Raw genomic sequence first — 144,179 nt, 5'->3', positions numbered from 1 at the left:
GACTTTCACATGGCTAACCCAGGTTTGATCCCCAGCCCCACAAATGATTCCCTAAGCCCTGCCAGGATTGATCTCTGAGTGCAGAGTCAAGAGTCAGGCCTAAGCACCATCAGGTGTGATCCAAAACAAAGAAATAAAAATAAGAGAAAAAAATGAACTAGAACCACTTCACACTTACTAGGGTATTATAATTTTAAAATGTACTGTAACAAGTGTTGTTAGAATGTAGAGAATTTGGGATCCATATGTATTGGGATTCTTAAAAAGGTGAAGCCCCTTTGGAAATGATTTTGAAAAGTCCTTAAAATATTGAAAATAGAGTTATCTTATGAATTTCCGTGCCTAGAAATACACCCAAGAGACTTAAAAACATGCCCACAAAAACACTAAAACAGAGAAGTTTTGGCAGAATTGTTTTCAATAGCATAAAATGAAAATAAATGCCTATCTACTTATAAACAAATAAATGAACTGTTACAACCATATAATAAAATATTATTTAGTTAAAAAATGAACTCACAGTACATAGTATAAGATACACAAACCTTGAGAACATCATACTAGTTAGTGGGAATGTTGTCTGGTTCTTTCTCTAAGAAAATAGTATAGAGACACTTCAAAAAATTAAGAAAAGAATTTCCATATGACCTAGCGATTCCATTTTTTGGCACCAACCCCCAAGAGCAAAAAATATTAGCTCAAAGAAAAGGTGTTTGTGCTCCTATGTTAATTGCAGCACTATTCACAATCCTCAGGACCTGGAAACAACCCAAGTGTCCAAGAACAGATTAGTGTATAAAGAAACTCTAGGGGGGTATGGTGCTGCCAGCAGATCAATCTGTACCTGTGAGGCGAGTGCATCAGCAGCCTGATGGCGCCTTTTGACTTCCAAATACCCCAAAATTGCTGCTGTGCCTTTGGCCAGACCCCAGAAATTTGGGGCAAAGTTTACCAAGAAAGTAAACGGCCAAAAGTTAGGTATGTGGGAGACACACCCACAAACCACCTTCGGCTCAGCTATATAATTGGAGGCATGGCCTCTCTGGTTCCTGATCGAACAGCTTAATGACCATGATCCCAGAAACTCAGAAACAAATGTCGGAACCCAAAGGCTTTTGGCAGAAATGCTTCCTGTTCCTGCAGTGGGTTACTGGCATTGGGCCACTCCAGGTGGAAATAGGTTTTGTGCCTTGGCCTGCTCCCCTTGGCGGCCCGGTGACTGCCATTTTCCAGAAGCCACAGGACAGTCAGGTTTGGGCCTGCAGTGATGAGACACTTCCTCCCCATCCCAGCAAGACCCCAAGTTGCCGCCTACAAACAGCCTCTCTGGCTCCTGATCAAGCTGATTAATGGCCATGATCCCAGAGACTCAGAAAAAAATCTCAAAACCCAGCGGCTTTTGGCAGAAATGCATCTGGACCGCATACAAGGTGACTGCTGCCTCAGACTTCTTGGAAAGCCAGGTATGAGCCAGTGGTGACGGGGCAACTGCAGTCTCATGGGAAGGGGGATAGTACAAGCTCGTCCTTCACGCCCTACCGAGGTCACAAGTTGCACCCCAACAAGCGGCTCTCCGGCACAGCCATGGCTCCAGAGGCGAAAGGACTTAATCCAGAGCCCGGCAGCTTGTGGCAGAAAAGTGAATGGACCGTGCACTAAACTACGGCACCATGCCTCCCCGGGAGGGAAAGAGTGTTGCTCCCTTCTGCCACCCCCCCCCCCCCCCGGCAGCAAGGTGGCCGCTGCCTCAGAGCTTATAGGAAAACCAGGTATGAGCCAGCGGTGATGGGGCAACTGCAGTCTCATGGGAAAGGGGGGCGGTACCGGCTCATCCTTCACGCCCTACCGAGATCACGAGTTGCCCCTCACAAGTGGCTCTCTGGCACGCCATAACACCAGATGCACAGAAACCAATCTTCTAATTATCTGGCTCTTTGCAGAAATCCAAAATTGCGGGGTCATTATGGCAGCTGCACGACATTATATGATTCTCATAACCAGCTATAGAAAACAAAGTATTTCACAATGCCTTTTCAGCAATTCTGATTGGGGGGAAATTCTAAACAATAATGGTGCATCTTTTGTCGAAATAATGAATGTAATCAATGTAGAGAAGAGTTAAGTAGAAATCATCTGCCTCACAGGCATTGGGAGGGTTGGGAGGGGTATATTGGGGTTCTTATTGGTGAAGGGAAAAGTGTTTGATCATTGTATGACCGAGACTTAAACCTGAAAGCTTAGTAACTTTTCCCACAGTGATTCAATCAATAAATATAAGAAGAAAATAAATAAATAAATAAAATTATAAAAAAAGAAACTGGAATGTATACACAATAAAACAGGACTCAACTATAAGAAAAGATAAAATCTTGCATTTTGTTCCAATATGGATGAAACTGAAAAGTATCATGCTGACCAAAATGAGTTAAAGGAAGAACAGATACTGAATGATCTCACATATTATGGAGTATAAAGAAACATAATAAGGAAATAAACAAAGGCCAGTGATAGAGGGACGCTGGTACTCTGGTGGTGGGCGTGGCGGAGCAACTTTGTGTTCCTGAAGCATTCATATAAGCAGTATTTAAATCTGGTGTCTATATTTTGAATTATGCTAAGTTAAAGAAAAAGACAGATTGTGTATTATATATTTATATTCCTATAATATTTATAGAATACGCAAATATGTAGAGATAGCCAATAGAATAGTGTTCCAGGGACTGGGGGACAGAGTAATGGAGAGTGATCATTAATGAGGAAGATACTTGATTTGGGAGTGACAAAATTTTCTGGGTTTAGACTGTGGTGATCATTCACAGGTCTGTGACTAGTGAAGACCACTGAGTTGTGGGGTCCTGAGAGATAGTACAGAGGATAGGGCACTTGCTTTGCACACAGTCTACACAAATTAGATACCTGGCTTCCCAAATAGTCCCCTGATAACTTCTAAGAGTAATCCCTGAGTGCAGAACCAGGAGTGTACCCCAAAACAACAACAACAACAACAATAAAAAGACCCCACACTGAATTGTGATATGTAAATGGATTTTTTAAAAAAATTGTAAATGCAGTACTTTTTCATCTTGAAAGGAAACATAAAATACAGTTTATTAGAATTCTGTTTTTACAATACACCTCTAGAATATCTGTGAAGTCTCAGATTTCATGATTGTAGATCACAGCTAGTACATGTCCTGAGAAATCTTGCAATTACAAGCAAAACTATGCAAAACTGCTTCTTATGTAGAAAAAAAAAGATAGAAAAAAGTTCCAATCATAAAAATTTCTATATATGCCAAATAATTTATATATACAGTATATTTAGCTACATATTTCTAAAATCTTGGTGGCTTGAAAGCACAATTTGATTTTAGGACACACCCAGCAACACTCAATGCTCAGGGAGCATTCCTTTTTTTTTAAATTTATTTATTTTTTTAATTTTCTTTTCTTTTTTTATTAGTGAAACACCACGAGGTACAATTATACACTTACACATTTTTGTGCTTGGGTTTCAGTTATACAGTGATCAAGTACCCATCCCTCCCACAGCGCCCATCCTCCACCACCACGGGTCCCAGCATCCCTCCCACCCTCCATCCCCCCATCCCACCCTGCCTTAAGTGGCAGGTCATTCCCTTTTGTTTTCTCCTTTTGGGCTCTGTGGTTTGCAAGAGAGGCATTGAGTGGCAATCATGTTTGGTCTATAGTCTACTTTCAGCATGCTTCTCCCATCCTGGGAGGATCCTCCCAACACCCTTTATTTGTTGCTCCCTTCTCTATCTGAGCTTCCTTGTCCTCTAGCACGTGTGGCTGTCCTCCAAGTCATGGAGCAAAATTCCTGGTGCTAATCTCAGTCACTCCTGGGTGTTAGTCTCCCTTTATGTTACTTTATGTTCCCCAGATGAATGCAATCTTTCTGTGTCTATCCCGCTCTTTCTGACTCATTTCGCTTAATATGATACTTTCCATGTAGTACCACTTGTGTATGTAAATTTCATGACTTCATCTTTTCTAACAGCTACATAGTACTCCATTGTGTAGGTGTACCAAAGTTTCTTTAACCAGTCTTCTGTTCTCGGGCACTCAGGTTTTTTTCCAGATTCTGGCTATTGTAAAGAGTGCTGCAATGAACAAACAAGTGCAGATGTCACTTCGACTATACTTTTTTGCCTCTCTGGGATATATTCCCAGGAGTGGTATTGCTGGGTCAAATGGGAGATCAAATTCTAATTTTTTGAGAATCGTCCATACTGTTTTCCAAAAGGGTTGGACCAGTCAGCATTTCAGGGAGCATTCCTGGTGGGCTCAGGGAACTTTATGGGGTTCAGGGAACCATATGGGGATCAAACTTAGGTTTACCACATGCAAGGCAAGTGCCCTTCCCACGTACTATTGCTTTGGCCCCATAAATAGCATTTTATTATCACACAGTTTTGAGGGTGCTCAGGGCCCAGTCAGATTATTTTCATTCAAGAACTCTCATGCAATTGCAGTCATCATGGGCACAAGCTGGAGTCACTTTTTAGACTTTTTAGTATCCTTTTAGATATACTGGGTGTTAGCTGGCACCTAGGTAGGATTGTCATCCAGAATATTGTCATATATTCTGTATGTAAGTCTTTATATTAATTGGGCCTTTTCACAGCATGGCTGCAGGTTTCAAGAGAAACAGATTTTAAAAGATAAGACATAAGGCCCGAGTGATAATACAGTGGGTAAGGCACTTGCCTTGCACACAGCCCACCTGGGTTCAATACTCTACATCCCATATAGTCCCCCGAGCACTGCCAGGAGTGATCCCTGAGTGCAGAGTCATGTGTGACCCAAAAACTAAAAAAGTAATTAAAAGGTAAGACAGAGTGATTGGCACTTTAATTACATAACTGCTGAAGTCATAGCATTATTTCCAACTATATTCTTCTTGTGGAAATAGTCTCAAAAGTTTTTGCTAAGTTCAAGAGAGAAAATAAAGATCTTGTATCTTGGTGGAGGAGTATAACTATTTCATAGTAAGAAGGACATGTGTAGGATTGCACAGAACAACTGCCTTGCAGGTATGAGATCATGAATTCAATCCCTGGCACCAACCCATATGCCAAATGGGACCCAGTGGCACTGATGTTTTTGATGCCCAACTTGGAAAAACAGTGTTCAAGTGAGAGTGTACTGCAACTAACTACATGTAACCCGCCCACCCCCGTCATTGCAACAGCAACAAAGAGAATGGGGAAATTAAAAAACTGATAAAATTCCTCTCAACAAAAGGCTATGCGATGGGATATATTGCAGAAGTCATATTGAAAAGTGCAATCTTATAATCTATTCTTTAGCCACAACAACTCATGTCTCTGACAATACTATATTGTATGATTGAAATTTGCAGAGTAGAAGATAGAGGGATAGTATGGGGGTTAAAATAGTTGTTTTGCTTGTGGTTGACCTGCTCAATCCCCATTTTTTTTAATATGGTTCCCCAAGAGAAACCAGGAGTGAACCCTGAGCACAGAGTCAGGAGTATCTCATGAACACAACTCAGTGTGCCACTCGCCAAAAAGACAGAAATTTGCTAAGAGTAGATCTCATGAGTTTTACATTAATGGATTGATGATCTACACGCAGATAGAACTTTGAGATGCGGTAATCATTTCACAGTATATACATGTATTAAACCATCATATATTGCAAAAGAAAGATATTTGTGTTTTTAAAAGTCTCATGTTCCTTTGATGTACAGAATATACCACTGTCCTACCAGACATGAAGGCTTAATCTGAAGCTAAAATAATTGAGAGAAATACAGACTGGGGATTTAGTTTAAAGGATAAGACTTATACATGGCTGACCTGGGTTTGATCCCTGGCACCCCATATGATCCCTAGAGCCCCACTAAGATGATCCCTGAGCCCAAAGCCAAGAATAACTCTTCAGCACCACCTAATTTTTGAGATTAGAAAAGAATGACTGCAGAGAAAAATTCCAGAGACAGGACCCAGTTTATGCACCCAGGATTTACAGAAAATAATCCTTACAAACAACCTGTTTTTAACCAACCCTTTGTGGCCAGAATGAACTCAATTGCCAAATGCTCATTCAACCCCCAGTTAAGAGAATATAAAAAGAAAATTTTTCACCTTTCCCAGGATTCCTACTTAAGGGTACCCCATAACCCAACTGGCCTTACTCTGCCTTGCCCTTCAAATAAAATTTCTACTGAATCCAGCCCTCTCCTCTCTGGTTGCTGTTTTCAATCCTGACTGCCTGAACGGTGCCACAACACTGATATTCTCTTTTGTTTTCTAATTCTGGAAACTCCTAAGGCCACCCTGGGGGGCCTAGATAGTTGAAGTTCTTCTAGCTGGCATCTGGCTGTGCTGGTCACACCGGGTGTTGGGCTCCCCCCATACAGCCATTTCCAGTTTGTGGGAGGTTAAGCGGGTAGGGAGTCTTATTATGCTGAGTTCCGCTCTCCAGACTGGGTCTCACAGAACTCTGCTTTGCTGCATGTCGGCCGTTGCTGCTTCTGCTACTGAGTGCTTCTTACAGAGCTGTTTCCCCCATTGATAATCTTGTTCCTCATGAACAGAACTCCTAGACTTGGGGGACCTGTGAGGGTGGTCAGTCAGTGGTAAGGCTTCCAAAATTCTACTCTCGTTCTCAGACGAGAATCAGGACACACCATTTGGATTCCTTCCTTGAAAAAAAAAATGATCCTGTTATTCCCTTTTGATTCTGTTATTCCCTCAGGTGACAGGAAATAAAGAGTTTTTTATTCTTCAGGTGTCAAGAATAACACCATGCCTTCTGCTATGTCTTTTCTTCTTCTCCTTTTCCTTCTTCCCCATTTTCACTTTTTATCAGCTAGTCAGCTTTAGCACATACAACTGTCAGGAAATCGTTCTGATAGAAGTTTGATGTGACATAAGATAATAACTTGCATAGGAACTAAATGTTTGTTCCTTTTTTGAGGGTTTACCTAAGCAGTGCTCAGGCATGCTGAGGGGTCACTCACAGCTGAAAATGGGGCCTGTGCATGCAAGACATATACCCTGTATACCCCGACTCTGCTCTCAACCTGTCTCCTCTCCCTTCTAGTTGTTTCTAGCAGACTATAACTGACACAGGGCTACCTCTTCTAAAGAAAATGTACTTACATTCATCCTAACATTGGCTAATGAAAAGCATCAACTAATAGAAAATTGTACATTTTGATAAATTTATATTAATAATAATAATAATAATATTTGTCCACTTTTTATTAGGTCACATCTTTTAAGATGCTTAGAAATTATTTATATAAATGCATTCCTCCCTACTAAACAGAATTTTATTATTGTTACCATAAAAGATTTACTTATGAATATGACTTTTGACATATAGATTAAAAAAAAAAACAGAAAAAAAAACTGCCTATATCGCCAGTGTCTGGTCACATGGCTTATAACCATTGAAAGGTAAGAGGCGAGTAATTTAAGCTCACAACTAATCTTAACTTGCAAGCCATTTTCCTTCATAGAATCAACAGGAGCAAACATTTACTGAATTCTTACTATGTAACAATCACTGTCCTTATATGCTTCTTCATATCACCTCCTTGCATTTTTATAGGGCCCTCTGGGCCAGGCATTATCATTTGGACTTCACAAAAATTTAAGAACTTTGATTTTCAATGGCACTGTTAAGCGAGGAAAAAAATTACATTACATACTGGAAGAAAGTATTGGCAAATCACTTATCTGTTAAAAGGTTCATTTCCAGGATTTATAAAGAATTTTTAAAATTCAACAAGGGAAAACAGTGGGGGAAAGCACTGCACAAAATAACTGAGCAGAGGGTCAGAGAGATAGTACAATGGAAGGCACATGCCTTGTGTGTAGCCCACCCAGATTCTATCCTTGGCACTGCATTTGTTTCCCTGAGCACTGTCAGTAGGGATCCTGAGCACAGAGCCGAGTAGACGCTCTTCACCAAATAATACATATGCATGACTAGGAAATAAACACTTGAAAATATCTCCAATTCCACCAACAATCAGGAAAAAATTAATTTTAAAAATACTCTGGGCAGAGCTGAGAGTAACCCCTGAGCACTGCCGGGTGTGACCCCATCCCTCCCCCGATTCCTCAAATGTTAGCTTTTGGGTCACTCCCAGCAGTGCTCAGGACTTACTCTTGGCCCTGTGCTCAGTGCCATCTCTGGTGCTGTGGATCCAAAGAGGTTAACTGTGTGCAAGGCCTTACCCACTGTACTATCTCTCTACCCTGTGGAAAACATCACTTAAACAATACCATGGGACTGTAGGAGTGGGTCAGAGCAACAGTACACAGTGGGTATGCTGTTTGCCTTGCACCATCAGGAGTAAGCCCTGAGTACAGTCTGGTGTGGCCTCAAAATCAAGACCCCGCCCCCCCAAGCAGGTTAATAATTTAGCCACAAGAGGGAGTAAGATGTATAAAGCAGTGACAGAAGATTTTTTTTTAAATTTTTATTAGTGAGACATCATGAGGTACCGTTGTAGACTTACAAATTTTTGTGCTTGGGTTTCAATTATACAATGATCAAATACCCTTCCCTCCACCCAGTGCCCCTTTCGCACCACCATGGATCCCAGTGTCCCTCCCACTCCCCATCCCCCCCATCCCACCCTGCCTCTGTGGCAGGGCATCCCTTTTGTTCTCTCTCTCCTTTTGGGTGTTGTGATTTGCAAAAGAGGCAATGGGTGACAATCATGTTTGGTCTATAGTCTACTTTCAGCATGCTTCTCCCATCCTGGGAGGATCTTCCAACACCCTTTATTTGGTGCTCCCTTCTCTATCTGAGCTCCCTTTCCCCCTAGCATGTGTGGCTGGCCTCCAAGCCATGGAGTAAAATTCCTGGTACTAATCTTGGCCATTCTTGGGTGTTAGTCTCCTATTTTGTTACTTTATGTTCCCCAGATGAATGCAATCTTTCTATGTCTATCCCTTTCTTTCTGAGTCATTTCGCTTAACATGAAACTTTCCATGTAGTACCACTTGTATGTAAATTTCATGACTTCGTCTTTTCTAACAGCTACATAGTACTCCATTGTGTAAATGTACCAACTTTTCTTTAACCAGTCATCTGTTCTCAGTGACAGAAGATTTTTGATAAAAGATCTGAGGTCTAAGAATTCCCAGCAGTCTGTGGGACAGTGTTGCTCTCCTAGAGTCAGTTAGGTCCAGATGAGAGGACTCCTATTTCAAAGGCTAAGACAGCAACACAAGATCTGAAGGAACAGGAAAAATCAGCAAAACATGGCACCACCGGGGGCTGGAGCAATAGCACAGCGGGTAGGGTGTTTGCCTTGTACGAGGCACACCCGGGTTCTATTCCCAGTATCCCATGTGGTCTCCTGAGCACCACCAGGAAAAACTCCTGAGTGCAGAGCCAGGAGTAACCCCTGTTCATCGTCAGGTGTGACCCAAAAAGCCAAACACACAAACAAACAAACAAAAAACATGGCACCACCAAAGGATTACAATAAATTTCAGTAACCATCCCAAAGGTATGGAGAGCTCCAATAACACATACAAACTAACAATTTTAAGGAAGGCTAAAGAACCACCAGAAAAGACAGAAAGACAATTCAATGAAATTAGGAGAACAATACATGAATAAAGTTAGAAGTTTAACAGAGAAATAGAAATCATTAAGAAAGAGAACTGAACAAGTTCTGGAGCTAAAAAATAAACAAAAACAAACACTGTCTTCCCGTTGTTCATGGATTGGTTTGAGTGGGCCCAGTAACGTCTCCATTGTGAGACTTCTTGTTACTGTGTTTGGCATATTGAATACTCTCAGTAGCTTGCCAGGCTCTCTGAGAAGGGTGGAGGAATCGAACCCGACTCAGCCGGGCTGGCTGCGCACAAGGCAAACACCCTACCGCTGTGCTATCACTCCAACTTGGAGCTAAAAAATATAAAATGAAATAGAAAATACAGCAGAGAGCATCAGTAAAATAATGCAACAAACAGAAAAAAAAAGTTAGAGAATAGTGCTTTTTTTTTTTTTATATCAATAGATGCAGAGAAAGCATTTGACGAGATCCAGTATGCATTCATGATTAAGACTCAAAAAACTGGGAGTTGAAGGAACTTTCTTTAAAATAGTCAAAGTTATCTACCATAAGCCCACAGCAAGCATTACTTTCAATGGGAAAAAACTAAAGGTCTTTCCTCTAAGATCAGGCATAAGACAAGGTGGTCCAGTCTCACCATTTCTACTCAATATGGTACTGGAAGTACTTGCCATAGCAGTTAGGGAAGAAAAAAATATCAAGAGCATCCAGAAAGGAAAGGAAAAAGTCAAGCTCTCACTATTTGCAGATGATATGATACTATGTTTAGAAAATCCTAAAGACTCCACAAAAAAGCTTCTAGAAATAATATAGTTGTAAAGTGACCTATTACAAAATCAATACCCTAAAGTCTATGGCTTTCCTATATGAAAATAATTAAAGAGAAGAGATATTAAAAATATAATCCCATTCACAATTGTGTTTCAGCTTGGAATCAGCTTAACTAAAGAGATAGAGGACCTATACAAAGAAAACTACAAAATTATACTTCAAGAAATGGAGATATATCCCCTGCTCATGGATTGGGAGGATTAATATTAACAAAACAGAAATATACCCCAAAGCATTATACAGATTCAATACAGTCCCTATAAGGATGCCCATGACATTTTTCAGTAAAGTAGATCAAACACTACTGAAATTCACTGGAACAATAAACCCCCACAAGTAGCTAAAGCAATTCTTAGGGAAAAGAATGGGTGTCATCACCTTCCCCACCTTCTAACTGTATTACAAAGCAGTAGTGATTAAAACAACATGGTATTGGAATAAACACAGATCTGCAGGCCAGTGAAATAGAGTTGAACATCTTGACACAGACCCTCAAATATTCAATCACTTAGTCTTTGGTAAAGGAGCAAAAAATATGAAGTGGAGTAAGGAAGGTCTTTTCAACAAGTGCTGCTGGGAAAACTGGGCAGCTACATGCAAAAAAAAAAAAAATGAACTCAAGCCTTTTTCTAACACCAGGCACAAAAGTCAGATAAAAATGGATTAAAGACCTGACTATCAGACCTGAATCCATAAGGTATATGGAGGAAAATATAGCCAGAACCCTCCAAGACATTGAAGCTAAAGATATTTTCAAAGATAAAACACCACTGACCAAGCAAGTGAAAACTAAGAAGCTTCTGCACCTTAAAAGAAATGACAACTAAATTACATAGACAGTTCATGGAATGGAAAAATTATTTACCCAATACCCATATGATAAGGGGTTAATATCAAAGACATACATAAGGCATTGGTAGAACTTTACAAGAAAAAGTTGTCCAACCACACCATAAAATGGGGAGAGGAAATGAACAGAAACTCCCTCAAAGAAGAAATTCAGATGGCCAAGAAGCACGTGAAAAAAATGTTCTACATCACTGGTCATCAGAGAGATGCAAATCAAAACAATAATGAGATATCATCTCAAACCACAGAAATCGTTATCTTTATAAGATGTTTTTATAGTCTCAGAGTAACCACAGAACAAAAATCTACACAAAAGACAAAGAGAAGAAAATCAAAACAAACCACTATAGATTATTAATTCACAAAAGGAAGAAGACAGCATGAGAGAACGAGAGCTACAAAATAATCAGAAAATAATGCATTAGATAGCATTAGTGATTTTTATCTTTCAATAATTACCGTAAATGTTAGTGGATTCAGTTCTCCAATCAAAAGATATGGAGTGGGTCAGACACTTGCTTTGCATGTAGGTTCAATTCCTGGCACCTCATGTGATTCACCAAGCCCACCGGTGAGCAGTGGTGGGTATGGGTCCCAAAACCATAAACTGAACAAACAAACAAAAAAGAAACAAACAAAAGAAAAAAAAACAGGAAGCAAGAAGGAAATGGAAACACAAAGATCCAATTCTAGGGCTGAGGAGCTAACACACCCTTTTGTCTACCTTTTTGAGTTACGTTTACTTTTAGAATGTTAATGAACTCATCCTATTTTAACTTTGTTTCCCCTTGCCTTTCCTAGTTGTAGTGATAATTGATGTTGCATAGCAGGCAAGACAGAGATCAAATTCTTAGCTGTGGACAGAGATCCTAAACAGTAGGGGAGCCAGGAGGCTCAGGTCCAGTGGGCGGAGGCTGGGGATGCAAGTTACGGTGAGTGCTTGTGAAATAGGCGCTGCCATGGAACTAGAACCTCAGTACTGAGATTTTCATTTTTTTTAAAAAAAGTGTTTTAATTATTGTATTTTTATTATTTTTTTAAAAATTTTTTATTAGTGAAACACCATGAGGTACAGTTGTAGACTTACAAGTTTTTGTGCTTGGGTTTCAGTTATACAATGATCGAGTACCCATCCCTCCACCCGTACCCATTCTCCACCACCAATGATCCCAGTATCTCTCCCACCCACCCCCATACCCTCCATCCCACCCTGTCTCTGTGGCAGAGCATTCCCTTTTGTTCTCTCTCTCTCTCCTTCTGGGTGCTGTGGTTTGCAAAAGAGGCACTGAGTGGCAATCATGTTTGGGCTGTAGTCTACTTTCAGCATGCATCTCCCATCCTGGGAGGATCCTCCCAACACCCTTTACTTGGTTCTCCCTTCTCTATCTGAGCTGCCTTTTCCCCTAGCATGTAGTGCTGAGATTTTCATTCTGCATGGGAGGTAATCAAGAAATGAGCAAGAGGCCTGAGTGATAGTACAATGGGTACACTTGCTTTGCATGTGACCAATCCTGATTGAATTTCTGTCACCTCATATAGTCCTGTGAGATCGCTAAGAGTGATTCCTGAGTACAGAGCCAAGAGTAAGTCCTGAGCATCACTGGGTGTGGCCCAAATACTAAAAATAAAGAGCAAAGATGTATCTAGTCCTTCCTTTCCTTTCCTATTTTTGGGGAGCCTCCTCAGTAGTACTAAAGACTAGGAGTATATTGGGTCCAGTAGTGTGGGCCCTGATGGCTTCTGTGCTTGGTGTGTGTGTGTGTGTGTGTGTGTGTGTGTGTGTGTGTGTGTGTGACTCACCTTTTCGGAAAGAGCTTTACATCTGAGTTATGAAAGTAGAACCCTAAGTTTTGGAAATCTTTATCAATATGACAGGCAACACATGATTTTACAGGGTCAAAATTTCTTAACAAGATTAGGTAATCCTCTTTTTATTTCCTTTTGTAAATTGCCTATTTATAACCATTGTTCATTTTTCAAATTGATTTGCAAGCATTCTTTGCTGAGGAGGGTGTTAGGCATAATGAGCCTGAGAATATAAAAATGTCCAGTAAATTGTTGGTGAGGCAGGATGAAGACTCTAAGAAAAGAAAACAAATAAGCATATGCAGATACTCACCCGTACTGCAGCGGGGAAAGGGTCCAGCCGAGGCAAAGAAGTGTTCAGAGTGACCTGGAAAAACATGTCCTCATGTGACCCTTACCCATCACACTTCCTCTCACTTGACAATTGTGCCTGAGTTACATGACTGCAGGAAGTCAGATTTTCTTTCAGTTTTCCTCCCCAAGCACAGCCAATAAACCCCAGGGGTGCTGATCCATGTCCAAATTTTGTCCTTCTAATTGTTCACTTTTTTCTTTAGCGAGCTCAAAACTCAGTGTGCCCCCTTGAGGCCAGCAACTTCCACAGAGCGGTCCAGATCCCCACTCTAGAATGTGCTGCTGAGGCGGTGCTGGGCTGGCTATGGTCTTGATGAGTCCTGCTCTCTGTAACCTGATCCAGTCCTAGGATGTGTGCTGACCAGTCAGCTCCCATTGCTCAGTGACCATCCATACTGTTGCTACCGTGGCTGACCCTGATCCAGGCCAAGTCAAACAACTGTGGCTCAAATTATGCCACCAATATTGCAGATCCTGGCCCAGACAATGTTTGATCCTCATGGTGTGGAGAAGAAAGAGCACCACTCATTGTCAAATAGGACCCAACCACAGGATCTTCCAAGTCTCTTATTTGAAATTTAACCCTAATCCTAATGCTAATCCTAACCCTAACCTTAACCACCCTTACCTAGGCTTAGAACTAAATCTACCAATAAGCCTGAATTGATTACCCTATTCCTGACTTTTGTTTTGAATGTTGGACATAACTAAACCTAATCCCTAACCTTAACACAAACTCTAACCTTAATCCTAATCCTAACTCTAACCCAAGCCCTGTACCAGATTTAGGCTTAAATTTACAAATTAGCCTAAACTGAACAGTTGCCCTATCCCTAACTTTCTCTTTCAGTTTTAACATAGTCAAGTCTATATCCTAATTCTAACACAAACCCTAACTTTAAACATAAATCTAACCCTATATTATATACCTTACTATATAATAACCTTATACTATATAATAACCTTATAATAACCAAGACCTAAACCTACCAGTTAGCCTAAATTGAACATTTGCTCTCTATCTTTCACTTTCAACTTACACATTGCCAAACTTTAAAAAAAATTGTATTTTAAGTTTAGTCACTGAGAATTAGAGTTTTTCATGATTGGATTTCAAGAGCCATAAAATGTTCCAACACCAATCCCTTCACCAATGTCTCCCACCCACCAGTCTGCCTATATGACACATTTTTTTTTCAAATTTCAGGCACTCTCTTTTGTAATACCATTACTGAGAGGGTTTCATGCATATCACTTTACCACCTTTCAGCACCCTGTCCTCCTCCTGAGTAACCACTTCTCTCTACCATTGTTGCAGTGTTGCCTCTTCCCACTGCTCACTCTCCTACTGAAGACCAGTTCTCCTGCTCTTCATTTCTACTTCTTCTAACATTTGTTATTCCCCTACTATGTTTCCTTATAGCCCGCATGTGAGCGAGATCATTCTGTGACTGTCCCTCTCCTTCTGACATACTCAGCATGAGACTCTCCAGATCCACCCGCGGAGCAGCAAATTGCATGATTTCATCTTCTCTTACTGCGGCACAACATTCCACTGTGGATATGTACCATCGCTCATTATGCAGTCATCTATTCTTAGGTACTTGGGTTGCTTCCAGACTTTGGACATAGCCAAACTTGAACCCTAACTCTAACACAAACCCTCATCCTAACCCAAATTTTAAATATATATATATATACTTTTTCCTGGAATAAAAGAAACTTTTATTGAAGTGGCAGGATACACTCACAGTCAATTTTTGATAGAGTTTCAGGGAGCAGCGGTTGCAGGCAAGTGGTGGTGGAGCAGGCGAGCTGCGGCCAAGCTGGTACCCTGGCCCTGAGGCTGCGTGGTTAGGAACGGCCCCTGGGAGTGCTCCACCCGCCTTGCATGTTCAAGCGCTCCCAGTTCTGTAGGGTTGTAAAGCGCAGGCTTAAGGCCCGTCCTGCCAGCCGTGAGGTACCAGAATCAACTCTGCAGTCACGTGGCTCCCAGGCTCCCTCTTGTAGCTTTGGCCTCCAGCGGAGGCGGCTCCAAGTAGTATGTGTCACCCAGCACCCAGAAACAGAGGGAGACTGACTATTTCAATTTGCACCCCTCGAATAAGTACCTCCACCAGCCGAGGGCATCAGAAGTGCACTCGCATGCAAGCACAGGTAGGCATCTAGCAGGTGCCTGGCTGGGTAGAGCGTTTCCCCCACCAGGCCCAGGTACTCCTGCATCCAATCGAACGAGTCTGTCTACCACCTGTGCACTCAGGGCCTTAAACGTGGCATGTGTTCTTCTGGAAAAGTTGTCTCCCTGGCCCCTGAATTGCAGTTTTAGTCAAGAATTAATGCACTGTTTAAGTTTTCAAGGCTTAAATTCCAGCTTTACCACTTACTACCTGCATGACCTTATTGGTTCTAGTGTCCTCATTGAAAACAGGGCTAATAAGTATCCACCTCACAATGTTAGAGGAAGGAAGAAATGAGTCAATGGAGTCCAAAATACAGTGGCAGAAACCTCCCAGTCATGGAGAAGATACGGAAGTAATAAGAACTTCATATCAGATGGGCTTGGGTTTCAATCTGGACTCAGCTTCTGATATAACTGCTGTGTAAATGGACCCAAATGCTTTCCTATGCCTAACTTACAGCTTGTGTTAGTAAGCTTTTAAAGTATGAGTTGTTTTAGTATTAAGTCTGTTTTTTTTTCTTTTTGGGTCACACCCGGCGATGCACAGGGGTTACTCCTGGCTCTGCACTCAGGAGTTACTCCTGGTGGTGCTCAGGGGACCATATAGGATGCTGAGAATTGAACTCGGGTCGTGTGCAAGGCAAAGGCCTTACCCGCTGTGCTATCTCTGCTGTGCTATCTCTCCAGTCGCTTAGTATTAAGTCTGAAACAATGTACCTTCTGTGATGAGCCCTTCCTCATTTGATAGTACTGATTGATCCTAAGTGACCTATTATTTCAATAAAAATAAGACACAATGCTTGGAGTATAGTGATTTAGACTCCCCCACCTTGAGGATAGTTTCTTTGCAGTCTCTTAAATTAATGGCTCACCAAAGGAGCATCACAATACTCACAAAGGGACACTTAATTCTAAGAAGAAGTTGGAAAGGTCACAAATAACAGGTATCCACCCTGACTTTATCTTCCAAATTTCCCATCAAAGAAATATGAATGTCTGTTTAGGAGGTAAATACAAAGACCATTTGCTGGCACTGTTTTTAATAAATAAAGTTCAGTAGGGGGTTGCTTCTGGGTTTACCCAAAGACACCCCAAGTGCAATCCAAGTAATCCCCCAAGTATCCTGATCTCCATTCCAAGGTTATTCCTATTAATTCCAGAATTAATTCCAAAATAATTCTAAAATAATTCCAAAATCACTTTTTGTCTCTCACAGTTATATTTGAGTATATGATCTCTTGATGGCTTCATTATTGATCAGAGTCTACAGAAGAGGGAAATCTGATAAGTGAATGATCCCAGAGATTTTAGTGACTTCTAGAACTACATTTTACAGTGGGTGCTGGGAAGAAATAAAGTGAATAAATCCCATCCTAATAAGAATTTAGGGTGACAATTTTGCTCCATGGCTTGGAGGCTAGCCACACATGCTAGGGGAAAAGGCAGCTCAGATAGAGAAGGAAACACCAAATAAAGGGTGTTGGGAGGATCCTCCCAGGATGGGAGAAGCATGCTGAGAGTAGGCTATAGACCAAACATGATTGCCACTCAATGCCTCTTTTGCAAATCACAACACCCAAAAGGAGAGAGAGAACAGAGGGGAATGCCCTGTCACAGAGGCAGGGTGGGATGCGGGGGATGGGGGTGGGAGAGATACTGGGATCCGTAGTGGTGGGAAATGGGCACTGGTGGAGGGATGGGTATTTGATCATAGTATATTGAAACCCAAGCACAAAAATTGTAAATCTACAACTATACCTCATGGTGTCTCACTAATAAAAAAATAAAATAAATAAATAAAGAATTTAGGGTGACAAAAATTTTAGAGTTGGAAATGTGTTTAAGGCCCTTGACATCTCAAAAGTTCTGTTCTCTGTGTCCAAAAGATTCTGACATCCCAGTGACCAGAGTCTTAATGTCTACGTTAAGCTATCTTCTGAGCAATCTGAGTGAAAAACAGGGTACCTGTGTGGGTGCAAAGATTTTCTTCTTTTGGTTTTATGCCTTTATTTGGTGTAGAAACTTTTCCTTAGAACAAATGAAACATCAGATGAAAATGATACCTTTTAACTTGAGGTGAATAGGCAGAGATATGCTCTTCCCTTATAATTCTTTCTATTAGCGAAGTTTAGTCCTGCCTGATGTGAAGGCAGAAAGTTGTTCTTTTGTGTGTATGTTTTATTATTATAGCAGGCCCAAATAGCAAACAGTTTAGTCCAAAAGATGTATCGCTACCCTGAAATTGCTCAAGTCATAGTTCAAACACCAGCTTCCTTTTGAGCTTTATGGAGAAGGCCATAAAAGGTTTCCTTTTTGCTAAGTATCTGGGTTTCAGATGAGTACTTGTGGGACTCCTGATTTACTGGACTTCCTGTCAGCTTTCTGTGATAAAATGGAAATCAATTTTCAAGTGTAAGACTTTTTGCAACAGAACTCACAGATCAGAATCAATTTTTGCTTTTCTCACAAGGATTCAGAGTAGGACTCCCTCTCACACTATTAAACAGTCCCTGGCAGAGGCTTCTGCTTGGTGCGTCTGAGAGCTCTTGGAAGAGGCTTTAATAGAATCATGCTTCTTTCCTCTAACACACCAGTAATTCATAGTCGATTTATAGCAGTTTCTGAGATAGGCAATTTTCAGTCCCAGGGGACATCAAAATGAAAAACACATGAAGTGAAGTGTTTAATTGCATCAGCCCAAGGATTAAGCAAAAAAATTTGTTTTTTACTTTGAGACTATGATAGCAAAACAGCTTTCTGTTTGAGAACTTAATTATATAATTACTTACAAAATAAATGTCTAGCATAGATTTGTGTCATTTAGAATTGTAGTAGGGAAAATATTGGCAAACAAGCCTGTTCAATTCATTTCTTATTTTTTCTTTTGGTTTTATAGGCTACACTGGTGATTCTCAGGGGTTACTCCTGGCTCTGCACTCAAGAATCACTCCTGATGGACTCAGGTGACCATATGGGATTCTGGGGATCAAACCTGGGTCAGCTGTGTGCAAGGCAAGTACCCTACCCACTGTACTATCACTCTGACCCTGTTCATTTCTTATAGTCACATATCTTCTAAAAAGCTGTAACAAATAGATCCCATAATCTGTCTCAAAATGATAGGTTACTTGGGGGTATGGTGCCGCCAGCAGGTCAATTTGTACCTGCGAAGCGAGTGCATCAGCAGTTTGATGGCACCGTCAGGCATTCAGATACCCTAAAATTGCTGCTGTGCCTTTGGCCAGACCCCAAAAACTTGGAGCAAAGTTTACCAAGAAAGTAAACAACCAAAAGGTAGGTATGTGGGAGACACACCCACAAACCACCTCTGGCTCAGCTATATAATTGGAGGCATGGCCTCTCTGGTTCCTGATCAAAATGCTTAATGGCTCATGATCCCAGAGACTCAGAAAGGAATCTCAGAACCCAAAGGCTTTTGGAAGAAATGCGTCCTGTTCCTGCAGTAGGTTACTGGCACTAGGCCATTCCAGGTGGGAATAGGTTTCGTGCCTTGGTCTGTTCCCCTTGGCAGCCCAGTGACCATCATCCCCCAGAGGCCACTGGACAGTCAGGCTTGGGTCTGCAGTGACAAGACACGCGGGGCCTCACCAGATGGGGGTGGAACCAGTCCTTTCCTCCCCATCCCAGCGAGACCCCAAGTCGCCACCTACAAACAGCCTCTCTGCCTCCTATCAAACTGATTAACAGCCATGATCCCAGAGACTCAGAAACAAATCTCGAAACCCAGAGGCTTTTGGCAGAAATGCATCTGGACTGCATACAAGGTGGCTGCTGCCTTAGAGCTTCTTGGGAAGCCAGGTATGAGCCGGTGGTTACGGGGCAACTGCAGTCTCATGGGAAGGGGGGCAGTACCGGCTCATCCTTCATGTGCTACTGAGGTCACGAGTTGCCCCCATGAGCGGCTCTCCGGCACGGCCATGGCTCCAGAGGCAAAAGGACTTAATCCAGAGCCCGGCAGCTGTGGCAGAAAAATGAATGGACCATGCATTAAACTATGCCACCATGCCTCCCCAGGAGGGAAAGGGTGTTGCTCCCTTCTGCCTTCCCCCGCCTCCCTGAAGCAATGTGGCCACCGCCTCAGAGCTTCTTGGAAAGTCAGGTGTGAGCCAGTGGTGACAGGGTAACTGCAGTCTCGTGGGAGGGGGGGCGGTACCGGCTCGTCCTTTGCACCCTCGTCATGAGTTGCCCCCCACGAGCTGGTCTCTGGCACAGCCATAACACCAGATGCACAGAAACCAATCTCGTAATTATCTGGCTCTTTGCAGAAATCCAAAATCACGAGGCCGCTATTGCGGCCACGTGAGATTATATGATTCTCATAACCAGCTATAGAAAACAAAGTATTTCACAATGCCTTTTCAGCAATTCTGATTGTTGGGGGGAGGGGAAACTCTAAACAATAATGGTGCATCTTTTGTCGAAATAATGAATGTAATCAATGTAGAGAATAGTGAAGTGGAAATCATCTGCCTCACAGGCATTGGGAGGGGTGGAAGGGGGGGTATATTGGGGTTCTTGGTGGTGAAAAATGAGTACTGGTGAAGGGAGAGGTGTTTGGTCATTGTGTGACCGAGACTTAAACCTGAAAGCTTAGTAACTTTTCCCACAGTGATTCAATAAATAAATATAAGAAGAGAAAATGATAAATAAAATTATGAAAAAAAAAGTAAGATGGAGTTCATGCCCAATTCAATCAGTTAATCAGTGGCTGAATAAATAGCAGTACTCCTACATAAAAAATAATAGGTTACTTAAACATTTATAATATTTTATATCCATTTACTTTTATTTAGACTATCTAATGGTGCTCACAAGGCCCAGGGGACCCAAAAGATGATTCTCTGCCAACCAGGTGACTGATTCAATACATTAGCACTGCTCAGCCCTGTGATGGTGGTGATACTGGGGCCAACAGCAGATGCCAGGAGTCTCCAGGCCTGTATTCACTGATGCTCAGAGACCATGTGGTACAAAGAATCAAACCCACCTAGCCTACACTCTAACCACTGTACTGTCTCCTGGTCCTCAACTGGGGTCCTTCCTTCCTTCCTTCCTTCCTTCCTTCCTTCCTTCCTTCCTTCCTTCCTTCCTTCCTCCCTTCTTCCCGCCCTCCCTCCCTCCCCCTTCCTCTCTCTCTCTCTCTCTCTCTCTGGAATGAAACTTATTTAGAAAGACGTGAGAGGAGAGAAAGAGAGAAGTATGTTTTCAAGAGAGAACACAGATTTCTCCAGAACGGAAATTAGTAAGCAAAGAAACATAGAGGCAAGCAAGGTACATGTTCCAGGGAGAACATGGGCTTGAAGAGCAGCAACCTGGCCCAAGTTTACTTAAAAAAAAGACTATTTTAATTTATTATTGTTTTTATTTTTAGAATGGTTTTAACAGAGAAATTGAGCAGGAGTACACATAGTTCCTATATATCCATTCCTTCCCTCCTCATTGCTTCCCCTTCACAATTTCTCCTGTTATTAGGAAGCATAATATTTAGTTTATTGAATATTACCAATAGTCATAGATAAATAATTATTGGCATCTTATATTAGTGTGGTACATTTGTTAAAATCAGGAATCAGTATTGATCAATTATTATTAACCAAAGTCCAGAGTTTACATTTGAGTTCACTCTTTGTGGTGTGTAATCTATAGGTTTGAACAAAATTTCTGTGACTTGTATTCATCAATAGAGTCATCCAGAGTAGCTGTCTTGAAGCTTCCTGTGTACTGTACATTCATCCCTATTGCTCTAACCTATGGCAACTACTAAACTTGTCTCCATAGTTTGACTTTTCCAGAATGTTCTGTAGTTGGAACTATTCAGCATAATATCTTCCAGATGTTTTCCCCCTCTCTTTGAAATACTCATTTAAGGTTAATTTGTGCATTTTTGTGTTGGTCTTATTGATTCTTATTGTTGAATCATATTTCATTGAATGGACATACAGAAGCTTGTTTATTCACTTGTTTGTTTTCAAGTTCTGGTATTTAGGAATAAACCTTGCTATAAACATTTGTGTGCAGGTTTTGTGTGGGCATAAGCTTTTAACAACTTTGGATAAATAGCAAAAAGCATTATTACTTGGTCTTGTGGAAAGAAAAAGAGATGAAGAACCTCCATTTTAAAAGACATTATGTTTTGGGGCTGGAGCTATAGCACAGCGGGTAGGGTGTTTGGCTTGCATGCGGCCGACACAGATTCGATTCCCAGCATCCCATATGGTCCCCTGAGCACTGCCAGGAGTAATTCCTGAGTACAGAGCGAGGAGTAACCCCTGTGCATTGCCCGGTGTGACCCAAAAAGAAAAAATAAAATAAAGTTTTTTAAAAAGTCAATATGTTTTAAAAATTTTAGATCACCCACAGTATTGCTTAGATATCATGTCTTTTTTTTTTTCTTTTTTAAAAACATGCAACGCTTCACTAACTGGTGTGTCATACTTGCACAGGGGCCAAGTTAATCTCCTGATCATTCCAGTTTTAGCCTATGTGCTTCCAAAGGAAGCGCTCATGAGTTTTTAAAGATAGGAATATAGGCAATAACAATAATGATTGTCCAACACATTTTGGGAGCATCTTTAAAGTGCAAGCAGGGTAATAAGTGACGGAGGCACAATGTCAAAAATGATCCCCATTAAGAAAGTCAAGCCTAAGGGCCTAGTTTGTGGCTGATTGGTAGAGTGCCTGACCAGCAGGTGTTAGGCCTTGAGTGTGATATCTGCACTTCCGTGTGCCTCCCTGATGCCACAACAAAGCATGTTATGTCCAGAGCACTGCAACCAAGAATGTGGGTACATTGCAGCTGACCCATGTGACCTCCATTGAATACCACAACCAAGGGTAGGAGCCCCACAACTAAGAATACAACAGTCAGTGATTTAAACAACAGCAACAAAGGAAAGGGCAGGAGGAAATAAAGAGACACAAGCACATGTAGCTCACTGTCAGTCAGTAATCACAGAGAAAACCCCACAGTGCTGTCATTTTTGATTACCTCTGGGTGCTCAGTCCTTGCTGGGCCAGTAGATGTCATTGTGGTGTAGGCCAGATAAACTGATCAGCTCACTAGAAGGCATGGAATTCAGAAAATGCTTTCTCTTAGTGCAGTATATTCAATCCATCTTTGAAAGGCATCGTGTAGATCATTCCCTTTTACTGCCACACACAGCTGCCATCAGAATAAACTTGTGCTTATTTTAAAAATTAAAGGCTTTAAGGTATAATTAAAATATAATTCTGTCAAAGGAATGTGTACAGCCAACAGCATGGTAATTTCTAAAATGTAAAGTTGGGGGTGTGGAGGGTGGGGGGTGATGAGAGGGAACCTGGGGACACTGGTGCTAGGAAATGTGCACTGATGGAGGGATGGGTGTTGGAACACTGTACTACTGAGACCTACTTGTGAACAGTTTTGTAAGGATCTATTTCACAGTGATTCAATAAAAAAAATGTAAAATAAAATAAGATGTAAAGCTGCTAGCAGCTTGGAGAGTTTTAAATTTTCATCATGATTTTGAGATTTATGAAAATCTCCATGTTGGAAGGGCAACAATTGACCACTACTCATATTTAATAACATCTTGTTTTCTTTGGTAAAACTTAAGGACAAATGACTACTTGGAGCAGTTAAATGCCAGAGATATAGCTTTTAGCTCCTATATTTTGTTTCAAAGAGAATTCTGTTCTGAAAGGAGAATTTTGTACAAAGAGAAGCTGGAATAAAAGTTTTAAAAGCCTTGTTTTAATTTTTAAAATGCTATTCCTTCAATAAATAAATTATGCAAATGCCCAGGACTTTACAAGCATTTTTACTAGCATTGTGAAAATGAAGATGAATATGAATAAATTATATGCTCTGTCTATAAGTAGATTATATTCTAATGGAAGAAAATTTTGTTTCTAGTTTTTGCTTTTCTGGAAACAAAAATTATAGTAGCTATCACAAAGACCAGGACTCAATTGGATTTAACTTGTTTTTTCACTAGCTGAGTCAAATAAGAGGCCATTGAGACACACTAATATATGATTGCCCTGAGAACAAAATTGCACTTAGGATTGTTCTATAATATAAATGATATATATGATGCAGTGTAATGCAATATAATATAGGAATTAGGGTTTTGGATCCATTTACTAAGTCAATGAGTATGATTATTGTTGGATAACATTGACTTGTCCTTTCTGCCTTGCCACAGGGAGCTTAGGTTTATTGGGTTACTCCCATCACATTGCTCCCATTCCTCTGTTTATTTGTAACCTATTTCTTTGTGCTCTGTTGACTTATAAATATTGTTTTTCTCTTCTCCTTAAGTCCTTTGCATAGTTAATTTAGAGCAGTGTCCTTTTTGCATGGGCACAAGAAGACAATGCTATACTTTTATAACTTGGGAATTAATTGACTCCAGATAATATTACCTCTGGGGCATCTATTCTCTCAACCTAAGCCTCAGTTGCCCTTACTTCCTAGCACCCCCAAAGCAGGGTCCTGATGAGAGACTGGATGGACCCAGGGCAAATTTTGAGCTATATGCTACCTTGGCATCAAAATGGGCCTGGCCAAAGTGCCATAATGCTTAACTATAAGTTAAGAGCATGGTCATGGACAAATGCTGTCATGATTCAAAAAGCAATAACTAGATTCAGACCCTGCTAGGATTAGGAATGTTTAATCTGGCCTGAGCACTGTAGTCTGAGTCTGTGGTGAGATGTCCCAGGAGAGCCATACAACAAGCTCAATGTATTTCCTACTGTGTCCACACAAAATAACTACTAATAAGAAGCAGAGTTGAGATGTTAATTAAGTTATTGGACTAAGGAAAGAAGGAAAACACCTTGAGTGGTATTTTGCCTGTGAGCAAAGAAAGGGCTTTCTTATGTTGATTCTGCTGCTGGACGGGGTGTATTGGGTGGTGACTACCCCCAATACAGAGGGTTGGAGAGAGATGAGAGAGAGACCAGGGCAGCAAGATGGAGCACGGAGAGACGAGCAAGGGGAGCAGAGGGAGAAGAATGTAGGGGAAGAATTCAGGGGCAGGCACACAGAGAGATCAGAGATGCAGCTGCAAGATGGAGTGCGGAGAGAGTAGTAGGAGAGACAGGAGGAGACAGGAATGAAGGGCAATGTGAGACTAGAATGGGGGGCTTAGTGAGACTGGAACAGGTGTGTGAGGAGAATGGAATAAAAGGCAACAGATCATCAACTGGCTTGGCCTTCACTTTCTCCTTCATCCACCCCATGTCATGAGCCGCCCCAGGTGGGGAAGCAGCCCAAGTCCACTGAATGTGGGTGGTGAGAGGGAGAGCTGCTGGGGCTTTCCCTAGCCACCTGGAGATTATACAGACTATATTATGTCTTGACATTCTTTTTGTTTGTTGTTTCTTTTGAGATTATACTCAGCAATGCGCAGAGGTTACTCCTTGCTCTCACTCAAGAATTACTCTATAAGCTTCTTTTGAGGTGCTTTCATTTATAGAATATAAAATACACACATAAAAACACACAAACACACACACACACACACATATATATATATATATATATATAGAGAGAGAGAGAGAGAGAGAGAGAGTCTGATATCCAAGGCAAGAAAAAAAATAGGGATCAGAAACACTGGTCAATGGTTGGAAGCTTGTCACAAGAGGGTGTAGGGGGCGAAGGGCAGCTAGGATAGAGAAAAGATCAGCATGACAATAATAGTTGGACATAATCACTTTGGACAGGAACTGAATGTGTTTCCACTAAGTAAAGGGATATTCCTGATAGCACTGTAGCACTGTCCTCCCGTTGTTCATCGATTTGCTCAAGCAGGCGCAGTAACGTTTCCATTGTGAGACTTCTTGTTACTGTGTTTGGCATATTGAATATGTCACGGGTAGCTTGCCAGGCTTTGCCGTATGGGCTAGATACTCTCGGTAGCTTGCCGGGCTCTCCGAGAGGGGTGGAGGAATCGAACCTGGCTCAGCTGGGCTGGCTGCATGCAAGGCAAACGCCCTACCGCTGTGCTATCACTCCACCCATCTTCCTGATAATCTTTCATTTATCTCATTAAAAGGAGAGAGAGAGAGAGAGAGAGAGAGAGAGAGAGAGAGAGAGAGAGAGAGAGAGAGGTGAACAGTGCTGGCCATAGTGGAAGGTGTGGGGGTGAAGGGCAGGATGAAGGGCAGGAGGGTAACTGGGACCATTGGTGGTGGGAAAAGCACACTGGTGAAGTGATGGGTGTTGGAAAATTACGACTGAAATTCAATCACAAGCAACTTTGTAAATGTTTTTGTCACTGTGATTCAATTAAAAAAATTTAAAAAGAAAAAAAATAAAAGAATTACTCCAGGTGGAGCCAAATAGTACAGTGGGTATGATGTTTGCCTTGCACGTGGTCAACCCTGGCATCCCATGTCGTCCCCCAGGCACTGCCAGGAGTTATTCCTGAATACAGAGCCAGGAGTAATCCATAAGCATTGCTGGATGTGACCCAAACTGCAAAAAAAAAAAAAAAAAAAAAAAAAGAATTACTCCAGGCAGTGCTTGGGTGACCATATGGGATGTTAGTGGATTGAACCAGGGTTGACTGCATGCAAAGCAAGCACCCTATCCATTGTACTATAGCTCTAGCCCTCAACCAAATCCTTAGCTCAATGTTAACAAATAATACTAAATCCTCAGCTCAGTTTAACAAATAAAATCCAGCAATATTGGATCATTAAGTACGAGAGAAATAATGAGGAATGCATTATAAGGTAATTCTGTCGTTAGGTGGTGAATCTCAGGGATCAGTCATAGCAGGTCTGGACATCACAAGGAGTGCCAGGGATCCAATCTATGTTGACCACATACATGTCAAGTGCCCTACCCACTGTACTACCACTCTAGCTATTTCCCAATGATTCTAAGAAAAATTTGAGCAGACTCTTTTTTTTTAGACATACTGACAGAAGCTAGACACATAGTACAGGAAGACAAGAACAGCACATGCCCTTGGTCTTGCTTGCCCCTGACCCTGGTTTGATCCCAGCACTACATATGGACCTCCAAGCACTACCAGGAGTAATCCCTGACCACAGAGCCAGGAGTAAACCCTAAGCATAACTGGGTATGGCCCAATAGCAAAAACAAAACAACTGGCAAGACTATATTAAATTTATGTCAAAATAATTTTGTAAAAGCAGTGGCTAAAATAAATGAATAGTCAAAATATTCTCAAACAGAAGGAAAAAGTTGAAAGACAAACTATGATCTAATTTCAAAACTCAAAATCCATAATAATCAAAATGGGATGGCATTGGAATAAGGAGAGACACAATACAATGCAATTGACCAGAGTAGGATTTACCAAACTATGGCTTGTAGGTCACTTTATTATTTTTTTAATTTTATTTATTTTATTTTTTTGCTTTTTTGGGTCACACCCAGCGATGCACAGGGGTTACTCCTGGTTTATGCACTCAGGAATTACTCCTGGCCGTGCTTGGGGGACCATATGGGATGCTGGGAATCGAACCCGGGTCGGCCGCGTGCAAGGCAAACGCCCTACCCGCTGTGTTATCACTTCAGCCCCTCACTTTATTTTTTAATAAGTAAAACTTAATGAAAATGCATCCAGATTTAACTGTTTATAGGTCATCTATGACTGTTTCTGTGCTGTAACAACAGTTGAACAGTGCAGTGGAGAATATGTGATCTGCAAAGGCTAAAATCTTTCTTATTTGTACTCTAATAGGAAAAAAATAGGAAAAATTGGCAACTCCTAAAACAGAATCCAATTATAGAACAACTCATATCGGTCATCTAATTTTTTTGGGGGGTCACATCCAGCAATGCTCAGTGGTTACCCCTTGCTCTACACTCAGGAATTTCTCCTGGTGGTGCTTGGGGGATCAATATGGGATGCCAGGGATAGAACCCAGGTTGGTCATATGCAAGGCAACTGCCCTACCTGCTGTACTATCTCTCCAGCCCTCGGTCAACTGATTTTTGATAAACATGTTGGGATAATTTAATGGAGAAAGGAGAGACTTTTAAAAAGGCTTATGGAAACCATTGTATATATGTGTACATTAATATGAGCCTTGGCACATCTCACACTGTATTAGAATTAACTCAAGGAAGCCAGAGAGACAGTACAGGGGATAAGGCACCTGCCTTATTTGCAGCAGGGTCTGGTTTGAGTCCCAGCACCTCACATGGTTACCTGAGCGTCAGCAGGAGTGGCCTCTTGGCACCATCAGGAGTGGACCCTAAGCACAGAGAGAGGAATAGCCCCTGATCACTCCCAGCTTTGCCCTTGCCCTGACTCCCTTCCATCCCATCGCCCTCTCAAAAACACACAATGAGCTCAAGAGCCAGGGAGATAGGCCATAAGCCATGTGGGTTTGACCCATGGCACCATGAGGTTTCCTGAGCATCACTGGGTAGAACACTGGATTTCTCTCCCACGCCGTACTCCCCCACCACACACATGGTTAGGTGTAGCACTCAAGGTCCCTGAGCAACACAGGTGGTGGTTTTGGGCATCCCAGCACAACAGGGTCTGAGCAGTACCACATGCTTGAACCCCTGCATTTGGCCAACCTGCTTGGCCAAAAATAGCCAGGAGTGTCATCGGTCCCTTGAGGGTGGCTTGGGGGTCCCCCTTCCATTCCCCCGACAAAAAATTTAACTTGAAATGACTCAGTGTAAAACCTAAAACTGCAAAATTTCTAGAAGAAACAGGTAAGAATCTTTGTGAATTTTAGACAAAACTATTCTTAAATAGCTTCCCCATAGTGCAAACCAGAAAAGGCTTGTGTTCTTTTTGTGTTCAAACCAGAAAAGGTTTGAACTATGGAGATATAAATAAAACAGACAACTTCACTTTTAAAAATGGACAAAATAGTAGCTCTGGAGAAAATCCGCTTTTGCAGAAACCATAGCTAGGTCTGTCAAATATGGGACAAATGAGAAAGTAAATAGTATCTTCAAGAACATGACAAGAGAAGAGACAAGTATTTAGAAAATGAGAGGTCATTTAGAGTGGCTGGAGAGAAAGGGACAAGGTTTATTGAATGAATAGATGAGGGAGAGAGACGTCGTTAGAACAGTGGTCAAGGATGTTTGTAGGCTATGTAAGGAAATTCAACCAGGGTAATGGTGTTATCTAATTAGCATGCTCACATGACCGTTTGCCTGTTTTGTGGAATGTGACTTGAAGAAGAAAGATAAAAAAGAGAAATTCATTTGATGATTGATGCAGAAATTTAATTGTGGGATGCTGAGAATCTGATCTAAAGCAGTAATAGTGACAATATAGATTAAGAAACATTTTTCAAAATATATTTTAGATGAAGCAAATGTACTTGGAAATCCATTAAGATAGTGGAGACAAATGGTAAAGGAAAAAGAGAATTGAGTTTAATTTCGTTCTGATCTGAGAGTAGCTAGATAGTGAAATCACTTAATGGATTAGGATATTATGGGAAAAAAGAGTGAATTCTAAAGATAATTGTCTAGTAAGAATTCATTTTCTACATAAGAGATTTAAATTTTAAAATTAGAAGTGAAAATTTAAATTAGAGAAAGATGTCAACTTTTTTTTTTTACTTTACCAGCAAAGCACTCTTTCTTATTCAAATATTAAAAGGAAAGAGAATGTGAGATATTGAAAACTTGCTTAATTTAGGTCTAAACTGTTTCACTATTGACACAATGGTTACCTTAGAAATAAAATCTCTAAGTTGCTTCTTTTTGTGTTCATACAACCGTTTTGTTGCCTAGGAAGCAAAATTGTAACCTCAGCCTTTTTTTTTTTTTGAAAGGGTACCACATCTTTCCTCTTTTCTTCCACTTGATTCATTTTATTATTATTTTTTAAATTCTTACTCTTCAATAGTTTGTACAATTTTAATAGTTACTGAACATCTGGTCTTTCCTTCCTTTCTTGCCTGCTTGCCTGCCTTCCTTTCTCTCTCTCCCTCTCTCTCTCCCCATTCCCCTTCTCTTTCAATTGTGGGGTGACTACACTGCTCTGGGTTTACTCCTGGCTCTGAGGACTTTGTTCTGGTCCTGTGCTCAAGATTGACCCCTGGCAGTGTTTTTGTGACCATAGGTAGTACCGAGGATCAAACTGAGTTTGACTGCATGCAAGGTAAGCATCTTAACTCCTTTACTACTGCTCAAGTGAAAATCAAACTCTTGTGGAGGGCCACACCTGGAAATTCTCGGTGCTTACTGCTGACTCTGCACTTAGAGGTCACTTTTGGTGTTGCTCAGGGACCATATAGGGTGCCAGGAATTGAACCTGGTGCAACATATACAAGACAAAACCAAACTTCCTAACTTGAAACATATTCATAAGGAGAGGAGATGATATAGCGAACTCCCACCATTCACCGATTGACTTCTCCAATTATGAACACATTAATCAACCAATCTTGTTTGTTTTAATTACTTACTTTACCCCTTCCCTCCCACCTCTGAATTATTTTGTAGAAAATTTCAGACAACAGAATATTGCATTTATAAATATTTTGCATGTGCCTTTAAAAGATAAAATTTTTTGCTTTTTGTTTTTTGGGCCACACCCAGTGGGACACAGGGGTAACTGCTAGCTCTTCACCATCACGATCAAGACCATCCTGTTAATCATCGATTGCCTCGAGCAGGCCCCAGTAACGTCTCCTTCGTCCTAGCCCCGAGATTTTTATTCCCTTGGAACCTTAAGAATTTAAATTGAAGAAAACCGAATGGCTAAAAGGCACATGAGAAAATGCTCTACATCATTAATCATCAGGGAGATGCAGATCAAAACAACAATGAGATATCATTTCACACCACAGAGACTGGCCTACATCCAAAAGAACAAAAGCAACCAGTGTTGGTGCGGATGTGGCGAGAAAGGGACCCTCCTTCATTGCCGGTGGGAATGCCAACTGGTTCAGCCCTTTTGGAAAACAGTATGGACGATTCTCAAAAAAAATAGAAATTGAGCTCCCATTTGACCCATCAATACCACTCCTGGGAATATATCCCAGAGAGGCAAAAAAAAGTATAGTTGAAGTGACGTCTGCACTTGTTTGTTCATTGCAGCACTGTTTACAATAGCTAGAATCTGGAAAAAACCTGAATGCCCAAGAACGGATGACTGCTTAAAGAAACTGTGGTACATTTACACAATGGAGTACTATGTAGCTATTAGTAAAGATGAAGTCATGAAATTTACATACAAGTGGTACTACATGGAAAGTATCATGTTAAGCGAAATGAGTCAGAAAGAGAGGGACAGACATAGAAAAATTGCATTCATATGGGGAACATAAAGTAACAAAATAGGAGACTAACACCCAAGAATAGCAGAGTACCAGGTTTTAAGTACCAGGAGGTTTACTCCATGGCTTGGAGGCCAGCCGCACACACTGGGGGAAAACGCATCTCAGATAGAGAAGGGAGGACCAAATTAAGGGTGTTGGGAGGATAGTCCCAGGATGGGAGATGCGTGCTGAGAGTAGACTCTAAACTGAACATGATTGCCACTCAATGCCTCTTTTGAAAACCACAGCACCCAAAAGGAGAGAAAGAACAAGGGGGAATGCCCTGCCACAGAGGCAGGGTGGGATGGCGGGGATGGGGGGAGGGGGTGGAAGAGATACTGGAATCAGTGGTGGTGGAGAATGGGCACTGGTGGAGGGATGAGTATTCGATCATTGTATAACTGAAACCCAAGCACAAAAATTTGTAAATCTACAACTGTACCTCATGGTGTTTCACTAATAAAAATCTAAATTAAAAAAAATAATTTAAATTATTAACACAATTTAGTGGCTGGTAATTAAACAAATGTTCATTTAGTAAAATTAGAGTAATTATGTGTTATATAATGAAAATATCTGATATAATTAATATATACGATTTTATAAAGAAACTTACTACAATTAGATTTTCTTGTGGTGACAAGAATTGTGGAGGTGAAATATTAAGAATGAGTCCCAAGAATTTTATATGGATATTTAGTTTTGGGATCACACCCAGTGGTGCTCAGGGGTTCTGCGCTCAAGAATCATTCCTGGAAATGCTCAGGGGAACCATATGGGATGCTGGGGAGATAGTATAGCAGGTAGGGTACTTGCCTTCCAAGTTCAGTCCCCAGCATCTCATATAGTCCCCCCACGTACTGTAAGGAGTAATTCCTGAATGCAGACCCAGGAATAATACCAGAGCATCATTTGGTGTGACCAAAAAGACTAGCTGGATTTTTCAAGAACAGCAATGGTTCAAATATCCCACTCTAAGTGACCAATGGGACAATTCCCAAAAACTTTCTTGAAATCCTCTTATGAAGATACTATGTCTTAGAAAGACAATGAGAATATGGCAAGGCTCAAAGCACTCAGATCCAACTTAGTTTGGTCATGAATAAAGCTTATTAATTTTTTTTCTTGAGAAATTCTATTACACTTTCTGAAACCTCACTTTTATTCCTGCAAAGATGTTAAACAGACTCTTTAAATTCTTGACGATGAAAGCAACTGCAGCCACCCTTAACATAGTACGCACAGCCAAGGATTTTATAGAGGTGCTATCATTTAGTACTTGGACTAACCCTTAGGAAGAATGTCATTTGCCCACACTAAGAGGGCTTCTGAGTAAAGTATCTGGGATTCAGAGCTACCTGGCCCCTCAGTCTATTTGCTCATTCTCCCTATTGGCCCATTCTCCTCAACCCCCATCAAACAAACTCTTCACAATTCTGTAAGTCATTTGGTTTTGTGTAGTTTGAAAAGAGAGAGCTTGGTGTAATGAAAAGAATATGGACTACCACTAAGGCGTTTGCCTCTTCCTTTCACAGGTCCCTCTGCAATGAAGGGCTAACAACATCCACAGACAGTGCTGGTGAAGTTACTTGGCTCATAGCAAGAAAGGCCATGACTCCCAAGGAAAGAATGAGCAGCTACTTCAAGGAGAGAAGTTTAGCCTCCAGGTTCAGAGGGTGTATGTTGGAAAGGGCTGCATGATTCACTCCCATGGGTTTTAAAGGAGTGTTTAGAATAGATTGTTTTATGTATCATTGTATCATTTTTAATTGGGAAAAGTAACAGAATTAAAAAACAGTTCTTTCAAATACTTGAAAAGTAAAAAGTTTTATGTTTTAATAGTATATAGTTGTATGTGGACTGTTTCATTTTGTCATCTTGAAGAATCACAGGCACTTCTGAAGTAAATTTAAAATAAATCTTTTCAGACATTAGTTAATGTTTATACATTTGTACATTAGTCAAGCCAACTGGACATTTAGGGACTTATATTTTCCACGGCTATGACCAATACCTCTTATAGTCATATTCTAAAGTATTTGACAGCAAATGTTTGATACCAGATAATTGATCTAGAGAACAACTCACTAAAATGTCCTTTGTTGTAACTAGAAGGCAATAGTAGATCATCAAGATAAATGTATATTATTATTTGTCAGGTTGGTACAGGTAAAGGTAAAGGTAAAGGCCCTCCCGTTGATCGTCGATTTGCTCGAGCGGGCCCAGTAACGTCTCCATTGGAGACTTGGTTGTTACTGTGTCTGGCATATCGAATACTCTCGGTAGCTTGCCGGGCTCTCCGAGAGGGGCGGAGGAATCGAACTCGGGTCGGCCATGTTGGCCGCTTGTAAGGCGAACGCCCTACCCGCTGTGCTGGTACAGAAACAATAAAAATTTGTTTTACTGCCTCTCTTTTTCTGACACAATAGCAGAAGAGCCTGCAGCCATTTATCTTCTGTCTTCATGAGTAGAGGAAGACAGACAACTGAGAAAACACCTAAAAATATAATTCGGCAGTGGGGAGGGGATGTCATGGAGCTATAGTACAGTGGGTAGGGTGCATGTCTTGCATGTGTCAGTTGACCCGGGTTCACACACATGCAGAAAGCAATGATCCTGAAACTTCAGAATACATAAAGGACTCAGGAAAACAACTCTGATTGCATTTCTGGTTCAATAAAGATGGGAGAGTCTGAAGAATTTGCATTTCTTGGGGCTGGACTGATAGCACAGCGGGTAGGGTGTTTGCCTTGCATGCGGCCAACCTGATTTGATTCCCAGCATCCCATAGAGTCCCCTGAGCACTGCCAGGGGTAATTCCTGAGTGCAGAGCCAGGAGTAACCCCTGTGCATCTCCAGGTGTGACCCAAAAAGCAAAAGAAAAAAAATTGCATTTCTTGTAGGTTTGTAGGTTTCTAGCACCTTGGACTGTTAATCTAAGGACCACACTCTGAGAATTACTAATTTAAAGCATCTGTTCTGGTCATGGCTATGTGTAGTAGCTTTATACTATTAGATTAAAGGCAAGGATGCATTTTTTTTGGTTGAAGAATTTTATTTCTTCATTTGTAGATGGATAATAAACTATTATTAGTTGTTAGCTGTCATCACCATTAAGAGAACCAGTCTTAGTAAAAATTGAGTACTATAAGGGGTAGCCCAAAGAAAGGGACAGATTTCCAAGACATTAATGACATTAGTGAGTCACTTGAATCACCCAAGTTTAAGGCCTGATCTTCCTCAGGCTTCTTGCCAAGTGAGGTCATGCAAATTTCCTTCCTGTTTAAGCTATTTCTGTTACCCTGGCAGGGCTTAAGCACTTAATGTCAGGTAAGTTCCTAAGACTCAATAAAGTGTATTTGAAATAAGTGCCATTTAAATTTAATACCAGCTTTTCCTCTCCCAAACATCTAACAATTTTATCTTTCACTAATGAGATAATATATATATATATATTTATCTATTTCTGTACTTTAAGTCATAGAAAGTGCTCACTAGAGGCACTTGCCTATTCTTAATGCTTTCTTGGTGTACTGTGGGCAGAAAAAACAATTCTCCTTTGAAAGAGCCAATGTGATTATTTAGTTGTTGGTGAAAGATACAGTCCAGTACATTACTAAACTAGGAAATACTTGAAATTTTTAGACAAGATAAATTCCTTCTAAGGAAACTGATCAGTATGATCTTAAAAAGTTTATCTTGTTATAAGCCTCCATTCTGTTTTATAGGTCCTGCTGGGAGTAAGGAGAGAAATAAACTGCTTTATCTCCTTTATGTTTTGATTTTTTTTAATATTGTTAATGTTAATAAGTGCAATGATGACAAGGATCTTTTTATACAGCAAAAGGAAAGCTGAAGCTATGTATATTGGTTCTTCCTTCTAGCATCACAGAACTAGAACACATAAATATTTACCCACTTCCCCCTTCATTGTAGAAACATGCCATTTTAGGCAAAAACTTTTGTCTGTGATTCTAATACATTCCCATGTAAAACTTCTCAGTGCGAAAGGCCTGTACGTTGTGACGTTTGGTTTTGTCAGGAAATGTGTTATCTGATGATCTAACCGCTCTACCTTTTTAAGTTATTATGAAGCCGTGCAACGACAAGCATTGAGATTTTTCTGCTTCCTGGAAACAAAACTCTCATGATTAATAGTGATAATAGCATTTGTTGCTATTTACTCTGCCAGACATTGTGCTAAGCGCTTTATGAGATTATCTTATTGTAGTCAAGAATTCATTCATTCAACAGACACCTTGAGAATACCTAACATTTGCTTTTTTGGGGGTAACATAGACCATTTTCAGTTACATTGTTCATCAGAGTAGAGAAAAGTAGAGGTCTGAGGCTGAAGAGATCCTACAGGTGTTGAGGCATAACCCTGGTTTAATCTGGCACTGCCAGGAGCAACCTCTGGGCACAGAACTGGGAGTAAGTCCCAGCATAACAGAGGCAGCCCACACAAGTCCCAGCCCCAGCCCTACCTCAGGTCAAAAAAGAAAAAGCAGCAGATTGATTTTGAATCTTAGAACTACCAACGAATTGCCCAGGAAATAGGAGGCAGAGAAGATAAAAATTGTCTTCTTGTATGATAGGTGATTCTCCATAATGCTGTTTTTTTAAAGTGGGAGAAAAAAAGAAATTGTATTCTCTCCTATTTAGTCCCCAAGTTTCTGCTTTCAGTAAGATGCAACATATTCTTCAAAGTTTCTTACTTTATATTTACACTAGGGGTCAGAGCGATAGTACAGTGGATAGGGCATTTGCTTTGCATGCTGCCGACCCACGATTTATTCCCAGCATCCTATATGGTCCCCCAAGCACCACCAGAGTAATTCCTGAGTGCAGAGCCAGAAATAACTCCTGAGCATCACTGGGTGTGACCCAAAATGCCAAAAAAAATTACATTAAAATAAATGGTTTAAAATTTTATTTTTGGCTATAATTAAAGTTATTATTAAAAATAATTGGCATAGAGTGGGTATGGTGCTGCCAGCAGGTCAACCTGTATCTGTGGGGCTAGTGCATCAGCAGCCTGATGGTGCCTTCAGACTTCCAGATACCCTCAAATTACTGCTGTGCCTTTGGCCAGACTCCAACAACTTGGAGCCAAGTTTATCAGGAAATTAAATGGCCAAAAGTTAGGTATGTGGGAGACACACCCACAAACCATCTCCGGCTCAGTTATATAAGCTCATTTATTGTCCTTATTTCAGAGACCTATAAATCTTGAAAGAGATCAAAAGATGCAGTTAGGGCCTGTAGTGCAGAGGTAGACAGGAACCCATGACTGAGAGCACCAAGCCTGCTTGGATTGGGACTGGGCCTCCTCTCCCAGGTCCCTAGTTCTCCAGTAGCTTGGCAGTCACACTCACAAACTGCCCTCGCCCCCCACGGGCTCCATGTAATCTCATCAAGATCCAGGGACTATAAACTAAAACAACCAAAAGAGAGCAGCGCAGAATGTCCTGACCCCGTGCCTGGCTGTCTTCACTGAGGCACCCCGGGGGGGCGGGTGAGTGCCCTCCCTACCCCCAAGAGACCTAGCTCTGGCAGCCAAAAACCTCCACAATCCAACTGCTGCCATGCTCAAGGCCGCTCCCCACATGCTCTGGCCGAGCCTCACACATGAAATGCAGTCCTATGGAACTCAGGTAATGTGGAACTTTGCGACCTTGGACTCTGGGCTCAATGGAACCTTGAAGCAAAGCACCTCTGCCCATTTCCCCCAGTCTCCAGTAACCCAGGGGTCACCTCCATAAGCCATCTCCTGCCGGTGCCAGATAATCTTGTCCTCAGCCACCATCCAGATCACATGGCTGCTTCTCCTGAAAGGGAGCATAACATGAGGCCCCCATAGCCACACCACTGGACTTCATGTCAGCCTGTTTCACAAGGGACAGCCCAGAGGGGGGCGGGTGAGAGCCTTCCCCACCCCAAGGGACCCTGCTTTTGCAGCCAAAAACCTCCACAACCCAAACACTGCCATGCTCAATGCCGCTCCCCATGCACTCGGGCTCACATATGAGTAAACATATTGTTGGACACATCATAAAACATCCCTACCTATTCTCCATAATTGCCACACCACATTTGATGGGGTTCAGATAGTAGGCAATAAATCATAGAGGGAATTATATATATATATGCATATATACATATTTTCAGACACATATATCAAAACTCACAACACCCAAACTTTAACAACATGTTAGTGATATCCTATAGAATGTCTTAATGGCTCCTGCTAAAATAGAATAATCTTCACACTGATTCCTATATGAACTTTTTTGTAAGCATGTTCAGCAGTTCTCCATAACAGTCAATATGAAATAAATTATTTCGGTTGTGTTTTGGAATAGGGACTGGGGTTTGGGATGGAAACATCCCGAATTTGGTGGTGGAAAGGTGTAATGGTGGTGGGATTGGTGTTTGAATATTGAATGTATGCAAACATTGTGAAATAACTTATAAAATTAAAAAATTTTAAAAAAAGTAATATGGAGTTCTTGCCCAATTCGATCAGCTTAATCAACGGCTGAATAAATAGCAGTGCTCCTACATTATAAATAAAAAATAATAATCATTGGCAAAGGAATTCGCTCAATTTTTTTTTCTGAATTTGGTGGTTTGGACCATCTCTGGTGCTGCCCAGGGCTTACTCCTGGCTCTGTGTTCAGGGATCACTCCTGACAGTGTGTAGGGAACCATATGTACTACTGGGAATCAAACCTAAGATGGGAGTGTGCAAGAAAGGCAAGCACCTTAACGATCTCTCTGGCCCATAATATGCAATAATTTAGAATAATATCCAGAACTAACAAATCAGGACATTTAGAATTTTTTCTCTTATTTAAACACCGCGATTTACAAAGCTGTTCATCATACAGTTATTTCAGTCATTCGATGGTCTAGCACCAATCTCCCTAACAGTGTGACTTTCCCTCCACCAATGTCTCCAGTTTCTAACCCCCCAACACTGCCCCTTTAACAGGCAAAATCAAATTTACTTTATAGCTCTTGTTACCAAAAATAATGGCAAATGGAATTATCAGAAAATAAATGAGTTGGAGCTGGAGTGATAGCAGAGTGGATAGGGCGTTTGCCTTGCACATGTACGACCCGGGTTAGATTCCTAGCATCCCATATGGTCCACTGAGCACCACCAGGAGTAATTCCTGAGTGCAGAACCAGGAGTAACCCCAGTGCATCGCCGGGTGTGACCTAAAAAGCAAGCAAGAAAGCAAGCAAGCAAGCAAGCAAGCAAGCAAGAAAGAAAGAAAGAAAGAAAGAAAAAAGAAAAGAAAAGAAAAGAAAAGAAAAGAAAAGAAAAGAAAATAGGTGAGTAAAAGTCTCACAACGGTGTCTGAGGATTTACCGAGCTTGTTGGTGCTGGTTGAACCTTTTGTGTTATTGTTTTTGCTCATTGAGCTTGGTGGGTTTCTATGTAATTTTCCCCATCAAATCTTTTATGTTCTGATTGGGTTGTTAGTACTGTGAAGGGGGAAGTTGTGTGGCCACATATGCAACTGTGCACTCTGAGATCTTGGAGCTGGGCTACTTGTTTATTTATTTTGGGGTCACACCCAGCAAAGCCCAGGGATTACTCCTTGCTCTGTACTCAGGAATAACTCCTGGCAGTGTACCTGGGACCATGTGGGAAGCCAGGGATTGAATCCAGGTTGACTACATGCAGGGCAAGTGTACAACCCGCTGTACTATCTCTCTGGCCCCAAGAGCTGGGCTATTTATATGATGGATAAGGTCACATGTAGTGGTTTCTGGGCCTCTCCTGGATGGGAGGTGAGTCTGTCCACACACAATCTGAGAAAGCCTCATAGTTTTCAGCCCAGAGATTGATTTACCTGGGACAGTTTGGTAGCTTGGCATCTTTCAGATTAGTTACGGAGAGGGCCATTTATATGTCAGTGCTGACAGTTAAAATTTTTACATAATTCTAGAATAGTGATTATTCAAATATTTGTTCATTAATGTTTAAGTTTTTCTTTATGTGGCAATGTTTCCCAAGATTTATTAATATTACAACTAGACTTAATTCATTTAGTATCATTTTTAATCTAGCAAAAATGACTTTTTTAAATTGAATCACCATGAAATACAGTTACAGACCTATAAACTTTCATGATTACATTTCAGTCATAGAATGATCGAGCACCCATCCCTCCACCAGTGCCCATTCTCCACCACTAATATTCCCAGTATCTCTCCTGCCACCTCCATCCCTTCCCATCCCCTGCCTCCGTGGCAGGCACATTCCCTCTTACTCTCTCTCTTCTTTTGGGTGTTATGGTTTGCAATATGGGTACTAAGAGGCCTTCATGTTTGGCCCATAGTCTACTTTCAGCACACACTTACTTCCATCCCGAGTGATTCCTCCAACTAGCATTTACTTAGTGGTCTTTTCTCTATCCCAGCTACCTTTCCCCCCAGCATGTGAGGCTGGCTTCCAAACTGTGGTGCAATCCTCCTGTCCCTTATTTCTACTGTCCTTAGGTGTTAGTCTCCTATTATGTTACTCTATATTCCATATGAGTGCAGTCATTCTATGTCTGTCTCTTTTTGACTCATTTCACTTAGCATGATACTCTCCATGTCCATCCACTTACATGAAAATTTCATAACTTCATCTTTTCACACAGCTGCAAAGTATTCCATGTGTATACATACCAAAGTTTCTTTAACAAGTCATCTGTTCCAGGGTACTCGGGTTTTTTCCAGATTCTGGCTATTGTAAACAGTGCTGTAATAAACACAAGTGGAGATGTCATTTCTACTGTATTTTTTTGGCATCTCCGGGATAAATTCCTAGAAGTGGTATTGCTGGGCCATATAGGGCTGGAGCGATAGCATAGCAGTAGGGCATTTGCCTTGCACGCAGTAGGCCCAGGTTCGATTCCTCCGCCCCTCTTGGAGAGCCCGGCAAGCTACCAAGAGTATCTCGCCTGTATGGCAAAGCCTGGCAAGCTACCCATGACATATTTGATATGCCAAACACAGTAACAAGTCTCACAATGGAGACGTTACTGGTGCCCGCTTGAGCAAATTGATGAACAGCGGGAGGACAGTGTCACAGTGCCAAGGGAGCTCAATTTCTAGTTTTTGGAGGAATTTCCATACTGTTTTCCAAAAAGACTGGACCAGTCAACATTCCCACCAACACTGAATGAGAGTTCCTTTCTCCCCACATCCTCATCAGCACTGGTTGTTCTTGTTCTTTTTGATGTGTGCCAGTTTCTGTGGTGTAAGCTGATATCTCATTGAAGAACAACCGAAGTATTTAGAAGTTTTCATTAAGATTTTCAATAAACTTTATTTTATAGGTGTTATTTATTTATTTATTTTGTTTTGGGGCCGCACCTGGCTGTGCTCAGGGTTTAGTCCTAGCTCTGTGCTCGAGGTTCACTCCTGGTGAGTCTCGGGGGACCATTTAGGTACCAGAGATCAAAATCAGGTCTGCCATGTATAAGACAAGCTCCCTATCCACTGTACTATCTCTTGGCCCCTTTATAGGTATGATTTAAGTTTAGCTCCCATGATTAAAAATTTTAGGGGAAAGCTAGGGATTCAACCATTAAACAGAATTCTGGATTTATAGGAATCCTCTGTGCTTTTATTAGGATTTGGGGCTCTCCAGGAAAAAGCCACCTTTCACCTTATCGTCCACTTGCAATTTGACTAGAATAGTAGTGGACACTACTTCCACTACCCAGCCGTCGCCACACTCCAGGACGCTTTCCGGACCCGCGCGGCAGCTCCGGCCTAGACCCACGCACAACTGAAGACCCACAGAACAAGGTAAGCGGAACTCTCTGAGACCTTGGACTCCAGGCTCGCCGGACCCAGGGACAGAGCTTCTCTGCTTGCTCCCACCACCACAGGTGACAAAGGGATTCTAATCAGGAGCCCCACCCTACCCTGCCCTGTCTGCTTCCATCAACCACCCAGGGATCGAATTGTGCACAGGAGACCCACCCTACCCAGATAAATACCCCACTGGCAGACTTCCACTCTCGACACTACTTCCACTACCCAGCCGTCGCCACACTCCAGGACGCTTTCCGGACCCGCGCGGCCGCAAGTGGCCGCGCGACACATCATAAGACACTAAATACCTGTCTTCTGGAATTGTCGTACCATATTTGATAGGGTTCAAATATGGCAACACCTACAAGGGTGATTAGAGGTCACCCCAAAAGCCTCTATATCTCTCGGAAAGACTGGCAAGCTACCGAGAGTATTCCGCCCGCACGGAAGAGCCTGGCAAGCTATCCGCTGTGTATTCGATATGCCAAAACCAGTAACTACAACTGGTCTCATTCACCTGACCCTGAAGGCTTCACCGACATGGCAGCACTGAGAAGGATGAGAAAGGAGAGGCCGACAAAATCTCAAGGCCGACCTAGGCTGCCACAACGAAGGAAGACAAAAATGATCGTCTGTACTTTCAATGCACGTACGCTAGCATCAGATTCATCCATCGAGGACCTGATGGTACAAGCGCGAATGATCAAGTATGACATCATTGGTCTGACCGAGACAAGAAGGCACGAATCTCACCATGCCGTTTTCGACACTGGAGAAGAATTGTTCCTCGGAACATGCGATAAAAGAGGTGTTGGAGGCGTTGGTGTCCTTGTCAACACAAACTTGGCCAAGAGCATTGATTCATTCGAATGCCTAACAACCCGAATCGGACGTTTACATTTGAATAGATGTGGCTCACTGCCTGCAGTTTCTATCTTCGTTGTCTACGCACCAACATCTCATTATGATGAAAGAGAAATCGAGAAGTTCTACATGGAGCTAGAGAAGTTCTATAAAGAAGACCACACCTTCTACAAGATCATTGTGGGTGATTTTAATGCCAAGATAGGACCGAGAAGATCAGCTGAAGAACTTCACATCGGAACCCATGGCCTAGAATGGAACGAACAGGGTGAGAGACTGTCTGAGTTCATCATGTCGACCAAGACCATTCATGGTAACTCACAGTTCCAGAAGGCAGAATCTAAACGATGGACATGGGAGTCTCCCGGTGGACGATTCCACAACGAAATAGACCACATCATATTCAATCGATGGTTTTGCCTGACTGATGTCGCTGTTGTCCCAAAATTTCGAACGGGATCGGACCACCGTCTCCTTCGTGCAAAATTCTACTTCACAGAGCGGGGAGAAAGGGCTGCAAAGTTCAAAAAGAGAACTCCCAGAACGACCACCAACTGGGAACTCTTTGGTACTATTGCGGCAACATGGGAAGATGCCATTGTTGACAACATTGACGAGGAATACGATCGACTGGTTCAGCACCTCCATGAATGTGCGAGGAACGCCAAGAGAGAGATAGCCACAAAAAGTCGCCTATCTTCGAAAACTCTTGAGCTAATTCGCCAGCGTGGTTTGGCGCATGCCTCAGGCAACCGCAAGCTAACGTCCGAGCTTGCAAAGCAGTGCAGAGATGCGATCAAGGAAGACCTCAAAGAGAGAAGAGCAGAAGTACTGGTAGATGCGGCAGAAGCCGGGAAAAGTATTCGTAACGCCCGCCTGTCCTTCGCCAACTATAAGACCAAGATGACTGACCTCCGACGTCCTGATGGATCCATCACATCCTCCAGAACGGCAATGGAGAAGATTATCCATGATTTCTACTCAAATCTCTTCGATAGCCATGTCCACTTGCCGACATACCAAATTCCACAGGATGGGTATGTCGTTCCCAACGTTCTCCCTTCCGAAATCCGACACGCCATTTCCTCAGTAAAGAAGCAAACAGCACCCGGCCCAGACAAGGTCAGACCTGAACACCTGAAGAACCTGCCGTCAGTACTCATCAATACACTGGCTCGGCTCTTCACTCGCTACCTGTCTGAATGCAAGGTTCCATCTCAATGGAAAACCAGCAGGACCGTACTACTGTTCAAGAAGGGAGACATCCATGACATTGGCAACTATCGCCCGATCTGCCTATTGTCTGTCATCTACAAGTTGTTCACTCGAGTCATCCTGAATAGGATTGGCAGAACACTAGATGAAGGACAACCATGTGAGCAAGCAGGGTTCCGCAAAGGATTCAGCACCATCGACCATATCCACACGATAACCAAGCTCATTGAGGTTTCTCGGGAGTTCAAGATGCCGCTCTGCTTAACGTTCATTGATTTAAAGAAGGCCTTTGATTCTGTTGAGACGGAAGCGGTCATTGAAGCCCTAGCCAATCAGGGCATTCAAGCCCAATACATCAGGATCCTCCGTGAGCTGTATTGCGGATTCACTACCAGGATCTCACCATTCTACAAAGAAGTGATCATTGATGTCAAGAGAGGGGTGCGGCAGGGTGATACCATTTCACCAAAACTCTTCAGTGCCACCCTCGAGAACATCATGCGACGACTGGAATGGGAAGGAATGGGAGTGAAGATAGATGGTCGGCAACTACACCACCTCCGCTTTGCTGATGACATTGTTTTAATAACACCAAACATCAGCCAAGCGGCACAAATGCTGGCCGACTTTGACCGTGAGTGTGGAAAGGTAGGACTACAGCTGAATCTTACGAAGACAATGTTTATGAGAAACAGCCTTGTTCCTGACGCCCCATTCGCTCTCAATGGAACGACCATCTCCGAATGCAACAGCTATGTGTACCTAGGTCGAGAGGTCAACATGACAAATGACCTGGCACCCGAGCTGCGCAGGAGGAAGAGAGCGGCTTGGAACGCCTTCAAGAACGTCGAAGAAATAGCTAAGAGGACGAAGAACCTCCGGCTCCGGGCACATCTCTTTGATTCCACTGTTCTTCCTGCATTAACATATGCCTCAGAGACCTGGGCCCTACGCAAACAAGATGAGAACGCCATTCAGGTCTCCCAAAGAAGAATAGAAAGAGCTATGCTTGGAATATCACGTTTCACTCAAATGAGAGAACGAATCCGGAGTTCTGACATCCGTCGACGATCAAGGATCAGGGACGCTGTCTCATTTGCCAAGGTGTCGAAAATCAGATGGGCTGGTCACGTAATGAGATTTAAAGATGACCGTTGGACTAGAGCTGTTACTGATTGGATTCCATGGGATGTCAAGAGACCACGTGGCCGCCCACCTACCAGATGGTCAGACTTCTTTGTCAAGATCATGAACGATCGGTTTGAGGCCCTCCATGTTCCCGGAGCGAAGAGATGCCATTGGGCTACACTAGCACGCGACAGGGACAAATGGAGACGTTACTGGCGCCCGCTCGAGCAAATCAACGACTAACGGGAAGTTAAGTGATTATTAAGTGATTAAGTGGTTATTCCTCCTTTCCCTACCTCTTTTTACAACAAGACAGTAAGATCCTAAGGCACTCATTTCAGGAAAGCCTCCTCCAACTTAAGTTTGTTTTAAAATTTTTTCATTCCTCTTTCCACACCTAAGCTTTTTAGTGCCCTAAGAACTCTTCATTTATTATCCATAGTTGCAAACTCCCCAAATCCTTGTCTATGTTTTGTGTCTTCAGAATTAAGTTTTTAGACCACACATATAATTCTCATCAAATTTGAGACACCAACAATAGGCATTTAATTTCTCAATTCACCGTGTATCCAGATGATATGGGGGCCTTTATCTGTAATGACTAGGGGAGGAGAAAAGAACAGGACACAGGAAAAAAGATGTAACCAGAAAGAGGAGAATGCCAAGTTCAATAAAGATATAAAACTTGCCACAACCTTTCTGAAAAACAGTCAACCTCCCTAAATAAACTAAATTTAATTGAAACCAAAGTACACCAAAATCAAAGTCATGAATCATTATTATTCTGGAACTAAAATGAAAGTGAAAACCTGGAAACTGCCTGCTTTGCCTAATCAAGTTTCTTTTCTTTCTTTCTTTCTTTTTTTTTAAATTTTATTGAATCACTGTGAGATAGTTACAAGCTTTCATGTTTGGGTTACAATCACACGATGATCAAATACCCATCCCTCCACCAGTGCACATTCCCCACCATCAATCCTAATCAAGTTTCAAAGTCAAGTTGCAAAGTAAGTTTAATCATTCTTGGAGGTGGAGACAGTATGGAGAGAGATGGAGTGGTCTTTGGAACTTAGATTTTGTAGTTTGGCCATTTATTTCAGGCAATAGCTCAATTACTTCCTACTTTGATTTCTTTTTTCCCTACTTTGATTTTTTTGCTTATGCAGTTAATCCAAACACTATATAGTGTTCTGAACTGTTACTCTAAAGTGCGGTTAGAAAACAGCATAAAATTTTTTTAAAGGAAACCTTTTAAACTGTGCATGCCTTTTTAAAGTAAATTTACCTACAGTACCTAATAATTTTCTGGAAGCGAGAAAAAGAGCAACATTTAACTTCTAGTGGAGAGGAGAATTGTGTTGGGGTTTTGTGATTCATATCTTCCTTTTTGAAGAGAAAGGGTTTCTTCTTATTTTTAATAATTATTAGCTAGGATCATTGTAGGAAACATAACTCCTCACTTAGTCTTCAATGAAAGGAGTTTTAGTTTTAGAGGTCAGGGATCCTTCACTACTGTTTCTTTTTGTTTTGGGGCCACACCCAACTGTATTCAGGACTTACTCCTGGTTCTGTTTTCCTAGCAAGGGTTCAGAGACCACACTGAGTGCCAGGGATTAAACCCAGGTGGACCACGTGCAAGGCAAGCACCGTACCTGCTGTTTTATCTCTCCAGTTCCTCTGCTACTGTTTTTATGTTACTTGTAGTCTACCTCAGTAACAACAAAGTCTCCAATGGAGACGTTACTGGGCCCGCTCGAGCAAATCGATGATCAACGGGAGGGTAGTCTACCTCATCATTCGTCCCCAACACTCCCCACCTTGCTTTGCATTCTCAGTTCTGCAATCCGAAGCCAAAGCTTTATTCTCATTGATATCATCTATTCCTTTGTTCTGTCTCTCTCTGTACCACAGGTGAGTGAGATCATCCAGTATTTGCCCTTCTTCCTCTGAAGTATTTTGCTTAACATGATACCTTCCAGTTCCATCCACATTACAGTGGATTTCATCTTTTCTGGTGATTGCATTCCACTGTGCATAGATATCACAGCTTCTATATTCATTTAACTGTTGTTGGGCTTTGAGGTGGCTTCCTTATCCATTGCAGCACATTCCAGTACTATGTGCTGCAATAAGAATTAATACTTATTTTGAGGGGTGTTTGGGAGTAGATGCCGAGAAGTGGAATTGTTATATCATATGAAAGTTCTACTCTATTTTTTATAGAAAGATATCTTCATACTGGTTTCCATAGAGATTGAACCAGACATTCCTTCTAACAGTAAGTGAAGGTTCCTGTTTTGCTCCATCTCTATCAATATTCTCAGTTTCCATTCTTTTTTTTATATATGCCAGAGAGAGTGACTGTTGTAAGATAATATCTGCATTTACCTAATAATAAGTGGCAATGAACATTTTCATGTGTCTACTAGTCAAGTCAGTGGGTCTGCTTGGTGGAAGTGTTTATTTACCTCACTCGTTCTTTTGATGAAGTTATTCATTCTTTTCTTGTTGAGCCTCGTGAGAGCTTTATATCGTGGATATTATCCCTTTATCTGATTATTGTGTGCAAATACTTTCTTTCATTTAGTAAAATGTTTTTTTATTTAAAAATTATTTTGTTTTTAATGGGGGCGCACATCTTGTAGTGCTGGGGCCATTCCTGGTTCTGTGTTCAGGGACTGCTCATGGCTGTGTTTCTGACTGTGTGTGGTGCTAGGGATTGAAGTAGGAATCCTGCATGCAAAGCATGCACTAAATCCTTTGAGCTACTTCTCCAGCTACTTGTCTTTTTATTTTAACCCCATTTCTTTTGCCATATAAAACCTTTTAAATTTGATGTTTTGTTTTTGTTTTCTTTGCTAGTGGAGTTCAGTAATTTCGATGGAAATTACTGAAAACATATCTGAGGTCCATATCCTGGAGATTTCTGCTTTTATGTTTTTCACAATGTATTTATTTTATGGGTTCTGATATAATCTTGAGGTATCCAATCTATTTTAAAATTTTGTGAGTAGTGTGTGACACAGATCCAATTTTTAAAAATCATCCTTCTCTCTTTTTATGTGATTATCCAGTTTTCCCTGCACCATTTGTTGAAGAGATTTACCTTGCTACACTTCATGCACCCAAGTACTTTGTCATAGATTAAATGTCCATAGTTTTGAGGATTTCTCTCAGGACTCTCATTTCTATTCCATTGATCTGAGACTCTGCCTTCATTCCAGACCACACTGTTTTGATAACAATAGCTTTATAGTATAGTTTAAAGTCAGGAAATGTAAAATCTTACAACTTCTCTTTTTCTCAGAATGTCTTTCACTATTCAAGAAGTTTTATAATTCCATGTACACTTTGGTAGGTTCTATATAAACTTTTGCTCTAAGTCTGAGGAATATAATTGTAATTTTGAATGGGAATTACATTGAATCTGTGTAATTCTTTGGATAAGATGATTATTTTGATAGGTAAAGGTAAAGGTAAAGGCCCTCCCGTTGTTCGTCGATTTGCTCGAGCGGGCCCAGTAACGTCTCCATTGGAGACTTTGTTGTTACTGTGTTTGGCATATCCAATACGTCACGGGTGGCTTGCCAGGCTCTGCCGTGCGGACGAGATACTCTCGGTAGCTTGCCGGGCTCTCCGAGAGGGGTGGAGGAATCGAACTCGGGTCGGCCATGTTGGCTGCATGCAAGGCAAACAGCGGTAGGGCGTTTGCCTTGCACGCAGCCAACATGGCCGACCCGAGTTCGATTCCTCCGCCCCTCTCGGAGAGCCCGGCAAGCTACCGAGAGTATCTCGCCCGCACGGCAGAGCCTGCCAAGCTCCCTGTGACGTATTCGATATGCCAGACACAGTAACAACAAAGTCTCATGATGGAGACGTTACTGGGCCCGCTCGAGCAAATTGATTATTTTGATAATTCTTCCAATAAACGAGCAAAAAAATCTCTTTATAAAGAAAAAAAGAGCTTCTTATTAGGCCCTGTTGCCATTTCTGTAAATAAAAAACTCAGCCAGGCAGGGTTTGAAGCTAAGTACACCTTTCTTCTTTCAAAGAACAACATGTTACCAATGGCTCATCTATTTTTTAAAAGAGACTCTATTCAATGAGCCATTTAAAGAATTTTCTGATACATTTTATTTCATAATACCATCCATAACCTGCCAAAGTTCATTTTTTCCTTGCTTCTCAGGGCCAATATTATCTATGAATATTAATTGCAAACCAAGTTTAAGGTTGATGAATTAAACTACTGCATTGTAAAAACTGTGATAAACTATTTTCAAGCTGTACAGTTTGAAAACCCAGCTGAGTTCACTATTTGTATGTAATCCTTTCTCACTCCTTTGCCCTGGCCTGTGTATTCCAGGCCTATTCCAGAAGTATTGTCTCTGCATTAGCAGTGGTAATATGCAGAGCTCAACTAGAAGGACTGACCCAAAACCACCTGTTCCAGAAAAATATATCACCACTACTTGCAGGCCATGTGCAAGGTCTCAATTAACATTTGCGGTCTCAGGCTTATAATAGGGATTTAAGAAATGGGCATTGTTTTTAAATCATAATGTGGCCAAGCGGTGATTTGCGATGAAGCAGACATGCAAAGACACTTTAAGAATAGGAGCATGAAAAGGTTTAGTCATCAGAGAAATGAAAAAATTATAACTACAGAGAAATACCATTACATACCCACCAGAAGAATTAGATTTAGAGGATTGGTAATAGAAATATTGGCAAAGATAGTGGAGCAGCTGAAACTCTCATTCCACTGAAGATTGTGTAAATGATACGGTTAGTTTGGAAAAGGTTTTGTTGATATCACATTAAGAAGAGCATAGGCTGGACCTTCATTCCATTTTTGGATCTATGCAACAGAAGTGAACATACATGAGCACTGAGAATCAGGTACAATAGGATTTCAGAAGCATTATTGCTATTATTAGGTTTGGAAAGCAATTTAATTATTTATATGATTCCCCCTCCCTTATATTGAATCACCACGAGTTACACAATTACAAAGTTGTTCATGATTGAGTTTCAGCTATACAATGTTCCAACACCCATCCGTCTACCAGTGTACATTTCTCACCACCAATGTTCCCAGTTTCCCTCCTGTCAACAACACCACCCCTCCAGTCTGCATCGATAGCAACCACTTTTCTTCTCTCTCTTTCTCTGTGTGTGTGTCTCTCTGTGTGTCTGTCTGTGTCTGTCTCTCTTTCTTTTTCTGTCTCTGTCTCTGTCTCTCTCTGTCTGTCTGTCTTTCTCTCTCTCTCTCTCTCTCTCTCTCTCTTTCTCTCTCTCCTTGTAGGTACTGTGGGTTACAATACAGGTACTGAAAATTTACATGTATATTACTTTTCCTCATTTTTACCACTAGTTCTTATCCAGTGATCATTTCTAGCTATCATTGCCATAGTGGTTCTTTCTCTGTCCTAATTGCACTCCCCCCATTTTTGGCAAGCTTCCAACTACAGATCAGTCCTCCTGGCCCTTGTTCCTACTGTCTTTGTGTATTAATCTCATACTGTATTTTTAAAAATTTAAGTATTAAAAAGGAGAATATAAAATAAGACTAACTCATTTTTATTTGTGCCATAGTCTTATCACACAAATGAGTGCAATTATTATAAGAAGCATAACTTGTAATAGTCTCCTCCTGAAAACAGCTTAAATGTCCATCAGCTTTAGAACTGTCAGTCATCACTTGGCAATTAGTAAAGGAGGTTGCCCCATAGCAATGAAATTGAGTAAAGTATAATAGCAACAAGAAATATGGAAGATCTCCACAATCAAAACATGGGGAAGAAAAAGGCAGACTCAAAGCTATATGCTTTGTAGAAGTCCACTTACATAAATAATTAATAAGCATACTTACATGAAAGCCATGGGAGTTGAGTCAGGGGTAGTTCTTGGCAGTTCTGCTTTCTGAGGACCTTGGTGATACAAGTAAGTTACAACTGCACTGCAGACAGGTATGTGTGGGCCTCCACTGATCACTTGCAGCTTAAAAGATGTGAGAGGATTGTGGCCAAGAGTGCGACCCAAAGTGAGTATGTGTGTGAGCACCTCATCCCCGCTCTGCAGCACTACAACACAGAAAGTGTGTGAACACAACTGAAATGAGATGACTCCAGACCCCAGAGTGCCTGTGTGCAAGGATCACTGCTGAAGCAGTGTGCTCCTAGGCAAGCACTACAACTGATGTGTGAGGGCACCATGGCCGTGTGTGTGTGTGTGTGTGTGTGTATGTATGTATGTTTGTGCAGCCCTGGGTCATCAAGCACACATGGGCACAAGCTGGAAAGGTGGGGAGGAGAGGTAATTCATTGGGAGCAGACCCAACGGAACTTCAATGTGTACTTTTTCCTGAGCTGGGTGACTGATTGCAGCATTCCTATGTGACAGCCCACTGAGATAGTCTAATTTTTATTTCTTCCTTTTAAATTTAAATAAAAGACAAAAAAAAAACATTCAGTTGGTGTACTAGTCCAAGTCAACAAACAACCTCCTTGATCTTTATTTATTGATATGTTTATTTTGTTTGTTTGTTTGTGGGCCACATCTGGTAATGCTCAGGGATTACTTTTAACTCTGCTCAGGGATCATTTCTGGAGGGTGTGGGGGATTGAACCCAAATCTGCTGCATGCAAGGCAAGCACCCTATCCACTGTGCTGTCTGTTCAGTTTGACTTGGTGTTTTAAAGAGCGTCTTTAAGATTTTCCCTGATTCCTCTTGCCCTCTATTGTGCCTTGTTTTCCAGAGTGTGAGATCTCCTTAGATACTCAGAGGCAGACTTAGTTCTCAACATGTTTTCTCTCTGTGCTTCCCATTCTTTTGTAAAGCTTATTCTTTGTTAGGGGCATGATCAATTAATCTTGGCTAATTTTAAAATAACCTTTGTGACCTCCTCTCTTACAGGTGTGATCCAACTTTGAAAAAAAAAAGCATCCTAGAGAGAATTTTAGGAATTAGTACCATCATTCAGCCCAAAGTCATGAATTTGTTTTCCTGTTTTGTTTTTAGGAATGAAAAAATTCTTTAAATGGTTCAATGTAGTTGGGCTTGGGTATATATCTCATGCCTGTTTTGAGAATTTGGCTCAGGTAAACAGAATTCTAGAGAAAGTATAATTTGCTTCTGACAGTATAATAAGTATCAAGGATGTCTGGTGTGATGGAGGATTGATTAACTTCAAACGATGGTTGCCATGTTTGCTGTGAAACGTGTGCCAGCCTGTTCTTACTGAATAATGGTGATGATGTTGAATTCACTCCTGACAACTTTTCTTTTGGGGGTCTAAGTATCAGTGTGTGTGATGATGACTAGAACAAAATTAAAAACTGAAAGTATTGTCACGTATTAGACTCTTTATCCAAATATTACAGATCAGAGTTTGTGGTCAAGGACAACTCATGGACAATCCTTGTTGACTCTGAGTCTTTCTTCTACCAATCCACTGGTCCTTGTACTTACTAATGTGCTCCAGGGTATTTATTGGAAAGGAAGCCAAGGAACTATGTGGCCTCATTAGAGACTCTGCTTTCTGAGTGAAGGCACAACTCATGAGAAATTATGTGGGAAATATCTGAAGCAAGAAACAATCTAGTATTTTACAGAATATAGCCACTTTGAAGAATGCAGTGAGGAGTCAAGAAAAGAAAAAATCATCTTTCTATTTGACCCAAGGACTTGGAGAACGGTGTGCAAAACTGAAAAATGTTCATAATCATCAGAGACAGAAGGAAAGTGGCCATCTTTTTTATAGTCTCCTTTGACTTGTGTTTCTGAAACTCCTCTATGGGCTAAACATTTGACTGTTGCAGGAGACTTAAAGATGGCAAAATGCAGTTGTACTTTCTCTTGGGGGTGTGATGATGGGAGTCACTATTTATCACATAATGATTTGCATAGTCTCCCTCTACTGTTGGCTTTTGAAGCTCCCATTTGGAAGAGAAAACCTACATATAAGTTTGTGCTTCCATTCTAAATATTTACTGGTATCCTTGCTCCCTTGTCAGCACTAACAAGAGCATCTCTGTGAGGTTTATAAAAGCACTTTAAAGCATTTGAACAATGCATTGTTTCAAAGTAAAAGGAAGAATGTTTAACTGAGGTTCACTTGGGGAGAATTAACAATAAGTGATGTACACTCTAATGTTTCTATCTTAAAAGAATACTATGTACTTATTTTAATTATAAAATGTACACCTGTTTATTGGAGGACCTCTTGTAAATGAGTAAAAATCAACTATGAGGAAAACAAAATTTACCTATTATTCATCTGTGTTTAGCTGTTGCTGATACATTCCACTGATACAAACATTTCAAAATTCTGACTATATCATAGATGCAATTTTACATCTATCTTTTCCCCATGTCATAAGATATTTTTCAAAAACAAAAATTTTTTAAAAGCTTCATAAGAAGACTCTCCCAACTATAATTCTTCCAAAAGACACTAGTTAATAAAATGTCTGGAAGATACATGTGAACATTTTTCATTTCCAATTACATGAGGGTAGCTGTTAATCATTAGGTTTTCCATCTCTATCTATAAGGTCTTATAAATGAGAATGAGTTTGACTCAATTATAAAGAGACAAGAGGAAGAACACATTTTCTCAAGATATTTGTCATAGAATACTGACATTCTCATTTTATGATTTTTTTTAATTTGAAGATTTTTTTTCTAATATGTTATTCCTGGCCAGATTAAGGGAGCATGTGAAACTAATGAATCCCAGGGTGTGTTTTGTTTGTACAGTACAGTGGATCCAGCTTCTCTTACTAAGTACATGAATCTGGAAGTCTTATTGGTTTACAGAAATGAAAGGTACAAAGATTCATTTAGAAAACCTCAGATAACGTAGGTGGGAAACTTGTAGGACTTTGGAAGAGCTGCAGTTTGAACTCACAGATGTTGGATACAAATGCTGAGAATCATTATGATTCCACGTAACTGTCAAAAATGGGTTATTTCCTTGTCCCCTGACAGTAGGACTTCACTGCTCCCCTTTTTATTACAGTGACTCATTCTACTTAATCTTTACTTTTACTCCTAGTTTACTGCCCATGACTTCATTCTCTCCTTTGTATGTCTCTTCTCTGCCTGAATGATTTCAATTTCCTCATAATTTGTGTATCTTCTTCCCCCACCCTCCCCCCTGCAAACCATTTTTAGGCTACATCCACCAGTACTCAGGGATGACATCTTGCTCTGTGCTCAGTAATCACTTCTGGTGGGGCTTGGGGGACCATAAGTTGTATAGGGATTCAGCTGCATACAAAGCAAGAGCCTTACTTACTGTACTATCTCTCCAGCCTATTCTAATTTGTACTTCTTTATTTTTTAATTTTTAAAATTTATTTATCGAATCACTGTGGGAAAAGTTACAAAGCTTTCAGGTTTAAGTCGCAATCATGCAATGATCAAACACATTTCCCTTCACCAGTACTTATTTTCACCACCAAGAACCCCAATATACCCCCCCACCCCTCTCAATGACTGTGAAGCAGATGAATTCTAATTAGCACTCTATCTACTTGGATTAGATTCATTGTTTCGATAAAAGACGCACCATTATTGTTTAGAGTTTATACCCCAAAATCAGACCTGCTGAAAAGGCATTGTAAAATAATTTGTTTTCTACAGCCGGTTACAAGAACCAAATGATGTCGCGTGGCCGCTGCTATCGCGGCCTAATTTATACGTCTTAAGACTTCTCAGGGTTTCTTTCTATGATCTGACATTTTATTTTCTGCTCCCCTCAAGTAACTGATTTTTTCAAAGGGCTACACCTGGGGCTGGAGCGATAGCACAGTGGTAGGGCGTTTGCCTTGCACGCAGCCAACATGGCCAACCCAAGTTCGATTCCTCCACCCATCTTGGAGAGCCCGGCAAGCTACCGAGAGTATCTCGCCTGCACGTCAGAGCCTGGCAAGCTACCCATGACGTATTTGATATGCCAAATACAGTAACAACAAAGTCTCCAATGGAGACGTTACTGGGCCCACTCGAGCAAATCGATGAACAATGGGAGGGCAGTGACAGCAGTCGACCCGTGTTCGATTACCAGCATCCCATATGGTCCCCTGAGCACTGCCAGGAGTAATTCCTGAGTGCAGAGCCAGGAGTAACCCCTGTTCATCTGTTCATCGCCGGATGTGACCCAAAAAGCAAAAAACAAACAAACAAAACAAAAACAAACACACACACACACACACACGCACACACACGCACACGCACACAAAAAACAACAAAGGGCTACACCAGCAGTGTTCAGGGATTACTCCTGGCTTTACACTCAGGAATCCCTCCTGATGGGCTCCAGGGACCATATGGGATGCTGGGGATGGAACTAAGGTTGGCTGCGTGCAAGGCAAACGCCCTACTCAGTGTACTATCACTCCAGCCCCTTTAATTGATTTTTATTTTTCTGTTTCGAATTAAAATTCTTGTAAGATATGGGTTTAAGCATTATCACCATAACTATTTCTGTGGAGCATTCACTCTTTAGAATTTGGGTTTACAGGGTTCTCTGAAGGGGGTGATATGGCATATGTTTTAGCTCAGGCTACTTAGCCAGCAGGAACCATGACCTAAGTAGTTCTCTTAAAAGAGGAATCTGGGACAAAATGGTATGACCTCTTTGGCACTCTTTAATTTTTTTCAAAGCTATTTTAACATGCATTGAAGAGACATGTTATTCCTGTATATTTTTCAAAAGTCTCCTCACTGTTTCACTTAAAATAGGAACAGATTAGATTAGTGTTTGTCAAATGCTGGGGAGAGGGAGAAGGGTACAAACTTTAGTACCCTTTATTAGTCCTTTTGATAGGACTAATAAATTCTAGGAGCCCAGAGAGATAGTACAAGTGTTAAGGCACTTGATTTGCATGCAGTTGGCCTAGGTTTGATCTCTGGCACTGCATATCATCTCTTGAGCACCTCCAGGAGTTATTCCTAAGAATAGTAAGGAATTTTACTGTAAGAAGTGACCCAAAAACAACCTCCGTTCCCCCCAAAAAACCACCTAAGTTCTAAGGCTTAAATGTACAGCATAGTGGCTATAGTTATAAATGCAATGCTGTATTATATTTCTTGAAAGTTGATAAGAGAATAGACCTTTTTTGGTTTGGGAACTTTAAATCTATTTGAGCTATTTTTTTTAACTTTCTGAAATTTAACATCACAGTGAAAATGGTGATGCTTTATAATGCTAAACTGGCATTTTAATAAACTTACATACCGGAAACCAAAAGTACTTTAGGAGTTAATTTAGGGAGGGTTTGGAATATATTTATAATTCATAAATTAGGTTAAAGCATTTCTCTTATGAAATAAAATAGATTATTCCTGGAAATTTTCCTGGTGGCTTGTTGCTAAAATATAAAGGATTATATATAAAGATTGGACTGGAGCGATAGCACAGCGGGTAGGGTGTTTGCCTTGCACGCGGCTGACCCAGGTTTGATTCTTCTGTCCCTCTCGGAGCATCCGGCAATCTACTGAGAGTATTCTGCCCACACAGCAGAGACTGGCAAGCTACCCATGATGTATTCAATATGTCAAAAACAGTAACAACAAGTCTTACAATGAAAACATTACTGGTACCTGCTCGAGCAAATTGATGAACAACGGGAGGACAGTGCTACAGTGCAATGCTATATATATAAAGGTTAACTGCAAATCATTGTAATTGGAAATTGTTTTGTTTCCCACCTTGATGGAAAGGAGAGTGGATTACAAGCAAATTTGTATTTTTAGATTAAAATTGCTTTCTATACTATCCTACTACTGTAAAACAGTAAGTGAAGTCAGGTAGTTATCTGCTTCCACTCCACTTGCAAAAAGAAAACAATATTTAAATATCTGTAAGTACCTTCACTCTCGGGCTGGAGAGATAGCACAGTGGGTAGGGTGTTTGCCTTGTATGAGGCCGACCCCGGTTCGATTCGTCCCTCTTGGAGAGCCCCGCTCGAGCCAATAGATGAACATTGGGAGGACAGTGCTACAGTGCTACCTCCATTCTCTATTCAATTCATTTTATTAACAACCTTATTTAGCACTAGTAAACTTACTGTGTGTCATTCCTCATTCTCAACCTGAGAATCATTTGTGAAACTTTTAAAACAAATCTTATATCTGTTAAAGGTAGAGGGAGTGAAGCAAACTCGGCAAAGTTTAAGTCAGAAATTATTTTTTAGCTGATCAGAGACCGTTCACCCTATGCCCAAAATTTGAACAGAAAATTAGCCCCCCAAACTGTCTTTCTGAGCTTTTTATGAATTGGATTCAACTCCTATTACCATGCTAAGCAAACAAGCAAGCTAAATAGAGAAGCAAAGATATGCACTTAGCAAAGCAATCTATCTATTACAAAATAGGACTATTAGTAGGACTATAGGTAAACAATTCATTGATTAATAACTCCCCCCCAAATTAAGAAACCAAAGGTAAGACAGTTAAACAATAGTAGAACATCAAAACAGACTAGTTAGACAATAGTTAAAAACTGATTGATTGATAAAGGAACTAAGCAATAGGTTATTCTCTTTATTCATCTTCCCCCTCACCCCCTGCATTGCACGTTTGTTTTTCTGCCAAGAGAGCATAAGTCCTGCCTATCTGTCAGATGAGCACACATCTTGCATTTCTGCCAAGCTCACTTGCACACATCCTGCTTTTCTACCAGGTGAACATGCCTCCATCTTATCTGTCAAAGGAGCTCACATTCTGGGCTGTGGAGTCAAAGACAGTTTGCCTCTTTCTCAAGGGAACGGGGTCTGTTGGTCTTCTACAGTATTTAGGCCTCACTCTTACTTCCTCCCTGCTGGGGCTGAACCCCAGTCAGCTATGTGCAAGGCAAGCACCCTCCCTGCTTGTCTCTTGTTTTGCTGAAGGATTAATCTGTGCTTAACTTTTCACTTATTAGTTAACCACTTGTCCCTAAACGTTTAGTATTGTAGGAAAGCTATCGCTTCTGACGTTTTTTTCTTGTATTTTTGTATTTTGGTGGGGAGGTCACACTTGGCAGTATTCAGGGGTTACTTCTCGGGGTGCTGGGGGACTACATGCAGTGCCAGGAATTGAATTGTGGTTAACAATTGTGGTTAAGGGGAGCACCTTAACACCTCTGCTGTCTCTCTGGCCTTGGCACTCATTCCTTATCTTTGACATGCTGATAGCAGTGTTAAGAAGTCAATATATATTTACTCCTTCCTTGAATGGCACGTCCAAGAGTATGACTCAGGCCCCATCTCTCCTGAGGTCTTGTTGCTGACAGCCCTTCTAGACACTAGACTCCGATTTTATTTATTTATTTATTTGTAGGAGTACTGCTATGTATTCAGCCACTGGTTAGCTGATTGAATTCGGCATGAACTCCACCTCAATTTTTTATTTATTTATTTTTTCCTTTTTAAATTTATTTATTGAATCACTGTGGGAAAAGTTACTAAGCTTTCATGTTTAAGTCTCGGTCATACAATGATCAAACACCTTTCCCTTCACCAGTACTCATTTTTCACCACCAAGAATCCCATCATACCCCCCCCCCCCACACACACACCCCTCCAAATGCCTGTGAGGCAGATGATTTCTACTTAACTCTTCTCTACATTGATTACATTCATTATTTCGACAAAAGATGCACCATTATTGTTTAGAGTTTCCCCCCCCCCAACAATCAGAATTGCTGAAAAGGCATTGTGAAATACTTTGTTTTCTATAGCTGGTTATGAGAATCATATAATCTCACATGGCTGCAATGGCAGCCTCATGATTTTGGATTTCTGCAAAGAGCCAGATAATTACGAGATTGGTTTTTGTGTGTCTGGTGTTATGGACGTGCCAGGAGAGCCGCTTGTGGGGGGTAACTTATGACCTCGGTAGAGCGTGAAGGATGTGCTGGTACCGCCCCCCTTCCCATGAGACTGCAGTTGCCCCATCACCGCTGGCTCATACCTGGCTTTCCTATAAGCTCTGGCCGCCTTGCTGCCAGGGGGGGGAAAGGGAGGAAGGGAGCAACACCCTTTCTCTCCCAAGGAGGCATGGCACCGTAGTTTAATGCATGGTCCATTCACTTTTCTGCCGTAAGCTGCCGGGTTCTAGATTAAGTCCTTTTGCCTCTGGAGCCATGGCCATGCCAGAGAGCTGCTTGTGGGGGGCAACTCGTGACCTTGGTAGGGCGTGAAGGACGAGCCAGTACCGCCCCCCTTCCCATGAGACTGCAGTTGCTCCATCACCACCAGCTTATACCTGGCTTTCCAATAAGCTCTGAGCTGGCGGCCACCTTGTATGCAGTCCAGATGAATTTCTGCCAAAAGCCGCTGGGTTTCGAGATTTGTTTCTGAGTCTCCAGTATCATGGCTATTAATCAGTTTGATCAGGAGCCAGAGAGGCCATTTGTAGGTGGCAACTCCGGGTCTCGTTGGGATGGGGAGAAAGAATTGGCTCCACCCCCTTGTGGTGAGGCATCTTGTGTCTCATCATTGCAGGCTCAAACCTGGCCAGTGGCCTCTGGAGGATGGCAGTCACCAGGCCGCCAGGGGGAACAGGCCAAGGCACGAAACCTATTCCCACCTGGAATGGCCCAGCACCAGTAACCTACTGCAGGAACAGGACGCATTTCTGCCAAAAGCCGCTGGGTTTCGAGATTCGTTTCTCAGTCTCCAATATCATGGCCATTAAGCAGTTTGATCAGGAACCAGAGAGGCCATGCCTCCAATTATATAGCTGAGCTGGAGGTGGTTTGTGGGTGTGTCTCCCACATACCTAACTTTTGGTTGTTTACTTTCTTGGTAAACTTTGCCCCAAGTTTTTGGGGTCTGGCCAAAGGCACAGCAGCAACTTTGGGGTATCTGAAAGTCTGACGTTGCCATCAGGCTGCTGATGCATTCACCTCACAGGTACAGATTGACCTGCTGGCGGCACCATACCCCCTAGACTCCGGTTTTTTAAGTCACACCAAAATATTGGTGCCTACACTGATTGTGTGTGCGTGTGTGTGTGTGTGTGCGCGCGCGCACGCACATGCGCGCACACGTGGGCCTCTGCTCTTTCCTGCATCTCACCCTGACTTTGCATCCATTCTGGCAGACATTCTGGTTTCCTTTTCCTCCCTCTGCTACCCCTTATTCTCCCAGGGCTTGACAGCAGAATTTAATCTCTTGGATTTTTTACTGTCTTGTGTTCTCAAAGCTGCCAGAGTAAGATATACCTGTCTCTATGCCTCAGGGTAAACACTCACCCTGAGCAGAATCTGTCCCAGTAAACCTAAATTTTTATACTGTCAATCCTCTTCTAGTACTGACATGGTAGGAATCGATGAAGTCAAAAGCAAAGGATTGTGTGGAGAAGCTGATTCAAATGTGCTCAGGTTCCAGTTACTATACACATATTTAGCGTTTTGGGAAGAGGAGAAGAGAGGGAAGATGGAGTATTCAAAAAACAGAACATGGGAATAAAAGCAGGAAATTGTGTTCTACTTTTTCCAGGCTAAGGCAATGAGGAAGGCTCAAAGTCCCCTTGACCTTTCACATTTCATTGCTTCTCTTCTTTCATCATAGTTAACACCACTCTGCAAGGTTTCTTTTGGCAAGGCCATGGACCTTGAAGTCTGAGAGACTCACCCGGTTCTAGTGGACGAACTCCAGCATCAGATCTCAACAGTCAATCATCTCCGCAGGGGAGCCCAGACCCGCCTATTACTCAGGCCACACCCACCCAAGTCACCCTCCCTCCCTCCTCAAGGCTCCGCCCCAGGCCTGGCTGAACAAGATTTCTATTGGCGGAGAAGTTGTTCTGGTCCCGCCCCGGAGAACGGCGATAGGTTGAACCCGAGTGGGGCGGTGGTGGTTGGCTGCTCCGGGACCGGTCCCTAGATGTGCCTGTCAGAGTGGCTGGCGGCAGTGGCGGCCCTCGGGGCTGGGTTGTCAGTCAGGGAACCGAGGGGGAAGATGGCTTGCCGCGACCCGATCTGCTAAGGAAGGAGGGGTGGGCAAGTGGTGCTACTACTCGGGAGAAGGCAGCGCCGCCGCCGTCGCCGTCGTCACGAGCCTGACAAACCGAGGCTCTGGAGGTAGAGTTGGGCGAGCCGCTGGGGTGAGTCTGGCGGGGCGACCCGCGCCGGGCGGGCCCCCGGGGCGGTCGGCCCCTGAGAACTTTTTTTTTTTTTTTAATTTTTTGTCAGGGAGGAGCCGGGGCGAGGCGGCGGCTGCCAGGGGACCGCGCCTGGGTCCGCGGGGCGGCCGCGTCGTGGCGGCTAACGGCTCGGTCGCGCGGCGTTGCGGGTAGGCGCGCGGCGGCGGGCGCCTTCTCCCCGCGAAGTTGGCCGCTGCCCGCCCGCGGTCCGGGCGGCGGCAGCTTTGTGCGCGCCCACTTGGGCTTTTCTTCTTGGGGGCGAGGAGCGGTGCAGCCTCGGGGCGTGACCCGGGCGCAGCCTCCTCAACCCGGCCCGCCGCCCTTTGACGATCTACCGGGGCGGATCTCGAGGTGGGGGCGAGCGGGAGACCCCCGACCCTCCCCCTCGCCACCCCCCCCACCCCCAGTCTTTCACTCCGCGGCGGCGGCTGAGACGCTCTGGGCTCTCCCACTCCTCCCGCTGCAGCGAGGCTGTCTGTCGCTCGCCGTCCGGTCTTAGCAGCCACAATGGTCCCCCTCCACCGCCCCCCGCTTCCTTTCCCCTGAAAGCGGCAGCTTTTCTGTGCCCGGGACTTGGCCGCCTCCCCCGGCAGAGAGACCGGAGGACGCGGCCGCGAGTCCTTTCTTGCTTATTGCCTAGGAGAGCTCTCCTCTTCCGCCCGTATCCCCTTCCATTCTACGAGTTTCTCTCCCGGGGGCTGGATTTTCAGGATACCCTAGAGTCGTCCGGGTTTTGTCTCGAAAAATTAATTACCAAAAAAAAAAGGGGGGGGGGAAGGTTGCATTGTAAGCTCCCCACCCCCCAAGTTTGCACGTTTCAGCCAGACTGGGTATCCGTCCTTCAGCGTGCACGTGTGCTTTGTATCCCCGGAGTTTACACGATTCCCGAAAGGTGAAAAATTTTGCCTCATTGGGTTCGTGCCGCACGGAGCCGGTTCTCTGACAGATGACCTGTCCGTCTGTCAGTCTGTTACACGCCCCGCGGCCGCAGGTTCCTCAGGTAGGGGGAGTTGGCTCCGCTGCCGCAGAGACCGGGCTCCGGGCATGAGCGCCAGGCTGCCCTTAAGCACGTTGTCCACGGGGCTGCTCCAGTGGCTTTCGGAGCTGGCATGTCACCGCCTTAGTTCACCCAGCTCTTCACAGTTTGTGATTTTTCAGCTCTGAGAATCTTATTTGCATACTGTCATGAGGATCTCTGTAACCTTGAGTCAATGTTGATAGTCCGGGGGAAGCGTGTTTTCTGTAAGAACGTTCTGTTAATATCCTCTGGCAGCCTCCTCCACTCACCCACCACTGTCTTTGAGGGGTTTTTTTTCTTTTCTTGTTTGTTTCCCTTTTCTTGAGGTTAATGCATTTTAAGGTTTACAAGATGAGCATTAAAGCATCATATTTTTTGAAATGTAGGGAAAAGCAAAGAGAAAAACATGTCTTGTAAGATGTGCTTGGTCACAGTAGCCTAAAAGTCAGATAATTTATTTGAAACAAGTAGCAAGGGGGAAATCATCACAGCTTTAGGAAGCATTTTGAATTTGGTGTATTTTATTTTTGATTGACTACAATTATCGCCACAAAGATTATAAGCATTCTCACTTTTTCACCATGAACACTACCTGGGGTATGTGTATATTAGCGAGGTTATCATGTTATCCCTGAAATACTTTCTTGGTTGTATTTCTATTTATGAAATCTGCATTTTTTTTTGAGTGGTGGTGTTTTGACAGAGTTTAAATATAGTCAACTTTTATTTAAGATTTTATTGCGTATCCTTAAAATGAATATTAAAAACAAATTTTAATGTAAGTATTTAAGACTTCTTGGGGGTTACATTTTGTAAATAGTTGGAATCATGTCACTGCATTGGATGAATAGGTACTAGGAATACATAAATGAATGTCATTGTGCTTGTCCTCATGGAAATGTGTATTATTTTTAAATATACAGGAGAGATAAGTAAATTCTAATACCATATGACTAGAGATACACCTGGTATAATAAGAGCAGAGTGGAATCGAGATAATAGTTTTAAGTACAGTATAATTTTGCCATGTGATGGAGGTAAGCGAATTATTTTACAAGAGGATATAGTAAATGAGAAAACAAGGAAGCATGAGAAAGCCATGTTGCATAGGAAATTATTGTAAATGACAAGTTCAAAGTCAGTGACACCGACAGTGACATGTTAGGGGTTACTCCTGGCTCTGCACACTGGAATCACTCCTGATGATGCACAGGGAACTCTGTGGGATGCCAGGGATTAATCTCAGTTAGTAGCAGGCCTTAACCCCTGTACTATCTTTCTGCCCTATGGGCATTGCCCATTTAGCTAACAGCATCGGATTGAAGGTGATTACTAAGAAGTCATTTGATGAATTTTTGTTTTAGAGCCTTTTCTAGGGAGTAAGGCAGAATCGGACAGAGTCCTGGTCACTTTTGCGGAGAAAAGGAGGAATCAAGATGTTGGAGATTTGACTTGGTTCAATTAATTGAATGTAAGGAAGCCGAGCAAATAGGAAAGACAACAAAACTTACATTTTGACTTTGTGAATTTGAAGAAACTGTAACATTCCAGTGAAGATGTAGGTAGATGTTGGATCTATAGATGGGAAATTTACAGAGGCAATCAGCATTGAAGGGAAGGTGATTGAGGGGTGAATTGAAGCTGTATTCATTTGGTCATATTGAAATTACTCTGGGAAAGTATTTAGCATGATAAAAGCAGCGTCCAGAGAACAGCCTCTGATAAAAAACAGAAACAGATGGAAGGACAGAATGAAAGAGAAAAAGTTAGAAGGAACACCAGGAGACATATTAAGGGTGGAAAGATCTTCAGATAGAGGGGAAATAAGTTAATGATTTTGAATGCTATAAAAGGTGTCAAGAGAGCTCTGGGGACAAGTAAATTTGTCAGGAGTCCATAGGTGGTGACATTAGCAAGTACACGTTTAGCTGAGTGTGGTTTAGAAATCTGTCTTCAGAAGATGAGAAAGAATGGGTGATGATAAAGTGGACATGCTTCAGTGAAGTATTTCCAAAGACTTGAGGAAGGAAGAGATTAAATAGCTGTAGACCAGTGACTCTCAATCTCAGCTGCACATTTACAGTCAGCTGAGGAATTTTTGAGAATTCTGATTTTCAGGGGAAACACTATCATTTTCAAGGGATACAGATATCAGTATTTATTTCAATAGCTTTATTGAAGCATAATATTTATATAATAAACTACACATTTAAAATACACAATTTAATGTTTGACATGTGTTTAGACTCAAAACTATCACCACGGTCAAAATTACCATATTTATCACTTTGAAAAAATTTTTTTTCATGTCCCTTTATAAACACTTAGTTTCATCCCTAGAAAACCACTCATCTAGTTCCTTGTTTCTACATCTTTGCTGCATAGATATTTTAAAGTTCTCTGGGCAATTCTAAGGTATAGGTACAGTTGAAAGCAACCACAGAGATATAGGTGAAAGATATATCACTTTTCTTTCCCTTTCTTTGTTTGCTTTTATGGGGGGTGTGGGGAGAGGGCACACGCAGCATTGTTCAGGATTTACTCTTGGTTCTGTGCTCAGGAATCACTCCTGTTAATATTCAGGGGGACCATATGGAATGCCATGATTGAACCTAGGTTGGTGAATGCAAGACAAGGACCCAACCCTTTGTACTGTATCTCTGTTTCTTTATATATATATGTATATATGGGCTGGAGCGATAGCACAGCAGGTAGGGCATTTGCTTTGCATGCAGTCAACCTGGGTTCGATTCCTCCGTCCGTCTCAGAGTGCCGGGCAAGCCAGTGAGAGTATCCCACACGCATAGCAGAGCCTGGCAAGCTCCCCGTGGCGTATTTCATATGCCAAAAACACTAACAACAAGTCTCACAATGGAGATGTTACTGGTGCCTGCTCTAGCAAATTGATGAATAATGGGAGAACAGTGCTACAGTGCAGTGTGTGTGTGTGTGTGTGTGTGTGTGTGTGTGTGTGTGTGTGTGTATAGTTCAGGAAGGAACAACTGTATTAGAATTAGGGCCCTATGGCAGTAGAAATTGTAGGAATTTTTTTGAACAATGAGATAGGAGATAGTACTGGATGCAGTATCTCTAACAAAGAAAAGGATGTTAAGAATAAAGTCTTTGTTATTGGCATTAAGTTGTCAACATGTAGCATAATTGGTTCTCTGAAATACACAAAAACATTAGAAAGCATCTTAATATTGTGAAAATGAATTCTTTCCGGAAAGCTCTTTATTTTTTTAAAATTTAAAAAATTTTTTTTATTAGTGAAACACCATGAGGTACAGTTATAGACTTACAAATTTTTGTGCTTGGGTTTCAGTTATACAAGGATCAAGTACCCATCCTTCCACCACCACGGGTCCCAGCATCCCTCCCACCAGAAAGCTCTTTAGATGTAGCCCAAGACCCCTGGGATTACCTTGTAATGTTTTATCAGTTTTTGGAGAGGAACAGTTGGAATTAGCAGTTTGACTACTGTTTATCAAGAGGGAAATATTTCCAGAGTACTTCGGTCTTCTTGGAACTACATTAAATATTTGCAATGAGCAAAGAACAGTTCCTATTGAAAATCTCCTGTTTAAGATATCTTTGATCAGAAAAAATTGTTCTTGCTTGCCTTTGGATATATATACCTTATAAATACATTGGAGTAGAGTGCCGTTCCTGTTGACCAAATGAGACAGAATATTTATGATTATCCTAGAAAGGTAATGCTTGTATTTTTCCCCATCACTTAAAAGATTAATAGCTAAATATTATTTCTCATTGTACTTAATCATAAGTAAAGGTGGAGTGCAAACTTTGGTTTAATTATTGCAGTTCTTTCATTGTGATTATCATATCAAATTACAGGTTCACATAGACATCTCTAGTTTTGGTGGAGCTTCAAAGAGTTGGAATATTGGTGTTAGCATGAATTACAATACTCTGGTTACTCTGCACTGCAGCACTGTCCTCCCATTGTTCATTGATTTGCTCAAGTGGGCACCAGTAACATCTCACAACAAATTGTGAGACTTGTTACTGTTTTTAGCATATTGAATATGTCACGGGTACCTTGCCAGGCTTTGCTCTGCAGGCGAGATACTCTCAGTATCTTGCCGGGCTCTCCGAGAGGGGCGGAGGAATCGAACCTGGGTCATCTGTGTGCAAGGCAAATGCCCTACCCGCTGTGCTATTTCTCCAGCCCAAATGGGTTACTATAAGTTACAAAAATATTGTTAGCATTTTCTGTTTTCTTAATTACTAAGGCAGTGCATAATAATTATAAGAAATTTGGGAAATTCAGGAAAAAATAATGGTAAATAACATTTATTTTAATATCTTTAGCCAGAGATAAATTTCAGTGAATAACCTTACAGGTTCTATTAAATGTGAATTCACTTTTTAAACCAAAAAAATCAATTTTTTGAGTACACATTATTTTACTACTTATTTTACTTGTTTCACTTAAATAAATAGTTATCGGAGTCAAAATATTCTTTTATGGGAAGGAGTAATAGTACAGACTGTAGAACCTTGCCTTGCGTGTGGCTGACCAGGGTTCAATTTGAGCACCCCACATATTCCCCTGAACTCCACCAGGAGTGATCCCTGAGCAGAGACTGCAGTAAGCCATGAATACTGCTGGGTGTGGCACGAAACAAAACACAATAAAAACTCCTTTACAATGCAACGTAAATGTTTTAACGTGAATTTGCTATCATTTATTTAGGGAGAAATTTTTATTGTTGAAAATTTAAGCTCTTCCCAGTAATTTTAAATGACTAATATAGCAGTTTGCTATTTATTTATTTATTTATTTGCTTTTGGGCCACACCTGGAGATGCTCAGGGCTTACCTCTGGTTCTGCTCTCAGGGATACTTCTGGTTGCTCAGAGGACCATATGCAGGGATTGAACCTGGGTCAGTTATCGCTCTAGACCATTGGCTTCTTGATAGTATTTTTTTTGGTTTTGTTTTAAAACCTGGCTATGTTCAGGACTTACCTCTGGCTTTGTGCTAAAAATCACTTCTGGCAAGGCATGTGGGACCATATATGGTGCGAGGTATCAAAACTAAGCCAGCTGTATATAAGGTAAGTTCTTCAAGCTTTGTGCTATCTCTCCAGTTACAATTTAATCATTTCGTATAAATATATCTATCTATATCTATTTATCTATATGTATCTTTGTTGGCTTAGGATAAAATTCAAAATTAAAAGGTATGCATATTTTAGCTATTTTTGACTGGCATTAATCAGTTGCCTTCCCAAAAGTTTGAGTAAGTTTCATTTTTATTAATTATGCCTGAGAATACCAGCAGCTTCTCTTTATTCAACACTAGCAATTTAAAAAGCTGCCAGTTTGGGCCAAGGAGGGGACTCAAGTGGTAGAGCACGTGGCATGAATGTGTGAGAAGCTGGGTTTGATCCCCAGAGCCATGTGACTCCAGAGCACTGCCACTTGTGTCTCTGGTGGCATTCCCGAACACTGCAGGGTGTGCCCCATCCAAAATCATCCTGTCAGTTTTACATGAAAAGTTTTATCTTCTATAATTTAAAAAAAATTCTTTGTGACAATAATATATGTATGTGTGAGGGGGTGTGGGAGTGGATTTTATTTTTTTTTTGGGGGGGGGGAAGGTGGCACACCCAGCAGTGCTCAGGGATTCTGCGCTACTCCTGGCTCTGCACTCAGTAATTACTCGTGTCAGTGCTCAAGGGACCATATGGGATGCTGGGCTTGAACTGGGGTCACGTGCGTAAAATAAGCACCCTGGCCACTCTGCTATCTCTCCGGCCCAAGAATTGTATTTTTTGTTATCTGTTAGTCTTTCTCACAATGGAGAAATTACTGGTGCCCACTTGAGCAAATCGATGAACAACGGGGAGGACAGTGCTAAAGTGCTACAGTTAATCTTTCATTTATCATGACTTTAGAGATTTAAAAAATGAGATTATGAGAGATCTTTACATAATAAAACTATTAGACCTGCGTCAAATTGCATTACAAAACAAAACAACTTTCTGAACAAATAAAAAATGCATTATAAATAATTTCTCCAGTTTATCACTTACATCCTCATTTTGGTTTTAGAGTCATGTTTTCGAATCTTTACCTGTTTTTCTCTACTTGCGTGTGTGTGTGTCTGTGTATATGTTTCTGTTTATTTGGTGCCAGGGACCCATGCTTGAAAGGCATATACTTTTATCACTAAGCCATAATCCCCGTTCCTAATCTATACCCTGATTTTTTAAAAAATATTTGGGCTCTTTCATTATTCTTAGTTACTGAGAACTAAATATAATGATTTTGTGTGTTTGTTAAGTGTTTTTCTCTTTGCCCAGTTAGTTTTAGTTTTTGGTAGTCCTATCATAATTATTACTGTTCTGTGTTGATACTTCTCTTCTGCTCTTATAACAAATATAGCCCAGTTAGGTTATGAGAGAAGATTCTGGAATAGTATGGGGTAGTTGCATAACACGTTTAATATAATTCACCTTTTAATTTATTGAGTGTTCAAGAATAATTTGCATTCTTGAACCACATGACTTGTAAAGAATGTTACATTAAGTGTAACTCATATGAGCACTAAAAGAGTTTTGGAAACAGTACTTTTCCACTCCAGTTTGAATATTTGTCATTGTTAAGGTTTGCATCAGTGTAAACTTTTAGTAGTAATTGTTAAGTGAGATTTATTTGATGTGGGTTTTCTTGAACAAAGAGTTTCAGTAAGCTAATGAACATTAATTGCTTTCTCATAAAATGTCAATCGATTAACTTAGTTCTTTATATTTGACTTACTGGAAACATTGTATTTTATTCTTACACTGTGATGTCAAAGATGAGATGAGATTTTGGCTATTGAAAGATTCATGCTGATTCTTTTATTTGTGTGCGTCTTTTTGGTTTTTTTTTTTAGGGGGGCATACTGATGCTGTGCTTAGTGCTACTTTCTCTGGATGTTCTTGGGAAGGGAAGGTACCAGAGAATCAAACCCAGGGCTCTTGCATGTAAAGCATGTGCTCCAGCAATTGACATCCATCCTATTCCCTGCCTCTTTATTCTTTCATAGTATTATTTTTAGGCTTGCAAAAATAATATAAACCTTCAAAGTGTTTAAACAGGACAAGCAATTATAATTTCTCTATATTTTTTAGTTCTTATGGTGTTTTTTCCCTTTGAAATTGATTAACAATTCAGTTAAGACTAATTGGATCTAATAAATGCATATATATGGTATTCCTTATTCTCATCTCCCAACTGGGACATAAAAATTTGCTAGTCTTACCTCTTTAAAATTGCTAGGCATGTATACACTTGCTTAAATGTCAAGCTTTTTACTGATCTGTTAAATCATAGGTATTAGAGAATGCACAGTTTCCAAAGTACTGCATTCTTTAGTAGTTTGGGATCATGGGGAGGAGAGGAGGGACTATTTTGGGAAATTATGAAACTAGATGGGTTTGGAGAGAAAAAAAATGTCCCATAAGTAAAGAATGTAGCATTTTACAAATCAATGGGACTTCTTAGAACTAAGTGTAGAAAAGCAAAGAATGGTTATGTGGGTGATAGAACCAGAGTACTGAAGTCAGTGAAGTCTTCCTAGCAGAATTCCACAAAGGAACACCCTTGTGGCAAGGTTGAAAAGAAGGAATAAGGACTCGGGGATGACTCTGTGGCAAAAGCGCCTACCTGTGAGGTATCAAGCATGAGACTGAGAATTTGATCCCTTGCATTGCTCACATGCCACATGCTCTGAGCATGACCAGGCAGCTCTGCTTTAGGGAATCCCAGAATTACAGCAGAGTGTGGGGTCTCTGTCATACTGCACACAAACCCTCTGATGGGCAGCAGCAACTGAGAATGTGTACACACTGTGTCCAGGAATGTGAGCTTTGGAGAACACATATGCAAGCACCACAGCTAAAGAAGGGGATCCCAGTGAGAACTTCATGGGATGTGTGAGAACTGTGTCAGATGTGCAGTCCCTAGTTAGCAGTACTGTGAAGTCTGTATGCAACCCCAATCATCACAGCAGCAAAAAGGAAATGAGAGAGTGGGAATGAACTAGTTAAGAAAGAACCAAGAGATTTGTCATTGAGAAGGTGATGAAACATCCATGATGAGTACCAAACACATAGGCTTCAGAAATAAATTGACAGTGAAGCAGTTGGAGGCAGTGGCAGTAGATTAGGTTACTAAATCAGAAAGTTAGTTACTCAATGAAGAATAAATAAGGAACGGAGTAGCGGGAGGGTGTTTGGAATCTAACAAAGCCTTCCAGTTTTTTTTTCCCAGTCCTCCATTTCCACCTCCCTTTCAAGAACAGTAAAATTCTGAAATACATTCTCAGTTTTCCGATTGATAAATATTTTGTTTGTGATAATATGTTATTGAGCCTCTGTGGGTAGCCAATGCTTTTAACATTCTTGTAATGTGTTTGTATCACCTACCTTTCGCAGTAGAGAAAGTGAAATTTAGAAAATTTAAGTAACTTGCTTGAGGATTAAAAAAAAAATTAATACCATGTTGCTTCTTTTATCTATTGAGTTGGGTTCATATATTTGTGGTGGAATATTAATAAAAATACCAGACTCATTCAGAAAGGAGGGGGAGAGAAACTCCACAAATATTTGTTATAACTTTGTTAACTGTCCTATCTATTAAATTTTTTTATAAAAGAAACCCTCCTTTTTTTTAAAAAAAAAAGTTCCTTCACACAGAAATATACATAATTTTTGAACAATTTACTTTTTGAAAAAAAAATTTGGGGGTTCACACCCTGTGGTTCATAGGATTTGGTGGCCAGGGGACCTTGCAGTGCTAGAATTGAACTATGGTCTCTTACATGCAAAGCATGTACTTCAGCTATTTCCCTTTGTGCCATCTCCCTGGCCCAACAATTTACTTTTATTTGGTGATAATTTTTTTTTTTGTTTATGATAATGATAAAGTTGGGCGAAGGGTGAGCTGATCAAAAAGAGGAGACATTGAGTACAATGGCTTTCCTTCTCTGTAGTTTCAAATTCTGCTATATGAAAATATGACTAATAGGTATCTTTGAGAGAAAGATACCATATGTACATACTTTTATAATCACTGTCACTGTCACTGTCCTCCCATTGTTCATCGATTTGCTTGAGCTGGCTCAGTAACATTGTGAGACTTGTTACTGTGTTTGGCATATCGAAAACATCACGGGTAGCTTGCCAGGCTTTGCCTGCGGGCAAGATACTCTCGGTAGCTTGCCGGGCTCTCTGAGAGGGGCGGAGGAATTGAACTCAGGTCGGCCATGTTGGCTGCGTGCAAGGAAACGGCCCTTACCCGCTGTGCTGCCGCTCCAGCCCACTTTTATAATAATATGTTAATTTCTCTACATTAATATTAGTTATCATTAGTCTCTTTTATGCCGAAGTATAAAAGAAAATTTAACATTGAGTATCATTAAGTTTATTACTATATGTAAAGTATAAAAGAAAATTACCATTATAGAAAGAAATGGTATATTTAAGTTCAGTATTATCCATGGTTTTAGGCACATCTTGAGGATCTTAAAATGTGGTAGATAAGGACCACTAAGAAAAAAAAAGTTGTTCTACTTGTTCTAGTCACTCTGAGAATTGCGAATACCTTACAGAAGTGTAGGTAGCACCTCAGAAAGGTAGTCTTTTTTTCTTCACAGAGATTGTATTGATTTGGTCACAAAATGGTAATCAGGATAGAAACCAGATTATAATGCTCCAGAATTTATTATTATATAGTGTGATTTATTGAATTTACCAGGAATTGGTTATTGATATAAGGTACAATCAGATGTTTAGTTTTCTATTATGATTAATTGTACTATTATATATCACTGTGTCACTGTCATCCCGTTGTTCATTGATTCACTTAAGTGGGTGCCAGTAATGTCTCTATTCGTCCCAGCCCTGAGATTTTAGCAGCCTCTCCTTACTCGTCTTTCCCAGCAATTGGAGGCTCTTTCAGGGTAAGGGGGATGAGACCTGTTAAAAGTTACTGGTTTTGGTATATCGAATACGCCACGAGGAGCTCAGCAGGCTTTGCCCGTGTGGGCGGGATACTATTGGTAGCTTGCCGGGCTCTCCAAGAGGTATATATATATATATATATATATATATATATATTTATATGCCACCCTCGAGAACATCATGCTACGACTGGAATGGGAAGGAATGGGAGTGAAGATAGATGGTCGGCAACTACACCACCTCCGCTTTGCTGATGACATCATTCTAATAACACCAAACATCAGCCAAGCGGCACAAATGCTAACCGACTTCAACCATGAGTGTGGAAAGGTTGGATTACAACTGAATCTCACAAAGACAATGTTCATGAAAAACAGTCTTGTTCCTGATGCTCCATTCACTCTCAACGGAACCACCATCTCCAAATGCAAGAGTTATATATACCTAGGTCGAGAAATCAACATGAAGAATGACCTGGCACCTGAGTTGCGCAGGAGAAAGAGAGTGGCTTGGAATGCCTTCAAGAGCGTTGAAGAAATAACTAAGAGGACAAAAAACCTCCAACTCTGAGCACATCTCTTCAACTCCACTGTTCTTCCTGCATTAACATATGCCTCAGAGACCCGGGCCCTACGAAAACAGGATGAGAACGCTATTCGGGTCTCTCAAAGAGGAATTGAAAGAGCTATGCTTGGAGTATCACGCTTCACTCAAATGAGAGATAGAATCCACAGTTCTGATCTCCGTCAATGCTCAAGAATCAGGGACACTGTCTCATTTGCCAAGGCATCAAAAATCAGATGGACTGGACACGTACTGAGGTTTACAGATGACTGCTGGACTAGAGCCATTACTGACAGGATTCCATGGGATGTCAAAAGATCGCGTGGATGCCCACCTACAAGATGGTCGGTCATACTTCTTCGTCAAGACCCTAAATGATTGGTTTGAGGCTCTGCATGTTCCTAGAACGAGCAGATGCCATTGGGCTATGCTACCATGCAACAGGGATGAATGGAGACGTTACTGGCACCCACTAGAGTAAATCGATGAATAACGGGGTATCAAGTGATCAAGTGATATTTATATATTTATATTTATTATATTTAGAAATATGAATTTAATTATATATAAATAATTATTTATATATAATTTATATAAATTATTATTTATATATAAATTATAAAATATAATTATTTATATATAAATTAAAGGCCTTTTACCTTTATATAAATTATAAATTTATAAATATATATTTATATATTTATGTATGAATGAGACCAGTTGTAGTTACTGTATTTATGTATATATTTCTCTCTGTGATTTGTTGCCTACTATTATATATACCATATCATAAATCCTTTCTTAAGACATAAGGCACCAGGTAATTGAAAAATGGTTGGATTGCCTTAGATTTAAACTATTATCTACCTCCTAATTTTGGCCCACACCTGGCAGTGCTCTGGAGTCACTGCTTGCTGTGCTCTGAGGACCATGTGGAACTGGGACTGAATCTAGGTCTCTTGTATACAAAGTATGTGTCCCAGCCTATCGAACTACATCTTTGGCTCCAAACATTCTTTTTCATTTTTTTAACTTTTAAAACTAGCTTACTTTTGTTGAAACAGGAAAAATATTTTTCAGAAAATGAATTTATTTCGATAATTTTTAAAGATTAAATGCCAGTTTATTAAAATAACAGTATTATTTTACATCACCTTCTTGTTGTAGTAATATTGCATTATAGCATTATAACATTTTCAGATGTTTATTATTGAAAAGCATCATGTGAAAATGTATTATGTTAAACTCACCAGTAAAAGCCTTATTTTGTCCTTCACTGTACATTTGTGTCTTTTATCCCAAATTTATCTTTTCCCCTTTTCCCTTTCTTTCTGATAACCCTATTTAGCCATATAGAGCAAAAGTTATTTTGGGTTTTATAGAACTTCATCTGTACATTTCCTCTATATTCCACATATGTGTGAAAAATCTTGTGCTGTTTGTTTTTCACACTTGGCTCTATTTCATTAAACATGATGTCCTCTAGGTCTATCCTTATTAATTGCAGATCTTCATCTTTTTTAAAATAACTGGATAATACTCTATAATGACACTGGACTACTATAAACATAGTATTACACCTTTATCATTCACAGATGACCCTAAATATTCTTTTTTTAAAAAAAATTTTTATTTATTTATTTTTTATTAGTGAGACACCATGAGGTACAGTTGTAGACTTACAAACTTTCGTGTTTGGGTTTCAGTTATACAATGATCAAGTACCCATCCCTCCACCAGTGCCCATTCTCCACCACCAGTGAACCCAGTTGCCCTCCCCCCCGCCCCCCCAGCCTATCCCCCACCTCCATGGCAGGGCATTCCTTTTTGCTCTCTCTTTCCTTTAAGGTGTTGTGGTTTGCAATAGAGGTATTGCGTGGCCATCGTGTTTGGTCTATAGTTTGCTTTCAGCATACGTCTTGCATCCTGAGGAAAGTCCTCCAAACACCCTTTACTTGGTGTTCCCTTCTCTATCTGAGCTGTCTTTTCCCCCAGCATGTGCTGCCGGTTTCCAAGCCATGGAGCAGATCTCCTGTTACTTACTTCAACTATTCTTGAGTGTTCATCTCCCATTCTGTTACTTTATATTCCCCAGACGAGTGCAGTCTTTCTATGTCTGTCCTTCTCTTTCTGACTCATTTCACTTAGCATGATACTTTTATGTAGAACCACTTGTTTGCAAATTTCATAACTTCATTCTTTCTAACTACTGGATAATATTCCATTGTGTAGATGTACCAAAGTTTCCTTAACCAGTCATCCGTTCTTGGGCTCTCGGGTTTTTTCCAGATTTTGACCATTGTGAACAGTGCAGCAATGAACATACAAGTGTACATGTCATTTCGACTATACGTTTTTGCCTCTCTGGGATATATTCCCAGGAGTGGTATTGCTGATGACTCTAAACATTCTTATAGTACTTTGGGAAGAACCAAGATAGAAATTTTCTGTTTGTATAGTTTTGTTTTTGTAGCCATGGCTGAATGTGCTCAGGGCTTATTCCTGGCTCTGGGCTCAGAATATCTGGTGGTGCTTAGGGGACCATATGGGGTGCTGGGGACTGAACCCTGGTTGGCAACATGCAAGGCAAGTGCCTCACCCCAAAATTTCTTGAATTGAATCTCATATTCAGCAGCAAAGTTACATTTTGTTGGTATTAGTTTGATTTGGTATTACTGAAAAGTTTATTTTAGAAATGATCCTATAATTCAGTCTTTGTTAAGAAAAATAGACTGACTCTACTTAAGAGGATCATACTGAACTATTAATTTAATTTAATTTAATTTAATTGTGGGAGCAGCTTCCCAAGAAGTGCTCAGAAAATTCGGCCCCCTGCATCCTCACTGGATATTATCACCAGATATTATCGGTTAATACCCAATGCAAGGGCAATGTCAGTACAAGGGCCCAAGGATACACTGTTGCTTGGGCCCCAGTGCCAAGGATATTGTGGGCTACCCCTGTGGTGCTGGGTGGCCTATAGGGTCACACCCAATATCCCCAGGTGTCTCCAGAGCTACCCTTTGCTATGCACAGGGGACCATGTGGTACTGGGAGTTGAACCTAGGTCACCTGCTTGTGAAGTATGTCCCTCTTGTTCACTATATCCTGTTTTTGTTTATGGGCCACTCCTGGCTGTGCTGCAGAGCTCAAGGCTCTGCACTCAGGGATCACTCCTGGTGGGGCTTGGGTGACCATATGAGGTGCTGGGGATTGAACCTGGATCAGCTGTGTTTAAGGCAAGTGCCCTACCCTCTATACTATCTTTTCAGGTGAAGAATACATTGTATTCTTTCTTAACCAAGAAAAACAACTACATTAGTAAGCTCCACTGAATATCTGTTTTAGAAGAATCAAATAGAATTTTGTAGTATAGTCAGGACCTGTTGCTTTTATTATTTTGGCTCAATTAGTACACATTACAATCATTAACTCTGTTTACTGGCATTTTGTCATTGCTTCCTTCCTTTGCCACCACCATTTTCTAATTGAACATCTGAGCCTCCATTGACAGGCTTCATTAACGGGTAAGAATCTCTTTCTAGTTTAATAAAGGGCAATGACTCATCCTAAGACATCAACCACACCCACTAAACGAGCAGAATTTTGTGTTTAACATTTGTCTCTTCCTTTGTTTTAGTAGGGAAAACTGCCTCTTAAAATTCAAAAAGCATTAAATGAATGTGAAATGTTGAAGGAATTGTGTTTTGGGAAATATTTATGTATGCTATTATTTGGGGGAATGAGAGGAAAAGGAGGGTAACTAGTCATTTTGTTAAATGGCTGCACAGTTATGTTTACATTGGGTTTTCTTTTACATTTTTCCTCATAGCATTTATTTTTATTAATTTATATTATTTGCTTATACTTTTATTTGCCTTGATTTGTATTGAGATAGATTAAGGAATGTTCACTATTTTTTTTCATTTATTTATTGAATCACTGTGAGAATGGTTACAAAGCTTTCAGGTTTAAGTCTCGGTCATACAATGATCAAACGCCCATCTCTTCACCAGTGCACATTTTAACCACCAAGAACCCCAATATATCTCCCATCCCACCCCTTCTCCTGCCTGTGAGGCAGATGATTTCCACTTAACTCTCTCTCTACATTCATTATTTCTACAAAAGATGCACCATTATTTTTATTTGGAATTTTCCTTCAATAATCAGACTTGCTGAAAAGGCATCGTTAAATAATTTGTTTTCTATTGCTGGTTATGAAGAGCATATGATGTTGTGCAGCCACAATAGCAGTTGTGCAAATTTAGATTTCTGATATTTTACTAATTAAGTCTGGAGGGATTTCTGCCAAAAGCCACTGGGTTCTGAATTGGGTCCATGTGCCTCTGGGGCCATGTCCTTGACGGAGAGCTGCTTATGGGGGGGGGGGGGCAACTTGTGGTCTTGGTGGAGCAGGAAGGATGGGCTGGTTCCACCCCCCCATCCCTTGAGGCTGCAGTTGCCCCGTCACTGCCGGCTCATACCTGGCTGTCCAATAGGCTCTGAGGCAGCAGCCACCGTGCCGTGAGTGGGGGGGGGGGGGGGGGGTGGGGGGTGGGGGGGGGAGGGTAGAGGAATGTTCATGTCTACTTTGTTTTTATATATACTACTTTTCACCTCTTGATGGAAAACCTCATCTCAGGCACAAGGTCATACTCAGTTTTGTAAACCTGGTTTTCTAGAACATAGTAGACTGCTAATAGTTTGTGAAGTAAAGATGGATATTTTAGCCCCTTTAGTACAAGAAAAGGACTGTAGCACTGTAGCACTGTCCTCCCGTTGTTCATCGATTTGGGGGCCAGTATGTCTCCATTGTGAGACTTGTTACTGTGTTTGGCATATCGAATACATCACGGGTAGTTTCCTAGGCTTTGCCGTGCAGGCGAGATACTCTCGGTAGCTTGCTGGGCTCTCCAAGAGAGGCGCAGAAATAGAACTCAGGTCTGCCGGTTTGGCCGAGTGCAAGGAAAATGCCCTACCAGCTGTGCTATCTCCAGATAAATTGCTACAGTCTTAGCTTGTTACCTTTTTTGCTGATGTTTGGGCTGCATTGTGAATCCTGTACCTTCACCCCCCAGGCAGAGGTTGAAGTCCCAATCCTAAGTACCTCATAACAGTATTTGGAGATACAATCTTTATAGAGGTAATTAAGGTAAAGTGAGGTAGGTAATTAGAGCATGCTCAAATTAATATGACTCGTGTTCTTGTAAGAAGAGGAAACTGGAACTTGACTTGTAGAGACTGAAGACACAAGAGAAGATGGCTGAAAGCCAAGGAGAAAGGCCTGAAACAGATCTGTTCCCTATGGCTCTCAGAAGGAACCAAGCTTATTGACGTCTTGATCTCAGTCTTTCAGTTTCCAGCACTGTGAGAAAATAAATTTCTGTTGTTTTCAAGTCTCCCAGTTTGTGACACTTTGTAATGGCAACACTAGTAAATTAGTGTAAGTGGTATACATGCTTGGATGTGACACAATCTTAACCTACCTGTAATTTGCCTATTCCCAAGGAAGTTTCTCAAGGTTAGTGCCAAGGTTAAAACCTTTTTGTTTCACATGTCAAGATATGGAAGAGAAAATCTGGATGGAGAAAGTAGTTACTATTCCTGTCCTTCTATGCTGCTGCCCCCTCCCCTGCTGTAGGCAATGGCAAGCAGCTGGCTAATTCTTTAACTGAATTTGTTTGGTTTGGCAAGGACAAAGAGTTTATGGTGTGTTTGTTTTCTAATGTGTTTGAGAGCCTCTGGCAACAGACCTGGTTGCCTTTTCACTCTAAAAAAATGCAAGAGGAAAACTGGATAAAAAAAGACTTTTTATTTAAAAATTAACTTTTGGCTACAAACAGCAGTGCTCAGGGCTGACTCCTGACTTGTATTCAGGTATCACTCCTGGCAGTACCTGGGGGACCATATGTGGTGCTGGGGATGGAACCAGGATCCACTGTGGGCAGGGCAAATGTCTTACCCATTGTCTTCCTTTCTGTCAATACTTTAAAATATGAAGTTAATTTGAGTTAATCACATGTATGTAATCTTAGCAACGTTCTTTTTTTCTGTTTTCTGAGAACACGGCAGTGTGTTTTTTGACTCATACTTACTGCTTTGATAGTTGTCATACTCTGATTATCAACCAGCCAGACTAGCTCCCATAGTTATTTTTAGCATCTTTTCAAATTATTTGATTTAGCCACAAGCTAAATATATATTCTTTTGTATGTTTTAATTGGGTCATATGAAAAATAATGTTGTGTTTAGTTAACCTTCTTTGTAGTATTTTTTTATTGAAAGAAAATCTTGAACATATACCAAAGTAGAACACTTTTCCACCCAGATTTTGGAAAGAGACAACCTAAACTAAATTAACATGAGAACTGAATAGAAGCCTTAGTAGTCCTAGAGTTAAAAATAAAGGAAAAACATGTTTGCCATAAAGCAAAGCAAAACAAAATAAACAGAAACCTTCAGTTTATGGCAAACTGAATATATATCAAAGGTACCAATTCATAGTAGCGGAAAACAATTCAGTAAGTGGCATTTGTATAGTTAGATACTCTTTTGGGGGAGAAAAGGTTCATTTCACACCTCCTCTGTATGTATTTCTGCCTGTATGTTTGTGTGTTTATGTGTGTGTGCAATTAAGCATATGTTTGTGATTAAAGCATATAGATGTATTAAAGATCTGTCACATAAAAAAAAATTGTGTCGTAGGGGAGATAGCTCAGTGAGTCACATGCTCTGTTATGCAGGAATACCAGGCTTGATTCCTGGCATCACTGGGAGTGACTCCTGATTACCAAGTTAGAAATAGTCTCCAGCATTGCTGGGTGAGGCCCCCAAACTAAAGATCAATGAAATGAAATAAAAATAAAAAAGTAAGTTTTTAAAAATCAGTTATAATTCTGGAGGAAAATGTTGGAAAAAAATGTCACAAAACCAAATTCAGTATAGGTAGAGAAACATTATCAGACTTGATTCCATATATTTAGAACTTCTTTAATAAAATGTACTGCCCCCAAAATTCTAAAAATTAGAAAAATATTTACATTTAAAAATGATAGTTTTTAGAGGCTAGAGAGAGAGTACAATGAGTAGGGCCCTTGCTTTGTACATGGCTGATCCCAGTTCATCCCAGCTCCTGTCAGTGGAGAATCAGGTTTTTTAAATTTTTTGTTTCAATCATAGTACAGTATGACTTTTCTATCAGTGGTGTATTCTCTTAAACCAAGGTATTAAAAGAAATTTGCAAAATTGTGAAACTCTGCTCCTCTTCTCAGTAATTCTTTGAATAGGAAAGTGTCACATTTAATAAAAATGTTATTCATGTTGATATAATGGGTTTATAACTATAATGAATATTTATAATTTTACTAAAACCACAAGTAGCACTGTCCTCCCATTGTTCATCAGTTTGCTCGATGAGGCACCAGTAACGTCTCAAAACAAATTGTGAGACTTGTTACTGTTTTTGGCATATTGACTACGTCACAGGTAGCTTGCTAGGGCCTGCAGGCAAGATACTCTTGGTAGCTTGCTGGGCTCTCTGAAGAGGGCCAGAGGAATCAAACCTGGGTCGGCCATGTCAGCCATGTGCAAGGCAAATGCCTTACCCGCGGTGCTATCGCTCCAGCCCCTGTGTGTGTAATAAATACTAAATATAAAATAAAAATATTTTTTAAGAGTAGAGTTTTGAGCTGTGCTTATATAGCATATGCATAGAAAAAAAACGGAAATAACTCAGTAAAATAAGTTGTGTGTTGTACTGTGTTTTGCAGATGCAGTTATAATTCTATCCTGACAATATCAACCCATCTACTTGATCAGTATAGGCTGTTCCCCCGGGCTAGGTTGTAAGAAAACTGAGAAATAAAAGGAAGATTCAGTAGAGATAAAAACATAGCCAAGAAAGGCATGGTATGTTTTGGAGAGTACAGAAAAAACTTGGGGAATTATGGTTTGTCATAGGTGGATTTTGATGTTGAAAGCCTGATAAATAAGATGTAGGAAACTGCCACACACAGCATCTTTGAGAAGAAAAATGGTGTTTGAGAAAGTTTAGTCTCGCACTAGTGCTCTGAAAAAAGACACAGGAACAGAAAGACTGTGAGAAGTGAGTGTGTAGGGACAAATAAAGGCCCCTGCTGAGCATGTTGCGCAGAGGGAAGCAGAGCAGATGGTAAATTTGAGGGGCATTGTGAAGGATGAGATTTGTCCTTTTATTCAACAAACACTTATTAAATACGTGCATATGTGTTTATGTTATATATGGATGGAATTTTTTCTATAATTACTGCTTTGTTTTAAACGTTACAAATTATGTACATGGGTGGTAAAGTTTTGACTATTTCCCTTTTTATAATTAAAAAATGATCCTATAGATCTTTATAAAATGAAACATTGTTTCCTTGCTTTTACAATATAGTTTGTACTATTTGATTTAACAAATTAAAATATAACACTTAATCATGCATATGAGAAATCTTCTAGGAAGCAAATGGAAGTTTCTAAATTTGAAGACTGTTTTGTAAGTAAGCTCTTGCATTTATATTCTTGAATCATTAAGAATGTTCTGGTCACTGTCTCTGTTACTGTCCTCCTGTTGTTCATCAATTTTGCTTGATCGGGCCCAGTAACATTGTGAGACTTGTTACTGTATTTGGCATATCAAATACGTCATGGGTAGCTTGCCAGGCTTTGCCGTGCGGGCGAGATACTCACAGTAGCTTGCCAGGCTCTCCGAGAGGGGCAGAGAAAACTCAGGTTGGCCATGTCGGCCGCATGCAAGGCAGATGCCCTACCCGCTGTGTCCTGGTATATCAAAAGAATGCTTTTTCTCTGTAATCTGGTAAGGTCAACCATCATCTTGTGCTGTACTTTAAATATCTTATAAATATGATTTCTACAATAAACAGTGCTTCAAGTACAGTGCTTAAGGTACAAAATTAAACTAAAAAATAAATTCAGGATCTTCGTCTCTGGTACAAACCAATGAATGAGTTAAAGTATATGTACTTCTATTCAACGAGTAATGTTAGTAATTCTTTTCGGTGAAAGGAGCATCTTTTTTTTAGTAAAAGAGTAATACATAATATATATATTTTTAGTGAAGCAAGACAGTTTTTTTAAAATTAATTTATCTATTTATTGAATCACTGTGGGAAAAGTTACAAAACTTTCAGGTTTAAGTCTCAGTCATGCAATCTTCAAACACATTTCCCTTCACCAGTACTTATTTTTTACCACCAAGAACCCCAATATACCGCCCCCAACCCTCCCAATGCCTGTGAGGCAGATGAATTCTAGTTAATACTCTATCTACTTTGATTAGATTCATTGTTTCGACAAAAGAGAAGCAAGACAGTTTTAATTGAAAGAAATTTAGAGAAATGTGAGGGGAGAGAAAGAGCTGTTTTAAAGAGAGAACACAGGCTCCTAAGGAGGGAAAAAGTCTACATAATAATTTTCATCTTGAAATGTAAATATTTTAGGCAGAGTGGAATAGTGGAGGCAAATGGTAATAAACAATCTATATTTTAAACAACTAAACCTTAGTTTAAATGGGAAAGTTAAGAAAATTTCACCTAATTTGTGCTGAGTTCATTTATAGCAAGCATAAAATCTTCTTATCTTCATTGCTGTATATTATTTCATTATTTTTGTTATTTCCTTCAGTACCTATGAGAGCCCAAACTTTCACTGATTTAATTTCATTGAAATTATTGTATCCCTGGTGTTGTCATCCAAGATAGTCATTAGATTCTTTGCTATAGTTCAAGTATTTTCACTTCTTTCCTCCTTGATATTTTTCTTGTTATCTATTTCAGGTATTTCAGTTTATTTCATTATCCTACCTGGAATTTTGTTCAGCATAAATTTCAATTCCCTCTTCATATTAAATACATGATTTTTACCATGGATATTTAGTTAGTTTAGGGCTTCTTAAACTTACTCTATGACATTACTCCTGTGAATAATGATTCCCCAACATGTCTTGTGGGTATATATTCTCCGCCTCCCCCTTTCATATCTGTGGTGTTCAGTGCTATGTACTCAAGAATCACTTCTGGAGGGGATGGAAGGACCTTTTGAGGTGTCTGGGATCAAACCCAGATCAGGCACATGCCCTACCCATTGTACTATCTCTGCAGCCCTGGGTCACTGTCACTGTTACTGTCCTCCTGTTGTTCATTGATTTGCTCGAGCAGGCCCAGTAACATCTCTATTGTGACACTTGTTGTTACTATGTTTGACATATTGAATACATCACTAGGAGCTTGCCAGGCTTTGCTGTACAGGCGAGATACTCTTGTTAGCTTGCCGGGCTCTCTGAGAGGGGCAGAGGAATCGAATCCGGTTTGGCCGGGTTGGCTGCGTGCAAGGCAAATGCCCTACCCACTGGGTTATCACTTCAGCCCATAGCCCTGGGTATTAAAAACAAAACAAGGAGCTGGAGCAGTAGCACAGTGGGTAGGATGCTAGCCTTGCATGATGCCAACTTGGGTTTGATCCATGGCATCCCATGTAGATCCTCAAGCCTGCCAGCATTGATTCCTGAGTGTAGATCCAGGAATAACTCCTGAGCATTGCCATTGCTGGCTGAGCCCTCCAAAAAAAGCCAAACCCAAACAAAACAGGGGTCCTGGGATGCCATCAGTTGTAGAGCACTTGCCCTGTATGTGTGAATCCCTGGGTTTGATTCCTGGCATTGCCAGAAGAACCTCCCCAACCCCCCAAAAAGGAAAAAATAAAATAACTAAATTTAATCTCTGTTTATTCTGGGAGAAGTCATTTATTGTTACTAATAAGTCCTTATACATGGAGAACCACAATATTTCTCTAGCTGCGATTCTACTTTTTCTTTACTACAAAATTCCTTGTACTCTAGATGACTTTTGTTGCATTTAATGATGTCAGCTACCATGGATGCTTTATTAAAAACTTGGAATAGGGTTGGAGAGATAGTACAACAGGAGGTAGGGCACTTGTCTTGGACATGGCTGAGCCAGATTCAGTCCCTGGCATTGCCAGGAGTGATTCCTAATCTCAGAGCCAGCAGTAAGCCCTGAGCAGAGTCAGGCATCCCCCTCAAACCAAGATAATCAATAAATATTCAGAATGGAATTTAGGTATCAAATTAACAGTGAAAGGTTTATTCATTTATTCACTGGGTACATTTTTATATGTCTGTTATATTTGAGCCTATTAAATAAAGCTAAATTGTAATTTAGACTTTAAAAAAATGTATTGGGAAAATACATGATAAAAGTGACCTAGTTTGAAAGCAGTTTGTATACGAAGAATATGGAATTTATTCTGAACTTCGTGTGAACCTCATATTTACTCTCAGCCTCATATGAACTCTTTCTGTGAGACTTGATTGCTAAGGAAAGTTATAAAATCTTAGGTTTTCTTCATGGAAATGTGTCCTATGATACTACTTATTAAATTTATTTTGGGATATTACAGTTGTAGAAGATATTAGATAATGTTCTCCAATTCTCCCCAGTGCAAAGCCCCTTCTAAATAGACTTGTGTCTATAACCTTGTGTCCGTAACCTTGGCCTCAACTGCTGAGCTAAGATAAGACTTCTGTCCCAGGGATGGCCAGTCATACTGAGTAGTGATTGACAGTCAGGATCAAAATAAGGAACTGATGCTGTCAGAGAATTATTTAAGGAACTTCAGTTTGAGAGATCCAGATGTGATACAGAGGAAAGGGTGTGCCTAGAGCAGAAAGGTCCTGCTGGTTAGGACTGGAATAGCTATTATGTGCCCTAGGCAATGTGAATTAGAAACCCTTCCCTCAAACAGAGGACTTGTTTCAAGTGTGTCTCTGAGCAATGCAAAGAAATCACTATTGGTGGGCTGCCCTTTAGAAGATAGGGACCTAAATTTTAGTTGCTAGTTTTTAGATCTTGTTTCCTTAAGTCTCCTTTGTGCTACAGTTCCTGCTCCATGATTTCTTCAAGATTATTTGCAAATACAACCCCTCCCCCACCCCCACCCCCACTTTCTGTAACTCAGGCGGTACACTCCCAAAAAATGTCTAACACAGTAATAACTTTACTAACCTTGTTTTTGAATAATGTACTTTTGTACAGGGCTGTAGAATGAGTCACGGTCACAGTCACGGTCCTCCTGTTGTTCATCGGTTTGCTTGAGCAGGCCCAGTAACGTCTCCATTGGAGACTTTGTTGTTACTGTGTTTGGCATATCGAATACATCACGGGTAGCTTGCCAGGCTCTGCCATGCGGGCGAGATACTCTCAGTAGCTTGCCGGGCTCTCAGAGAGGGGCGGAGGAATCGAACTCGGGTCAGCCATGTTGGCTGCGTGCAAGCATACTCCCTACCACTGTGCTGAGTGTGTCATTTAAAAGATCTTATGCCTTGTACGCAGCTGACCCAAGTTCAATACACATCACCGCATATGCCCCCCCGCCCCCACTGCCCCCCTCCCTGCCAAGCACTGCTAAGAGTAATCATTGAGCAAAGAGCTAGGAGTAATGTAATTAGTAAAGTAATTAGTAAAGTAATTAGTAAAAATACCTATGCACTGCCAGGTATGGTCTCCAAACAAAAAAAATAAAAGGTTTTATATTACTATAAAGCAGAAAATCAAGGTCAAACTTTAGTTTTTCTTGCTGAAAATTTAAGTGAAACATTTAAACATCTCAGGAAAATGCCAAGTTATTGACATCAGAATATGTATAAAATAAGATTTCTTAAACCTTATGAACAAAACCACCTTTTTGATAATAGAGTGCTAGTGGTGATAGCTATAACATTATGTAGACTCTCTTTATTAACAGTTTTATTAGGATAGTTTTGTCATTGAGTTTTCTTTATTCTATGATAATGGACTTTCCCAAACTTTGAAGTCTAGTCAATGATTTTACAACAATAGGAGAAAGACTGTCCATCAGCAGAATGCAATCACATTGATTAGCCCTTCATAGATTCTGAGGTATTAACAATAGGTAATGCTACAAACTTTCAGAGAAAAATCTATTTGTCAGGGACTATGTCTTGATCAATCTACTATTCTCTGTTAGAATCTAGTAGATACTTTGCACTGAAAAGGCATGCCCAAAATGTTTCACACCATGGTGTTTTAGTTATGTCTTGCTGACAAACTTTCCCCAAACTCGTGGCTTCACACAGTAAATATGTTTTCTCTCATAAATATGAGGTTGTTTATATTTGATTGAACGCATTTTAATGGTATTTCAGCATTCTTTCTATGCATATATTTTCCATTACTGGTAAGTTTTATAATTTCTTATTTTTTATTCTTCTGTTTGGAGTACTTTTAGAGCACATGTTTTTTTTGTTGTTGTTGTTGTTCCTTTTTTTTAACTCTATGTTGTTGAGTGCAACTGTGGTCATCTGGGGCTCTGACTTGCCTTGGGATATTCAAAATGACTTGGTCACATGAACAGTTTTTGGTTCTGACTCTGGTTGGATCATATGGAGCTTTCATTCTTTTCCAGCCTTTCAAGGTGGTTTATTTAATTTTTTTAAAATGTAGGAGTACTGCTATTTGGGCTGGAGCAATAGCACAGCGGTAGGGCGTTTGCCTTGCACGCAGCCAACATGGCCGACCCGCGTTCGATTCCTCCGCCCCTCTCGGAGAGCCCGGCAAGCTACTGAGAGTATCTCGCCCGCACGGCAGAGCCTGGCAAGCTACCCGTGATGTATTCGATATGCCAAACACAGTAACAACAAAGTCTCCAATGGAGATGTTACTGGGCCCGCTCAAGCAAATCGATGAACAATGGAAGGACAGTGACAGTGACTGCTATTTATTCAGCCATTGATTAAGCTGATTGAATTTGGCATGAACTCCACATTACTTATTTTTTTATTCAGAATGTTAATTTTATTTTATTATTATTATTTTTTAATCACCGTGAGATACAGTTTCAAAACTTTCCTGTTTGAGTTTCAGTCATACAATGATTCAGTTACACACCCAACCCTCCACCTGTGCACATCTTCTACCACCAAGAACTCCAATATCCCCCCCCCCCCCCCCACCAATCCCACTTCTTTCCCTGCCTCTATGGCAGACAGGCTCCTCCATACTCTTTTTTTGTATTGCTTGTTATAAATAGCATAAGATGTTTTGTGGCCATGAGAGCAACCGCACCCTGCTGGTACTCCAAAATTCCAGATAATTATGGTCTGGAGAAGTCTCTGCAGTGAGCTGCTCTGTTGGGAGATTTTTTTGTGTGTCTCTGGATGATGACCGTTAAGAACTAAGTAGCAGCCAGAGGCAGTTTGTGGGCATGACCTCCAGGGTCCCATGTGGATGGAGAGGGGGAATGAGAGGAATGGGCCCATCCCCTATCCCTTGAGGCCTGGAGTTTTCTTGCTGTCATTGATCCAGCACTTCTTGTTGGGTTCTGGAAGTTGGCGGCTGCTGGGCTTTTTAGGGGGCAGGTGGAGGCAGGATGCCTACTCTTTCTGAGGCACCCTGGTGAAGTGTGCCTGGCTTAAAGTTAGGAGGCATCTCTGCAGGAGCTGCTTGGTTCGGAGATTCTTTTGTGTGTCTCTGGATCATGGCCCTTGTTTCCATCTTTTCCAGAGAAATAAACTATTGGCATATGCCCTGCAGGGTGCGCCCACTCGCCTGCAGTGCACCCTAACTGTGGTTTTGATCTCTTTTGAGATTTGTGGGTCTCCGAATTAAGGCCAATAAATGAACTTGTATAGCTGAGCCAGAGGTCGTTAGTGGGTGTGGCTCCCACACACCTAAATTTTGGCTGTTTAATTTATTGGTAAACTTGGCTCCAAGTTGTTGGGGTCCTGCCAAAGGTATAGCGGCAATTTTGGGGTATTGGAAGCCTAAAGTCACCATCAGACTGCTGGTGCACTCACCCCGCAGGTATAGGTTGACCTGCTGCTGGCACCATATCCCGCTTTCAAGGTGGTTTGGACTTTGTATAAAATGAGGCTGATTTCCAAATGTCTCAAATTGCACACTACAGATTGCTTTGGACCTAGACTCCAAAATTCACAGCTGTGTGTTTGCTACTCCTCTCTCTTCTGATCAAAGTAAGTCATAAAGCAACTCCAGATATTAAAATGTTGACAAATAGCTTTTTTTTTTTCTAACTTCTGGTATCAGGGTTCGAATCAGATTTTCTTTTCCTAGATAAAATTTTCTTTTCCTAGATATATTCTTCCTAAAACATCTTCCTGATATTTTGGGAAGAATAGGAAGATGGAAATAGCTTTTCCAACAATATACACTCACTTGATTAACACCTTGCCCTCCAAACATGGTTTTACTTGTCCTTAGCAGTAGGCAAAAGGTACTTTAAGCATATACCTGAGTGAAAATCTCTGCTTGGACTGGCATGTGGCTCAGTTACGTGGTGGGTAAATCATGTTGCTTGTATGTACAAGGCCCTAAGTTCTATCCTGGCATCACATACTGCCCCTCTCACCCTCCTACCAGCGTTGCCAAATTTAATCTTGGTGGCCTTCAGATACTGCAGGGAATAATCCCTTCTCACCCACCAATACAAACAAAACCCAACATTCTGCTCCAGTTCTTGTAACTTGATATTTGTTTTATGGCTTATGGGGGAAATAGCCCTAAGTTGGGTTTTTAGAAAGACATCTCATACTTCTCTCTCTGACCCTATAAATTATATTCCTTCTTCCTGAGCTGTAGGAAGTACTTGGTAACACAGGTAAGCAGTGAGGCCTTTTCAAGCAATATGCTGGTGCCCTATTCTTGCATAAAACTCCAGTTAATCATTCAGTTTCAAAGGTATAAAATCTCTGAGATCAAGTTAACTTTTATTCCCTAACATTTCCTTTTGCTGTCTTTTCCTGAAAGTCAGTTAACATCTTGATCATCTTCTGGTGGCAAGATTTTTACTTTACTTCTGCAGTGACCCTCTTTTGTGGGACAGAAGTTTAGGACATCGTGATATGTCACAATCCATTTATGGAAATTTAGTTGCTCTATAAGTTTATAGAAACTTGATTTTTAGAATGACATATAAAGCAAATGGTTATGAAAGATTTGGTAGTAGTTTATAGTTTATAGTAGTTTATAGTTTGTAGTAGTTCATTTTCATTTCATTTCATTTCATCATCCTGTTAATCGTCGATTGCCTCGAGCAGGCCCCAGTAACGTCTCTTTCATCCTAGCCCTGAGATTATATTCACGGCTCTTTAGGAGAATGAGACCCATCATTGTTACTGGTATTTGGCATATTTGGTAGGCCACGGGGAGTTTGCCAGACTCTGCCCTGTGGGCAGGCTACATTCGATAGCCTGCAAGTTTGTCCAAAGTAGGAATGAGATAATAAGATGTCGCGCGGCCGCAAATGCGGCCGTGTGGTTCCGGGATCTGGATTTTATAGTCTCTGAGTCTTGGCCGCTGATGGGATTACACGGCGCCAGGGGGCCAGGTGGTGGGTGTGACCCCCGCCTACTGTAATTTGGAGGATCTGGGTGGAAGATGCTCGACTCCAATTCGAGTAGGCTTGGAGGTCTCGGCCCCGGAACCCGCGTGGCTTTGTCCCTCTGCCAGTACCTTCATGTGTGCGGAGAGTGGTCTCAGCATGGTGGTGGCTGGTCCTGGAGGTCTTCGGCTGCCGGAGCCCGGGTCAGGGCGGGGAGGAAAGCTCGACCCGCTCCCCTCCAAGGGGTCCCGGCGAGGGACAGCCAGGCACGGGGGCAAAAGACTGCGCTGTTCTCGTCCGGGATCTGGGTTTTATCGTCTCTGAGTCTTGGCCGCTGATGGGATTACACGGCGCCAGGGGGCCAGGTGGTGGGTGTGACCCCCGCCTACTGGAATTTGGAGGATCTGGGTGGAAGATACTCGACTCCAATTCGAGTAGGCTTGGAGGTCTCGGCCCCGGAACCCGCGTGGCTTTGTCCCTCTGCCAGTACCTTCATGTGTGCGGAGAGTGGTCTCAGCATGGTGGTGGCTGGTCCTGGAGGTCTTCGGCTGCTGGAGCCCCGGTCGGGGCGGGGAGGAAAGCTCGACCCACTCCCCTCCAAGGGGTCCCGGCGAGGGACACCCAGGCGCGGGGGCAAAAGACTGCGCTGTTCTCGTCCGTAGTAGTTCATAGTGATGATAATATCTTACATCGTGAGAAGAAAATTTTGTAGTTTATGAAATTTTAAACACGTGTTTTCATTATTATTTACTATTAAAGAAATGATAGTATGTCTCAGATGAGGGCATTTTTATGGTATGTTTCTGGAAAGCTCCCTTGAATTTGAGAATTATTTTTATGTTTTAGGTAATATAGTATGGAGATTGAAAATAAGACACTGGGTTTAGAAAATTTTATTAACTACTAGAAATAGTACTGTAGCATTGTCTTCCCATTGTTCATTGATTTGTTCGAGCGGGCACCAGTAATGTCTCTGTTGTGAGACTTGTTACTGTTTTTGGCATATCAACTACGTCACGGGGAGCTTGCCAGGCTTTGCCGTGTAGGCACTATACTCGATAACTTGCCGGGTTCTCTGAGAGGGGCGGAGGAATTGAACCGGGGTCAGGTTGGGTCTGCTGCATGCAAGGCAAGCACCCTACCTACTGTGCTATCGCTCGAGCCCACTAGAAATATAAATAATTAAATTTGTACAGACTTAATTCTGTTTTTAGAATATTGTATAGAATTCTAGTGAGCTTTAAGATTTTTAAATATTCCAAGATGTATTTGAGAAAAAAACAAGGAAGTTAATTGCACGGGAGGAAACATCTATTTTAATTTTGTTCCTTTTGCCTTAGAGAAGAATAAAGATTTTTTTAAATGTGAGAGTATATTCTGAATATTTTTGAGGTATCTAATTAGGTTTATAAAGCTGCAAACTTACATAATCAAGACTTTACCATAATGTTAATAGGTTACATTTTAGATATGGATGTGGGGGTGGCTTGGCAACTGTTAAGAGCTTCTTATTGAGTGCTGGTAGAAATAGTTTTAAAATCACTGTTTCTATTTTGTAGTCATTTTGTTTCTTGCAAAGAGTTTACATAGTCTTAGCTGATACCTTTAGTCAGAAGTGTCATTTATATTAGTCCAGAGCTAATGCAAAGAAAAAAAAATTTATAGTGTTGCCATATGTGGCAGGGACAAAGAAAAGCTTGTTTGAACTGGCAAACACAGTTGACCTTTCATCTTTAGTGTCTTTAAATACTTACTCTTTAAATGCTACATTTTATGAATTCCACTTTAAATTTTTCCATAGAATACATTCATATTCTAGGTCCATTTTGGTGGTTAGGTCCCACTTGGTGGTGCTTAGGGCTTATTTCAGGCTCTGTGCTTAGGGATCACTCCTGGTATTGCTTTGAGGACCATGTGGGGTCAAAGGGATGGAATCCAGGTCAGCTGTATTCAAAGTAAGTGCTTTACCCGCTGTACTATGTAGTATGTCTTTGGCCCCATTTGTATATTTAAATAAATATGGGGTCAGGGATTGAGCCACACTTGGAATTGCTTTGGGTTTATTCCTGGCTTTGTCCTCAGGGATCACTCCTGGTAGTGTTCCCATATGCAGTGCCGGAGTTGGAACCAGGATTAGCTCTAGCTATAGTCAAGACAAGTGACATAATCCCAGTATTCTTCTCCCTTACCCTCTCCTGAAGAACTGTCTTCATGTTCTTTGACCAGTTTAAAACTGGACTATTTGTCTTTTTGTTGAAAAGTTATCTGTTCTTTATATATTCAGGACCCCTTACCAATATGTCATTCTCAAATATTTTCTTGTATTCTTTGGGTTGTCTTTTATTTTCTTTGTAATATCCTTTGATGTGTAGTGGTTTTTAAGTTTAATTACATACAATCTTTTTTCCTTTTGTTGCTGATGCTTTTAATGTAAGATGTAATAAACTACTGTAGTGTGTAACAAATTATTGCCAAATATAAGATCATAAAAATTTACTGGTGGGGCTGGAGAGAGAGTATAGTGGGTAGGGTGCACCTTGCATGTGGCTGGCCTGGGTTTGATCCCTTACATCCCTATAAGGTTCCCTGAGCCCCCAGGAGTGATTCCTGGGTGCAGAGCCAGAAGGAAGCCCTGAGCATCGCCAGGTGTGGCCCAAAGACTTAAAAAAAAAATAACTGATATGTTTTCTCTTGGGAGTTTACAAATTTAATGCTTACATTTATGTTTTAATTCATTGTGTATATTTTATTTTTATTGTGTATAAATTGTATCTTAAAGATAAATTTTAGAATTTTTTGGTTTGAGGCTGTAATGTGGGCCTTTTAAAATCTAACAAATCTAATGTTAGAAATTTTTTTGAAACCAAAGAAGTTGTGAGGGAGGAAGAAGGAATTGGAAACAAGTATACAATTCTTCTAATGGGTTACAATATAAAATTGGAATAAGGAAGTAAAAACAGGTGAAGAGGAAGGAAGTATGTCGAAAGAGGGTTGTTTTTCAAAGTAAAGGATAATAGCAGTGTTGTTTTCTGATGGGATCAAATTAGCAGAGAGGGAGAAATTTAATTAGGGAGAAAAGGAGACTTGGAACAACTTCTTTAGGTAGGCAAGAGAGGATTGTTGTAGTGCATAATTCAAAGGGTTGACCACAGATAGGATCGTGGACAGGTCATTTATAGGTAACATTCTAATAGAAGGGCAGGTGGAGCTAAGTATTCTGATAGTTTTAGGTAAGTAGATATTTTGGGGTTTGTAAAAATTCCCATCTGATTTTTCAGTAAAGTAGGAATGCAGAAAGTCAGAATGGGAAGAGTTTGAGAGTTCTGAGGATCAGAGAGAATGTTTGAGACAATGGAGTGGGAACACAGACCAACCATAGGAGGATACTGTGTGATTATGAGACAGAACTAGGGCTTGATTGAAGTTTAAGTCATAAACTTTAAGGGACACCAGTCACTGTAGATTTTCCTACTTATAGGTGGGGTTAGTTTTTTTTTCTGCTTTTTACTTCCCATCTCTTATTTTCTTTCTTTTTTTACACTCGCCCTCCCCAATTGCTCTCTCCAGCCCCTTCTCTCAGGTAATGTTTTTATTATCAGTGCCCACAGGTTTGCCTTTTTATTTTATTTTGTCTGCTCATCAATATTTTGATGAGGAGGGATGAGGAGATTTGGGCCACACTTGGCTATACTCAGGACTTATTCCTGGCTCTGTGCTCAGGGAATGCTCCTGGCAAGAGGGCCGTTCGGGTTGCTAGGATCAAACCTGGATCAGGTGTGTGCAAGGCAGTACTATTGCTGACCCAGCTTCTATTCCCAGCATCCCATACAGTCCCCTGAGCATCGCCAGGAGTAATTCCTGAGTGCAGAGCCAGGAGTAATCCCTGTGCGTTGCCGGGTATGACCCAAAAAGCAAAAATAAAATAAAATAGTTGAAGAACATTCCATTATATAAATTTACTGCATTTTTTTTATTCCACATCATTTTCTTTTTTATTTTATTATCTGTCAAGTTGGCACTTTGGTAGCTTCCACATTTTATCTATTGCAAATAGCACTGCAGTAAACTTTGGAGTGGATATACCTTTATGTGTTCATGTTTTTGTATTATTCAGACACCCCAAAGTGGGATCGCTGGATCATGTGGTACCTCTATCTTTAGCTTCATTTTTTTATTTTTATTTTTTTCTTTTTGGGTCACACCCGCATCTCCTGATGGTGCTTCCGGGTACCGTATGGGATGCTCGGAATTGAACCCGGGTCGGCCGCGTGCAAGGCAAAGGCCCTAGCTGCTGTGCTATCGCTCCAGCCCCTATCTTTAGCTTCTTAAGAGAGTACCATAGTGTTTTCCAGACTGGTTGCATCAAAAAGAGTTTGATGCAAACTTACAAAAAGAGTTCTTTTTCTCCACACCCTCTCTGTTACTTTTCTTACTGTTGTTTTTGATGTAAGTTATTCTCACAGACATGTGATACCATATTGTGGTCTTAATTTGCATTTTCCTGATCATCAGTCATAGTGAGCATGTTTTCACCAACCTATTGTCCATCTGTATATTCTCGCTGGAGAGGTTTTTAAGACATCCTCATTTACATAGTTGAGTTTCAGACATCCTATGTTCCAACAACCAATCTTACTACCAGGCTCCACTTCTCTCCAACAGTGCCCCCTGGTTCCCTCCCACTACCAAGTCCTGCTTCCTTGACAGGCACATTTTAAAATTTAGTTGTAGTTTGATCCTATACTTGCAGAATTGTTGGCTCTGTAGTTTAGATACATATTACAACTTTATTCTACCCATGTGTTTGAGGTCCCTGTACCCTACTTCTGTTACCTACCTTCCCTCTTTTCTTATCCCCTCTACTCTCCTCCCTCTGCCACCACCACAGTTTGTTTCTTTCCTTGCCCTCCTTTCTTTGCTCAAGGGCTAAGGCTAATCTGGACATTTGCCCTTTGATATCATGCATTCCCATCATACATATTTTGAATCCGTTATTTTGTCCTTGATTTAAGTTGGATGAGTTCTTTATAGGCTGGAATGATAGCACAGCAGTAGGGCGTTTGCCTTGCACGCAGCCAACATGGCCGACCCGCGTTCGATTCCTCCGCCCCTCTCGGAGAGCCCGGCAAGCTACCGAGAGAATCTCGCCCGCACGGCAAAGCCTGGCAAGCTCCCCGTGGCGTCTTCGATATGACAAACACAGTAACAACAAGTCTCACGATGGAGACGTTACTGGGCCCGCTCAAGCAAATCGATGAACAATGGGAGGACCGAATTCTTTATATAGCTTAGCTATTACCCCCTTATCAGATGTATGGTGTGCAAACATCTTCTGCCATTTAGCAGACTGTCTTTTCATCTATATTTTCTATTGCTGTACAAAAGCTTTTCAGTTTAATGTAGTCCTTTACTTTCACTTCCCCTTCTGTTGGAGTATTATCCGCCTCCCTGCCTCCCCTCCACCAAATATCTCTAGTAATAATGTACTGGAATGTTTCACTTATGTTATCTTCCAGGTACTTCATGCTTTCAGGCCTTCCAATGAGGTCTTTAAGCCAGTTTTGTATTTATTTTTTTATGTGGTATTAGAGGGTAAAGGTAAAGGTAAAGGCCCTCCCGTTGATTGTCGATTTGCTCGAGCGGGCCCAGTAACGTCTCCATTGGAGACTTTGTTGTTACTGTGTTTGGCATATCGAATACATCACGGGTAGCTTGCCAGGCTCTCCGAGAGGGGCGGAGGAATCGAACTCGGGTCAGCCATGTTGGCCGCTTGTAAGGCGAATGCCCTACCCGCTGTGCTATCGGTATTAGAGGAGTCCAGTTTTATTCTTTTGCGTATGGCTATATTCAGTTTCCCCATTTGTTGAAGAGATTCTCTTTTTTTCCTTTGTACCAGAGTTACACTTGGTTTTTATTCCTTCCCCCTTCCCCTTTCCCTTCACTGTTGTTGTTGTTGTTGTTTGTTGTTGTTATGACTGGGGGGCTGGGAGTCACACACATGTCCAGCTGGGATGCCTGTCCGGGGCTGCACATCTGACTGTGGTGCTCCCTAAGACTTGGACTCTCTTAGTTATAGCATTTGCACACATGCTCATTGTGGGTGGGGCTCTGTAGCTGAGCTTCACAAGTTATGGTTGTAGTGCTCCACAGGGATCACTGTGGTGCTCACACATGTGTGGCACTTCCTGGCCATGGTACTTACACGTTTTTGGTTATGGTGCTTGTGGAGGATAGAGGGGGGTGGTAGGTCACACCATTTGTTGTGGTTACACATGCCTGGCTGCCAGAAGTTGCTGGTTGGAGTGGGGATCAAAGATGACAGAGCTGCTAGGCTCCAACAGCTGAGCTGTCAGGATGGCATGTGAGGTGCATGTGGTGATACTCAGATTTGAATTGGTGACTGAATGCTTGAGAGGCAGGTGTTCCATGTCACTGAGCTATTCCTACATACCCTACAGGCCTACAGGGTTTGCAGTGCTAGAGAGAGAACTTGTGACTGCAAATACCCGGGCTTGTGCTCTGCCCGGTAAGCTGTCTTCCTGACCCTTTAATTAGTACTTTCACTGGATTGTTTTCATTTAGTCCTCATAAGAATGCTTTGATAGAAGGTAACTTTTTATAGAAGAAAGTAACTTGTTCTCAGGGTTGTACTATAATATGTTATATAATTTGGATTCAGTTTGTAATTTGGATTATTGATGTCTACTACCTGATAAATGTCAGGTAGTAGATACCTGCTAATGCTAATAAAAATTAAGGAGCTTAATGCAGGATTAGTATCTGAACTAGAAGACCAGAGATTTCAGATATAGCTAAGATTATTTTCCTCAGAACTGTTTATAAGTATAGTCTTATATGAATTAATAGGTGAAAGAAAAGAATTGTTACATTTCAGTTAAAATTTTGCTTGAGAAGAAAACTTTGACTTTATAAAATTTATTTATACTTAATTAAATCCTAATCTTATCTTGGACATTGCCACTTTTACTTCTGTTTTGGGAATAGTAAGCTTTTGAAGAACCAAATGATGGAAACTAGAGAGATAATACTGCAGGTAGTGTTTGCCTTGCATGTGACCAACCTGAGTTCGACCCCTGTTCCCCATATGGTCTTCCAAGCCCACCAGGAGTGATCTCTGAGCACAGAACCAGGAGTAATACCTGAGCACAGCCGGGTAGGACCAACCCCATCCCCCCACCAAAAAAAAAAAAGAACCAAGTGACCTAGCTATTGTAAAATATTGAAATATTACCAAATTAATTCACTAATGTTTTCTATAAACCAGTTTCGGTTGCTTGTCTTTTTATATTTCACAATTTCAAAGTACTTTCTGCAGTTTTTTTTTAAGATGCATCATCTGTTTAGAATTATTTAATTGAAACTAGAGGAAATATCTGGTGTGTTTTCCAACTAGCATTCCTGAAAACTGAAATAATGCTGCTGAGTTAATTTCATCATGTTTTATTTATACTTTTGTCAAAATACTTCAATTTTAGCATGTTTGTGCACATTGGTTTTATGGTGAACTAAATAATCCATGTTTGAAATGTTTTTTATTTCCCAAATAATTGGCTAAATTTTATAAATCCCTACTTTCATAGTAATCTGCTATGAATAAAATGTGCACAAAATTTTATTTATTTATTTATTTTCATAATTTTATTTATTTATTTTTCTTCTTATATTTATTTATTGAATCACTGTGAGAAAAGTTACAAAGCTTTCTGGTTTAAGCCTCGATCATACAATGATCAAACACCTTTCCCTTCACCAGTACTCATTTTTCACCACCAAGAACCCCAATATACCCTCCCTCCCACCCCTCCCAATGCCTGTGAGACAGATGATTTCCACGTAACTCTTCTCCACATTGATTACATTCATTATTTAGAAAGAAGATGCATCATTATTGTTTAGAATTCCGCCCCCCCCCCCCCAATAATCAGAATTGCTGAAAAGGCATTGTGAAATACTTTGTTTTCTATAGCTGGTATGAGAGTCATATAATGTCATATAATGATTTTGGATATCTGGAAAGAGCCAGATCATTACGAGATTGGTTTCTGTGCATCTGGTGTTTCTGGTGTTATGGCTGTACCGGAGAGCCACTCGTGGGGGGCAACTCGTTTCCTCAGTGGGGCGTGAAGGACTGGCTGGTAACGCCCCCCTTCCCATGAGACTGTAGTTGCCCCGTCACCACAGGCTCATACCTGGCTTTCCAATAAGCTCTGAGGTGGTGGCCACCTTGCTGCCGGGGGTCGGGGGGTTGGCGGGGGGGGAGGCGGAAGCGAGCAACACCCTTACCCTCCCAGGGAGGCATGGCACTATAGTTGAACACATGGTCCATTCACTTTTCTACCGCAAGCTGTCGGGCTCTGGACTAAGTCCTTTTGCCTCTGGAGCCATGCCCGTGCCGGAGAGCCGCTCGTGGGGGCAACTTGTGACCTTGGTAGGGTGTGAAGGACGAGAAAATGTGTACAAAATTTTAATAGTTTTCTATGTTTATTTTCAGGTGAAAGGTTTAGAACAGATGTGGAAAGATGTTCACTTCAGAGAAAGGGGTTGTGGAGGAATGGTTGTCAGAATTTAAGGTAATAATTATGTTTCATTATAATAATTGCATGTCAAAGAATTTTTTTCTGAGATGTAGATTCTAATGACTTTAAATGTTATGATTACAAATATAATCTTTGGGGCTAGAACAATGGTACAGCAGGTTGGGTGCTTTTCTTGTAAATAGCCGACCCAGATTCACTCCTAGCACCACATATAGTTCTCTGAACCCACCAGGAATGATTCCTGAGTGCAGAGCCAGGAGTAAGCCTTGAACACTGCCAGGTGTGACCCAAAATACAAATAAGCAACAAACTATATATATATATATATATATATATATATATATATATAGCACTGCACTGTTCTCCTGTTGTTCATTCATTTGCTTGAGTGGGCACCAGTAACTTCTCCATTGTGAGACGACTTGTTACTGTTTTTGAATCGAACCCTGGTCGGCCTCGTGCAAGGCAAATAAATGCCTTAACCTCTGAGCTATCACTCCGGTCCATACACACACACACACACACACACACACACACTCATATATACACATACCTATATATATGTGGGTATGTATGTGTATGTATATACATATATGTATAATACATTGCTTATATATCTATGTTTTTATATAAATATAAACATTATATAGTTATAAATATAACTACATATATAACTATATATAAAACCTTTGTTTAGTAATAACTTTTGTTTAGTTGACCATAGAAGTTCTGTTTTCTTGTCTTTTGAACTTTTCTCTTTGAGATCAAAGTTGTAGTCTTTCGACCACTAGTTACCTTGTTCTCTGGGTCTCATTATGTGAGGTTCATGATAAGTTTTTGTAGTGAGCACAGTAGCCTCTCAGTAAAGGAGGTAGTTTTGACCCTTTCTAGCTGCATTGTGTCCTTGGGAGAACCAGTGTTTTCTATTAATTTTGCAGCTGGCCTTTCCTGTTGTTATCTTAGGCTGATAAATGACTGGCCATATTTTTACTTTCTCAGCTTTTACGATTGTAAATTGTATGTTCTTTCTTTTGATCCCATAAGTCATCATAAAGTGATGGGGAATATAAAAATGCACTGCATAAAAGTGCCTTCTATATCTTAATTTGATTAAATCTTGCATGGTTTTTCTACTCTGTTTTGTCCCTATGTTTTTTTTAATAAATAAGTATTCAAGGTGATTTTAAAGCTGTTTTTCTGCTTTAAGAATGTTTAATATGGTTCATTATAGCATGATTGTTTGGGGGTGGCTTGATGGAAATGGTCATGTTTATTCTGAGTACCACTTTTCCTTTGGGCATTCTTCTGCAAAGTCAAATCTGCAAAAGTGATTAGTTAAGCCAGTTAGTCTTTGTGGAATTTTTGAAAAAGGCATGGGTGGGTGGTGGCTAGAGCAATATTATAGCAGGTAGAGCTTTTGCCTGGTCGGCAGCACACCTGGGTTTGATCCATGGTATCTCATATGGTCCCTTGTGCTTCACCAGGAATAATTCCTGAGTGCAGAACCAGGAGTAGCCCCGGAGCACACTAGGTGTGGCCCAAAAAGCAAACAAACAAAAAAGACATTTTGTTTGTTTGCTTTGGTCACACTGAGTAGTGCTCAGGGGCTTGTGGTGCATTGTTCTGGGATTCCTCCTGATAGTCATCAGGTGGTCACATGGTGCTGGGGACAGAGCTGAGCCTGGTACTTGTGCATGCCAAGCATGTGTACTAGCTCTTCGAGCTGGCTCTCTAGCCCCCAAAGAGGGCAGGTTTGCAGTGCAGCACAGGGCAGGGGTCAACTATTTAGCAGAAAGAAAATTGGAAATTGTGGCTGAGTCCCTCCCCTTCCCATCTGTTTTTCTATTTCCTTCCTCTTCTGGCTGAAGCGATAGCACAGCAGGTCGATAGCATAGCAGGTAGGGCATTTGCCTTGCACGCAGCCAACATGGCCCACCCGAGTTCGATTCCTCTGCCCCTCTCGGAGAGCCTGGCAAGCTACCCATGACGTATTCGATATGCCAAACACAGTAACAACAAGTCTCACAACAGAGACGTTACTGGGCCCGCTCGAACAAATCGGGAGGACAGTGACAGTGACTCCTGTATTCCTATTCCTCTTCCGACTTTGAGATACTCAGGAACCATAGCAGTGAGGAATGAAGGCCCTGTGGCAGAAAGGCACAGAGTACCTTAACATCAGAAGTGTGGGTGGGGGGAGGCTTGCTCAGCTGGCAGATGTAAGAGTTCACCAGGGTGTTTTCAATGAGAGGATATTTATGTTGAGCAATTAAGTAAATATGTGGGACTTATACAGGATTCAGGTTTCCCTTTGAGAAGGAAATTACAAACATGGAATGAGGAAAGAAACTTAAGGTTTGAGGACTGGAATTAGAGGAATCAGTTTGAACTCATATGTGTCTAAATGTATGTATTTTTATATAAGTGTGTAGCCATACATCTATCTGTTTCTTAGCTTTAGTCACTGAGAGCACCAAGAAGCTAGGAAACCCCAATAGCAATTACTACACCAAGCAATTTTCTAAATATTTTCTAAATATCATCTTTCACTAAAATAAATTAGGTTGTGATGAAACAGTGTTCTCCACTTAATATTTTATCAGTATGACCCGATATTATTTGGATAATGGTTACTACCCAGTGATTAGTACCCAGATAAAATTAAAAAAAAATTTAATTTCATTTAAAAATTTGTTGACTTTCTCTACCCTTTCAAGATTTAGTTTACCAATTTTGAATCTAGCTGAGGTTAAATACTCTTACTGCACTGTGGGTAGGGAGTTTTCCTTGCACGTGGCCAACTCAGGTTCGATTTCTGTGCCCCTCTCAGAGAGCCCGGCAAGCTACTGAGAGTATCTCGCCCGCACAGCAAAGCCTGGCAAGCTCCCTGTGACGTATTCAATTTGCCAAAGACAGTAACAAGTCTCACAATGTGTTGTGGAACATTACTGGTGCCTGCTCCAGCAAATTGATGAACAACGGGAGGACAGTGCTACAGTGCTACAGTGCTATTCTTGAGTTTTATATTGTAGCTACTTAAAGGAAATAAATTTCCTATTCCTTCACTAATTAAAAAGAAATTTAAAAAATTCATCGGAAATATTATTCTGAGTTGTGTTAATAGGTATTGAATTCAGCTGTTTGAGATTGATAAGGAAACTAAAGTTGTCAGGCAAAATTAGCACATCAGACAGAAGATAGAAAAGGGCTTGAGAACAAATCTATTATATAATTTTAAATGAGTGTACCAAATGATTTTTTAAAAACTTTTTATTGAATCACTGTGATTCAATGTTCAATTACCTTACAAAGCTGTTCATGATTTTTTGAAATTATTTATAATGCTAAATTAATTACAATATTTAGGAAGTGTTTCTGGTGCTTATATTACCTATATTGTTGATTTTTGCAAAATTATTTCATTACGTTGGTTGTTTTATTAATCAGTTTCTTATAAAGCCAATACATCATCTTTCATTAAAAGAAGTTAGGTTGACAAAAAGATGGTAAAATGCTAGAAAATACTTTGGACTGAAAGATCAGAAATTTTTTTTATCTAATCATAAAACTTCTGCACAGTGTTCTTGTGATGTTGGACAAATTGTATAATTCCTTTGGGTCTTAGTAACTTCATCAGAAAAACTGAAATAGGTGGTCTGTAAAGATGATTTTTCTTCTCCTCTGTTCCAGGTTCAGTTTGAACTCCCAACATTATTTCTTTGTTTTACAGTGCTGGGAACCAAACCCAGAGCCTCACACATGCAAGGAATACACTCTCTCACTTAGTCACATTCAGGTCTCCAACGCCATTTTTTTTTCTTTTTGGGTCACACCTGGCGATGCAGAGGGGTTGCTCCTGGCTCATGCGTTCAGAAATTACTCCTGGCAGTATTAGGGGGACCATATGGGATGCTGAGAATCAAACCTGGGTCATCCACGTGCAAAGCAAACACCCTACCTGCTGTGCTATCACTCCAGCCCCCCTGTAATGCCAATTTTTTAACCTTACTCAGTAACCTGTCAAATATACCAATACTATTTGATCTGAGCAAACGGCATTTAATTTTTTTGTCTTTGAAAAAGCTGTTGTTTCTATTTTAGCTCTGGGTCCTCATTAATATTCTCTCTCTATACCAGCAAAAGGATTAGGCTGAGACTTTATTATTTAATATTTTTTGAATAGTTCTATTTCTGTACTTCCAAAGATTTATTTATAAAATATTATCTTTCATTTTATATTATGTTTTTCTTAACGCTATATGTAGATTTATCTAGCAGATTTCCAGACTCCTATTTTTTCCATTTTCTGGTAGACACTGACTTTTAATACGTGACTCAAAATCCATTCCTATGTGCAATAAGAACAGTTGTTTATTTATTGGTTCTCTACCCATCTGCCCATCTTCATTAATCCTCTTCTACCCAATCCATATCATCTCCTTACATTTAAAAAAGCCATCTGCTGAATGATACTTTAGTATGAAGCATCTGTCTTTTTTCATATTTGACAAGACTAATTTCTTCACATAATTTCCCATTATTACTTTTTTTTTTGGCCTCTGGTTCTTCCTTCTGAAAAGTGAGAAAGCTTAGCCAGTATTTAAGAATACTTTGAGCTAGTGCACTTTAAGAATATGTATCTGTTTGCTGTTATGCTCTTATAGATCTTAAAAATTTCAAAGCACTATTTATAAATACAGAAATTGTCAACCTTTCTATATACTTATATAAAAACCATAACTTTCCCCACATTTACAAAATGCAATAATGGCAGAACTGTGCATAATTCCTGTACTATCTCTAGTTTGGGCCAGAGAAATAGTACAGAAATTGAGACACGTGCCTTGCATGGGGCACTCAGTTTTCTGAGCCCCACCAGGAGATGTCTCTGAGCACAGAGCCAGGAGTAAGCCTTGAATACTACTTTATGTGTCCTACCTCAGCCCCCAAATAAATAGACTAGTTCACTGCTCTAATTTGAGGGGTACTCTTCCTCTTGGTAGTACCTTTGGTGTAGGGTATTTTCTAGAGCTGTCTTCAGAAGAGATGTCTTTCATCATTGAAAGAAAATATTTCACCTCATAAAATTTAATTGGTGCATAAACTGAAAATTGTTGCAACTTTAACAGACAAAACTGTAATATGATTATTTCTGTTCACTGATAAATTTTTTAGATTCATAATTTTAATTTTCTTAGTTTAAAATTTTATAGTTATATACACCTAATATGTTTTACACATATAATTCCATTTCATTTCCATTCAGGGGATTAGAAATATGCTCTTGACTGTTACTCTCTTTTATATAATTCCTTTAGTATTAGGTTACTCTTGATCAAATAATGGAAGTGGAATGTTGCCTGGAGATCTTTTGTTACATGCTTTTGAAATATTGAAGAATGCCTTAATCCCCTCTTTATTTAAGCATTTGCAGTGAAACTACTTCCCCCTTGCCTTGGAGTGTGATGAGAGGTTCCCAGATAGTTCACATTTACTTAAATTCTGGTAAACAAAACTCTTGAAACAAAAAACTTTCCACTCATCTGTCCTAAGGTGAAATGTGACCTATTTTTAAAGAATCTATTAAACTGTAAACAGTGATAATGTTTATTTATGATTCTATCCTAGAATAAATTTCAGAAAAATACTTGAGTATGAAACTTATGATAGAAAAATAACAGGATAAATTTTCTTAATTCTCCTAACATGGTATAACATACTAAAAAATTACATTTGTAGGATTTATCTATTTCATGTGAACTTTAAAAATGTTCGCATAAATCAGAACTATTCATAGTAGCATTGTAGCATCATCCTCCCGTTGTTCATCGATTTGCGTGAGCGGGCACCAGTAATGTCTCACAACAAATTGTGAGACTTGTTGTTACTGCTCTTGGCATATCGAATACATCACGGGTAGCTTGCCAGGTGCCGGCGAGATACTCTTGGTAGCTTGGTGGGCTCACTGAGAGGGCCAGAGGAATCGAACCTGGATCAGCCACGTTACTGCTGTGCTATCGCTCCAGCCCAACTATTCATAGTATCCTTTAAATTTATATATTCCTTAAAAGAATATTTTAGTGGGAGAAGGTGAATCACACTTGAGTACTTATAATATTCAAGGTGCTATTTTAGGGTATTTTACATCAATTTATCAACACCTCAGTGGAAGTAAAATTAGTCTTATTTTACCAAAGGGAAATTGAGATAGACTTTGCCTCTGAGTACAGCTAATTAATAGCAGAACTAAGAAGTAAAGACTAGACTTTGCCTCTGAGTACAGCTAATTAATAGCAGAACTAAGAAGTAAACCTGTTTGATTCCCATACTCATTTTATTATACTAAAATCGTAAAAATGCCCTTAACTTTTTGGGTGATATTTCATGATAACATTTTGTTATGAAAGTTAAAACTGCATCTATTGAACATTAATAGTTTGAAACTATACTCAACATATAACAAAACATGTAGGTAAGACATGTTGTTGGGATCGGGAGTTCCCTAGCCCTGGGAGGCGCGGAGAGACCAGATAGACACAATTCCTGCAGGAGTAAAAACGGGGTTTATTTAGACCAGCATGCTGGGGCTCCGCAGCGTACCCCAAAATGGGCAGTGGCTGAGAGCCCCGAACTTCTTCAAAGGGGATCTTATATAGGCCTTCACTGGCTGTTACAGCAAAGCCCGCGCATTTCATAACCAATAGATTTGTAACAACATATACTTTCTTAACCAATCCATTTAAAAGTACCTCACTCCTTAGCCTATAGATTCAAAGATCAGCATTTATGTACATCGATTGTCAGCACAAGCAAGGTTATAGCTGGAATCATTAAGCCTTAGGTAATCTCCCTTGACCATCCACATTTTGAGTTACCCAAGTCTGCAGGGTGCTTTAGTGAGACAATACACTCCAGGAAAGGGCAATTTCCCCCAACCACCCGCATCCTGAGTTATCCTTTGCCCAAATCTGCAGGGTGCTTTACTGAGACAATACATTTCAGGAACAGTAAATACACCTGAATCCTGTCACACTTGGTTTAGAAAGAAGTTATGCCCTGTTCACTTTCCAAGTCCCCTCTCCCCCAGGTGCAAAGCAGCCAAGCAGTTTTACAGAAAGCAATGTTGCAAGTTAGCTGAAGTACACAAAAATTTGATGCCCTAATATGGATTCTTTCACCTCATACATTGCTTCTGATTCCCTACATGTAAGATTTTCAGTAGTTAAACCAAGGGGGGAAAATTAGGATGAAATATCACTGTCACTGCCCTCCTGTTGTTCATCGATTTGCTCGAGCGGGCCCACTAACGTCTCCATCGTGAGACTTGTTGTTACTGTGTTTGGCATATCGAATATGTCACAGGTAGCTTGCCAGACTCTGCCATGCGGGTGAGATACTCTCGGTAGCTTGCTGGGCTCTCCGAGAGGGGTGGAGGAATCGAACTCGGGTCGGCCATGTTGACTGTGTGCAAGGCAAACGCCCTACCGCTGTGCTATCGCTCCAGCCCAGGATGAAATATATCTACTCTTAAATACTACTCTGTCACAGGAGGATAGATTTTGTTATAATGAAGTGCTTTTGTTAGTTTCCAGATTTCTCTACTGCTTTACCCCAAACTGTGACTGCTAGATTTTTGTCTCTTCCCAACACTCTGGCCCAGGTGTGGTTCTGATAGGTGGAACTGGCAAACTAGGATTAGATATCCACAGTTTAGTATTAGGAAAATGATGATCTTGTAGCTCTCCTTTCCTAGTTCTGAGAAGTCTAAAATTTATCCCCAGTTTCCTAACTGAAAATTCAGGATGTAAGTATTCAGTATGTAATTCAGGACTTTTTTTGATCAGATTTCTGTGGAGTTTAGGTTTGAGTACAGATCCTATGTTTGTTAAGCAAGATCAATATTACTAATAAGATTTTTAATTGCCATAATACTATTTTTGTAATATGTATACTTGGCTTTAGACATGGTTTGTATTCTCATTCCTAACCCCACACTGTGATCAAAGATGAATTGATGTTCATTTATGTTCCTTTAGATAATAAGATATTTATGTTTTTTATTTTGCATATTTTGGTTATGATATAATTAACGGATAAAAAAATCACTAAGATGAAAATGCAGTGGTTTTCGTACATTTATGTGAGCTACTTACAACAGCAACTGATCTTAAGACCTTTCTGTTCCCTGAAAAAGAAACTCTACATACTGGCAAATTAGTCCAAGTTCCCCTCATCCCTCTAGAAGAAACTAATCTGTTTTTTGCCTCTCTGGATGTGCCTATTCTGAATATTCCATAAAAATGAAATGTTTCTTTTAATTCGTTTAGACACTACCAGAAACATGTTTACCAAATTACGCCAAGAATTTGAAAGACAAGAGTTCTTTAGTTTCTTCTCTCTATAAAGTTATCCAGGAGCCACAAAGTGAAGTAAGTACTCTGTTTATTCTGTTATCAGTGCAGATTCATTTTTAATTTATTGTGAAATGTAATATGTATGTGAGTAGAAAACATAGGATTAAGGGACTTTAATAAAACGAACCCCAGGATGCTGTCCCCAGGCTAGGAAAGAGAATTATCATCATATTCCAAAAGCCATCCTTGTGTATGTTCCTACTCCTTTTGTTGTCTGATTGATTGTCTACTAATCTATCATTTATTTCTCTTTCTGGAAGCAACTAGAAATTTTTGGGACACATTGATTATTCTGTAAATATTTCTGTGCCCATTATAAGCTAAGCAAATAGAAAATCAAAGATGAGTAATGTCTGGTATCTTGTGAAAGAAGAAAGGGGTAGAAAAATAAGTAAAATTATGCTTGAAAGCAAAGCAAAGCTTATCTGAGTCTAGAAGAATAGGCATACACTTTGCAGGTATGCAATAAAACAAACATTCCAAACCTTGGGTGTAGTATATGGAGGCCTAAGAGAAGTGCATGGCATTTAAGGAATGGCAGGTAGTTTGGACTGGCTGTGCTTTCCTCGGTGGGTTCTTTTTAATTTGTGAACTCCCACTCTCTATCCCATATTCTTTCCTTTATCCAGTAACAAATTTAGTTTAAAGGTGATTAAATAATCTGTATGTAAGATTTGGGTGTTTATAAATCCATTGCTTATCTTAGAAAATGGAATTTTCTTTTAAAAAAGCAAATCAGAAAACACACTACTTAGCAAGAAGTTAAGGATAAGACCGAAGCTGAAGAAATAGTTTGGAGGTTTAAGGCACTGCCCTTGCATATGACTGTGGCCATAAAAATCTTTTGAATCATCAGTACCACACATGGTCCCTGGAGTACTGACAGCATGGCCCCTGAACACAGAGCCAGGAGTGGCCCCTGAGTACTTCCAGCTGTGTAATGCCAAAAACAAAGACCAAAGCTAGAAAGAAAGTCTTTAGTCTAACCAAGTCAAACCTAGAATCCACATGCTGTTTAGATGTTTTTTATTCTGAAGGATGGCTTAATCAGATGATTGTTCTTGGAAGATGGCTATGTGGAGAATAGATTGGAAAATAGAAAAAAACAAGAAGGCTGTGACAATAGTCTAGGAGAGAGGTATTGAGTACATAAACTAGAGGGTATCTCTGGGAATGACAAGGGGTGGGATCTGTGTGATAGATAACTCTTCCTGCTTGAGTTTTGTTTTTTTTTTGGGGGGGCAGCACACCCAGTGATGCTCAGGGGTTACTCCTGGCTCTACACTCAGGAATTACTCCTGGCAGTTCTGGGAGGACCATATGGGATGCCAGGGATCGAACCTGGGTCGGCTGCATGCAAGGCGAACACCCTACCTACTGTACTATCACTCTGGCCCCTGTGCTTGAGTTTTATAGAAGGCATGATAATGGGTAGTGCTCTGCAGTTTCATCCTATAAGGCTCTTTGGAGTGAAACTCTCAAAAGGAGAATTTTCTGTTATTTGAGTGATGTCCCTCTTATGGAATAATCCAACTCCTATTGATTATACTATAAAGTGCTTCATGAATTTTGGGTGCAAGAGATAGGAATTATATTGAGAATCCTAAAACTTGAACTGCAAGAACTGAATGTGGCACTTATATTTTGCTTATTCCCCTTTCCTCCTCAAAGGCTAAGGCTTAATTTTTACAGCATATATAGGCAAGCTGTTTTCTTGAAGGGCCTTAGATTTTAAGTACTACAGTAAAAACTTTTCAAGTTTTCCATATTCGTCGAGAATTAATTCACCAGAGTAAATATAGCTGTTATTTTTTTTAAAAACAAATCTTGTTTATCATTTACTGCTTGATATTTTGAAGGACATAAAAATTGTTCCTCTGGGGGGGTTGGAGCAGTAGTGCAGCAGGTAGGGCATTTGCCTTGCATGCAGACCCGGGTTTGATCCCTGGCATCCTGTATGGTCTCCTCTCCCCTCCTACCCCCAGTTCCCCCCACCCCCAGAGTAACCCCAGAGCATTGCCGGTTGTGAACCAAAAAGAAAAAAAAATTATTTCTCTAGTGGAATGTTTTAACAGGACTACTTTGATTTGATTTTCAAAACCAGACTACTTTGAATAGTTTTTAAGGTAAATTTTCTAATTATAGTAGTTTGGTTTATGTCCTTCTTTTTTGGAAGGGGCAAGAGGGGATCACCCAGCTGGTGGTTGGGGCTGGGCTGACTCCTGACTCTACACTCAGGGATCACTTCTAGAAGCTCAGGACACCATGTGGGCTACTGGGGATGGAACCTGGGTCATACTTGTGCAGGGCAAGCGTCCTACCCACTGTATTATCTCTGTATTACCAATCCCCATGTCATCTCTTCTTTTCATGAAACAGTGAACATAGCACTAATGTTCTAAGAGCTGTATCACTCAAACTATTTGTGGTGCATGAACCTCTTTATTAAAAAATGTGTTCTAATAATATAAGTTACAACTTATATTATGCAGTTTTAAAAATCCTACAATTTATATCACACAGTTTTGATAAACCTACAACTCATATCATATCAAAATGATATATCAGAACAATATCACATAGTTTTGATATCATACATGGCACTCATGAGTTATATCTCATATCACTTACTTAATATCACTCATCAAAATTGCATATCACACAGTTTTGATAACCCTGCAACTCATGCCATGCAATTTTGATAACTACCAACTTCTCAGCGCCTTCTCCAGTAAGTTTGCTCCTCACCATTTGGACACTGTAGCAGCATCAACTGCTGTAGTTTCTAAATGTTTTCTCATAATGCCCACATTTATACTGTTGTGGACTGATAAATATTTGTGACTCTCCACCCGAACATGGGCCACACTTTCTGAAGTAGTGGCTTAAAAGGTTTCACATGTATATTTGTTTTATGTTGGCTTCAGTAATGTGGTGAAAAGAGTGTAAATAATAATAAAATAAAAGGCCCTCCCGTTGATCGTCGATTTGCTCGAGCGGGCCCAGTAACATCTCCATTGGAGACTTTGTTGTTACTGTGTTTGGTATATTATATATAATTGCATATTATATATAATTGTATATATATGATTATACATATACTAGATTCTAAAATCTTAATCTGGTTTAATATGATAACCATCTTTCTGCTCCTTAGGATGTATTAAAATATAATAGAAATTAAAATACAATATAATATAATATAATAGAAATTAAAATATAATTAGAAAATATTCCTCCTAAAGTGCTGATAAAAGTGCTGATATTGATTTAGCAAAGGGTTGTTGTTCTTTGATCCTTTCTAATTGCTCAGGAGGGAGAGATGACAGCAACTTCCTAGGATTCCCTGTTCAGTTTTACCAGAATTGGCATGTTTTATTGGGGAGAAAGAATATGAAGGAAAAAAAGTCTTAAAATGTAATCATGTTAAGAGATTTAAAAGAGGGCTAGAGCAATAGTACAGCTAGTACAGCGGGTAGGGCATTTGCCTTGCTTGCATTTGACCCGAGTTCAATCCCTGAGTTCAATCCCTGGCATCCCATATGGTCCCCCAAGCATTGCCAGGAGTAATTCCTGAATGTAGAGCTAGGAATAACCCCTGAGCATTTCTGAGTGTGACCCAAAAAGCCAAAAAAAAAAAATTTAAAAGATAGACGGTTTCCCCTTTTATTTAGACACTATGATTTGTGTCATTGTTTACAATGGATTTTCAGTCTTACAGAGTTCCCTCTGCTAATCTCACCCTTCCATCTCTTACCCCAGATTCCCTCCCATCCCCGAGTCTAACTCCTTGACAGTTACATTTCTAGATTTAATGGTGCTTTAACCCCTCGCTTACAGTGGTACTGAATCTAGTAGTTTAGATAGATGGAGATACTATACTTCTACTCCATAGAGACCTAAGACCCCACCCTTGGCCCTCTGTTACTTCTAGATTGTCTTTCCTTGTTTCCCCTTCATCTTTCTCTTTGGCATTTTGGATAATATTTTTAATAATAATACTCCCTGCCTTTGACTCGTAGAACATTTTGAAGTTCACAAAATGCTTCCATATATACTTGTTTGTATTGTTTGTCTTTCCTCTAGAGTGCAAGGCTGCCATTTCAAATAACTTACTAGTGATTATTTTGCTCTTTTTAGAGGGAAGCATGTATTTATTTCAAAAATTACCAATCAGAAGAAATGTTCTTATATATTATGTATCAGTGTTATTTAAATAAAAGTCAGATTCTTGAATTAAACTTGTGTCTTTCTTGCAGTTGCTAGAGCCTGTCTGTCACCAGCTTTTTGAGTTCTATCGCAGTGGGGAGGAACAGTTGCTTCGATTTACACTGCAGTTTCTCCCAGAACTGATTTGGTGCTACCTTGCAGTCTCAGCCAGCAAAAATGTTCATAGCAGTGGATGTATTGAAGCTCTTCTTCTAGGGGTTTACAATTTGGTTTGTATTTAATGGAGTTTTAAAAAAATTCTTCTTCGCAAAAGCAAATAAATGCAAACAGCTTTTCTTCATTTTAGTAATATTTGTTTATCATGCTTCAAATGACTCATTGTTCATTCTCCCAAAAATAACTTTACAGAGATTGAGCGTATCTAGGCAAACACGTAATTACGTAAATACACTTTTTTGTATTGACTGAAGACTGAAAATCATGCCATTTCAATTATCTTACAGAGGTATCTGAAAATATCAATGTTGAATATCTATAGACCATCTATTTGTGACCTTCACAAATAGTCTGGGAGAAAATACAAAATCTAAAACATATCAGTAATAATTACATAAAATCTGGAATGTCTCCAGAGTTTACCCTATTGATTTAACATACAGTTTGGCTTATTATTGTTGTTTGTATAAATAATTATGATGTTTGAGATACTTAAGGTTTGTATATTTGAAAATAGAAAATAAATTTAAGGAACTTATTCTGACATGTTTAATATTTCACATCTATGTTGACTGATTTAGGAAATGTTATTTGAGGGGAAAATCAATGGTTATTAAGATTAAGGTACTATAGCTTAATTTCAGCCAGCCTTAAAACCATATCACTGGGGTTGGAGAGATAGTACAGCGGGTAGGGCGCTTGCCTTGCACGCGGCCAACCCGGGTTCGATTCCCAGCATCCCATATGGTCCCCTGAGCACCACCAGGAGTATCTCCTGAGTGCAGAGCCAGGAGTAACTCCTGGGCATCGCCAGGTGTGACCCAAAAATGCAAAAACAAAACAGAACAAACTATATCACTTATTTGAAAATTAGAACACTAACTCCTGGTACATATAAGTAACTATTAATAAATTTTAGCTGACTTAAAATGTTTTTTCAGTCTTTTTTTATACAATAATTTAAATTTAGTTATTAGATTTATGTGTGAAAATTGAATATTTTAAGATTTTCTTTTTTACTTTAATAGGAAATAGTTGACAAAGAGGGACATAGCAAAGTACTGAGTTTCACAATTCCATCTTTATCCAAACCATCAGTGTATCATGAAGTAAGTTGTTACAGTAAGTTTATTGGTTCTGAGTTTTGAAGTTGCTATAAATTAGGGTTTGGTTATTGAGGCCAAAGAATGATCAATTTATTAATACTTAAAAAGGACAAATATCACACAAAGTGTTTATAATTCCCAAAAATGAAAGAAAAATCAAGATCATTAAACTTTAAAATACATCTGAGCACAATCTGTTGAAAGTATTCATTTTGAAATGTTTCTTGCCTTTTGAAGTATGAAACTAGTCTAAACGTGTGGTCTCTGTGTGTGTGTGTGTGTGTGTGTGTGTGTGTGTGAGAGAGAGAGAGAGAGAGAGAGAGAGAGAGGGCAGTTACATATTTCCATCGTGTAATTTTGAAGTTAGAAATATTTTTTAATATCTGTTTGTTATTTTGTTTTTAGTTACTCGTTGCATCTTTGAACAGAAAAGTCAGTAGGCAATCTCGATATTTTAAAGATATATTATATTCATGGGAACCATTTTTAATAGGGCATATATTCTAAATGGAGCATTTTCAATAGAGTGGCACTCTATTCTTCATCAAAATGTCTTTTCTTCAGCCTTCCAGCATCGGGTCCATGGCTCTGACTGAGAGTGCACTATCCCAGCATGGTTTGTCCAAAGTTGTGTACAGTGGACCTCACCCCCAGAGAGAGATGCTGACCGCACAGAATAGGTATAATGTAGAATCATAGCCTGATGATTAAATTCTTCTTCCATATGCTTATGTTTGATAAGTTGTGTATAACATTTTTTCTACTGACTCATTTCATGTGAAATAAATATGTATCTTCCCAAATTGTCACTTATTTTCTATTTCAGATATCATTTGGAGTTTTAGATTTTTAAAGTAATTTTCATTTGTTACTTGAGAAGTTGTTCTTTCAGCTTTGTATTGTTATTGGTATAGTTATATTGTAGAGGCCTGTTGTGTAGCATGTCTTCCCAATGTCTGTTGATGGTTATCTTCTTAGAATTGAAAATAATGATAAGTATTCTTTTCTTTTATCTTTAGGTTTGAAGTGTTGACATTCCTTTTGTTGTGTTACAATGCTGCCTTAACCTATATGCCCAGTGTTTCTCTTCAGTCACTATGCCAAATTTGTTCAAGGTAAATTGAAATTTGAACACTTATAATACTAAAATATATGAAACTGGGACTGCTACTTTGTTGCATGTATTAGTTTTATTGTGTTTAATTATTTATTTAAAGGATGACTTAACTCGGGGGTCAGAAATGTAGTACAGCAGGTAGGGCATTTGCCTTGCATACAGCCGACCCAGGTTCAATCCCTGACAACCCATGTGGTCTGTTGAGTATTGCCAGGAGTAATACCTGAGCACAGGAGTAACCCCTGAGCATCACTGGGTATGGCCCCAAACCAAAATAAACTAATTAAATAAAATAATACATTACTTAATTCAGCCCAGGAAAAAAATAGAAAGCTACCTGTGAATGATAAAATATACTGAGTAAAAACATGATGAAGAATATAATAGTGAGTAGCATTTCAATGGAATATTTAATCACAAAAGGATTAAATAATATAAATATGACCTCCTAATAAACACTATTGTTGATGTTTTCCTGAAACTACGAGAAGTTCAAAAAGAACAAGTGTTAATTTCTCTCTTAACCCTGTAGTTCTCAGAGTCATTCTACCACAGTTACTTTTTAACATTTTAATATGCCAGTTACTAATATACCAATTCTAGCTAATCACAGAACTAGAAAATCATTTAAGAATATAAGTAAATGTTAAATTCAAAATCATAAGCAGATTATTTTAAAACTAGCTGTAGGATTGGGGCCAAGGAAGATTTTAATAGAAAAATACTAGATAAGTTCTGTGCCATAAGAAAAATGAATATTTACAACATTGATAAGGCAGGAAAGGGGTGCAAGTAATTTAAAAAATACTATTTAAATGGAGTAACTTAAATAGTTCTTAAATTACTTTTAGGCCACAGAAAATTATATGAGGAACTCTCATTAAGTCTGTCACAGCAGTCTTAAATTTTAAGTTTCCTTAAATCCTATTCTCTATTTCCACCTAATAATTTCTCCTGGGCTGGAGCGATAGCACAGCGGGTAGGGCGTTTGTCTTGCACGCAGCCAACATGGCCGACCCGACAGTAACAACAAAGTCTCAATGGAGACTGGGCCCACTTGAGAAAATCGATGAACAACGGGAGAACAGTGACAGTGAATTTCTCCTAACTCCAGATTTCATTAATTGTTTAGTAGGTATTCTGAATAAGAAGTCTTTTACAGAGTCAAAGCGATAGTATAACTGTAAGGTACCTTTTGCACGCAACCAACCTGGTTCAATTGCTGGCATCCCATATGGTCCCCTGAGCATCACCAGGAGTGATTCCTGAGTGCAGAGCCAGGTGTAACTTCTGGGCATCATTGGTGTGGCCCCAAAACAAAAGAAGCAGCATTGTATATTTTTAGAAACAAGCAAGTTTTCCTAAAGAATGTGACTATCCATGTTATAAATATCCATTCCTTGTGACAGTTCAATACAATACGGCCATGTGATAGATTGCTGCTCAGTTTAGTTGATGATGATTATGCCAAAATTGTTTACTGATGTATGCAGAAGAAAGAATGCATAAAAGTACATTCAGTGAGAAGTGTGTCCCATTTTATTTTTTAAAACCTTCTGATTGTAATGTGAAAGAAATTAAAAAACACTTGGACACTTCCCACCATCCACCCACCCATACACTCCATTCTACTGAGCAAAAATATATTGTTACTACAAGCTTTGCTTTCTTGGTTCAGATGATTGACCAGTTTGATAGCTGTGTATTCCTCCTACATAGTGTGAGTGGGTTTTAGTCAACAAGTTTTATTTTTCTGCCATGCTAAACATTATAAATGGCCCTCTAAAAGGAATCTACCTATTCACTAATGTTACATATTACAAATATCTTTTACTAGTGTATGGTAGAGTCCTTTAAATTTGGGGAAATAATTTTTTTCACTATTTGGACAGACCTTTTAACAGAATACTATTTTCTAGTTGGTTATCTTTTTTGTTTCTTTGTTTTTGCTTTTGGAGCCACATCTGGCAGTGCTCAGGTCTTACTCCTGGCTCTGCACTCAAATACCACTCCTGGTAGTGGTCAGGGGACATTATGGGGTGCCTGGGATAGAACCCTGGTTAGCTGCATGCAAGACAAGCACCTTATCCACTATATTATCTCTCCGGCTTTATGGTGGGTTATCTTGCCTTTTGATGTGGAATACTTAATATTAAAGACAAAGCTATACTATGCTACCAAGGTAAATTCTCTTTCAGATATTCATTTTGTTCGCTTGATGAGTCACTATGAATGACTAATGAATGCTTAATTTGTTCCTGTAGGTCTTTAATTAACCCTCTTCATACCCCTATACCAAATCTTCGAACCATCTGAATAGATTATTCTTATATGCTGTTCATTAAGTACACTTTTGTGCAAATGAACCTCTATGGATTCTTCCTCCTAACCAAATTTATATGTGTGTATCTGTTTTGTTGTTTGTTAATTGACAGTTCCTTTAAAAATTTTTTATTTAAACCATTGTTATTTTCAATAGTATTATTTAAAAAGTAGAGTTTCTTGCATACAAAATGGCAGCTTTTTCTTTTACCTGTTTGTTATTACTGTGTAGTAGTTTTAGAGTATAACTTATAAGTTATTTTGTATTGAAAGATCCTATGGTTGATTTTTCATTGCTTATTATTTTGTTTGTAAGCTAATTTTATTTATATAAATCTTGTCCATTCTTCACAGCCTAGGAAAAATAATTTTTTCAGGGTCAGAGAGATAGTACTTGACTTTCACTGGATAACCAGGTTCAGTGCTCCACTGCTTGAGCAGTGAAGAGTGCCTTGAGCCCTGCCAAGAGTGATCCCTGAGCATAGAGCCAGAAGCCCTGAGCAAAGCTGGGCATAACCTCAAAACAAACAAAATAGTCTTTCTGTAATTACTTAAACAAGATTTTTGTGTGATGGACTGTATAACCTTTATATGGCTTCTTATTTAAAAGGACAGAAGAATGAGAATGGGTAAAAGTGTTTATTACTATGTAGATAATTTTTACATTTTTTTCTTTTCTCCTCTATTTCTTTCCCTTTTCTGCTCTATTGATGATTTTTTTCTCTCTTTCCCTCACTATTTAAAACAGAGTAGAAAAACAGGGAGGGACTATTTCCCAAATAAAAATGAGGAAAACAGCCGTTGTCCCTTTCTAAGATAGTTTCTACACATTTTTTACTTTCTATTGCTTTTTTAAAGAACGTAAGGTAAGGTAAGGCCCTCCCGTTGATCGTCGATTTGCTCGAGCGGGCCCAGTAACGTCTCCATTGGAGACTTTACTGTTACTGTGTCTGGCATATCAAATACTCTCGGTAGCTTGCCGGGCTCTCCGAGAGGGGCGGAGGAATCGAACTCGGGTCGGCCATGTTGGATCAGACCCAAATATAGTACTTAAGTATTTACTGAATGAATAAATGACTTGATTGAAAAAAAAACAGTCTTAGCTTTTATTCATTGATCTTGATTGGGGGAGGGTGTTATTAAATAATCTGTTTATTGTACTGCATTTATAAAAAAAAATAGACAGTGTACCCAGTAGAAAATAAATGTATTTAGATTTTATTTTTAACTGACAGCAAATAGCAATCCTTAGGTGAGATTGTGGCAATTTGACATTATTATAATTAAGTTCAATAAAGATACATGTGTACTTGGAAGGTCAAATTCCATAGCTGCCACTTTCTAAGGCATCTAATTTATCTGGCTCCTTAAATGATAGGGGTGGGGGAAACCCTTATTTGGTATGTAAACATTTCAAAAATGAAGTTGCAGGTTCTCATTAGAATTCCTTTTCATGTCAGTTGTTATAATGGGTCTGTGTTTGAGTGCATGTGTGTGCATTTTGTTTATTTTCACCTTAATATCATCACAATTCTTTTAAATCCACATTTGTGATTTTACAATATAGAAAAGAATTCAGTTTTTATCTGCTGTTGCTTTAGACATATGTATTATTGAAAACCCACAGTGGGATTAGAATTGTTGAAGGATTTTCCCTACCATTGTTGTTTGATACAATCTATTCTTTATTATAAAAGTGTAAATGTAAGGTGTAAAGGTAAAGGTAAAGGCCCTCCTGTTGTTCATCGATTTGCTCGAGCGGGCCCAGTAACGTCTCCATTGGAGATTTTGTTGTTACTGTGTTTGGCATATTGAATACATCACGGGTGGCTTGCCAGGCTCTGCCGTGCGGGTGAGATACTCTCGGTAGCTTGCCGGGCTCTCCGAGAGGGGCGGAGGAATTGAACTTGGGTCGGCCATGTTGGCTGCATGCAAGGCAAAAGCCCTACCGCTGTGCTATCGCTCCAGCCCTTGAGGGTGGGGGGGGGGGATGTAAGGTGTAAGAAATGTTTTTCTAGGTTGCTTCTTTAGATAACTAGATAATAAGAGTAGTAGATTCAAGTTTGGAAATAAGTCTTCCCATAGCAGACAAAATTTGTGTTGGTTTTATTTCCTGCACAACTAATTTCTTTCAGTTTCTGCCTTGGCCATCTAAGGCTACTATAACCAAATACCATACCATAGATTGAGTGGCAACTGCAATAGGCCTTTATTTCTCACAGTTCTGGAGACTGGGAAATCCAGGGTCAAGGTGCTGGCATATTCGGATCCTCATAAAAATCCTGTTCTAGGCTTGTGGCAGCTGCCTTCCAGTTGTGTCTTCATATGTCAGAGAACACAACTGGGAACCAACTCTGGTTCACTTACTCTTAAGAGATCAAATCTTATAATAACATGAATGGAACTTGAAGTTATTTCTAAGTGAAATAACTCAACCTGAAAGACAGTTACTGAATAGCTTCTTTCATATGTGAACTCGGAGTAATCAAAAGTAAACAGGCTAGCAAATTACAACCAAAACAATTTGGAAACTGTGTGAAAATATAGTCATTATCAGAGTAGAAGGAGAAGAGGGGTGAGTGAAATGGGTAGTGGGTATCAATTTGATAGTGTGAATGACATTAAAACTCTTTTGGTATGTGCTGTGAGGTATAGTTTATCCCATACAATAAATCAATAGCAAGTCAGTAAGATGGTGTTAAGTATAAATAATTTATACCAAAAAAACCATATTTATTACATTGTTGGCTTGTAAATGTTAAAAAATCTAACACTTAAAATTTTACAAATATATTTATTTTGGTCTCTCTAGAATCTGTGTTTGTGGGTATCCTCGACAACATGTAAGAAAATACAAAGGTATAAATAGCAGGATACCAGTTTCTTCCGGATTCATGGTGCAGATGTTAACAGGGATTTATTTTGCCTTGTAAGTTTATTTATTATACAAAAAATAAATAAAAGCCTTGATCTCTTTGGGAAAGTATATTGTTATTGCTGCTGTAAGCTCATTTTTGTGGAAGAACTTGAAGCAAAATTTTAATAATTTTATTATTTACAATATACCTTTTAATATTTTGAATTGTTTGTTACCAATTATAACACTTCATCTTTCTTTAATTCAAAAATACACAAAACATAAAAATAAGCGTTTAATTTAAAGAAAACATATCAGAATTTTCTTTTTTTTTTTTTTATCTTTTGACCACACCTGGCTATGCTCAGGAGTTACTCCTGGCTCTGCACTCAGAATTACTCCTGGGATGCTTGTCAGTCATATGGGGTGACAGGGATCAAATGTGGGTCAGCTGCATGCAAGGCATATGCCCTCCCTGCTGTACTATTGCTCCAGCTCCAGCTTTTCAGTTTCCTTTGGGTCTGCACCTCAGAGCACTTCAGAGCACCTCTCTGTGTTCTTGCCTGATCTCCAGAGTAGAATTCTTAATTTCTTATTTTGACTTGACTAGGCATGGTTGGTGCAGGGAGGAAGTGAAAGGAGAGTTTTGGGTTGCGCTGGTTCAGCTTTAGTTCTCAGCAGACCTTGTGTCCTTGCAGCTGAGACAGTGGAAGGCACTCACTGGCCCTGTACTCTCCTAGGTCTCTAATATACTGCAATGAGTGATTTGATTTTCCCCCACAGAAAGAGTTTGCTTTTCTTTCTCCTTCCCTCATGGTGATAATGGGTCTCTACCTCTGCACTCAAAATGAAAAGGTTTGCTGCTCTTCCCACAAAAGCTTTAAAACTTATGTTTATAGGAGAAAGGGCTCTGGCTGGATTTTCTTGCCTTTTCTGCATGCATGTTCTTCAGAACCATATCACCAAGGGCACTTTGTCTGGTTCTCCCTTCCTCTGCTCCTAGTTTTTTGTTTGTTTGTTTGTTTTTGTGATTCCCTGAAGGAGGTCTGTGGAAAAGTGTTTAGGAATAGGTATTAACTTCCCTTTATCTGCTTCCAGAAATACTATACTCATGTTTGTATACACTTGACTTTTAGCAATTTGTTAATAATTGTTCAGTGGTATCCTTCTAATAATTAGCATTGTGGCCAGTTCCCTCTAGAGTCACCTGCCTGCCTTAGGTTACTGGCTACTTTGGTGACCTGAGAGCTGCACAAAGTGATGGCTTTGTAGATTACCTGCCTTACCTTGTTTTTAGGTGAAATCAGTGGTTTTTGCATTTATTTTTTTAGGTCTCATTTGTACTCATGTTGTAATTCTCATTTCTTAATTTTGTTGGTAGAGACCACACCATTATTTCTCTGTTGGTTTTCATTGTTTAGCCAATTTTAAAGATATCTGACCTTATCTTTGAAAATTTCATACAAATACACACACACATATCTCACACATATCTTTCCCCCTCCACACGCACATACATTGTCCTGATATTTTCAGCATATATCACATATATTTCTAGATAACTATTAGAAAGTAAAGAAGTAACTACTCAGGATACCGAAAGCCATAGTAATTTTATATTCTTAATAAAAAGAAAAATGTGGGAGTTACAGAGTACTCAGACCAGAAAATGTTCTGAGCAGTATTCTAAGGTATGTAATTTATTATGCTCTAGCTTGCTTTGAACATGTAAAATGCTTTGAGATTATCTTAGCTTTTTTGAATTTTGTTCTTTAAATAGACTTGTTCTTTAGAGAAGAAATGTACTTGTATAAACTTTTCTTTGCTATTAATAGGCTCTTAAATACAATCAAAAGGAATTAAAATATTCAAAAGATGTATTTTTAAGGAGGGAGGAATGCTAAGTAATGTGTTAATTTACCTATTGTTTTCCTCAGTGAGCTTCTAATTTTATTTTGTCAAATTATAGAACTAATTTAAAATAATTAGTTTGACTTTACTTAATTCATTTAATTTTATAGTTATAATGGAGAATGGGATCTTGCTCAAAAAGCATTGGATGATGTAGTATACAGAGCCCAGCTGGATTTATATCCAGAGCCATTACTGGTAGGTACCTCATATATTTTTTTAAATATAATTTTGAATTTAAAATTTCTTGACTTAGAACTATAAATTGAGAAGTATCTTTTTATAGTGAATTAATAATGTCATTAGTGATTGATGTTTCTGTCATTGTGAATTTTACATTTAAAATTTTACATTTAAAAGGCTAAAATGGAGCAAGAGAATTGGTACAGTGGTCAAGGAACTTGCCTTGAATTTGGCTGACCCTTGTTTGATCCCTGACACCACATGATGGGGCTTCAAGACCCATGAGAACAAACTCTGAAACCAGAACCAGCAATAAATCTGCGCCCTGCCTGTGCCACCCTCCCCCACCCTTCCACCCCATAGAAGGTCAAAATATGAAATAAGACCAGGGAAATAACTTGAAGGCTAGATCATATGTTTTGCATGCCGGATTTCTAGGTGTGATTCCTGCCACTGCATAGTCACATGAACACAGCCAGGAGTAGCCCTGAGCTCCAAGCTGAGAGTAGCCCCTGGTTCTGCTTAGTGTTGCTTAAGTCCACCACACCCCCCCAAATGTAAAAAAAATAATAGAATTTGAAGATTTTATTTATTTAATTTTCAGGTATCTAGCAGATATATTCTTGATATGCTAGGGATGCATTTATTCATTAGCATTAGGCATTTGAAAATATATTTTACTCTATTAGAATTTTAACTTTTACTTTGTATTCTTTTAACTATAAGCTTCCTTCTGAACTTTAACTTGAGTTTAAATTCTTAAGCCCTTATTCTACGGGAAATACCTTGGAGAAAGTATTCTTTCTAAATACCTGTTAAAACTGACATCTTGTTTTAGCTAAGGATAGAGTAATACATTTGTTGATATCAATTTTAAATCATGTTTCCTTCCTAGGTTGCTAATGCAATAAAGGCTTCATTGCCTCATGGTGCCATGAAATCTAGTAAGGAGGGTACAAAGTGTATTCAAGTTGAAATTACACCAACTTCCTCTAGAATATCAAGAAATGCAGTAACCAGCATGTCAATAAGAGGTCATAGGTGGAAAAGACATGGTAAGAAATAGACAACTCTTCAAATTAAAGAATTGCTGATTCCATCACATTTTTCTCTGTTCTTACATTGCTTTAACTTCCAACACTAGTAAATAATTTCATGTGGCGTGGAAGAAAGAGCTGTTAAATCATCTAAGTGCTAATTTATTATCTACAAGCAACAAGCAATAAAGAAATGGAGTCCTTACATTATTTATATGAATGAAAATTTGTTTTTAAATTATATTAGCTTTAAAGTCTTCTTTAATGATGTGGGAGAGTAGAAAGTGCATATAAAAAATCAGATATTTTGGGTTTCTATTTATAACTATTTGCAAATATTTCTATATTTTTGTTCCTGATTTCAACCAACTCTTAGAAAGTTATTTTGTATCCTGAGCAGAACAGTTTGTAAGAAATTTAATCTATTCTTCTGAATATCCTGGTAAAGTAAGCCCAAATACTAGTGGAGCTCGAGGCATTTCCATTTTCTAGAAGTTACTTTTTTCTAAGATTGTTTGATTTATTTTTGAATGCTTCATATTATTTAAATGTTCTACTGTAAGTTCATTTGAGTGACCTGCTTTGGTAGTGCTTTCTCATTTCCCTCCTTTCTCTTATAATTTATACTTTCTAAATTTAATTGCTCATTCTTTTTATAATCTCTCCTACCTAAAAATTTCTGTACTGGCAAGACTTAGTTTAAGAAGAGAAGAACATTATTATCAGTGCCTATGAGGTAACCATTAGAATGTAAAGCAAAAACACGTCTTTTGCCACAAGCAAATATGTAAACTAGGGTACCAAAAAATCTATTCTCTTTTTACTTCTTTGTATTCCCTGAGATAAGCATGGCAGTCTTCTTGTGGGTTTATTTGTCTCTGTGGCCTCCAGAAAACACACAAAAGTTAGAATGTGGTTATTCATAATGAAATAAAACGATGGGCACAGTTACTATTGCCCCTGTTTAGGAAGTCTAGATGATGACATACCAAAAAAGAATGATGAAAATCTGATTAATCAAGGATTGTTCTCAATCTTTTTTTATTTTTAAAATTTTTTTATTAGTGAATCACCATGGGGTACAGTTACAGACTTACAAACTTTTGTGCTTGCATTTCAGTCATACAATGATCCCATCCCTCTACCAGTGCCCATTCTCCACCATCAGTGATCCAAATATCTTCCCACGACCCTTACCCATCCTCCCCCTCCTCTCTGACAGGGCATTCCCTTTTGTTCTCTCTTTCCTTTGGGTGTTGCAGTTTGCACTAGAGGCATTGAGTGGCCATTGTGTTCGATCTGTGGTCTACATTCGGCTCGCATCACCCATCCCAAGCTGGTCCACCAAATACCCTTTACTTGGTGTTCCCTTCTCTATCTCTCAATATTTAAAAAAAAAAATGACAGATCCAGTAGTAGAGCATATATTTCACATGTATGAGGCTGTGGTTTGATCTTCAGCACCAAAAAAGTAAATAAATAAAGAGATAACATAGTGTGACAGTTGGAAGTCCCTAAGAAAGATAGGAGAGATATAATAATATTTGTCATTAAATACAAATTATACTGCTATTTATATTGAAAATGTAGTTATACTGTAAAATACTTCTCATTTCTTTGGTGAAAGTTACGTTGCTGAAAGAACTCAATCTCAGGTGGTAAATTAAATGTGGTAGTAGCCCTAAAAATCTGTTTTCTGTTTGGTAATTGATGTGTGAAAATAGGTAGAGGCAATGAACAAGACCATATTGCTTGTTGTGACCATATGGCCCCCAAACTTACACTACAGCAGCAGAAGAATGAACTTGAATTTCTCTTCATTTTCTTTTCCTGGTATTTAAAGGAAGACATAAGGAACTAGGAGTGGGGAATATAAGACGTACATTTATAAATGGGAAATACTGAAGTTTAGTTGTATTTACACATGTGTGTGAAAAATGGTATACGTGTGTGTGTGTGTGTGTGTGTGTGTATCCATGTATGCACTTGAGAAATATACCCTGAGGTGAAATAGAAGCCAGAAATAGAAATTTTATAGGAATTAATCACCAAAACAAGAGTAAATGCTACTTAAATATATAATTTCCATTAGGTTTTTACATATCTTCCAGATTTTCTTTTGGCTACCACTTGAAAGCGTAGTTTTGAATTATTCTTTCAAATTAAAAGGTAAATATTAAACCGTGGGGTGTCTGAGGACCACAGATTCATAAAAAGTAGCCTGTAGGATCAGAGCAATGGTATAGCAGATAGTGCTCTTGCCTTGCATGCACTTGGCCTACATTTGATCCATGGCACCACAAATGGTCCATCAAGCCCCCACCAGGAGTGATCTCTGAGCACTCCAACAGCTAGGAGTAAGTCCTGAACACTGCATAGAGTGGTCCAAAAACCAAACCAAAACGAATAAGTAGCCTATATTATCTGTCACCCGTCTTCCTATGCTTATCAAATACACAACTCTGCTACCTGGTTAGCTTCTGGTTATGGTTACAAAAGAATCACAGAAGAAGACTGAGAAAAGAAGTGACTATAAAATGAAAGGAGCACAGAGTAGATACAGAATACAGCTTGGTCTTATTCCCCATCTTGTCTTAATGTGATTCTCTTGTCCAGTGGACTCAAATATTCTTCATCTGGGCAAGGAGGATGGTCCCCAGCACTGAATAAACAGCCCCAAGTGGACCCCCAGCATCTTCCTGCTGCTGCAGGCTCTGAGTCCCAGGGCCAAGTGGGGCACACCCCGGCAGCGGTGGCCCCAACAATAAGTAAACGAATAAACTATACCTGGTCTAAGTCACTCATTTGTGTCTACAGCTATGTTGCATTTTCCCTTTTGAGAGTAATCTTGACTTTCCTGGCTAGAGCAGCATTTTCCATTATACCTGCTGAATTGAACACCTTTCTGTTTTCCATCTTTGTGGTTCTATGCTTCCTTGCACACCCTGCTATAGTTCTGGGCACTATAGCCAACATTGGCTTTTTGTGAAGAAGAAAGATATTTCTTTCTCTTTGTCATTTTATATTTTGAGCCACACCCTGCTGGGCTCAATCAAGGCTCGCTCCTGGCTCTGTGCTCAGAAATCACTCCTGACAGAGCTTAGGGTACCATCTGAGGTACCAGTGATCAAACGGGGTCAGATGTGTGCCAAACAAGCAACCTACCCACTGTGCTTTCTCTCTGGCTTAAAGAAAGATATTCCTTAAATATATAGTTGGTTCTCAAGTTGTAGTTTTAAATTAAATTTACACACACAAATATATATAAAGTTTATATATAACATATAAATCATGACAAAATTTGGTTTACCTAAAACATTAAGTTTTACAGAAATAATATTAAAGGACTTGTAGATTCCAGGGTGACACACACAAAAAAACTTTTTCCACAATGTTTCTAAAACTTAGTACTATAAGATCAGTCTTTTTTACTTTTCCTACTTGCAGTTCCTTTTTGCCTGAGAAACTTTTATGCACCCTCAAGTATATAGATATATAGAATAGCCATACACCTCAAATATTTACCGATCATAAATCATAAATATTTTGAAACAAATTTTTATGATTTTTTTACTACCCCCACTTTTAGATAAATGACTTCATACATGGTTGATACCCACAGTTCAAAAAAAAAAACCTAGGCTACAGAGTTAGTTTATGACTAAAAAACAAAACATAACACTATTATAAGGACCAGAATTATAGTTAAGACCTGCATGTGGCTAATTCTGATTTGATCCCTGGCATCATAAATGGTCTCCTGAGCATTGCCATGTGTGGTCCCTGTGATTTTTATGCTCAGCACAGAGACAGGAGTATGTTCTGTGCACCATCAGTTGTAGCCCCATACAAAAGAAAGAAAGAAAGAAAGAAAGAAAGAAAGAAAGAAAGAAAGAAAGAAAGAATAAAAAACCCCAAAACAAAACCTTGAAAAAAAAAAGGAAGAAAAAAGAAGCCACAAAATACACGGTGTAATTGCAAATGACTTTTCTCATTCTACTATATTCCTACCTCTCCCCCACCACACCAATTTGATCAAGAGAAGGAATTTCTTTTGCATACCCAAATGGTGTCATATAGGGAAATAGGAATGTGTACCTCTTAAGGTGGTAGCAGTGAGGTTAGGGAAGAAGGAACAGGAAATGTGAACTTGAAGGCATGTACTTTTTCTATCCTTTTCTCCTTTTTTGGTACTGTCAGTGATGTGAAAGAGGCAAATAATTTGTCTTTTTTTAAATTTTTTAGGTCTCGTCCCCCCTTTTTTTCTCTCTCTCTCTCTCTCTCTTTTTGGCTCTTTTTATGACCTGTCCTTAATCTTCCTTTTCCCTGATCTTTGTGAGAAGAGGGAAAAGAGTCACTGAGTAGGCAAGCAGAATTTAAGTTTTTCACTTTTCCTTCCATTTTTTTTTCATCATTAAGCAATGTGGATAATTAAGCCATTTGAACATGTGCATCTGTTTGCATTGAGTCTTAACAGTTATTTAGTATGCAAACAAAAATATTAAGTTGCAGCAATGACATGTATTCTTTCCCCCTGCTGCAGGAAAATCTCAATTATTTTCACAGTAATAATCTGCACAGTCACTGTCACTGTCCTCCCATTGTTCATCGATTTTCTCAAGCGGGCCCAGTAACGTCTCCATCGTGAGACTTTGTTGTTACTGTGTTTGGCATATCCAATGCGTCACGGGTAGCTTTCCAGGCTTTGCTGGTGGGCTCGATACTCTCGGTAGCTTGCCAGGCTCTCCGAGAGGGGTGGAGGAATCGAACTCGGGTCGGCCATGTTGGCTGCGTGCAAGGCAAATGCCTTACCCGCTGTGTTATTGCTCCAGCCCCAGTCTGCACAGTATTTTTATTTTTTTAAAAAACTGAGTTATTTTAGATGCTTCTCTGGAGCAATTTTGCTCATACTGTCTGGTCTCTGAGTTGCAGACGTTGCTTTTCTCCTTGTATTCTTCCATATCGGCTGGAGTGATAGCACAGCAGGTAGGGTGTTTGCCTTGCACGTGGCCGATCCGGGTTCGATTCCTCCATCCCTCTCGGAGAGCCAGGCAAGCTACTGAGAGTATCCCGCCCACATGGCATAGTCTGGCAAGCTCCCAGTGGTGTATTCAATATGCCAAAAACTGTAACAAGTCTCACAATGAAGACGTTACTGGTACCCGCTCGAGCAAATCAATGAACAGTGCTACAGTGCTATTCTTTCATATGTTCAGTGCCGCCACCATCAGACTGAAAGGGCAAAGACACTTTTTCTTGCATTTGTTGTGGAAACCTTAGCAGCAGGACACACATACCATTTTCTTTTTTCTTTTTGGGTCACACCAGGCATTTCACAGAGGTTACTCCTGACTCGTGCATTCAGGAATTACTCCTGGCAGTGCTCGGGGGACTATATGGGATTCTGGGAATCGAACCTGGGTCAGCCTTGTGCAGAGCAAATGCCCTACCCACTGTGCTCCAGCCTCCCACACACATACCATTTAAAAAATTACTTTTGAACACTTTTGACCCATCTTTACTTTCTGTTGCACACTTCCAGAAAGTAAGTAAAGTAAAGTAAAGGCCCTGCCGTTGATCATTGATTTGCTCGAGCGGGCCCAGTAACGTCTCCATTGGAGACTTTGTTGTTACTGTATCTGGCATATCGAATACTCTTGGTAGCTTGCCGGGCTCTCTGAGAGGGGCGGAGGAATCGAACTCGGGTCGGCCATGTTGGCTGCGTGCAAGGCAGACGCCCTACCTGCTGTGCTATCGCTCCATTTCAGGATTATCTGAAGCTTCACCAGTCTGTCATTCTTTTCTTTAAATTCCCCAGAGTTTGCTTCTGTTTTAATGGGAAATACTCATTTGGAATCTAAAATTTTTCTTTAGCTTTAACATTTTCATATCTTTAATATTGTTGAATAGCAATACCATGTTTCTAGAATTTTATTTGACTTTTTCAGAAATTAGACTTGACTTTTTAGAACAGTTCTAGATTCACAGCAAACCTGAGTGGAAAGTTCCCATAGAGCCTCTAACCACCTTCTCCCCACATCCTCCCCAAGTTGTAATCTCCTGTACCTGAGAGGCCTTGTATTTAACCAGATAGAATGAACTCATCTCAACCAAATGGGATGATTTTTCAAAAGAAAGGTTGTTTTCAGCTGAGGTATTGTTTTTGAGAGACATATTTAAAACCTAATAGTGTATTTGCCTGATCTTACATATTTTAATGTTTTATTTTCATGAAATAACTTGATACTGTGTTTTCATCATTTCAAACCCGGTGTATAAACTGTGTAATTACCAAGCAACTGGGAACCCTGCAGCTCTCTCTCACCACCTGCATTCAGTGGTCTTGTGCTGCTTCCCCACCCAGGATGGCCAGTGCGATGGGCGGATGAAGGAGGAAACGAGGCCAGATTAGTTTTCTAACCCAAGCAGGGTCCTAATCTAGTTGTTACCTTATGTATTATGACAGAATTTGTCCATGATCATGCTCTTAACTTATAGTTATTATCATGGCCCTTTGGCCTGGCCCATTTCAATGCCAGGGTAGCTCACAGCTTGCTCTGGGTCCCTCCAGTCCCTCATTGGGACCCTGCATTTGAGTGCTAGGAAGTAAGGACAATTGAGACTTAAGTCAAGAAAACATGCCCAGGAGTGAATATCATTTGGAGTCAGTTAACTCCCAAGTAACAAAAGCGTAGCATTAACTGTCTTCTTGTGTCTATACAAAAAGGACATTGCTCTGAATTAACTATGCAAAGGACTTAAGGAGAAGAGAAAGGCAATATTTTCAAGTTAACAGAGTCTGATTAGGAGATAAAGGTGATTGACCCATTGAGGAAGCAGAGCACAAAGAAAAAAGCTACAAATAAACACAGAGGAATGGGAGCACTGTGATGGGAGTAACCAAATAAACCTAAGCTCCTTGTGGCAAGGCAGAAAGGACAAACCAATGTTACCCTACAATAAACCTTGGGGTTTTTTTAATGACTTCACCATTTATTTATTTTACTTTACTAGTGAAACACCCTGAGGTACAGTTGTAGACTTACAAACTTTTGTGCTTGGGTTTCAGTTATACAATGATCAAGTACACATCCCTCCACCAGTGCCCATTCTCCACCACCATTGATCCTAGTAGCCCTCCCACCCCCCCACCCGATCCCCCCACCCCTCCCTGTCTTTGTGGCAGGGCATTCCCTTTTGCTCTCTCTTTCCTTTAGGGTGTTGTGGTTTGCATTAGAGATATTGAGTGGCCATCGTTTATGACTTCACCATTTTTGTGTTACTACATATGTTTGGAAGATAAAATTACAATGTAGAATTGCTACTTTGGGATTTTAAGGGTCATGTTTTTAGAATTAATGGGTTTTATTTATACACTTAATTCTTTTAGACTGTGTTTCACTTAGTGCATATTTTTTAAACCTAGACTTTCTAGTCACCATCTATAGATTGAGGGCTGACAGGAATTTAGAGAAAGTGAAAAGGGTAAAATGCAATTAAAGAAGCATCATAAGATGACTATCAAAATGGATTCAATAAGAAAGAGTGTACTATAACCATAAAACGAGTCAAAATGAAAATTCTAATGAAGAAAGTAAGATAAAAACATACTGAAAAACAAAATCTTTATTTTTTTTAATTTTTATTAGTAAAACACCATGAGGTTCAGTTGTACAATGAGTTGTACAATGATCGAGCAAAATCTTTTGATTTTTAAAACCAATACTGAAAATTTAGTTTTTTAGGGTTTATTTTCCTTGAAAAACTATACAGTATACTTCTTTACAATTATGCTTTAATTTCTATCATTTTTAAAAGTTACCTCTAATGTACTCTTCAACATTACCATTTCATGTGTAAGAGTTTTTACCTAAATCCCTGAATGATTCTCTGCTACTTTTGTATAATTATATTGTATATGTATTCTATTGTATAATCTATACTGGTTTTCCTTGTCCTTTTTCATTCCTTCTCCCTACAGTCACTACCATGATTCACTCTTTTACTTTTTAAAAAAATTATCTGAACTTGTAAAGTCTAACCAGCTTTTCTTGTCTCTTTTAAAAGTCAAAATATCATTTCTTCCTTTTATAAAGGTTCCCTAGTTAAGTTATGGTTGCAAATAATGAATGCTTTTTTTTTGTCAGTTATCTAGTACAAGTCTTATCTAGTGAGATTTAAGTTCTTTATTACTCCCCACCGTTTTTTCCCTTAGTATATAATGAGATGAGTGGAAGGTATTTGGTAACACAATAGAAGACAGCATAAAGGCTGATCATTAACTTAAAACTATTTATGGGGCTTGGGAGATGGCCCAAAGGGCAAGTGTACATGCTTTGTATGCTGGAGGCACGAGTTCAATCCCTGGAACCTTGGGGTCTCCTGGTACCATCAGAGGACAACACCTGATACCACTGGATGTGATCCCAAAACCATTTAAAAATAGAATTTGTTTCATTAGCTATGGGGCTAGAGCGATAGCACAGCGGGTAGGGCGTTTGCCTTGCACGCAGCCAACATGGCCGACCCAAGTTCGATTCCTCCGCCCCTCTCGGAGAGCCCGGCAAGCTACCGAGAGTATCTCGCCCGCACGGCAGAGCCTGGCAAGCTACCGTGACGTATTCGATATGCCAGACACAGTAACAACAAAATCTCCAATGGAGACGTTACTGGGCCCGCTTGAGCAAATCGATGAACAACGGGAGTACAGGAAATTACAGGAAATTTATTAGCTATACATGATTGTGTTTTTGGTATTTTTAATTAGGTGGTTTGCTATTTAATTGATCCTGTGTTTAATTACTCTTTTATGAAACTATACCTTTTTGAATTGTATAGATTTAAGATAATTTGTTTAGTTTTGAGTATAGTATCAACAGAAAGGTATAAGTATCCGGGCCCATTCAGCTTTGATCCCCAGCACCATGTGGCCCCCCCACCACCTCCGGGTGTGGCTCTGATGCTCCTGAGCCCCACTGGGATGGCCCCAGTGTCCTGAGCACCGCAGAGCTGGACTGACAGTACATACTCAGACCCTCACGTTGAACCTCCAGACCGGATAGCCAGTATCACTGGAAATGACTCTCAAGTGAAATGAGCACCACTTGGGTTGTCCCCCCAAATAATAAAAATATAAGTATTTCATATAATAGTAGCAATTTTATTTTTGGTATTTTTTCTTAGCCTTTAAGTTCAGTACTTTGACACTTACATAACATATCACCGTACAATCAGGTGACTGTTTTTGAACTAGGGTCTGCCATGTACAAGGCTAGAACCTTATCCTCTGTACTATTTGACTCCAAAAGATGGAATTTTTGGTTAACTGTATTATAGAATATCGATTCGCTATTCATAGAAAACTATGTAATAATGATAGTAAACTGTGTAGGGCGAACAATGCAATATTTACAGTTATCATTTTAATTTTTTCCCATATGTATATATTTTCCATAGTTTTATCCTCTTTATAATTTTTTTTGATATTTTTATCTACACCTTGCTAACCTTGGACAACTTTTCCCAATAAAACTAATTTTTAATAGCAGTACTCCTACATAAAAAAACTAATTTTTTAATGCTACATACAACCACATTAACTTAATATTTTACCAATTTTTTACTTAACCATTTTACTTAACCAATTTTTTATTTCACTATGTTAAATAATTTATATCTATTTGCTGTTATAAATAATGCTGCAGTGAGTGGTTTAATGAATATGTATATAGTATTTTTTATTAAATAGAGTGAATTACAAAAATAAAATTAATAAAGTGTGTTAATTTATTCAGATATTTTATGATATTTAAATTAGTTCAACTTTGCTTTGCAATTTGTAAAGTATAAATGTGACCTCTTGATGTTTACTCTAATTATTTTTATAATGTCAAAAATTATGCAGATACTTAAGGTATAGTTAAACTTATTTTTCAAGCTTTAGCTTATTTTGCAAATGAATTTCTAAATGTTTGGTGTCATAACCAAATATCTTTATAAAGCTCATAAAGTAGTGTGAATATAGAGTTATGAATTAGATAATATGAATTAGTAGATTATTCCTTTATTAAAAATACAACTTTTAGAAACTAGATCAACTACTAAAAAAAAATAAAAGCTAATGCTAAGACAGTGTTTTTTGAAAATAGGCTGTGGTTCAGTGATAAAGCACATACCTCCTATGCTTGTATGTGTGACGCCAAAATTGCATTAAAAAAATGAGTGACATAATGAATATTTGTGATCATAAAATTGCACGAGAGAAATCCCAGATTTTTGTGATGTTTTAAAGATACTTGCAATCTGTTCACTCTTTTCCCCTCCTCAAAGCCTCAAGAAATTTTGTAGGGAGAAATTTGAGTGCCTTTGAGAACAAATTTGGAAATTTAGGTTTTTAGGTTTGAGGCCCTCCCGTTGTTCGTCGATTTGCTCGAGCGGGCCCAGTAATGTCTCCATTGGAGACTTTGTTGTTACTGTGTTTGGCATATCGAATACGCCACGGGGAGCTTGCCAGGCCCTGCCGTGCGGGCGAGATACTCTCGGTAGCTTGCCGGGCTCTCCGAGAGGGGCGGAGGACTCGAACTCGGGTCGGCCATGTTGACCACTTGTAAGAGAAACGCCCTACCGGCTGTGCTATCGCTCCAGCCCTGTGTGTATAGTAGTGACCAATGAGAAACCTTGGCCTAGTGGGAGTACAGATATCTAGTAGACAAAATAAATGACTGTAGACTGGTGAGTGATTAATGTTAAGATAATGTAGGCATGAGGTTGTGCATGGAAATATTAAAACTGTGGGATGATCAAGGAAGGCTTCACAGAGGGAAATCTTTGAGAAAAGAGGTGAAAGAAGGAAATTGGGCCTGGGAGATGACTGACCACATGCTTTGCATGAGGGAACCCCAGATTCATTGCTGGCATTAGTGAAAATAACCCATGAACAATGAGCCAAAATAGCCCCCAGCATAGCCAGTTGTCACCCCAAACCCAAAACAAAACCTGTGGGGTTGGTTTTTTTTTTTTTGGGGGGGGGGGGGTTGTTTGTTTTCTTTAAAAGTGAAAAAAAAATTGAACACTGTAACTATTTGGGAGGAGCATTGCAGGTCCCAAATAATGCATTATTGGGTCAACAGAGCCATTCAAAGGAAGAAGTTGGGAAGATAATAGAGTGCAAGATCATTCAACAAATATAGTTTGCATCTTTCTCCAAACTTTCAGAGAGAGTAAACTTTTCTCTTTACTCTCAACTTTCTGGAGAGTTATGTTTATTGTAATCTCTAGCTCTGCACAGAATTACATGCTTTTGACGAATTGAATAATCCTTTTGAAACCTGCCCATTTGGGTCATTTTTGAGTGCTAACATACATGAATCAGTACAGAAGTTGTGCTCTGGAAAGCATGATCTTATTTTTCTACTTGCCATTTATAATGTAATAATTTTAAAATGTTGTTGCTTTTTGATCTGTGGATCTTTACCACTATCTCTGTAAGCATGGTAATAAGCAATACATCGCCTGGTGCTGCTTTCTGTAACCATTTTCTTATAATTTTAAAGGTGTTTTTCCCCTAAAATTACAAATCTTTATTACCAAACAATCCTAATTTGAGGATATTAGAGGACATTTAACTCAAACTGACTAAAGAATTGAAGAGTTAGAATTTATTGTTTGTTAAAAATGGACATTTGAAATGAAAGATTTTGCCATTTTAGCTCCCTCTCTGGTGATCACTGTGTAGCTTACTTTGGACTTCAGTTTCCTTTTATGTAAATGGAAATAAAATTGCCTGTTTCAGAGATTCAGCAACTCATTGTTTGGGGTATATAATTGAATAATGGATGTGAAAGTTCTCAAAAAAAAAAACCTACTTAGTGTTTTTCAATGTGTTATTGTTTTCTCTTGAACTGGGCAACCTATGCTTATCTTTCAAAGTTTTGTTAAATTTTAATGTTCGTTGGTTTTGTTATGTCTGACTCATTTCCACAGTTTATCTTTTGCACACACTGCTTCCAGAATGTTAAGTGGTCAGATGTTGCTGTCATGAAAGTGCCATCCTGGTTTTACTCTCAGTTGCAGTGGCCTCTGGCGTTTGCTTCAGTAAGGTTTTACTTGCCCTCACTTGAAAAACAGCTGTTAGCAATGGATAGTAGCTTGGTTGGGACTTTATAATCTCATTAAACCTTTGTTATCAAACCCCAAGAAGCACCATGGTATGTGTCCAGCACGTCTGTCTAGGAAAGAAATTTGTCATTTAGTCTCAATCTTACGAAGCACCAAATAATACCAGTCAAATAATCCTTACCAGCCAGGATCATGTGAAGATTTGAGATCTCCAGAAGTGAATACTGCTTCTGGATTTGGAATACCCACGGCAACTAAAACGTTTAAGCTTTTTAAATTGGAAAGAATTAAACAGTGGTTCTCAAACTTGCAAATTAGTTACCTGGGAACTTTTAAAAATCCCAGTGCCTGGATCATAACATATACTAATTGAGTGAGAAGTTTAAGGTGAGAGCCAGGCAGCAGGAGTACCTAGGTGATAGGAATGCTCTCTGCAGAGTCTGAGGCTCTTGGGAGTGTTGCTGTTTCATAGGTATCATTAGTGAGAGCCTGATCATCTTACCATGAAAAACTTTTGAAATTGCATAGTCTATGTTTGTAAAGCCATGTATATGCCGTTTACATAGTCTTCTGTTGTTTTGAACTTTAAGTTTCATTACTGACTCATGATATAGTCATGTTATGTTTTTCACAGATATTTCCTTGACAGCTTTAAGTAAAACTATGCCTTTGTGATTTAAGACACAGAATAAAATGACTACAGGTATTAACTAGTTAGGCAGTTCATTCCTTTGTTTCTTTTACAATGGCCATTTTCAAAAGAAAGGCCAACAGACAGTTTGTTTTTCCAAATTTATTTTTTCCAGGGTCAAAAAAGGAAGAACTGGGGCTGGAGCAATAGCACAATGGGTAGGGTGTTTGCCTTGCAGGCGGCCGACCCAGGTTCGATTCCCAGCATCCCATATGGTCCCCTGAGCACCACCAGGGGTAATTCCTGCATGCAGAACCAGGAGTAACCCCTGTGTGTCACCGGGTATGACCCAAAAAAGAAAAAAGGAAGAACTGTTGCAAATGAAACTAAATTTGTGGAATCACTGGAGTCTGTAGGAATAGATTTAGTTATAACATGTTATATTTACTAATATTTAAGACGGTGTATGAAACAGAACTACCTGTAGCATTACTAGCCATGGTATTATAAAGTAATAAACATTGTTCTAATATCATGGTTTATTAAGTTAGCTCAAAACAATCTAATTAAAAATAGAATGTTATGTGCACAAAGGATGGCGTGGCTTGATTTCTCACATTGAGAAGAGCTAGAGTTTGGGCCCTACATCCTTGGAGATTTTCCTAAGGCTTCCCATAAGTTCAGGTGGCCACAAAGTATCTTCAAAGCAACAGGAATTCTGTTTGGTTTTATTTTAAGTATTGCTTCAGGGTTCATGTCAAATATGTAGGGGGCGGGTGGGGGAGAAGCCGGATAGCAACTGATGCTCTGTGAGTTTTTTCATTGTCATTTAAAATTCAAACATGTGACCGTCCAGTACTGTCAAGAGTATTGTAATGTATGGAAATTGCAATTCAGGAAATGTTTGGTTTAATTCATAACATTCAGTTGTCCAATATTTGTTTTGGATCTTTTGTTTTTCTTGTTTCGCATTTTTGTTTTGTTTTGTTTTCAGCCATCATTTTGTCTTATCATCTTCAATTCTAGAGCAACCTGACAACAATAATGATACTACTGAATTGGGCATCCTTGTCATTCCTGAGATTAGTGTCACAAATGTGGCCGGAGAGAGAACCGGGAATGGGGAAAAAGGCAGAACACTAGGAGAGATTGATGCTCAGCATATACAGGGTGTGCAGGAAGCCACAGATCCTAGAACTGAGAGCAAAGGCTTGCCAGAGATCAGGAGGCAAAAATCTGTAAGAAAAATGATGGAGGATGGAATAAACTCACCTGGCAGAGTGCAGTTTTAGCAGAGCACTTTATAGCTGCACCCCAAGGTATCTCATGGCAGAGGGCCACTGCTGCATGTTTGAAGCAACAGTTGCACAATCACACAAATTTTGCATGTCATCTAATAATCAAAATGCATGAATTATGCACCACAGTTTCTCAATGACTTCTAATGCTCTTTGAATGGTCATACCTATATCATCTCTGAATAAATTGTTATGAAGACTGAGGCAGAAAATTGCTTTTAAAATAATTTTTTGCTTGTGTTTTGAGATCTAAGGTTATTTTCCCATTCTGAATTTTTATCATCTTTGATACATAAGCATTTAACAAGTTTGAAATTTATTGTCCTTTTTTTTAATCTTAGTAAAATAATCTAGAAAGCAAAATGCAATCTTTAAAAAAATCTTTAACATCTCTTAGTATCATTTTTTTAAAGTTCTTGGTAAGAACTTTGAATTTATACTGTTTTACTATTAAGGGAGAGATTGCCACCAGTTTTTCTGGGTGGTATTTTTCCTAATTATTTCTGATTTTATGCATGAAAAGTAAGAGAACTCTTTCTAAAATCACAGTGGGATGTGGTTTATGGCATGCTTTGTGTTTAATGCACTCTAAATTAACATTTAATCCCAATGAACTATGTTTGCATTTTATAGAATGTTTTGATTTTGGCTCTGTTCTATAATCTGTTGCTTTATGTAATAACATCAAAGTTTAATTACTTAAGTTAAAGTGATTTGGTATTAATCATTGAACAAAATTGCTTAAAAATTTTAATGTTAATTAATCTTTGTTATTTCTTTGTTTAGGAAATACAGAATTAACAGGTCAAGAAGAACTGATGGAGATATCTGAAGTTGACGAGGGATTTTATTTGAGGGCTGCGTCTAGTACCAGCCAGTCGGGTTTATCAAACAGTAGTCACAATTCTAATAACAAGACAAGTATAGGAAAGACTCAGAGGCGGTCAGGAGGAAGCAAAACTGGAGGAAAAGAAAAAGAGACTGCAGGGGAGTTTTGCAAAGATCATTTTGCTCGAAAACAGACCCAGAGAGCCCAAAGTGAGAATCTCGAGCTTCTCTCTTTGAAGAGACTTACCCTGACAACCAGCCAGTCCCTGCCTAAACCTAGTAGCCACAGTTTGGCTAAGACTGCCGCGACTGTGTTTAGCAAATCCTTTGAACAAGTCAGTGGTGTCACTGTCCCACACAACCCATCATCTACCGTTGGCTGTGGGGTTGGGACAGATGCCAATAGGTTTTCCGCTTGTAGTCTCCAAGAAGAAAAACTTATTTATGTTTCAGAAAGGACTGAACTTCCAATGAAACATCCATCAGGTCAGCAGAGACCTCCTAGTATTAGCATTACTCTGTCCACAGATTAATTTGTAATTGATTCTCTCCTAATCAGAGCCTCTGGAATTACAACTTTGCTTCTTTATGAAAGTTCTCAGGGTCTTTGATCCCTGTTTCTGACAGGAGCCCTGATGTCTTAATAGCTGAAGGCTTCCTGGACTTGATGAAGGAAATAATGTCTAGGTTGTAGTTACGATATGGTTTTATGATTTCTTAAGTGTGTTTCTACCCTCTTACCCCCTTAATTCAGTCATTTTTTTCTTGTCGTTGTGTTACCCTAAAGATTGTCAGTATAATAATACATTTTGATGGATTGTCTGATCAGATGGGTTAAATATCATGTAAGGTTGTGACATTTAAAAAAAGAAAGAAGAGAAAGAAGAGGGAAAAAAAGAAGACAGACAACCCAGAGCCCCAAATACTGCTATTTTGGTAGCTATATGTTGGTCTTCAGAGTAAAAAAGAGAATCTCCATGTATGGGAACTGTTTTTTAAATGAGGCAGAGGTACAACTCCAAGAAGTTTGCAGTTGGCGGTTTTTCAAGCCAGGCTGAAAAATAGGCACCTGAAAAACTAAAATGATGTGTATAGAAAGTGCCTGATACAAGTATTTATCACCAGATCATCTTTAAGGTTAAAAGAGTTTTTATAGATGCTGGAAAGCTCCTGCTAACCCAGTACCTAGACTAATCATTGATATGAAAAATCAGATTATGCATAGGTATGTTGCTTTGAACTGTTTGACCTGGATTTGGCAAGTAAAAATCCCTTTTAATTCTTAAGATGTAATAGGCCATAAAACTGACCTATTTCTGCTGCTGGGCGTCAGAAATCCTAGTTAGTTTGACTTTCCGTAATTCAGACTACCCATCATTGAAGAGTTCCTGAAAATCATTGTAGAGCTTCGGCAGCTCTCAAGGCCCCAGTGTCAGCTATATAACGTTGAATTATATGTCTGCAAATGAAGGAAATAAGGTAAACTTTTATCTAGGTAAAAGTTATGATAGTAAATAAATGAAATATGGACAAGGGTCATTTATAAACTAGCCAATGTTGTTTTTTTATGATCATGTTCTTAAAGTAAAAATTGTGAAACATGAAAAAAATCAAGTGGGTTTCTTGTTTGGTGAATAGGCCTGTTTTAAATGTTTTTATTATGATAGAAAAATTATGTAGTTGCCCCAAATGAAGGATATCAAGGGCAATCTCGCTAAACAAATTTGAATGTAGCTGTACGGAACTTTGACCTCTGAGAGATGTTAAACTCTGAAGTTTGCTATTCAGTGGACATTACAGCTAGTCTGAGAATCTAGTATTTTTAATTCATTGTTCAGAATATGAATGAGAAACCCCAGTATGTCAGCTGGGAGAAAGGCCAGCAGAGCTCCCTACCTGTTAGGACACATTTTTTGTTTTGTTTTGTTTTATTCACCATCTCTGTGATCACACTGAAAATGCTTCCTGTCCTCTTGTACATGTTTAGACAGAGCTCATGTATGTGAAAAATGTGTAGGTCTTGGACAATACGAAAGTACTTACATGTGGAATGCAGCTTTGCCCATGACTGCTTTGTCTGCCATTTATTTTGATCAGTCAGTGGTGGGAGCAGACTGCTGGGATCTGTCCCTTTAGGGCTTCAGACATGCAGAACATGCGCTCTACCACTAACACATCCACCACCCCAAGCCCCCCTTCCATTTTAAATCAATTTTCTCAAAGAGCACAAAGTCATTTTTATTCATTGCCCCGAATAAAATTATGTTTTATAACATAAAGAAATTTGATTTGTTTACTTCCAGTAATATTATAGAGTTTATTGGCACAAATTGCGATTAATAAAAAGCCACCTAAAGCAACCAGTAAAAGTTGATGTTCTATTAATTTAATAGGAATCCTGTGCACAACTGAAACCATTTGTAAAACGTCACTGTGAATTTCTTACTATCTTTTTGTAATTCTTTAATAAAGAATTTTCCCCTAGGCATAGTTACTAACAATATCAAGAGACTTAAGAACTTATTTAAAGGATTTGTATTTTAAGCAAGGTGATATGATTAGAAAATCCTGTAGAACTAGCTGGCAACAAGAGATCATATTTTAGTGGTAAATAATAAAATATAATGACAATAATGATGATACATCTTGGTCTTTGTCACTTATGAGGTCCAAGGACCACTTAGTGGCATTGACGTCAAATGACAAGCAATTTTGAACTCAGCCAGATTTATTGAATCAGAATTTGCATTTGAACAAGATTCTCAAGCAATTTTTATGCTTGTTAAGGTTTGAGAATAAAAGGGTGCAAATAAATTATTTATATTAATATTTAAATTTCTCAGTGCTCCCACCACCCAAGATCAAGTATATTATATACTAGATTATTGTAACCTTTGTCTTTAGCAACTAATCAATTTTAATAACATTGATGCTTGGCTATTTCTAGACGTTTAATGATTCTCATATACCTTTACAGTGAAAATCTAACATTTTGTATTTTTCTTTTGAAAATAGAAATTTGATTCTGTTAAAAATTCTTTTGTAAACTGAATCAGAACTGTCAATGCCTGTAATTTTAAATCCAAAAGGGCTGCCACCCTTTATACATTGCACACCAAATCTACAAGAATATCTTCCTTTTTAAAATCTCTGAAAGTTTTCTTAGTGGAACAATTCTGAAACTAGGCTACAATTGATTTTCTGAATTATGAAATTATGTTACAGAAAGATTCCTTTATGCCACCTTGGCCACTATTTTAAGAATTAGCTATGAAATTTTTTATAAGCTATTTTAGATTGTATTGATTATGGTTATGCAATTGCAGTTGTCTCTGATACTCTCTTCCCACTTACCTTTACAAATTTGAAAGTTACAATGTCTTTTGGAAGTAAGATTCCAGAAAATGTTGATGCGACCATATTGTCATCTATCATCAGTATATCATATAATAAACCTTTATTGCTAGAATAAAGCCGGGTTCCAGTGTTTGCCCTATAAAGTCCAAAAAAGGAGAGAAAATTGACTTCAGGGGGTGTTCCATAGGACATAAGGCAATGAACTTCCTGGAATTCCTGGTTTACCAACCATCATGAACTCTTTTAAGGCAGTGTTATAGATGTATAAGTAGGAATTCTCAATTCTTAAATAATGCAGAGTTTGTTTTGAAATTTTCATTGTGCTTTTCCATCACAAAGTAAGTACTCAGTACACTTTGCTCATTTAAGAACAAAATATTGAATGAACAGAAAATATATTTTTAAATCAAGATAGATTAAAAATAAAGCCACTTTAGAGGATTTGCCTATTTTGGAAGAAAAGTGTTAAATTATAAAGCAAAAATGTACTTTGTCACAATTTTAGGCAAATATTGAAATTAAGGCTCTTTAACATTTAAGTTCATAAGCACAATAAATCTACACTTTAGTCAAGGGAAGCATACCAAGGAAATAGATATGTTAAATGCCATTACTAAAAATATTTTTAAAAGACCATTTAAAAAAAAAGAATAATTTGAGGGTACTTTAAATAAGCATTGTATATAAAAATTAATGTGTAATAGTATTTCCCCCTCCCGTTGATCATCGATTTGCTCGAGCGGGCCCAGTAACGTCTCCATTGGAGACTTTGTTGTTACTGTGTCTGGCATATCGAATACTCTCGGTAGCTTGCCAGGCTCTCCGAGAGGGGCGGAGGAATCGAACTCGGGTCGGCCATGTTGGCTGCGTGCAAGGCAGACGCCCTACCCGCTGTGCTATCGCTCCAGCCCCCAATCTTGGAAAGAAAAAATGTATTTCCCCAATCTTGGAAAGAAAAAATGTTTAGTCCTTTAGTTAGCATGAATTTGTAACTTTAGATTTCTTGCTTAGTAAATTGATAGTACTTTGAATTACTCACATTAATGTTAAATATTGTTAAATTTGTCATCAGTGAACACAAATTCTTTGTCTTCTGTACTTTGTAACTTGTGTCTATCTCTAGACTAGCACTGAATATTTTGGAAGATCTTTTTGTGCTTTTCTAATAGTACAGTTCTATAGTACCAGTTTCTTGATGAAGTTTCCACTGATAAATACAAAATGCTATTTCACATACCATTGCTTTCTTTTATGTGGAGTATGCTATATATTTACTATCTCCTAATAGTGTAGTGGTACTCCTCTTTTCATAGTAAATATACTTTGTTTCTAATTGTAATCCTATAGTTTACATTCCTAAAGAATAAACTATGACTTTGGATATTTTTATGTGCTCTCTACATTTTTTTTAGGTTATGGAAATAAACTGGAGTTTAGTTTTTGAAGTTTTGTATATTTGTGTAAATGTTCTCCGTGTGCAATACTTTATACAGTAGTGTAACCTTTTGTTTTATTGAAATAAAAACTGAAAAAAAATGTTTTTTCCAGATTATTTTACTCATTAAAAATATCATCATAAAACACTTGCAAAAGTCATGATTGAAGGAAGAAAATAAAAGAGGAAGACTTAGGTGAGTTGAGCCATTGAGAGCTTTGCTGAATAGCTTAGGACAATGACATCTCATTTCCTGACTTTATGTTTTACACAAAGGGCTAGGGATGAGAAGGCTGGCAGGTCCTTTAGTGAACCTCTAAAAGAAGATGAACTCATGCCATTGGTTGTCACTCCAGAAGCACAGGAAAATTCAGATAGCAGTTCTTGCTTTGATCTTTCAACTTGAATGCGAGGTAGTGTCTCTAGAGAACAGAGATGATGTGCCCGTAGTGCCTAGCAGGATTTTGTGCAGGTAAGTATCAACATGTTTAATAAATTGGTTTAGGTTGCTCTAACTTTTAGAAAGAGATCTAGGATAACATGTCTAATGTATTATATCATGTAGAAAATTTATATACTTACTTAGGGCTTCAGAGTTCAATCTCCTGCACCCCATGGCCCCTGTGCACTGCTGGGGGCATTGCATTGTGAGGCCCAAAGCCATAGACTTATCAGATTGGTTGGCTGCATTTTGCCGGGAGTGGCCACTGCACCCCCTGAGCACTACTTGGGAGGCTCCCACAAATTATACAAAGATCCATTAAAATTTGTAATTTTGCTTACTGGCTCAAGAAAATCTTGATAGAATTCTCTAGATTGCATTGTTGTATAGCTTAGAAATAAAACATTAGAAACTTGAAGGGAAAAAATCCTGGTGTGGTGGGCTGGAGATATAGCTCAAAGGAGCTAGCTAAACATGCTTTGCATGCAGGAGGACCAGGTTCAATCCTTGTACCAGAGTACCTAACTATCATCAGGAGTAATCTCCTCCTACCCAAATGCCACCCTCATCCCCAAATCCTGGTGTGTGCAATTGGTTGATAATTTGGATATTTTTTATGTAAGGAACTAAGAAATTTGGGAACTATTCTGAACTGTTAGTAAAGGAGTCTTGGGGAGAACCAAGGCAGAAGTTTTGTAAGCACATGTTGATGTATGAAATAACACACTCCTACAGAAGTGAAAGACAATGGCCAGATGGTTTCACTCATATGGTGTGTAAATAACCAAAGCTAGTGAACTGGCAAAACAACAACAACAAATAACTCTTAGACTCTTGAAAGAAATATGAGTACCAGAGGGAAAAGGTATAGGGGGTGGGAAGAACTGGGTAGAATGGTTCTGATAGACAGTGCTGGGACATCTGTAGTTGGTTGCTATGGTGCTAACGCACACGTGGAGGTGTAAGAAGCTATTCTACAAAAAAATAAAATGTTGCAAACCAATGGAAACACAATAAGATTTATTAAGAGAAAAAGCGAAAATGGCATTTGCACTCACCTAGTGATTTCAGTAATCCCAATTGCTGACTCACTTAATAGAATCTGACTTTGATAATAACATCAGAAGTATTCTATAATTATTAGAAAAGCATAGTGGGCAGGGCGTTTGCCTTGCAAGCGGCCGCCCTGGGTTTGATTCCTCCATCCCTCTTTGAGAGCCTGGCAAGCTACTGAGAGTATTTCCACCTGCACGGCAGAGTCTGGCAAGCTACCGTGGCATATTCGATATACCAAAAACAGTAACAAGTCTCACAATGTAGACATTACTGGTGCCCACTCGAGCAAAATGGATGAACAACAGGAGGACAGTGACAGTGACTGATTTCCATCAATAACTCTAATCATTTGTCATTTTCCCTTGCTTTATGATCATGTTTGGGAATAAAAGCCAATTGTTATTAATATTGCAGTCTCTGAATCTTCGACTCAGTTCTAAGTAGAATTCCCATTTTACAAAAAATAAAACTAAATGTTCTCAGCAGGACAGTTGACTTGCCTAACACACTCAGCATCTTGGACACAGGCCTGACGACTCACACTTCTATATCTTGGTAATAGCAGATGCTAGGTGAAGACTGCATAGTGGGCAAATATTTGGAATTCACTTATCCCATCTGTCACATAGGTGATAGTGTTAAGTAAAATAAAAACTTTCCAAAAATAAATCATGCTATTTTTTGATAGGACTTTGTATCTAAAGTTGGTACTTGAGTTAAAATAAAGTATACATGCATTTTTAGCACATGAGAAAATGCTCTACATCATTAATCATCAGGGAGATGCAGATCAAAACCACAATGAGATACCATCTCACACCTCAGAGACTGGCCCACATTCAAAAGAACAAAAGCAACCGATGCTGGCGTGGATGTGGCGAGAAAGGGACACTCCTTCACTGTTGGTGGGAATGTCGACTGGTTCAGCCCTTCTGGAAAACAGTATGGACGATTCTCAAAAAATTAGAAATTGAGCTCCCATTTGACCCAGCAATACCACTCCTGGGAATATATCCCAGAGAGGCAAAAATGTATAGTCGAAGTGACATCTGCACTTGTTTGTTCATTGCAGCACTCTTTACAATAGCCAGAAACTGGAAGAAACCTGAATGCCCAAGAACAGATGACTGGTTAAAGAAACTTTGGTACATCTACACAATGGAGTACTATGTAGCTGTTAGAAAAGATGAAGTCATGAAATTTACATACAAGTGGTACAACATGGAAAGTATCATGCTAAGCGAAATGAGTCAGAAAGAGAGGGATAGACATAGAAAGATTGCATTCATCTGGGGGATATAAAGTAACAAAGTATGAGATTAATACCCAAGAATAGCTGAAATCAGCACCAGGAGGATTACTCCATAACTTAGAGGCCAGCCGGGTATCCTAGAGGAAAGGGCAGTTCAGATAGAGAAGGGAGCACCAAATAAAGGGTGTTTGGAGGATCCTCCCAGGAGGGGAGATGCATGTCGAAAGTAGACTATGGACTGAACATGTTTGCCACTCAATGCCTCTTTTGCAGACCACAACACCCAAAAGGAGAGAGAGAACACAGGGGATTGCCCTGCCACAGAGACAGGGGGGGATGGGGGAATGGGGGTGGGGGATATTATCCATGGTGGTGGAAAATGGGCACTGGTGGAGGGATGGGTATCTGATCATTGTATAATCGAAACCCAAGCACAAAAAATTGTAAATCTACAACTGTAAAAAAAAAAAAAAGAAAGAAAAAAAAAAGAATGTGAACTCCAAAAAAAAAAAAATAAAGTATACATGCATTTTAACTAAGCAAGCCTACTCTACCATGTTCATTCTGTAGACTAGACTAGTCTCAGAAATTTTAGCACAAATATATAAACAATATTCATTGCAGCATTTCTTGTAATAACAAGAAAATAGAAAAGCAATTAATATAGGGATAAATATAGCATGTGCATATAATAAGATATGACAGCCATTAAAACACAAACCAATACAAAATTTTTTAAATACACATTATTTGTGATTCATTTATTTTGGGGGTCACACCCAGCAATGTGCAGGACTTACTCCTGTCTCTGTGCTTAAGCCTCAGGGGACCATATGTATTGTGGGAATCATCATCCATGTGCGTAGCAAGTGCCTTAACCTGTGTACTGTCTGTCTCCATTTATGTAATTTTAATATTCTCTGAGAAAAGTATGTCATAGAACATTAAATATTATTATCCATAGTAATGCTCTCTGAAAAAAGTATGTCAAAAACAACCTATATTTGAGTATGTATACATACACATATATAGTAGTAATATTCCCTAAGAAAAGTATGTCAGGAATAATTTGTTAAGTAAGTAAGTAAAGGCCCTCCCGTTGATCGTCGATTTGCTCGAGCGGGCCCAGTAACGTCTCCATTGGAGACTTTGTTGTTACTGTGTCTGGCATATCGAATACTCTCGGTAGCTTGCCGGGCTCTCCGAGAGGGGCGGAGGAATCGAACTCGGGTCGGCCATGTTGGACGCTTGGAAGGCGAACGTTTTGTCTTAATATAGTAGATGACCCCATTCATTAGAAGTATTAGATATTTAATATGGATCTATTACATATATACATATTCATATGTATCTTTGCTGGTATACAAGGAAAAAAACATTATTTTTCTAACTGTGACTTAAAGTTGGCCCTCACTGAGTAAAAGGAAAAATTTTAATGGAATTGACTTGGTCGTATGCTAATCCTCAAAACTCAGAATCACTGTGAAGAACAAAGACTTGAACTTCTAATGAGTTGATTCTTATACAAACTTAGTTTTAATTAATAGCTGACAGCAATAAATTGGTTATCTTTATATTTCTAGCAATTGTTTGTAGTTAGAAAGGGAACTTCTTAAGAAATCTTGCATTTTGTGGGCCCTCCCTCAAGAAAATACCAATTAACATTAACTAACATAGTGAACAGACCTATTAAGATATGCAAACTGCTCTGAGATAGAAAACACTTCAGTGTATAATAAGCCAATTAAATAGATGGTTTGTTTGTAAAACTGTCATTGTTGAATTCATCAGATGACTTG

At 39.6% G+C, this 144,179-nt stretch overlaps 1 protein-coding gene and 1 non-coding gene across 4 annotated transcripts; one reads left to right on the top strand and one right to left on the bottom strand.

Annotated features, from left to right (window-relative positions):
- Positions 1-22,036: 22,036 nt before the first annotated feature.
- LOC130027857 (U6 spliceosomal RNA) lies at positions 22,037-22,140 on the bottom strand. The gene has a single exon (XR_008793078.1). It is a non-coding gene; the product is annotated as a U6 spliceosomal RNA (small nuclear RNA).
- A 37,726-nt stretch (positions 22,141-59,866) lies between these two features.
- HYCC1 (hyccin PI4KA lipid kinase complex subunit 1) lies at positions 59,867-136,347 on the top strand. Of its 3 annotated transcripts, XM_056118187.1 has the most exons (12): positions 59,867-60,051; positions 96,586-96,664; positions 104,959-105,060; positions 109,305-109,484; positions 110,460-110,540; positions 111,102-111,217; positions 111,557-111,652; positions 116,789-116,905; positions 118,855-118,942; positions 119,823-119,982; positions 133,739-134,031; positions 134,797-134,926. In XM_056118187.1, the coding sequence occupies exons 2-11, from the start codon at positions 96,614-96,616 to the stop codon at positions 134,002-134,004; spliced, it is 1,257 nt and encodes a 418-aa protein (XP_055974162.1). In that variant the 5' UTR covers positions 59,867-60,051; positions 96,586-96,613; the 3' UTR covers positions 134,005-134,031; positions 134,797-134,926. The 3 variants fall into 3 exon arrangements, with proteins under 3 accessions (XP_055974162.1, XP_055974161.1, XP_055974160.1); XM_056118186.1 differs by lacking the exon at positions 133,739-134,031 and having other exon boundaries at positions 59,867-60,028; positions 134,797-136,347; XM_056118185.1 differs by lacking the exon at positions 133,739-134,031 and having other exon boundaries at positions 134,797-136,347.
- Positions 136,348-144,179: the final 7,832 nt, after the last annotated feature.

This window comes from Sorex fumeus, unplaced genomic scaffold (genome assembly GCF_029834395.1).
Source record: "Sorex fumeus unplaced genomic scaffold, SorFum_2.1 ptg000037l, whole genome shotgun sequence".
NCBI lineage: Eukaryota > Metazoa > Chordata > Mammalia > Eulipotyphla > Soricidae > Sorex > Sorex fumeus.
This window is presented reverse-complemented; position numbering and strand designations above follow the sequence as displayed.

Bases quoted from the DNA above. Each gene is read 5' to 3' on its own strand.
- HYCC1 (XM_056118186.1), top strand. From the start codon at position 96,614: ATGTTCACTTCAGAGAAAGGGGTTGTGGAGGAATGGTTGTCAGAATTT. The intron at 96,665-104,958 runs GTAATAATTATG...TAATTCGTTTAG, and splicing joins AATGGTTGTCAGAATTTAAG to ACACTACCAGAAACATGTTT. The intron at 110,541-111,101 runs GTAAGTTGTTAC...TCTTTTCTTCAG, and splicing joins AACCATCAGTGTATCATGAA to CCTTCCAGCATCGGGTCCAT.